This window comes from Monodon monoceros, unplaced genomic scaffold (genome assembly GCF_005190385.1).
Source record: "Monodon monoceros isolate NGI ecotype Baffin Bay Population unplaced genomic scaffold, NGI_Narwhal_1 Super_Scaffold_6, whole genome shotgun sequence".
Lineage (NCBI taxonomy): Eukaryota > Metazoa > Chordata > Mammalia > Artiodactyla > Monodontidae > Monodon > Monodon monoceros.
In genome coordinates this window covers 27,019,960-27,164,138 of record NW_021703783.1, presented here as the reverse complement: position 1 = coordinate 27,164,138, position 144,179 = coordinate 27,019,960, and the positions used below count along the sequence as shown (strand labels likewise).

At 36.1% G+C, this 144,179-nt stretch overlaps 1 protein-coding gene across 1 annotated transcript; it reads left to right on the top strand.

Moving 5' to 3' along the window:
- Positions 1–37,191: 37,191 nt before the first annotated feature.
- Positions 37,192–114,509, top strand: SYT10 (synaptotagmin 10). The gene is made up of 7 exons (XM_029206121.1): positions 37,192–37,663; positions 59,728–60,085; positions 72,756–73,323; positions 103,722–103,842; positions 108,463–108,634; positions 111,109–111,238; positions 113,886–114,509. The coding sequence occupies exons 1-7, from the start codon at positions 37,513–37,515 to the stop codon at positions 113,955–113,957; spliced, it is 1,572 nt and encodes a 523-aa protein (XP_029061954.1). The 5' UTR covers positions 37,192–37,512; the 3' UTR covers positions 113,958–114,509.
- Positions 114,510–144,179: the final 29,670 nt, after the last annotated feature.

Here is a 144,179-nt window from a genome sequence, read left to right as displayed (position 1 = left end):
CTTCTTCTTTTCTAGTTTGAATTCCATTTATTTCTGTTTCTTACCTAATTGTCCTGACTTGAACTTCTGGTACAATGTGGAATAGCAGTAATGAAAGCAGGAATACTTGTCTTAATTCTGATCTTAGGAGGAGAGCTTTCAGTCTTTCATCATTGATTACATTAGTGTGGGTTTTTCATAAATGCCCTTCATCATGTTGAGGGAGTTGCCTTCTAATCTTAGTTTTCTGGGTGTTTTTATCATTAAAAACGTTGAATTTTGTTACATGCTTTATCTGAGTCAATTGAGATGATCATGGGCTTTTTTTCTTTCTGCTCTATTAATGTGGTTTTTACATTGATTTTCTTATGTTGAACCACATTTGTATACCAGGTATAAATTCCACTTGGTCAGAGTATATTATCCTTTTCATATGCTGTTGGATTTGGTTTGCTAGTATTTTGTTGTTTTTGCATATTAATTCATAAGGGATATTGATCTATAGTTTTCTCTTATTTTGGTGTCTTTGGATTTGATAATAAATAAGGTAATGCTGGCCTCATATAACACTACGTAGTATTCCTCCCTCCCTCCCTATTCTAGTTTTCAGAAGCGTTTGAGAAGGATTGATGTTAATTCTTCTTTAAATGTTTGGTAGAATTCACTGTAAAAGGCATCTGGTCCCTGACACTTTTTTTTTTTTTTACATCCTTACTAGAGTATAATTGCTTTACAATGGTGTGTTAGTTTCTGCTTTATAACGAAGTGAATCAGTTATATATATATACATATGTTCCCATATCTCTTCCTTCTTGCATCTCCCTCCCTCCGACCTTCCCTATCCCACCCCTCTAGGTGGTCACAAAGCACCTAACTGATCTCCCTGTGCTATGCAGCTGCTTCCCACTAGCTATCTATTTTACGTTTGGTAGTGTATATATGTCAATGCCACTCTCTCACTTTCTCACAGCTTACCCTTCCCCCTCCCCATATCCTCAAGTCCATTCTCTAGTAGGTCTGCGTCTTTATTCCTGTCTTACCCCTAGGTTCTTCATGGCATTTTTTTTTCTTAAATTCCATACATATGTGTTAGCATATGGTATTTTTCTTTCTCTTTCTGACTTACTTCACTCTGTATGACAGACTCTAGGTCCATCCACCTCATTACAAAGAACTCAATTTCATTTCATTTTATGGCTGAGTAATATTCCATCATATATATGTGCCACATCTTCTTTATCCATTCATCCGATGATGGACACTTACGTTGTTTCCATCTCCAGGCTATTGTAAATAGAGCTGCAATGAACATTTTGGTACATGACTCTTTTTGAATTAAGGTTTTCCCAAGGTATATGCTCAGCAGTGGGATTGCTGGGTCATATGGTAGTACCATTTGTAGTTTTATAAGGAACCTCCATACTGTTCTCCATAGTGGCTGTACCAATTCACATTCCCACCAGCAGTGCAAGAGTGTTCAGTTTTCTCCACACCTTCTCCAGCATTTATTGTTTCTAGATTTTTTGATGATGGCCATTCTGACTGGTGTGAGATGATATCTCATTGTAGTTTTGATTTGCATTTCTCTAATGATTAATGATGCTGAGGATTCTTTCATGTGTTTGTTGGCAGTCTGCATATCTTCCTTGGAGAAATGTCTATTTAGGTCTTCTGCCCATTTTTGGATTGGGTTTTTTGTTTTTTTGTTATTGAGCTGCATGAGCTGCTTATAAATTTCGGAGATTAATCCTTTGTCAGTTGCTTCATTTGCAACTATTTTCTCCCATTCTGAGGGTTGTCTTTTGGTCTTGTTTATGGTTTCCCTTGTTGTGCAAAAGCTTTGAAGTTTCATAAGGGCCCATTTGTTTATTTTTATTTCCATTTCTCTAGGAGGTGGGTCAAAAAGGATCTTTCTGTGATTTATGTCGTAGAGTGTTCTGCCTATGTTTTCCTCTAAGAGTTTGATAGTTTCTGGGCTTACATTTAGGTCTTTAATCCACTTTGATTTACTTTTGTGTATGGTGTTAGGGAGTGATCTAATCTCATACTTTTACATGTACCTGTCCAGTTTTCCCCACACCACTTATTGAAGAGGCTGTCTTTTCTCCACTGTACATTCCTGCCACTTTTATCAAAGATAAGATGTCCATATGTGCGTGAGTTTATCTCTGGGCTTTCTATCCTGTTCCATTGATCTATCTTTCTGTTTTTGTGCCAGTACCATACTGTCTTGATTACTGTAGCTTTGTAGTATAGTCTGAAGTCAGGGAGCCTGATTCCTCCAGCTCCGTTTTTCTTTCTCAAGATTGTTTTGGCTATTCGGGGTCTTTTGTGTTTCCATACAAATTGTGAAATATTTTGTTCTAGTTCTGTGGAAAAGGCCAGTGGTAGTTTGATAGGGATTGCATTGAATCTGAAGATTGCTTTGTGTAGTAGCATCATTTTCACAATGTTGATTCTTCCACTCTAAGAACATGGTATATCACTCCATCTATTTGTATCATCTATAATTTCTTTCATCAGTGTCTTATAATTTTCTGCATACAGGTCTTTTGTCTCCTTAGGTAGGTTTATTCCTAGATATTATATTCTTTTTGTTGCAATGGTAAGTGGGAGTGTTTTCTGGATTTCAGTTTCAGATTTCTCATCATTAGTGTATAGGAATGCAAGAGATTTCTGTGCATTAATTTTGTATCCTGCTACTTTACCAAATTCATTGATTAGCTCTAGTAGTTTTCTGGTAGCATCTTTAGGATTCTCTATGTATAGTATCATGTCATCTACAAACAGTGACAGCTTTACTTCTTCTTTTCCGATTTGGATTCCTTTTATTTCCTTTTCTTCTTTGATTACTGTCGCTAAAACTTCCAAAACTATGTTGAATAAGAGTGGTGAGAGTGTGCAACCTTGTCTTGTTCCTGATCTTAGTGGAAATGCTTTCAGTTTTTCACCATTGAGGACGATGTTGGCAGTGGGTTTGTAATATATGGCTTTTATTATGTTGAGGAACGTTCCCTCTATGCCTACTTTCTGCTGGGTTTTTATCATAAATCGGTGTTGAATTTTGTTGAAAGCTTTCTCTGCATCTATTGAGATGATGATATGGTTTTTCTCCTTCAATTTGTCAATATGGTGTATCACATTTATTGACTTGTATATATTGAAGAATCCTTGCATTCCTGGAATAAACCCCACTTAATCATGGTGTATGATCCTTTTAATGTGCTGTTGGATTCTGTTTGCTAGTATTTTGTTGAGGATTTTTGCATCTATGTTCATCAGTGATATTGACCTGTAGTTTTCTTTCTTTGTGACATCCTTGTGTGGTTTTGGTATCAGGGTGATGGTGGCCTCGTAGAGTGAGTTTGGGAGTGTTCCTCTTTCTGCTATGATTTGGAAGAGTTTGAGAAGGATAGGTGTTACGTCTTCTCTACATGTTTGATAGAATTTGCCTGTGAAGCCACCTGGTCCTGGGCTTTTGTTTGTTGGAAGATTTTGAATCACAGTTTCAATTTCAGTGCTGTGATTGGTCTGTTCATATTTTCTATTTCTTCCTGGTTCAGTCTTGGCAGGTTGTTCATTTCTAAGAATTTGTCCATTTCTTCCAGGTTGTCCATTTTATTGGCATAGAGTTGCTTTAGTAATCTCTCATGATCCTGTGTATTTCTGCAGTGTCATTTGTTATTTCTCCTTTTTCATTGCTAATTCTATTGATTTGAGTCTTCTCCTTTTTTTTCTTGATGAGTCTGGCTAATGGTTTATCAATTTTGTTTATGTTCTCAAAGAACCAGCTTTTAGGTTTATGGATCTTTGCTATCATTTCCCTCATTTCTTTTTCACTTATTTCTGATCTGATTTTTATGATTTCTTTCCTTCTGCTAACTGTGGGGTTTTTTTGTTCTTCTTTCTCTAATTGCTTTAGGTGCAAGGTTAGGTTGTTTATTCGAGATGTTTCCTGTTTCTTAAGGTAGGATTGTATTGCTATAAACTTCCCTCTTAGAACTGCTTTTGCTGCATCCCATAGGTTTTCAGTCGTTGTGTCTCCACTGTCATTTGTTTCTAGGTATTTTTTGATTTCCTCTTTGATTTCTTCACTGATCACTTTGTTATTAATTAGTGTATTGTTCAGCCTCCATGTGTTTGTATTTTTTACAGATCTTTTCTTGTAATTGATATCTAGTCTCATAACATTGTGGTCAGAAAAGATACTTGATACAATTTCAATTTTCCTAAATTTATCAAGGCTTGATTTGTGACCCACGATATGATCTATCCTGGAGAATGTTCCATGAGCACTTGAGAAAAATGTGTATTCTGTGGTTTTTGGATGGAATGTCATATAAATATCAATTAAGTACATCTTGTTTAATGTATCATTTAAAGCTTGTGTTTCCTTATTTATTTTCATTTTGGATGAACTGTGCATTGGTGAAAGTGGGGTGTTAACGTCCCCTACTATGAATGTGTTACTGTCAATTTCCCCTTTTATGGTTGTTAGTATTTGCCTTATGTATTGAGGTGCTCCTATGTTGGGTGCATAAATATTTCCAATTGTTATATCTTCTTGGATCGATTCTTTGATCATTATGTAGTGTCCTTCTTTTTCCCTTCTAATATCTTATTTTAAAGTCTATTTCGTCTGATATGGAAATTGCTACTCCAGCTTTCTTTGGGTTTCCATTTTCATGGAATATCTTTATCTATCCCCTTACTTTTTCTATCCCCTTACTTTTTCTATCCCCTTACTTTCAGGCTGTATGTGTCTCTAGGTCTGAAGTAGGTGTCTTGTACATACTGCATATATTTGGGTCTTGGTTTTGTATCCATTCAGCCAATCTGTGTCTTTTGGTGGGATCATTTAGTCTATTTACATTTAAAGCAATTATAGATATGTATGTTCCTATTCCCATTTTCTTAATTGTTTTGGGTTCCTTATTGTAGGTCTTTCCTTCTCTTGTGTTTCTTGCCTAGAGAAGTTCCTTTAGCATTTGTTGTAAAGTTGGTTTGGTAATGCTGAACTCTCGCAGCTTTTGCTTGTCTGTAAAAGTTTTAATTTCTCCATGAAGTCTGAATGAGATCCTTGCTGGGTAGAGTAATCTTGGTTGCAGGTTTTTCTCCTTCATCACTTTAAGTGTGTCCTGCTACTCCCTTCTGGCTTGCAGAGTTTCTGCTGAAAGTTCAGCTGTTAGCCTTATGGGGATTCCCTTGTGTGTTATTTGTGGTTTTTCCCTTGCTGCTTTTAATATGTTTTCTTTGTATTTAATTTTTGACAGTTTGATTAATATGTGTCTTGGCATATTTCTCCTTGGATTTATCCTGTGTGGGACTCTCTGTGCTTCCTGGACTTGATTAACTCTTTCCTTTCCCATATTAGGGAAGTTTTCAACTATAGTCTCTTCAAATATTTTCTCAGTCCCTTTCTTTTTCTCTTCTTCTTCTGGAACCCCTATAATTCGAATGTTGGTGCATTTAATGTTGTCCCAGAGGTCTCCTGTCCTCAGTTCTTTTTATTCTTTTTTCTTTATTCTGCTCTCCAGTAGTTACTTCCACTATTTTATCTTCCAGGTCACTTATCTGTTCTTCTGCCTCAGTTATTCTGCTATTGATCCCATCTAGAGGATTTTTCATTTCATTTATTGTGTCGTTCATCGTTGTTTGTTTCATCTTTACTTCTTCTAGGTCCTTGTCAAATGTTTCTTGCATTTTCTCTATTCTATTTCCAAGATTTTGGATCATCTTTACTATCATTATTCTGAATTCTTTTTCAGGTAGACTGCCTATTTCCTCTTCATTTGTTAGGTCTGGTGAGTTTTTATCTTGCTCCTTCATCTGCTGTGTGTTTTTCTATCTTCTCCTTTTGCTTATCTTACTGTGTTTGGGGTCTCCTTTTTGTAGGCTGCAGGTTCGTAGTTCCCGTTGTTTTTGCTGTCTGTCCCCAGTGGCTAAAGTTGGTCCAGTGTGTTGTGTAGGCTTCCTGGTGGAGGGCACTAGTGCCTGTGGTCTGCTGGATGAGGCTGTATCTTGCCGGGCTCTTTTTTAGTGAGGTTTCTTTTTTCCCTTATTTTATTTTATTTTAACATTTTTACATATACATATATGCCCATATCTCCTCCCTTTTGTGTCTCCCTCCCACCCTCCCTATCCCACCCCTGTAGTTGGCCACAAATCACCGAACTGATCTCCCTGTGCTATGCAGCTGCTACCCACTATTTCACATTTGTTAGTGTATATATGTCCATGCCATTCTCCCACTTAGTCCCAGCTTACCCTTCCCATTCCCCATGTCCTCAAGTCCATTCTCTACTTCTGTGTCTTTATTTCTGTCCTGCCCCTAGTTTAGTGAGCTTTTTGATTACCGATTCAATCCTTTTATTTGCTATCAGTCTGTCCAGATTTTCTATTAATTTTTCAGTCAATTTTGACTATTTGTGTATTCCTAGGAATTTTTCTAGTTCATCTAGGTGTTCTAATTAGTTGATGTACAATTGTTTGTAGTATTCTCTTATACTCCTTTTAATATCTGTAAGATTAGTAGCAATGATGACATTTTCATTTCGGATTTGTTACTTTCACAGTCTCTGTTTTTTTCCCTTAGTCAATCTAGATAAAGGGTTTTCAATTTTGTTCGATCATTTTAAAGAACTGGTTTTTGGTTTCACTGATTCTATTGTTTTTCTCTTCTCTACTTTGTTTTTTTCACTTTATTAGTTCTCTTCGTTAGCTTTGTGTTTAGGTTGGCCTTGCTTTTCTAACTCCTTATGGTATAAAGTTCTGTTATTGATTTTAGATCTTTATTCCTTTTTATATAATGTACTCATTTAAACTTATAAAATTCCCACAGAGCACTGCATGAAGTAAGTTTTTTACATTATGTTATTTTTATTTCTCCCATCTTTAAATATTTTCTCATTATTCTCATGACTTCTTCTTTGACTAACTTGTTGTTAACAGTGTGTTATTTAATTTCCAAATATTTGTGAGTTTTCTAGTTTTTTTTTTTGTTCTCGTATTGACTTCTAGCTTCATTCCACAGTGGTCAGAGGAGACACTTTTATGATTTCAGTCTTTTAAATATATTAAAACATGTTTTGTAGCCTATTATATTATCTTTCCTGAATAATGTCCATGTGCACTTGAAAAGAATGTGTATTCTGATGTCACTGAATAGAGTTTTATATATATGCATAAAACTTAAGGTATATATAAATATATATATATATGTATATGTATCTTAAGACATTGTTTTATAATGCTGTTAAAGTCCTGTATTTCCTTTATCGGTCTTCAGTCTAAATGTTCTACCCATTATTGAAAGTAGCATATTGAAATCTCCATCTATCATTTTAGAACACTCTGTGTCACATTTCAATTCTGTCAGTGTTTGCTTCATATATTTTAAGGCTCTGTTGTTTGAATGGTATATATTTTTAATTTTTATGTATTTTTGATTAAATAACACTTTCATCAATATACAATACTCTCCTTGATTTTTCTAACAATTTTGACTTAAATTCTACTTTTCTCATACTATTATATGTACCTCAGATCTCTTGTTACCATTTGCATCTTTTCCCATCATTTCAGTTTGAACCTATTTGTGTCTTTGGATCTAAAGTGAGTCTCTTAGCAATGTTCGTTTTGTTTTTTAAATCTATTCTGCCAATCTCTGTCTTTAAATTGGTGAATCTAATCTATTTATGTATAAAGTGATTAGTGATAAGTAAGAACTTCTCCATTTTGCTCTGTTTTTTATATGGCTTAATTTTCATTGCTCTTCAATTTCTCTAATACTGTTTTCTTTTCTTTATAATCAATTATTTCCAGTGTACGATTATGATTTTCTCTTCATTTTCTTTTCTGTATAGTTTCAGTAATTTTCTTACAGATTTCCCTGAGGATTACAATAAGCAACATAAAATTATAGCAGTCTAGTTTGAATTGATACCAGCTTAGCTTCAGTAGCATTCAAAATGTCTGCTTCTATATAGCTCAATTCCCCCTTTGTATTATTATTGTCAAAAACTACATCTTTATACATCATGTGTATATGCTAAGGTTTTATAATTATTTTTTATGTATTTATCTTTCAAACCATATATTAAAAAGAGGTGTTATAAACCAGTAATATAATAATACAACATTTGTATTTATTTATGTAATTACCTTACTGGATTTCTTTATTTCTGCATATGCCTTCAAGTCACTGTCTAATATCTTTTTATTTCACCATAAAGGATTCCCATTAACATTTATTGTAGTGCAAGTCTATCATTTTTGTTTATTTATTAATGTCTTAACTTTTTCATTTTTGAAGAATGATTTCACAAGATATAAACTTCTTGGTCAACAGCTTTTTTTTTCTTTCAGTAACAAATATCTCATTCATTGTCTTATAGCCTTTATAATTTCTAATGGTAAATCACTTATTTGTCTTATTGAGGATTACTTGCAGGTTATGAGTCACTCCTCTCTTGCTACTTTCAAGGTTCTCTATCTTTGGTTTTTGACGGTTTGATTATAAAATGTCTCAATGTGAATCTGTTTCAGTTCATCCTATTGGAGTTTGATGAAATTTTTGGATTTGTAGATTCATGTGTTTTACCAAATTGTGTTAGCTTTTCAGCCATTATTTCTCCATATATTCTTTCATTCTCTTTAACTCTTCTTCTTCTTGGGATCCCATTATGTCATGTTCGTATACTTCATAGTGCCCAGAAGGTTCCTTAGGCTCTGTTCACTTTAATTCCTTTTTTCCTAGAGTGAATAATTTCAACTATTCTACCTTTAAGTTAATTGATTCTTTCTTCTGCCTATTCAAGTATACTGTTTATCCCTCGAGTGAATCTCTTATTACAGTTGTTGTATTTTTTTAACTCCAAATTTTGGATTCCTTTTTATAATTAAAATTCCAGGAGTGGAATTGCTGAATCATATGGTAGTTCTATGTCTTTATAGATATTCTCTATTTCATAAGGCATCAGTCTCCTGGTTTCATTCAGTTTTTTTTTTTTTTTTTTTTTTTTGCGATACATGGGCCTCTCACTGTTGTGGCCTCTCCTGTTGCAGAGCACAGGCTCCGACGTGCAGGCTCAGTGGCCATGGCTCATGGGCTCAGCCACTCCATGGCATGTGGGATCCTCCCAGACTGGGGCACGAACCCATGTCCCCTGCATCGGCAGGCGGACTCTCAACCACTGTGCCACCAGGGAAGCCCTCACTTAGTTTTTTGTCAGTGGTTTCTTTTAGATATTTGAGCAAATTTAAAACAGTCAATTTAAAGTTTTATCTAGTAAGTCCAATGTCTGGGCTTCTTCAGTGATGGTTTGTATCATTTTTTTTTCCTATGAATGGGCCATAGTTTCCTGTTTATTTATATGCCTTGTAATTTTTTTGTTAAAAACAATATTTTGAATATTACAATGTGGAAACTCTGGGAGTCAGATTTTCTCCCTCCCTAAGGTTTTCTGCTGTTGCCTGTTGAGGGGTGCATTTGTCCATTTGTTTTGTGACTTCTTGAAGCTACTTTAGCAAAAACTTGTTTTCCTTGTTGTATATAGTCACTGAATTCTCTGTTCCATTATCTCAACATTCAGCTAGTGACCTGACAAAGGTTTCCTTAAATGTTGAAATTTAGCAAAGTTTTCCTCCACTAAGCATTTCTCTAGTTGCTATAAAATTTTCATTAGTTTCTAGGGTTCTAAAAACGTTTATTCTGTCAAGGATTTTTTTTTTTTTTAGTTGAAGTGTAGTTGATTAACAAGGTTGTATTAGTTTCAGGTATACAGCATAGTGATTCAGTTTTTGAAGATTATATTCCATTATAGGTTATTATAAGGTATTGGGTATAGTGCTATACAGTAAATCCTTGTGGCTTATCTATTTTATCTACAGTAGTTTGAATCTGTTAATATCATAATGCTAGTTTGTCCCTCACCCTTCTCCTTCTCCCATTTGATAGCCATGAGTTTAAATTCTATGTCTGTGAGTCTGTTTATGTTTTGTATTGCAATTCATTTGTATTATTTTGTAGATTCCACATATAAGTGATATCATACAGTATTTGTCTTTCTTGGTATGAATTATTTCACTAAGCATAATATTCACTAGGTACATCCACATTGCTGAAAATGCAATATTTCTCTTTTTAATCACTGAATAATATATATGTGTATATATATACATATATGTATATTAATACATATATATTAAGAAGATATATATATTCTTAATCCAATCATCTGTTGCATTGTGTGCATGTATATTTTCAAATGAGTGTTTGCATTATTTCCAGATATATGTTCAGGAGTGGAATTGCTGAATCATATGGTAGTTCTATTTTAATTTTTAGAGGAACCTCCATACTGTTTTCCACAGTGGCTGCACAAATTTACATTCACACCAACAGTGTAGGAGTGTTCCCTTTTCTCCATATCCACTCCAACATATTATTTGTAGACTTTGATGATAGCCATTCTGACAGATATGAGATGATAACTTGTGGTTTTGATTTGCATTTCTCTAATAATTTGCAATGCTGAGCACCTCTTCATGTGCTTGTCAGTGATCTGTATGCCTCCTTTGGAAAAATATCTATTCAAGTCTTCTGCCCATTTTTTAATTGTATTGTTTGGTTTTTCAGTATTGACTATGAACTGTTCAAATATTTTGGATATTAATCCTTTATTGGTTACATTATTTACAAATATTTTCTCCCATTCTATAAGTTGTCCTTTTGTTTGTTGATGGCTCACTTTGCTGTGCAAAAGCTTTTAAGTTTGATTAGGTCCCATTTGTTTATTTTTGCTTTTATTTCTTTTGCCTCGGGACACTGACCTAAGAATGTATGGTTACAATTTATGTAAAAGAGTGTTTTGCCTATGTTCTTTTCTAGGAGTTTTAAGGTCTCATGTCTTATGTTTAGGTCTTTAAAATATTTTGAGTTTATTTTTGTATGTGGTGTGAGATAATGTTTTAAACTCATTGTTTTACATGCGTCTGTCCAGTTTTCCCAGCACCACTATCTTTTCTCCATATATATTCTTGCCACCTATGTCTGAATAAATTAACTGTAGATGTGTAGGTTTATATCTCAGGGCACTATTCTGTTTCACTGATCTATATATCTGATTTTGTGCCAATACCATGTTGCTTTGATTACTATGTCTTTGTAGTATGGGATACCAAAGCATAACTTTCTCAGAGGTATGGGATAGTTATACCTCCAGCTTTGTTCTTTTTTTTTTATCAGGATTGCTTTGGCAATTCAGAGTATTTTGTGATTCTATATAAATTTTAGGATTATTTGTTCTAGTTCAGAGAAAATGTCCTCAGTATTTTAATAAGCATTGCATTAAATCTGTAGATTGCTTTTTGTAGTACAGTCTATTTTAATAGCATTGATACTTTGAATCCAAGAGCACAGGGTATCTTCCATTTCTTTGAATCATCTTCAATTTCCTTTATCAATATTTTATACTTTTCCACATGTACGTCTTCCACCTTGCTTAAGTTTATTCCTAGGTTTTTTTTGTTTGTTTTTGTTCATTTGTTTTTGGATGTGATTTTAACCAGGATTTTTTTAACTTTCTCTTTCTGATATTTCATTATTAGAGTATTTAACAGAAATGTAACAGATTTCTATATATTAATTATGTATCCTGCAACCTTGCTGAATTAACTTAATGATTCTAATAGATTTTGAGTGGAGACTTCAGGATTCTCTATATAAAGTATCACATCATCCTCAAATACTGACAGTTTTACCTCTTCACATCCCTTTGGATAACTTTTATTTCCTTTTCTTGTTTGATTGCTGTCACTAGGACTCCTAATACTATGTTATATAGAAGTAGTGAGAGTGGGAATCCTTGTTTTGTTCCTGAATTTCACAGGAAGACTTTCAGCTTTTCACTGTTGAGTATCTTGTTGGTTGTGGGTTTGTCATAAATGGCCTTTATTATATTTCCTCTATACCCACATTGATGAAAGTCTTTATCATTCATTAATGGATGTTGGATTTTGTCAAATGTTTTCCTAGGTCTTTTGAGATGATCATGTTTTTTTGTCTTTCCTTTTGTAATATAGTGTATCATATTGATTGATTTGCATATGTTGAACCATTCTTGTGACCCTGGAATAAATCCAACTTGACCATCGTGTATGATAATTTTATGTATTGTTAGATTAAGTTTGCTAATATTTTGTTGAGAATTGTTGCATCTATATTCATCAAAGATGTAGGTCTGTAATTTTCTTCTTTTGTAGTGTCTATATCTGTCTTTGGTATCAAGATGATGGTGGCCTCATAGAATGAATTTGCAAGTGTTCCCTCCTCTTCAATTTTTTGGAATAGATTGAGAAAGGTAGGTATAAGTTCTTTGTATATTTGGTAGAATTCCCCAGTGAAGCCATCCAGTCCTGGACATCTGTTTGCAGGGATTTTTTTTTTTTTTTTCAAATTACAGATTCTATTTCACTTCTAGTGATCAGTCTGTCCAATTTATCTTTTTCTTCTTCACTCAGTCTTGGGAAGCTGTGTGTTCCTTGAAATTTGTCCATTTCTTCCAGGTTGACCAATTTGTTGGCATAACAGTTTATAGTATTCTTTTATGATTTTTTTTTGTATTTCTGTGGTATCAGTTGTTATTTCTCCTCATTCATGTCTTAATTTGTTTATGTAGGTCCTCTCTCTTTGCTTCTTGGTGAGCCTGGCTAGAGGTGTGATAATTTTTTTTTTATGTTTAAAAAATAAAAGCTCTTGGTTTTATTGATCTTTGCTTATTTTCTATCTCTATTCTATTTCTTATCTCTCTCATCATTATCATTTCCTTCCCTCTGCTGACTTTTGATTTTGTTTGTTTTTCTTTTCCTAATTCTTTTAAGTGGCAGGGTAGGATATTTATTTGATATTTTTCTTGTTTCTTGAGGAAGGCCTGTATTGTAATGTAGTTCTCTCTTAAAACTTTTTGTTGCATCCCATAGATTTTGTAAATTTGTGTCTTCATTGTTGTTTGTTTCTAATTATTTTCTGATTTCTCTTTTGATTTTATCATTGACCTATTTTTTTTTTAGTAGCATGTGTTAATTCTCCATATGTTCTTTCTTTTCCCTTTTTTCTTTTTGTAGTTGATTTCCAATTTAATACAGCTAGGGTCAGAAAAGATGCTTAATATAAATTTCTATCCTCTTAAATTTGTTGAGGCTTTTTTTGTGACCTAGCATGTGGTCTGTCCTAGTGAACATTCCATGCATGCTTGATGAGAATGTGTATTCTGGTTTTTTGGATGTAGTGACTGTAGGTATCAGTTAAGTCCAACTGGCTTATTGTGTTATTTAGGACTTCTGTTGCTTTGTTGATTTTTTGTCTGCATGATCTGTCAGTTTATGTCAGCGTTAAAAGTCTCCTACTCTTATTGTATTATTGTTAATTTCTCTCTTTATGTTTTTTAGTATTTGCTTTACATATTTAGGTTCTTGTGTATTGGGTGCTTATATATTAATGAGTGTTATATCCTCTTCTTGTATTGATCTCTTTATCATTATATAATACCCTTTTTAAAAAATTTATTTTATTCAAGTATAGTTGATTTACAATGTTGTGTTAATTTCCACTGTACAGCAAAGTGATTCAGTTATACATATATATACATTCTTTTTCATATTCTTTTCCATTATGGTTTATCACAGGATATTGAATATAGTTCCCTGTGCTTTACAGTAGGACCTTGTTGTTTATCCATTCTATCTATAATAGTTTGCATCTGTCAATTCCCAACTCCCAATCCGTCCCTCCCCCATTGCCTCTCTCCCTTGGCAAACACAAATCTGTTCTCTATGTCTGTGATTCTGTTCTGTAGATAAGTTCATTTGTGTCATATTTTAGATTTCACATATAAGTGATATCATATGGTATTTGTCTTTCTCTTTCCGACTTACTTCATTTAGTATAAAAATCTCTAGATCCATTCATGTTGCTGCAAATGGCAATATACTGCCCTTCTTTGTCTTTCATTATAGCCTTTGTTTTTAAGGTCTATTTTGTCCAATGCAAGTATGGCTATCCCCACTTTCTTGTCATTTCCATATGTCATTTCCATCTCCCCACTTTCAGTGTGTGTCTTTCACCCTGAAGTGGGTCTTTTGTAGGAAGCATATTGCAAGTTATTGATTTTTTTTTTAATCCAATCAGCCACCCTATGTCTTTTGATTGGAGCACTAAGTCTATTGACATTTAAAGTAATTATTGATAGGTATGTACTTATTACCATTTTATTCCTGTTTTCCAGGTGTTTTTTGTTTGTTCTTTTGCTCTTCTTTTTGTTTTTCCCTTTGTGGTTTGAGTATTTTCAAACCACACTTTTGTACTATGCTTTTGTACTACTTTTGTAGTATGCTTGAATTACTTTCGTTTTTGTGTATCTATTGTAGGTCTCTGATTTGTGGTTATGTGGGGTTCATATATGTTGACCCATAATTATATCTACTTGCTTTAAACTGATAGTCATAATTTCAAAAACACATTCTAAAAGATCTACATTTTTTACTCCCCTTCTCCACATTTTGTGTTTTAGATGTCCTATGTTATATCTTCATGTGTATCACTTTACTCTTTATTGTAACTATAGTTGTTTTTACATATTTTTTTCAATTTTTAATCTATTTGCTGACTTATTTAAGTGATCCTCAATCCTTACTATATATTTTCCTTTTCTCTTGGGATTTTCCCTTTCCTGTAGATTCTTGCTTCTTTTCCATTTAGAGAAGACCCATCAACTTTTCTTTTAGAGTAGGTTTAGTATTGCTGAATTCTTTTAGTTTTTGTATGTCTGAGAAATTCTTTATCTCTCTTTCTATTCTAAAGGATAAAATTGCTGGGTAAAGTAACCTAGATTGCCAGTTTTCCCCTTTCAGGTCTTTGATTATGCCATTCTTTTCTGGCCTGCAAATTTTCAGCAGAGAAATCAGCTGATAAGCTTATGGGGCTTCCCTTAAAATTGACTCTGTTTTTCTCTTGCTACCTTTATAATTCTCTATCTGGTTTTTTTTGCCATTTTAATTATGATATGTCTTGATGTGGGACCCTCTGTGCTTCTGGTACCTGGATATCTGTTTCCTTCTTTAGGTTTGGGAAGTTTTCAGTCATAATTTCTTAAAATACATTTTTAGCCCCCTTTTCTGTATCTTCTTCTTCTTGTAGAATCCCTATTACATGTACGTGGGCATGTTTTTTTATTATTCCATAGATCACCTGTGCTACTTTCATTTTCTTTGATTTGTCTTCTGTCTGCTATTCTGATTGGGTGATTTCCATTATTCTGTCTTCCAGATCACTTATTCATGGTTTTATGTCATCTAGTTGGCTATTCATTGCTTCTTGAATGATTTAACTATCAATTTTTGTTTGAGTTATCTTTATATTTTCTATTTCCTTGTTAAAAAGATCTGCTTTTATGTCAATAATCTCTCTTAATTTAGTTAACATTTTTACTACCACCTTTTTAATTCAGTGTCTGGTAGACTAATTATCTCTTGATTTTTTCAGGGATTTCTGTTGGCCTTTTGATTGGGAGTATTTTCTCTGCTTTTTTATTTTACCTATCTTTCTCTATCTCTATGAATTTAATAGTAACAGTTATCTATTGTGGTCTTGAAGAGGTATTTTTATGTGGGAGCACCCCTGCGTAGACAGCATGTGTTGAATGTCTTTGGTATCAGGGCTGGTTTTGATGTGGACACCAGCCATATCTTTCCTCAGGATATGCTGGCCTCTATCACTTTGACAGTGGATGTGGTTGGTGTCAGAAGACCTGAAGCTTGCACACTGTGTGAAGTGGGACTTGCTTTTTGCTCCATGGTTGTTGCTACCCTCTTAGGGGTGAGGCCTGCTCCCTACTTGCTATAGCAGAAGCCCTGAGGGTCAGGTTTGAGCAGGCTCTGTTCCTTTTGAGTTTGTGTTTTGCCCCAAAGCAGGGGAGTGCTGAAGAAAGTGAGGTTCATGTGCTCACAGAGGTCTGATGCACCATGTATGTAGACATCCACAGCTCTGCTGAAACACAGCCCAAGGTCACATACTTTCACCTGTTTTGGTTGTCCCAGAGCTACTGCAAATGCTATGGCATGGAGTGGGTGGGGCCACAGTGTTCACCAGGCTAGGGTTGGGGATCAGGGTGTTGTGGCAGTAGGAACTGAATTGGCTGATTGAGCTAGCACCAATACTGGCTGCCACTGCCCCACCTGAACCACATACCAGGACACTGAGCCTCCTCTGAATCCTTAAATCAGGTCTTCTCCCAGAGCCTTTCTGCCCCAGATGCAGCACCAAGCTGTAGCATGAAGTGGGCAGGACCAGAGCATTCACTCAGCTGGGAACAGGACAGCAATGTGGTGCTGATTGGGGTGGTTCCCAAGATGTGGTTTGAGTAAGAGCCAACAATGGCCACCACTGCCCCACATAGACCACACACACCCCATGCTCCCAATCTGTGTCCCTAGATAGTCTTCTTCCAGAACTTGTCTGCTCCAGGCCTCGTGCTGTATGGCATTGAGTGGGTGATACTGGAGCATTTACTTGACTGGGAGTGGGGACCACAGCTTACTGGTCAGAGTGCCTCCAGTAAATGTCAAAAGTGTCTGCTGCTGCCCCACCCAGACCACACCCCAGGCACCCGGGCTGGTTCTGCAAAGCTAAACCAAATCTTTTCCTGAGCCCAATTGGTCCAGATCCCGTGCCAAGCTGTGTTGTGGAATGAGCAGGCTGAGGTGTTTGCCCCACTTGGATTGCAGAGTGTGGCAAGGCAGCAGCCACTAGTGCGGAGCTCTCTCCATCCTATTTGTTGGCAAGCCAGCACTTGCACCCTCTTTGTAAGTGGGGTCTAGGCTTCTCCAGCCCTTGAATCTGTCCCAGTAGTTCTCCTAGTAGCCATGTCTCCTCTGTGTAGATCTCTGGAACACCATGTGGCAAATGGGATGCTCAGTCTGTGGCTTGACCTGCTCACTCCCCAGAATGAGGGTCCACCCATGTAGACCATCTTTTCCTTTCAGATCTTTTCTGGGGGTGGAGGTTCTGATGCTATATCTCTTTTCCATCCTACCTGGTTATGTGGAAGTCTTTTTTGAGCTTTGGTTGCATAGGTATTCTTCTGCCAGTTTCCAGTTCGTTCCCTGTGAGAACTTTTCCACACATAGATGTATTTTTGATGTTTTTAGGCAGGCAGTGAGCTCCATATACTTCTATTCTGCCACCTTGCTCCAATTCTCTTTGTCAGTTTTGCCAGCTTAATGATTGTTCCAGTGGAGTGAGCTCCCTGCTTTGCCATTTTCCATGTTGTCACTCTTGTAATGTATTTTTTAAATGATTTATACAAAACAAATAACAGACTATTAAGACAAAATACATGAATTACAAATAGAAATAATTCTCTTACTTGTATTTACAACTTACTTATGAAGATATTCTCTATAGGATCTAGACTATTGACAAGCTTTGCTAAGCCTTTGAATTCTATACTATAATCAAATTATTTCCCAAGCTTGTCCTTTTAACAATTGTCTTTATGTTTCCTCAAAATCTACTTAGTAGAATTTAAAAAGTAGTAAAATTTCTTAAGCAAATGTCTTTTAAAGGGATCTTATTCTATGTATTCTAGTACATTTTATTGGAAGTCAAGCATATAGTATTATAGTATCTAAGAAATTTTTAATTATATAAAAATTATAAAAAATTTTAAAGGGATTTATCATTTTCTTTTAATATAATCATGAATGGGTTAAACCAAGACTGAACATCTTAAATTTTTTAGGCTACAAGTGATTGTAAACAACTAAATTCTCCCCTAAAGAATCATACTTCTCCCCAGAAGATGTGAGAAACCCACCTGAGGAGCAGTGTTGTTACACTGCACAGACTAACATACCAGATAATTTTTCCCCTCTACATTTCATTTCAGTTAAAAATGAGAAATTAACTGAAGAAGAGAACTTATTTTGTAATAAATTTTTAGAGTCAATTCCAGTTTTGTTTATGCTATAAGGATATACCACATTTGTTTATCCATTCATCAGTTGATGGATGTTACCACTTTTTGGCTACTAGGAATAATGATGCTATGAATATCAATATACAATTTTTGTGTGTGAACATATGTTTTCAGTTCTTTGGTGGTGTATTCCTAGGAATGGAATTTCTGGTCATATGGTAACCCAATGTTAAACACTTTTAGGAACTTCCAAAATGTTTTCCAAAGGGGCTGCATCATTTATATCTGTTGTTTATTTTGTTCACTGCTGTATCTCCAGCACTCAGACTATTGCACAGTAGGTCTCAATAAGTAGATATTGAATGAGTGAATAAATGAACGAACACAGTTCTTGTACTTATTAACAAGTTTTCTCTCAAATTAGTGACAAGCTCTTATTTAAAAGAAGAGGTTTTAAGGAGGCATTCCTTTTCTCATTCTCTTTAGTTAAAGCAGAAAAGAATCTCAGATAGTTACCTACAACTCAGGAGCACATATTTTCTCAAGAAATCATCCTCATGAGCATCACTTAAGAATACAGGAATTACACATTCAAAGTAACATGAGAAGAAATGGTGGGAGTAACAAAAGTATATATATGATATATATTATCATTTATTCATAATTAAAACTTACTAATATCATCTCAGTTTGTTAGTGTATATACTAATAAAAACAAGGTGAGGGACTTCCCTGGTGGTGCAGTGGTTAAGAATCTGCCTGCCAATTCAGGGGACACAGGTTCGATCCCTGGTCCAGGAAGATCCCACATGCCATGGGGCAACTAAGCCTGTGTGCCACTAAGCCCATGCACCACAACTACTGAGCCTGTGTGCCACAACTACTGAGCCCATGAGCCGCAACTACTGAAGCCCACATGCCTAGAACCCATGCTGTGCAACAAGAGAAACCACCTCAATGGGAAGCCTGTGCACCTCAAGGAAGAGTAGCCCCCACTTGCCGCAGTGAGAGAAAGCCTGTGCACAGCAACAAAGACCCAACACAGCCAAATAATAATAATAAATAAAAGAAAAAAAACGAAGGTGATAAGATTGAACCTCATAAAAGGTGGTTTTCTATTTGTTTATGCAGTGGGCATATATTACATTCCTCTCTCTAGGCAACTGAACACTGTAAAAGAATAAAGTGATTGCAACTACATTAGCAGAAACAAATAGCTCTACTAGACAAGGTGCTTCAAGCTTGTTGACAGTTTCAGAGTTCTATCTGTAATCACACAATATTTGGGTGTATATTTAAAGGTAATATTTGCCCTATGTACTCCAGATACTTGAGTAAAAACAACTTGGAAGCATGTTCCTATTTTAAATTCCTAGGAAATTCGTTGTGTTCTCATTAACTATTAACGCTACTAAGGGTTATGCATGTGAATGCAAGGAAACAATAATTCCTTAATTATCAGATATTGATATGTTGCTGTATTCTGAACACCAGGCCAGCACTTGTTTCACCTTGAAACAATCGGTGAGCTGAAAGAATTCTAAAACCACTTAACTATAAAGTAGAATTTGTTTTCTTAAATAATGTCAATGATAATGAAATATAGGCTCACATGGAGAAATCATTTTCATTTAATATTTTCATGTTTCTTGCATCTAATTTAAATGATAGTAGGATATTTATCTAAATTTATTTTGATGCTGTATAATGAGATGCAGTTCAAAGCAAAGCATTGATAAAAAGAGATGCTTGGATGTTCTTACAATCAGGATGGAAAAATGTGAACTCTATGAAAGTTTAAGGGAGACAGCAAGGCTGCCACCATTTATTTAATTCCTGTAAAATATTAAGCATTGGGATCTCAGCTTTACATACATTATCTCATTTAATCGTCACATCATAGATAAAGTATTATAATCCTCAGGTTTATAGCAAATGATTCTGAGATTTTAGAAGCTTTATTGATCAAGAATGCTAAAGGAGGAAGTGGCAGTGCTGGGATTTAAATTTAGGTTGCCTCTAAAGCCCAAACTCTTAACTACTCAACTATCATACTTTGTTCAAAATATTACTGTAATTTTATGTTTTGGGTTTTTTTTCTCTTTTTCCCTGCGGATCGTGGGCTTTTCACTGCTGTGGCCTCCCCCGTTGCAGAGCACAGGCTCCGGACATGCAGGCCCAGCGGCCATGGCCCATGGGCCCAGCCGCTCCGCGGCATGTGGGATCCTCCCGGACCGGGGCACGAACCCGCGTCCCCTGCATCGGCAGACGGACCTTTAAACACTGCACCACCAGGGAAGCCCCTATTATTGTAATTTTAAAATAAGCCCCTTTGTAAACTTTAGGTTCATTCTAAACAATATTATTATTATTATATAAATAGCCTTTTCATATTCAATAGTAATACATGGTTGTTAAATAATTAGATAACACAGAATGAAACTATCTAATCTTATCAGTGCTCAGTGTTCAATTACAGAGAACAGAATCTTTTTTTTTTTTGAGAACAGAATCTTTTCCACCACTCTAAACCAAAAGAGATTTTACTAAATACTAAATGGCTTACAGAATTATTGTAAAGAGTAAAGAGACAGATTCTAGGTTGTGCAGTCAGAAAGAATGCCGGAGCCATACCACAGGGAATTACTGATTCTTAAATGATTAGAAGTTAGAATTCAAAATAATGCCATCACTACCAGGACTAGGAAACTGTTCCACAGTCTACTCTGTGCATGCTATACTACACAACGGCAAAATGGATGTCCCATGGTCAGCTTCTTGACAATCACATTACAAGTGACTAAACATTGGGACCCCTTTGATGATGTAGCAAAAAATCAAATGATTCTATGACTATGCTTGTGAGAAGAAATGGAAGTAACAAAAGTATATCTACTGCCTCACTTGCACCTTCCAAATTTCCTGCAATAACATGGGGTTTGTGGGTACAGATACAGAGCCCAAGCTGCAATGGAGCCTAAGGAATGGAATTTCTAACTTTCTAGTCTCTACAGAATAGGAAAGCATCTGAGAAGAGGTTGGAAGAGGTGTTGAGCATCAGCCATCATAGCTGCTAAGCCCATCTGACATAACCACTGTGAGATTTGTTGCTTTTTCTTAATATTTATAAATCAGTAAGTTTGTGCATCTCTATAATCTGATTATTTTTTATTGAATAGCTGAGTCGTATTCAATTTTATGGATATACCACAATTGATCTAATAAATCCCCTATTTAGAAATGCAGACAGTTCTAACATTTTTAATATTACAAACAATGTTTCAATAAATATTTTTGTTGCTAAATCAGTGAACACATTTATAATATTTTCCTTAGGATAAACCCTTAGAAGTGAATTTCTAAGTAAAGTATGCAATACTAATTTTAGAGAAATATATATCAATTTATTTTCTTACTAGCAGTGTACACAATTACCCATTTTCCCCCCCAAATCTGGCCTACATTGGGTCTTATCACTTTTTAAAAAAGATTATCATATTACTAAATTTTGTAGTTACTTGACTATTAATTAGGTGGGACTATTCGGGGGCTTACTTCTGGTATAAAGTCTTAGAAATAATTCTTGGTTTTAAAGAGGCCACAAAGAACAACGGTTTTCCAAATGTGGTCCCTGGACCAGCAGGAACTTAGAAATGCAAATTTTTATACCCCCACCTCAGACCTACTGATTCAGAAACTCTGAGAGTGTGGGCCAAGGTTTGTGTTTTAATGAATGCTCCAGATGATTCTGATACATGCTAAGCTTTGAGATCACTAATTTAAAAGATAATTAATGGCTACTCCTACATCCCTTTTTTAAATAAAAATGTTTTACACTTAAATTTAAATTCATTTATACACACATGATATAAAAATTTACAAAAATGACCATATCATTCTTTTTTAGTGAAGTCTTTGAAATACACTCAAAATAATGGCAAGAATTTTAAAGTAGTAACCTCTATTTTTGTAAGCAAGAGATGCAAAGAAAATTATATTCTTATATGTTTCTGGTAGAAATGTGATTTTAAATGTGATTTCACATAGCAGAATTCTCTTCTTTGGGAACCTAGGTAATATAAATGAAATTTTCAGTATGTAAGGATCTAGGAAGTTCACTGCAACATACACCACGCACTGCTACAATATGTGTCACTGCATTATAGAGGGATCCATAGTGACGAATAACTAGAAGTAAAGTGAATTTCCATCAGTAGGGAAATTGCTGAATAAATTATGGTATATCATCACATTAAAAAATTTATTGTCACTTAAAATTAAAGCTACCCAGTTGAAGTGAAGGAATTTTCATTAATTACAGTTGGGTAAGACCTCTACCTTTCTGGGAAATAGACAATGATAGAACATCTGTTTATACATGTCTATCCATATACTTATTAAATCATATGAGAGAGGAGAAGAATGTGACAAGATGTATGCTAAGTTCTTAAATTGTATAACTATTGGGGGTAGTATTGGTTGCTAATGTAAATGGAGAGGTAGAGAAAGGTCATACTTTTATCATTATATGCTTTTATCAATACACCTGCCTGGTTTAATAGTCTTTTAATCTTATTTTCCTATCCTATAAGCATCTCATGAGGATAGGTGAGAAGCAGCAGCATACTGCAGTAGTTAAGAACCCAAATTCTGCAACCTTAAGGACTTACTCCAAATCTAGGTTCAACTACTAATGGCTATATCGCTTAAGGAAGGCAACTTTAACTCTCTGTGGCTCAGCTTTCTCATCTGTAAAGTGGGAAATAGCACCTATCTCATAAGTTTGTTGTGAGAATTAAGTTAATATATGTGAAAAGATTAAACTATGCCTGTCACTGTTCTAAATGAGTTAATATATGAGTTACTATTTGCTTACAAAGTGTTTAGTTTTATTTATTTATAAATTAATAATTTAATTAACATTATCATTATTAAATTAAAAAATAAAATGTATAACAGTCTTGACACAAAGCAGGTGCTCAAAAGTTAGAATTGTTCCTAAAATGCAAGTGACCACCTTCTTTCTTCTCAAAGGACATATTCCACTACTATCACATGCTCTTTCTTCTAACACCTATTCTCTCAACTTCCCTGGGAATATAACAGTTTATTAGTTTCTGCTATACTCTGGTGTTTCATTTCTTTTTTCTTCCAGTTTTATTGATATGTAATTGCCATACAGCATTGTGTAAGTTTAAAGTGTATGACATAATGATTTGACTTACATACATGATGAAATAATCACCACAATTGGTTTAGTGAACTTCCATCATCTCATATAGATACAGAATTAAAGAAATAGAAAAACATGTATGCTTTTCCTTATGTTGAGAACCCTAGGATTTACTCTCTTAATAGCTTTCATTTATAACTTACAGCAGTATTAATTATCTTTATCATGTATCCTTAGTACTTATTTATCTTGTAACTGGAAGTTTGCACTTTCTGACTGCCTTCCTCCGACTCCTCTTCCCCTCACCCTCTGCCTCTGCTAGCCACAAATCTGCTTTTTTTCTATGAGTTAGTTAGTTAGTTGGTTACACTTTGTTTCTGAATTGTAATTGACCTTCAACACTATGTTTGTTCCTAGCCCATAACGTAGTGATTCAATATTTCTGTACATTTTTAAATGATCAACATAATAAGTCTAATTGTCATATGTCACCATACAAAGATATTACATAATTATTGATTATATTCCCCACACTGTACATTTCATACCTGTCACTCATTTTTCTGGTAACTGAAAGTTTGTACCTCTTGATCTCCCTCACCTATTTCTCTCCTTTCTCCATACCCCTCCCCTCTGGCAACCAATGTTTCTTCTCTCTAACTGTAGTTCTGTTTCTGTTTAGTTATGCTTGTTCATTTGTTTTGTTTTTTAGATTCCACATATAAGTGAAATCATACAGTATTTGTCTTTCTGAGTCTGACTTATTATACTTAGTATACTACCATCTAGGTCCATCCATGTTGTTGCAAATGGCAAGATTTCATTCTTTTTCATGGCTAAGTAACATAACTATATATATATATTCATTTATTGATGTGCACTTAGGTTGCTCCCATATCTTGGCTATTGTAAATAATGTGCAATGCACAGGGGTGTATATATCTTTTCTAATTAGTATTTTCATTTTCTTTATATAACTACCCAGGAGAGGATTTCCTAGATCATAAAAATAGTTCTATTTAATTTTCTTTAGCTCTATTTTTAATTTTTTTGTGAAACCTCCACATTGTTTTCCATAGTGGCTGCACCAATTTACATTCCTACCAGCAGTGCACAGGGTTTCCTTTCCTCTACATCCTCACCAATTTATTTATTCATTTGTTTGTTTATTTATTTATAATACCATTCTAACAGGTGTGAGGGGATATCTTACTGTGGTTTTGATTTGAATTTCTCTGATTAGTGATGTTGAGCATCTTTTTATGCGTTTATTGGCCATCTGTCTGTCCTCTTTGGAAAAATGTCTATGTGGATATTCTGCCCGTTTTTTAAATTTTTTTTTTTTGACGTTAAGTTGTATGACTTCTTTGTATATCTTGGATATTAAACCCTTGTTGGATATATCATTTGCAAACATCTTCTCCCATTCAGCAGGTGGTCTTTCCATTTTGTTGATTGTTTTCTTCATTGTGCAAGAGATTTTAAGTTTGATGTAGTCCGATTTGCTTATTTTCCCTATTGTATCCCTTGCCTGAGGAGACACAGCCATACAAATATTGCTAAGACCAATGTTAAAGAGCATACTGCCTACATTTCAGGTCTTATATTTAAATCTTTAATCCATTTTGAGTTTATGTTTGTATATGGTGTGCAAAAGTTTGATTCTTTCACATGTAGCTGTCCAGTTTTCCCAATATCATGTATCGAAGAGCCTGTCTTTTCCCCACTGTATATTCTTGATTCCTTTGTCATAGATTAGTTGCCCATATAACTTTGGGTTCATTTCTGAGCTCTCTATTCAGTTCCATTGATCTATGTGGCTGTTTTTGTGCCAGTACTGTTTTGATGGCTACAGCTTTGTAGTATATTTTGAACTCAGGGAGCATTATACCTCCTGTTTTGTTCTCCTTTCTTAAGATTGTTTTGATTACCTGGGGTCTTTTGTGTTTCCACACAAATTTTAGATTATTTTTTCTAGTTCTGTGAAAAATGTCCTTGGTATTTTGATATGGATTGCACTGAATCTGTAGATTGCTTTGAGTAGCATGGTCATTTTAACAACATTTTTTCTAATCCATGAGCACGACATATCCTTCCACCTGCGTCACCTTTCATTTCTTTCATCAGTTTCTTATAGTTTTCCAAGTACAGGTATTTTACCTCCCTACTTAGATTTATTCTTTTTAATAAGATTGTAAATGGGATTATTTTCTTAATTTCTCTTTCTGATAGTTCATTGTTAGTGTGTAGATTTCTCTATATTAAATTTGTATCCTGCATTCACTGAATTCATTGATGAGTGCTAGTAGTTTTTTTAATGATTTCTTTGGGATTTCTATGCATAGTATCACGTCACCTGCAAACACTGAGAGTTTTACTTTTTCCTTTCATTTGGATTCTTTTAATTTCATTTTATTGTCTGACTGCTGTGGCTAGGATTTCCAATACTATGTTGAATAAAAGCGTGAGCATTCTTGTGTTCTTCCTATCTTAGAGGAAATGCTTTCAACTTTTTACCATCAAATATAATGTTAACTGTGGGCTTATTGTATATGGCCTTTATTATGTTGAGGTATGTTCACTCTATATCCACTTTGTTGAGAGTTATTATCACAAATGTTTAATTTTGTCAAAAGCTTTTTCTGCAATTATTGAGATTATCATACAATTTTTATTCTTCAATTTGTCAATATTGTATATCACATCGAATGATTTGCATATATGAAACCATTCTTGCATCCCTGGGATAAATCCCATTTAATCATGTTGTATGATCCTTTTAATGTATTGATGAATTTGGTTTGCTTATATTTTGTTGAGGATTGTTGCGTTTAGGTTAATCAGTGATATTTGCCTGTAATTTTCTTTTTTGTGTGACATCCTTGTCTGGTTTTGATATTGGGATGGTGCTGTCCTCATAAAATGAGTTTGGAAGCATTCTTTCCTCTGTAATTTTTTGAAATAGTTTGAGGTTAGGTGCGAACTTTTCTCTAAATGTTTGGTAGAATTCATCTGTGTGGCCATCAGGTCCTGGACTTTTATTAGTTGGAAGTTTTTTTTGATTACCAATTCAATTTCATTACTGGCCATTGGTCAGTTCATATTTTCTATTTCTCCTGATTCAGTTTTGGGCTATTGTACATTTCTTGAAATTTGTCCATTTCTTTTTGATTGTCCATTTTATTGGTGTATAATTGATCACAGTAATCTCTTATGATCTTTGTATTTTTGTGGTCATGGTTATAACTTCTTTTTCATTTATGATTTTATTGATTTGCGCTCTCTCTTTTTTATTGATGAGTCCTGATAAAGGTCTATCAATTTTGTTTATTTTTTTTCTAAGAACGAACTCTCAGTTTCACTGATCTTTTTTTATTCTTTTTTTTTTTTTTAGTCTCTACTTCATTTATTTCTTCTGTCATCTTTATAATTTCTTTCCTTCTACTAATTTTGGGTTATGTTTGTTCCTCTTTTTCTAGTCCCTTTAGGTTTAAGGTCAGGTTATTTATTTGAGATTTTTCTAGTTTCCTGATATAGGCTTTTATCACTATAAACTTCCCTCTTAGAACTGTTTTGCTGGGTCCCATAGATTTTGGGTCATTATGTTTTCTTTTTCATTTGTCTCCAAGTATTTTTTTATTTCCTCTTTGATTTCTTCAGTGATCCATTGGTTGTTTAGTAGCATATTGTTTAGCCTCCACGTTTGTGTTTTGTGCAGTTTTTTTTTGTAGTTTATTTCTAGTCTTATAGTGTTGTGATCAGAAAGGATGCTTGATATGATTTCAGTCTTCTTAAGTTTACTGAGACTTGTTTTATGGCCTACCATGTCGTGTATCCTGGAGAATGCTCCATGTGCCCTTGAAAAGAATGTGTATTCTGCTGCTTTTGGATGGAATATTCTCCTCTCTCTGTCTCTCTCTGTCTCTGCCTCTCTGTGTCTTCTGTCTCTGTCTCTGTCTCTCTCTGTCTCTCTCTCTATATATATTCCATCTTGTGTAATGTATTGTTTAAGGCCAGTGTTTCCTTATTGATTTTTTGTTTGGATGATCTGTATTGATGTAAGTGGGGTGTTGAAGTCTCCTATTGTGTTACTGTCATTTTCTCCCTATGTCTGTTAATATGTGCTTTGTATATTTAGGTGTTCCTCTGTTGGGTGCATATATATTTACAATTATCAAATCTTCTTATTGGTTCAATCCCATTATCACTATGTAATGTCATTCTTTGTCGCTTGTTATAGTCTTATTTTAAAGTCTATTTTGTCTGATATAAGTATTGCTACCCCACCTTTCTTGTTGTTTCCATTTGCATGGAATACCTTTTCTACTGTGGTATTTCTGAAACAGGTAATTAAAGACTTTTATTTCTGATAACTAGAAAGAAGGCAATAGGGCTAACAAATGACATACATTAAGTTATTCATTCATTCATATTTATCAAATGACTGTTACTGCTGGCACAGCACAAGGCAATTGGAAAAGAGCAGTAATGAATGAAGAAAAGTTCTCTATGTACTAGAGTTTATATCAAATTAATTATTCAATTTAAATTATGACATAGAGAATAAAAAGAAAGCACAAAGTCAAAGAATTCAGTAGAGAACAAAGAAAATAGGCAGAGGTCAAATCAGGTAGGGCTTTACAGGCCACATGCAAGGTATTCTATATATCTAAAGCACAATGGGAAGGCAATGGGATGACATAATCAGAACTTTCCTTTTAAACAGTTAAACGTGATGGATTGAAGATGTGTTTTCCTGCCCCTCTTGAAATGACACTGAAATGACAATACAGCAATGAAAGGCTATAAATCCAATAGGACAAAAAGAATAGGAGAGGACACAGGAGTTGACAAAAAATGTCAATAGCTTTACAAGATAGAAGAAGGTGGAGTAGTAACTGCCTTCCTGAGTAGAGGGAGATTAAACCTCTAGAGGCAGATAAAAAATGAGAAGTTAGTGCACCACCTCACAGAGCCTCAGAAAAATGCAAATATGAAGATACTTGTACTGATTCTGCAGAAGTCGGGGGTAGGGTGAAAGGCTAAAAAAGGTGGGGTTAGGAGTTAGTGTAATTCTCTAAGTGTCTTGAGGCTCAAGTCTGCACCCATAAAATTCTTGTGGTCAGGTGATTACACTTCTCCAATCTTGCAAATAAAAGGGTTTTTCCCTGGAGATAGAAAGGCTCCAGAAACAAGACAATAGGATTTCAAGAGGGCAGATTGAGGCACGAGAAAAAGGAGGGTTAAGTAAAAGCAGACAGACTTTAATTATTATCCCATCTAATTAAAGATTAGATACTCCTTCTCTGATATTTTGGGATGCTCCACTTCAAAAGTACGCTGAATCATCCTTCAGTGAAGCTCACTGGTTGTAAGCCTTATTAATGCATTTCAACTCCATATTATAGTGTTCTTAAATAGAAATAGAGAGCATTTACATCTAGTCATTTTTATCAGCAGACACCTGAGAAAATCCCACAACATGAAAAACAACAAATAAACAAACAAACAAAAGTTATTCAGGGACACATAGTTTTAGAGGCAGAAGCCCTGTGTGTCTCCCTTTGCCTGGCAAAACAATAAAGCTATCTTTTTCTACTTCACCCAAAACTCTGTCTCCAAGATTTGATTTGGCACCAGTGTACAGAGAGGCTGAGCTTTGGGTAATGGTTTTGGCAACCATGAAGGGACCAACTTGGGGATGGTTCCAGGGGTGTCCCTGAAGGCCAGATCACCTTGGACCCTTGCCTGGAAAGGCTGAGCCCCAATCATACCCTGTCTACCACTCCAGCAGCTGGACTCTGAGGTTGGAATAGATGGTGGAAGAGGGACAGCCCTAGCAGCTCCACTTTTGCCTTGAGGATGTTCCTCTCTTCCTCCTGCCTGGACCACCCTAGACTTCCTCCTCCAAGAAATTATTTTGGGGAAGCAGAAAAGATAGCATCTTATGTTGTGACACCTCTGCCAGAATCTGGGTCTCCCCTCACCTGGAAACTTCCTTACATCCCTCCAAAGCTGGCAGAAAAGATGCTGCTGAAAGTGTGAAAAAGAGCAATGACCTGAGCAGCAGCTTGAAGAAAAATGGAAGGGACTCTATGATGTTCTTATTACTAGTCAAGCTTCTCTAAAATTGCATGGAGTAAAACTGTGGGTACATCATACTGGAGTAAGAAGATTACCAGAGACGAACCAGCCAAGCCTGCCTACAGCCAGTGAGCAGACTCCAAGAAGCAGACATCTCACCCTTTGTGAAATTGTTTGTTTTGACAAATGGAATGAAAATTCTGTTTTCTTATCCTTTCTCATACCTTTTACTACAAAACTATAGATTCATATACTGATTCTTTCAATAATTTTAACTGCTAGATATGTGGTCAGCTTCCTATTTCCAGGTCTTCAGGATTGCCTTAATGGGTTTTCCCCATACAGGGAATGGTTTGAAAACAACTGGCTATAAGTCTCTCCAAAGTGCCAAGTCTGGACCAGGTTTCAGGCTTATTCCTGAGGGACTGAGATCTTAATCATACAAGACTTAGATCTGGGACTTGGAACTCAAATATTTCTAATTCAGTATCTATTCCTCCAAATTTAGGCAGGACTATACCGCATCTCAGCAGGAAGTAGTCACAGCAGTCATCACTCCATTCCCTCAAAGATTTGGGAAAGATAAAACTGAAATGGGGATTAAAATCAAGTCCCCCTAAAACCAACTTCGTCTGCCGAGTTTATGATTAACATCTCTATTATCCAAAATGACTGTTTCCTTTCTTGTCCAACATCTGTTCTCCTCAAGATTGAGGAGTATCAAAGAAAAGGGGGTAATGAAACCAAGTGGGGCCCTGTGGGGCTCCTTGGCATGGAGGTCTTTTTGTCCCCCATTTCTTTGTAGGCAAGACTCCAGCCTCCATGACTTTCCCTGAGTTCCAACGGGCAGATTCAAGCAGATGCTAATCAAGAGAGGAGCAGCCAAGAAACCACCTTAGGCAAGATTAAAGGGACCAGAGTAGCTCATCAAGATTAGGAGACAGACCACCTGAGATGAGATTAAGAGTGCGTTAGTCAGAGTTCTCTAGTGACAGAACAAATAAATTTCAGAGGTAGTAAAATTTTTGGATGGAAGAACCCCTGGATGATCATTTACTAAAATGAGAGTGTAATAGATGACAAGCCATTTTTTTGCAAATCATTAATGGATAATTCTAGGTCTCTCATTTGATCTGCATGAATTTTGGTTTATTGACATACCAGTTTCACAAAATGAAAGCATAGCTCGAAGTCCAAATCCCTATTTGTAGTTTTCTTTTTTCTCTTTTCTATTGAGGGAATGGTATTCTTTAATCCACACTTTTGGTATTTTAATACTTAAATTGCTACAGTTCATGATACACTAAAATGTGGTGATCATTTCACAATGTACACATAAATCATTATGTTGTACCTCTTAAACTTATTCAATGTTATATATCAATTATATCTCAATAAAACTAGAGCAAAAAGAAGTTATTCAGAGGGAAAAGACAAAAAGACAGAAGCAGTGAAAGAAAGTTAAATATAACAGTTAACATGGTCCGAAAAAAAGTACAGACTATATGTCCATGAAATAAGAAACAAAAACAATCAATAAAAAGTATGGGGCCTTCCCTGGTGGTGCAGTGGTTAAGAATCCACCTGCCAATGCAGGGGACATGGGTTCGATCCCTGGTCCAGGAGGGTCCCACATGCCACGGAGCAACTAAGCCCACGTGCCACAACTACGGAGCCTGCATGCTAGAGCCTGCAAGCCACAATTACTGAGCACGTATGCCACAACTACTGAAGCCTGCGTGCCTAAAGCCCGAGCTCCACAACAAGAGAAACCACTGCAATGAGAAACCTGCGCATGGCAACAAGGAGTAGCCCCCGCTCGATGCAGCTAGAGAAAGCCCACGCGCAACAATGAAGACCCAACACAACCAAATAAATAAATAAAATAAAGACACGTGTTTCCCAAATCGCCCTTCCACTGAATGTTGGAGGTTTGCGTAAAAAAAAAAAAAAGTATGCATATCTTAAAACTATAATAGCTGAAATTGTAGAAATTTAATAGAAAGTTCATAAAAGAAAGTCAAGCGTACAGATAGCCAATAGGCACATGAAAAGATGCTTAATATCACTAATTACCAGAGAAATGCAAATCAAAATTACAATGAGTTATTACCCCACATAGTTAAGAATGTCCATCATCAAAAAGTCTACAAATAATAAATGCTGGAGAGGGTGTGAAGAAAAAAAACCCTCCTACACTGTTGGTGGGAATGTAAATTGGTGCAGCCTCTATGGAGAACAGCATGAAGGTTCCTTAAAAAATTAAAAATAGTTACCATATGATCCAGCAATGCCAATCCTGGGCATATATCCAGGATTCAAAAAATACAAGCACCGCAATGTTCATAGCAGCACTATTTACAATAGCCAGGACATGGAAGTAACCCAAATGTCCATCAACAGATAAATGGATAAAGAAGATGTGGTACATGTCTACAATAGACTACTACTCAGCCATAAAAAAAGAATCAGATAATGCCATTTTCAGCCACATGGATGGACCTAGAGATTATCATACTAAATGAAGTAAATCAGACAGAGAAAGACAAACTTCATATGATATCACTTATATGTGGAATCTAAAGTATGATACAAATGAACTTATTTATAAAACAGAATCAGACTCACAGATATAGAAAACAAATTTATGGTTACCAAAGTGGGAAGGGGGAGGATAAATTAGGAGTTTGGGATTTGCAGATATGAACTACTGTATATAAAATATATAAACAACAAGGTCCTACTATATATTACAGGGAACTACATTTAATAACTTGTAATAACCTATAATAGAAAAGAATATGAAAAAGAATATATATATACACATACATATATCTGAATCACTTTGTTGTACACCAGAAACTAACATAACATTGTAAATCAACTATACTTCAATTTTCTTTTTAAAAAAAGAAAATAGGGCTTCCCTGGTGGCGCAGTGGTTGAGAGTCCGCCTGCCGATGCAGGGGACATGGGTTTGTGCCCCGGTATGGGAAGATCCCACATGCTGCGGAGCGGCTGGTCCCGTGAGCCATGGCCGCTGAGCCTGTGCGTCTGGAGCCTGTGCTCCGCAACGGGAGAGGCCACAACAGTGAGGGGCCTGCATATCACAAAAAAAAAAAAGAAAGAAAAGAAAGTCAAGGAAATTTCCCAAAATTTCAACTGCAAAGAGTAGGGGGTGGCAGAGATGGAAAGCAGAAGAATAACAAAATAAAAGATTCAATCCTGGTGGTCCGAAATCCAACATAAAGGAGTTCTAGACAGATGCAAGAAATAGAAAGAAATAGAAAAATAGAAAGCAAAGGATTATCAAAGGAATAAATCAATAGAATTTCTCAAAATTGAGTCTCTGAAATGTTCACTGAATATCTGTCAGGATAAATGAAAAAGTGAACACAATGGAAAAAGAGAAGACACCAAATCTTCCAGAGTGATGAATCAGATTGATTAAAAGGATCTGGAGCCAGAATAGAATAGGACTTCTCAACAGCAATACCCATGCCTGCAAGCCAGAAGTCTGGTCATCATCATCACCACTTGGGTGTGAATGACGATGCCATTCTCCAAATTAAGAAATATAGAAAAGGCTCAAGCATGTACAGGAAGTTAGAATTGGGCCCTTATGAACCTGAGCTGCTATAGAACACAGAAAAGGAATGTGGCAAAGATTTAAGTAAATTAAAATGTAATATTTGCCTCTGATCTTCATTTTCAGAGTGAGCTCAGCTGTTTTGATATTTGCTCACTCTCTTACTTCCTGTCTTTGGGGTCAAGTAATATTTGAAATTATTTGAATGAAAAAAAATGTTGACTGCCATATCAGTAAACAAAGGGTGTTGCAGCCATCAAGCCATCACACTGCAGCCACCCCAAAGGTGAGCCTTTGAGGGAACTCAGGATAGAAGCAGGATGCCTGCCATCAAGCAGTCAATCACTGCAGCAATCCTCACAAAGGTGCACCCTGAGGAGACTCAGGATGGGAAAGCACAGGATATTGGACCCACATAGTTAAGGTGCATATCAAAGGAATGATTTCAATGAGCCCAGACTCTTGCATCTTCCCATATATAGAAAAGTGCTAAATTCCTTAACTTAAGCTATCTGGTTTTCTTTAACAGTAATCTTTTTATGTTCGGACTACCTGGTTTTTGTTGCAAAAACTCCTATATATCCTGAATCCTCCCTTACCTTTTTGGAGTGGTCCCTCAGAGTGATCTAAGAGTCCTGTCTCCCAGGCTTGGGCTTGAATTCCTCAGAAAATCCACCAAATAAAACATAACTCTCAACTTCTAGGTTGTGCTTTTTTCTTTTCAGTCGACGATAGTTTCAGGAATGATTCACAAGTTCCCCTTACCTCAGGTAGATCTCTACCTAAGAAGATAACTCCCTCTCCTCCATATTTTGAAAGGGGTATGGGAAGAGGAAAAAGAAAGAATTGGAAAAGCATTGAGCAAGCAGGGATATCAGGGAGTACTGAATGTCCAAAATTACCACTCAAGAGGCTAATTTAGCTTACACAGGAATTCTCAAAGGATCTTCCCCCACAAACCAATTTCTCCTCTACTTAATGCAAAGGTCACTCAGAATGAAGCTGTGACAAAGACCCTTACAGCCTGTACTTTTGGACTATCAATGTCTCACATTAGCACAGCAAATGGTGTTCAGTAAGTGTCAGCCTAACCTGTTCTCCCATTCCTTACTACTTTAGCAACTCCTTCAGAGTGTTGGTGAGGAAGTATATGAAAATCTGTATTGCATGGTTTATTAGGCTCTTATTAAAATAGTTGGCAAAGAAATTTAAAGACTGTGAGTTTAAATTCTTGTCATCTTATCCTTAATCATTGAAAAAAAAATGACTTCCACTGCAGTTTCTACTTTCCCAAAACTCTTACCTGAGCTTTAATAAGTGACATAAAATCCTGACTTGACCCACCTGTTAATGAACTGTGAGATGGCCTAAAGATGCCATCTCTAGATGGCCTAAAATAAATCAAATCCTTATGGTATTAATTTTAGAAGAAAGCAAAAATATTTCCGAAAAATGAATTCAGAAAAATGAATATCCAAGTGAAATTAACTCTGCTTGTTGTGGAAACACAGCAGTAGGAATAGTAATAAACAACCAAATAGTGGGAACAGCATAAACAAATACCAGGAAAGTTATTTTCAGAATTTGCTTACTTGATAATATTTAACACTGAAATCAAACATAAGAGGGTCATTAGAGAGACATTCTGCCTTACCCCACATAAGCAAGTAAGTAGTATAAAATCACTGATTTGGTCATCCCACACAAGAGCTCATATAGTAAATATGAAAACACAGCATTACATTACATGTTGTTTCATATGGGTCTGTCTAGAGTGTGGAGGACTGGAGGGCAAGGACAATTGGAAAGGGCCTTACTAAAATCTGTTACAGCAGGACCCTGAGGGGCCTTCCTGAGTGCAGAATCTCCTCTCTGCCCCCAATTTCTTGATTGTAAAAAAAAAAGGCATTAGTCTTCAAGGTCTTCACTGAGTTCCAAAGAGAAGGCTCAAGCAGTTAATGATTAGGACAATAGAGTCACAGGACTGCTAGTTCCTCCTGAAGATAGATATACAATCTGATGTGTATCTTTGAGTTATTCTGTAGAAACTAAGACCCCCCCCCCCCACCAAGGTGGAGGATGGTGACTACATGCTCACCACAAGCATGTAGGCCCCAGACTGGTTGGAACCAGAAGGTTGAGGTTTCCAAAACATCAGCCTATTACCTCACCATCAAACAATCAGAAGAATGTCCACAAGCTGATCACAAAACATATGACCTTCTTTCCTAACACTGTCTTTAAAAACCCTTGCCTGAAAGCCATTTGAGCATAAGCTGCCTGTTCTTCTTGCTTGGTGCCCTGCAAATAAATCCTTACTTTGCTGCAAACACCCACTGTTAGAGTTTGGCTTTCTGTAACATGGGCACAGGAGCCCTTGTTCAGTAACACTTATCTTTAAACATAGTGGATATTCAAGATTTTTTTAAATGACAGTGAAATTATTTCTTTAGTCAATCTGATCTAAAAAAAATCCCCAAATCGATGTGCATTAAAAAAAAAAAGAGGAAATGAAGCCTGCAGATTTTACTTTCTCATAATTCATGATAAAAATAGTCCTAGTTATACCAATTGTCCTATGAATCAGGTCAAAATGATTCAACTAATAAATGCTCCCTACTGGGATGTTATGCTGAATATTTATAGTAAGCTTTACCAGTGTTCTTACAGAGGAAATAATTTATCACAAACTGTCAAACAGTTTAAAATAAAACAATCTATTCTACAGGAGCAAAAGCTGCTGCCCCAAAATGTCTCTTTGGCATGTAGATTATTTTGAGCTGAAAACAACAGTACCAAAAAGACTCAGGAAGAAAACTTCAACCTTCCTCCTAGCTGCCTAAAAATATGTAGATAGAGCTGTCCAGGAAGGGAGCTATCATCATAGGTAACTATTGTATGAACTAGATGTGTAGACTGGGAGGAACCTAGCAAGGTCTCTTTGTTAAAATTTCTCTTGTCTCCATGTGGCCGAGAACACATTTGTTTACCAAGCATTTGCTTTCCCATCTCCATGTGAATTGCCTTCCTCCCCTTCCAGGTACCAAACCACTACCCCCAACACCCTTTTTTGCCTTTAGCTGAAGAGGGCTTTTAAGGTGAGGGCTGCAGCCATTTTGGTGAGTTACTCATTTTTCCTGAGTCTCTCCCACTGTATACATGTTATATATATATTTTTTTCTCCTGTTGATTTGTTTCAAATCAATTTAATTCTTAGACCAGCCTGAAGAATCAAGATGGGTAGGGGGAAATTTCTTCCTCCTCAACAAGAACAAATTCAGGATATTCCACTTCTAAAGTAAAGAATCCTTACCTAACAAAGGTTAAATCAATCTTCAGGTTATAATATGGGATCAAACTCTGCCTGAAAACAATTTAAAAGCAATGTAAATGCATTTCCTGTAAACTTATGGCACATGTTTATTAGCATTATTTTGTAGCTTTAGCTCCATTAGTGATTATCACTCATTTGCATTAGAGAATTATGAGTCCAAGCCCCTCAGTCATCTTCTTGACTGAGATAAACACCTGAAAACAATTTCCTCAGGTTAAGCAGTGGTGTGTGTGACAGATTTGAAATTAACCCTCCTCCCGTTTAACAACTGTGGCTTGTCTTTTTCAGTATCTAAGTCACTTGAAAGGGTGATAAACGGGTTCAGGTTATGCAGTCTCAATTGCCAATTCCAGATTAGTGGACAGAATCCTTACTGAATATTAATACAAATAATATATTTTGTTTTGTGATCTCCTAAGTTTAATAAAGAAAAAAATCAAAAAGGCAATAAATTAAAATTTGACTATTCAGTTTGTTTATGCATAAAGAAAAACTGAACTGGGTAATCAGTAAATGCACCTCATGGTGAATTTCACTACTAGTAATAAAAAGACCTCTTGGGTTGAATATTCTGTCTCTAAACAATCATAGTTAGAAATCATTTTTAAAATGCTTTCCTGGGATGTCTTCTTTCTATAGACATCTAGTTTTATTACTCATCTACTCGTTTTTTCAATTTAACTTTTTCAGTTTGTTTTCAGTTGGAATGACTTTTCAGAAAAGTAGAACCGGATAGAACACATCCGTAGTCACGTTGGAGAGAAGAGGGGATTGGGGTACGGAGGCTGAAAAAGGTACAGAGAAAACCAAGATTTCTCGCCCTCCTGTGCCCCTAGAAGAGCATCCCCAGCCTCCGCAGGACGACCCAGCAGGGGAGCCGGGCCGCCCCTCCCCCATGGTCTCCTCCTTCCCCCGGGGACTAAAGAAGGGGGACGGCGCGTTCTATTGGGGGTTACCGGGCCGGCGCCAGGCTGCGATTGGAAGCGCCCCCTTCAGGCACCCGCCAGAAACACAAGCGCTGCAGCAGTCGAGGGCTTTAGTTTTTTTACGTCCCCCGCCCCTCCCCTCCGCACTCCATGCCGGGTCTCTCTCCAGCTCGCTTGGGCTCGTTCGCGCCGCGTGAGATTTGGCAAAAACCTCGCAGCCGCCGCTGCCGCCTCCGCCTCGACCCGGTTACCGCCCCAGCCTCTCCCCCTTCTCCCGAGCCCTCCGCTCCCGCCATGGGGCCAACATGGGGCTCCTAAATTGCCGCCTTTTAGCTGCGCGCTCTCCGGCCAAAGTCCTCGAGGGCCGGTTATGGTTTATGGCGCTAGAGGGGCCAGCACAGAGGTAACGGGAAGGGGAAAGGACGGCTAATTGGGGGAAACAAGGCCAAACGATGAGTTTCCAAAAGGAGGACGGAGTGAGCAGCCTGTGCCAGAAGGCGCTGCATATCGTCACCGAGCTGTGCTTCGCGGGCCAGGTGGAATGGGAGAAATGCTCGAGCATCTTCCCCACGGACAGAGGCAGCCAGGGCGGAAGTAGCACAGGTAATTGGGGGAGGGCTCCGCTCGCGACCTCCCAGTCGTCTGGGACCTGCGTCCTCTCGGCTCTAAGCTCCCGGGTCCTGAGCCTTCAGTGCGGCGCCGGCGCATCTTTGGGACGCCGCGCTTTCCTATCCTACCTCGCTCCTTCCTTCTGGTCAGCTCCTGGTGACTTCCAGCGTGGACTCTTCGGGTTTTGTCTCCTCGCCTCCATCTGCCCGGCTTCTTCCACTTCTCTGGTCCACTCCATACCCGCCGGCGCCGTCTCTCGCTCCCAGGCGCCTGCACCCCCTCTCTCTGAGCTTTCCCACGCCTCCGATCTCCCCCCCGGAGTGGAGGGGCTAGCGCGAGCGGCGGCGTCCGACCATTAGCCGAGCGCTGCCCTCGGGGGCCATTCGCCACCCGGACTCTGGTTGCCCTAGCTTGTCCCGCGGGTGGTGGGTCGCGGCTTGGGGAGGGGGCCAGGCGGAAGAATCCGGGCGTGGACGCAAAGAACCGCGTTGGAAATGGGGCTGCCTTGGCCCCCGAGAGCAGAAAGGATCCCTGTAGGGATAACCCGCGGCCTCAAGCTGTCTAGCATTTGACAGTGTGCAAAGCCCTTTAATACATATAACTTTATAGGGCTTCATGACAACGTTGGCCCAACAGCAGGGATTATGGATCCCATTTTTGACGCGACAGGTAAGGCTCAGTGCACATACAGATTTACGTGGAACAGAGGCAAAGGGTTATAAATCCTTTCTACACACGTGCTCATATACCCCCCAACACAGGCACCCTCTCTGCTCCTTCAAGAAACTTGGGGGGAAAAAACGGGGTGGGGTGGAGGAAACACATCGACCTTCAGAAATCTGGAGGTGGAAAGAAGTCTCAGGTGACAGATTTTTCTCAAAGGGGTGTGGGGAGCGTATCAGAGCCACTGTTTTGGTCATGCTTGGGGGAAAGGGTTTTTTACGACCTGCGCTATGTGCAGCCTGTTGTGCTGTTGACGCGGGCGAGATGGATTCCGGGAGTTGCTGGCCGCGTGGTTTTAAGAGTCCCTTGTGAGAGGGTCACTTGTTGCTTTGGGAGACGAACACTGGTTGGGGATTTTCGTCATCGGGCTGGAAGGTTATCATTCCTTCTGTAGGGTCTTGTTTCTTTCCCCTTACTTTCCCGTCATTTTAGTCACCTGACAGTGCTTCGTGGGTTGAGGGTAACCAAGGCAACAGGTAAGAGCTGGACCGTAGCTCAGTGTGGAACGTGAGGTGGAGAGCTCTGTGCTGGGGAGGAGGCAAAGAGGGCACAGTTAGTGATCCCCTCGTCCACTACCACCAAATACAAAGGGAGAGGGGATGGAGGTGGAGGAGAGATGTGGTTTAGTCTTTGCGTACCATTATTTAAGTGGAATATTTGCACTCTTAAAATTCTCTGATCTTGGCAATAGGAACCACGAGAGGCTTCTGTATGCACTTGGCAGAACCTGAGGAGTTGTTGCTATTTGGGCCCTGGATCGGAATAATACATAATTGCTTCTGTACATATTCTGGAAACGTAGACATTTTGTGAATTTTTATAAACACAACAGAGTCTTCCATTTGTTCATCAGGTGTTAAATTGCTAGGAATGTATGAAACTCAACTACTATTGGAAGGCACTGGGTGAACATTGTGTATATGCTTGTCTTGTGCATGGTAGCTAAGCATGAGATAAACACTCAAAATAGAGTGAACTTAAAATCCTGTGTGGTGAATGGATAAGTTGCTCTGAAATGTCTTTGATGATACACTTGCTAAAGATAAGACTAAGAGAATGAGGTGAAGTGAAAGAAATGAGAGTATTTAAGTTTAAAGATCTGTACTTTGGTCATTTAACATTTGATACTGTGGATAAAACTACTGATTTCCACCACTACCCCTTGTGATCATACACCAAATAGTGGTTTCCTGGGTCTCAAATTGATTGATAATGAGGAAAATTTGAAGGTTGGAAAACAAACACTAGCTCTTAAATCTTTATAAATACACAATTATCAGCTTAAGGTAAAGCACAGTATATGAATTGTAGAAAGGGTTCTGAGCCTGTCCTAAGCACTACAAGAAGTAGTTGTAATCCTAATTCCTTTTGGACTTTCCCTTGGGAACAAAAAGTGGACAAAACATAGTCTAAAACAATTACATGGATATTTTTCTGCCCTTAGGGGAAAATATGTACTATTCAAATGGGGTATTCAATTTAATATATGAATATTTATTCAATGGCTGTCACTAGAAAAGACATCCTACTGGGTTGTGTATGAGATATAAAGATGCACAAGATTGCTTTACATTTTCCATTTGTAAATCTATGCAACAATTAGAAGTACAATACTTTAATCTGCAAATATACTCCCAATACCAATATATATCTATGAAACGGATCAAAGATTATTTACAAGTCTTTAATTATATTAATTAGCCACTCAGCTTCACTTTGTTCTTTAAAGTAAACTTTCTTATAACTTATGTACTTGTGTCCTTTATTAAAGATCCCTACGTAAACACACTTACAGTAGGCGAGCCTTCTACTCACTGTTTGTTTAAAGAGAAACACATTATTGGTAGGAGGACATGGACATTGAATGGTACAGTGGTTTTTTACTTTCAGCACTGCCCAGATGGTGTCAGTTATTCTAAGGTTGCAGTGACAATTGCAAGCTTCCAGATTGTGTATATTTTTAGATTCCTTCATATAAGTGTAGAGGCAGAGAAGTGCAGGTGTAGTCCTCCTTTAGTCTCCATGGGGGATTTGTTCTAGGAGCCCCCACAGATAACAAAATTTGTGATGCTCAAGTTCCTTATATAAAATGATGTAGTATTTGCATGTAACCTACAGCACTTCCTCCCATATACTTTATATCATCTCTAGATTACTGTTAATACCTAAATCAATGTAAATGATTATGTAAATAGTTGTAAATACAATGTAAACAATGTAAATATTAGACTGTGTAACAAATTCAAGTTTTGGTTTTTTGAACTTCCTGGAATTTTTCTTTTTTTAAAAAATATTTTCAACCTGTGGTTGCTTGATCCCATGGATATGGAACATGGATACAGAGGGTTGACTGTAATCCTAAAGTTATTCTACCTTAAAGAAGTCATGAATCATATATATAAATAAGATATTCTCCTAATGTTTTTTTAATGCCAGTAAGGAGCAGCTTCACCATTCTCTACCATTTACTACTGCAGCAGTAACAGAAGCAGCAGCAGTGTTATTGACTTGAGGATCAAGCAATTGACTTGAGGATCAAGCAATTAAGTCGACAGATCCCATATTTAGTAAACTTTACAAACTTTACAAAAACTTAACTGCAGATGGCAACACTAGTTTGGAATAGTTTTTTTAGAGACATTATTGATGCCAACATTACTAGTACACTGGAAAGTTCATCATGTGCTATTTTTTTAGAAAATCAGATTTTTGCAGTCTTTTTGCCACTGATTCTCCCTGTCCCCCTAAATGGATAGATCACCCACTAAATACATTAATTTATTGATATAATAGGACTTAATGCTATAATGCTTAGGGAAAATACAAAACAATATATTGGCCTTAAATGTGATTTTTCATACATACTGTGATTGAATATACATAAGAGTTTTTGAACTTCATTTGAGTTCATTTCTGGTCAGTCTTTAATTGCTTCTCCATATCCAAATCCCTATGAGGTTTTAGGAAACTTTGTTGCTTGAAAAGCAGACCTCATAAATGCAGCTAATCAAACCCACTTAAGCTCATAGTTGCATCACAACTGTATAGACCTAACCATAATTTAAATATTTTAAATAAACATTTAATTCATTAATGTTATAAATTTTCACTTTTACACTTTTAATTTAGTAGTAAAAATTCTAAAATAAACATTTAAACAAATTATTCTAAATTCATATGTGTGTTCTTCAATTTCTTAGATGTGGGAGCAAGTAGGTATTTATATGGCAAACACTTTCGCTGAAGTTACTTGACTAATAAGAATGGTACTGGTACCATTAATTAAATGTTGTGCACAGTTGTTCAAGTTAATGTAAATGTAGAATTAACATACAATCACAGATTATAAATCATTTTTAAATCATTTACTCAATTACGAATATATGTAAAGATTTCTCATTTGGAAACTCCATTCAGTTTTCTACCTCTGTGTGAATTCCCTGTCAACAAATTAGCCAATAAATTTGGCTAATTTAATACGATATTTGGTACTATACTTGATACCATATTTTATTGAATCTAAGATGCTATCGATTACAAGACACATTATTTTATATGATACCAAAAAAGGAAAAAGAAGGATGCAAATTAAATTATGCTTTCTTATCACATAGAATTTTTTATTTTATACTTATGGAAAAACTTCTATAAGTTAGACATAAATTTTTAATATCATATATCACTCTTGTACAAATATAAAAAGGAAAGTATAAAAGACATATAGGTTAAAATAATTTAAAAAATAAAGTTTTGAGTCTGAATCTTCTGAATGGCTTTTTGATTGAGAATTGGTGATACCTTTGTTTATCCTCTCATCATTGGACTCTTTGCCATCAAGAATGCTGTCAAGACTAGTAATGATGCACTTTTTTCCACGCAGGATTTCATAAGATATAAAATCTAGTGTTGTTGTGCTCTAAAGCTAGCTGTACAGTTATGTCGAATGTTGGCAATGTTGCCAAACTCATCTGACCCAACAAAAGTTTGGCTTATGAGGGTTACGGGTCTGTTTCGCTATTTTCTCCAGTATTTTCTTCCAAGCCAATTTAGACTCATTCTGCGACTTCTGATGCTGATGTATTTGCTTTAGCACATACACAGAGAAAACTATGACACACTTACTTAATGGCTATTAGCAATTGTAACAAGCTTGTTATTCTTCATCCAGCTGTGTGGAACGTAGACATTAAGCTTGCCATCTTGGACTTTAACGAGAAAGCAAAAACCTTTGAATAGAAAAGCAAAAATATGGAAGAAACCAGGATTCCAAACACCTGAAGCTGATGTATTTGCCCTGCTTTCTTATGCTGAGCCAATTAATTAAATGAGAGAGAAATAAACTTCTATCTTGTTTAAGTCAGTATTTTTTTGGTCCCTTATTGTAGAAATCAGAATTATGCCCCATTATAATAATAACACCATATGAAGAGTATAAATAAGTTAACTTCACAGATAATTCCAAATTTTCGTTTTAGAGGCAGCTTTCCTCAGCTTTCTCTGAATAAGAGTTGCTGGTTTGAGTTTTATTACCTCTTGTTCTCTGCAGAATGTTGCCATAAACATGGTCTGTCATCAGGCAAAAATGAGGACAACCAAAGAAACAAAAGACTTGGAATATACAAGAAATTATAATTTCTGATTAATTGAGAAATTACTTCTTTGTACATTTTGAGAAATTAAAAAACTAGAATTTTAAAATTTAAAAAAATGATGCAGAAAGACACAGATAAGATTATCAACTAAGGCAGTAGTAATTGGAATTGAGAGCATACAAATTGGCCTATGCTTTTCTGCATCGTAGCCATCTGCATGGTTAATAGGTAATTAGACCTAACAGTATTTACAATCCATAGTAATTAAGACCATGCAAATGTTAGACTTTAGCAAAGTTCTGTTTTACTAAAAGATTCTGAGGAATTAGCATTTTTTGGCTTATTCTATTTTCTGATGAGAGTGGTCTTTCCTGTTTTTTTCAGAACAATGTCACTTTATTTTGAGATATTAAGACATGATAAAAGAGTGAGATCTTTATGGCTACAAATCAGTCAGAGATATAGAGTCAGCCAACCAGACAGATAGATAAGTAGATACATATCGGTGGAAACAATAGTTATGCATATGTATGTAGTCAAATCAGAGTTTGAGCAATTTTAAACCTAATTATCTTTGAGTCTAATCTAATTTTTGAAATTTCATTTAGTCTAATTTTACCAAGATCTAATTGGGTGAATGGCATATAATGGATTCTTTTTAATTATCCAGAGACATTAAAATTTTGAGCTAGAGAGATCCTACTCATCAAGCTTGCTCATTAAAATGGGCAATTTCAAAGTCTGTGTGAAGGCAAACCATTCATATTCATCACCCTGGCCTCAGAATGGTTGGCCCCTTTGCTCCAGTGATCTTCTCCTCCTCTCCACCTTACCTCATTTCTTTTATGATCATGCTCAAACACTAGTCATTATGTTAAACAGTACTATTTTAGAATTATAAATTCAAATATTCTGAGCCCCAACGAAGAGCTCCTATGCTTTTATCTTTCTCATTTGGAAACTCCATTCAGTTTTCTACCTCTGTGTGAATTCCCTGTCAACAAATATTGCATCATACTTACGATACATCATTTCATCATCGCAATCATTTTCTCCTTTGAGGTTTATCACATTCTCCTGGGAGGGTAGGGGGTGGTCATTCATGGATAAATTCATCTGCTTCTCTATTCCTACACCAAAGAAACAATATTTAGGAGGTTTTAAAACCAGGCAGACGAGTATCACTCTTAGTCTCCAATTTCAAAAGAACCCTCAATTCTGACCAGACATCCTTTGTTTTCCTATTCAATTTTCTCCTGTTCTCTAAAGTTCATATATCAGATTTTCCGCACTCTGTTTAAATATTCCACATTATTCCCCAGTACCCCAAACTAACTGGCAGTTGACCCTAACTCTTATTTTGCAGAGAAAATTGTACTTAAAACAAGAATTCCCTTGTCTTCCTGCCTATACCTATAAACTTACCTGATTCCAGAACCATCCTCCTTTTCTTTTCTTTTTTTAACATCTCTATTGGAGTATAATCGCTTTACAATGGTGTGTTAGTTTCTGCTTTATAACAAAGTGAATCAGCTATACATATACATATATCCCCATATCTCCTCCCTCTTGCGTCTCCCTCTCACATTTCTTATCGCACCCCTCTAGGTGGTCACAAAGCACCGAGCTGATCTCCCTGTGCTATAGGGCTGCTTCCCACTAGCTATCTACTTTAGATTTGTTACTTTATATAAGTCCATGCCACCCTCTCACTTCATCACAGCTTACCCTTCCCCATCCCCGTATCCTCAAATCGATTCTCTACCTCTGCATCTTTATTCCTGCCCTGCCCCTAGGTTCTTCAGAACCCTTTTTTTTTTTTTTAGATTCCATATTTATGTGTTAGCATACAGTATTTATTTTTGTCTTTCTGACTTACTTCATTCTGTATGACAGTCTCTGGGTTCATCCACCTCACTACAAATAACTCAATTTCGTTTCTTTTTATGGCTGAGTAAAATTCCATTGTATATATGTGCCACACCCACTTTATCCATTCATCTGTCGATGGACACTTAGGTTGCTTCCATGTCCTGGCTATTGTAAATAGGGCTGCAATGAACATTGTGGTACATGACTCTTTTTGAATTATGTTTTTTTCAGGGTATATGCCCAGTAGTGGGATTGCTGGGTCATGTGGTAGTTCTATTTTTAGATTTTTAAGGAACCTCCATAATGTTCTCCATAGTGGCTGTATCAAATTACATTCCCACCAACAGTGCACTTTTCTCCACACCCTCTCCAGCATTTACTGTCTGTAGATTTTTTGATGATGGCCTTACTGACTGGTGTGAGGTGATACCTCATTGTAGTTTTGATTTGCATTTCTCTAATGATTAATGATGCTGAGCATTCTTTCATATGTTTGTTGGCAATCTGTATATCTTCTTTGGAGAAATGTCTGTTTAGGTCTTCTGCACATTTTTGGGTTGGGTTGTTTGTGTTTTTGATATTGAGCTGCATGAGCGGCTTATAAATTTTGTAGATTCATCCTTTGTCAGTTGCTTCATTTGCAAATATTTTCTCCCATTCTGAGGGTTGTCTTTTCATCTTGTTTATGGTTTCCTTTGCTGTGCAGAAGCTTTTAAGTTTCATTAGGTCCCATTTGTTTATTTTTGTTTTTATTTCCATTTCTCTAGGAGGTGGGTCAAAAAGGATCTTGCTGTGATTTATGTCGTAGAGTGTTCTGCCTATGTTTCTGCTAAGACTTTCTGGCCTTACATTTACGTTTTTAATCCATTTAGAGTTTATTTTTGTGTATGGTGTTAGGGAGTGTTCTAATTTCATTCTTTTACATGTAGCTGCCCAGTTTTTCCAGCACCATTTATTGAAGAGGCTGTCTTTTCTCCATTGTGTATTCTTGCCTCCTTTATCAAAGATAAGGTGACCATATGTGCATAGGTTTATCTCTGGGCTTTCTATCCTGTTCCATTGATCTATTTCTGTTTTTGTGCCAGTACCATACTGTCTTGATTACTGTAGCATTGTAGTATAGTCTGAAGTCTGAGAGCCTGATTGCTCCAGCTCCATTCTTCTTTCTCAAGATTGCTTTGGCTATGTGGGGTCTTTTGTGTTTCCATACAAATTGTGAAATTTTTTGTTCTAGTTCTGTGAAAAATGCCATTTGTAGTTTGATAGGGATTACACTGAATCTGTAGATTGCTTTGGGTAGTATAGTCATTTTCACAATTTTGATTCTTCCAAGAACATGGTATATCTCTCCATCTGTTTGTATCATCTTTAATTTCTTTCAGCAGTGTCTTATAGTTTTCTGCATACAGGTCTTTTGTCTCCTTAGGTAGGTTTATTCCTAGGTATTTTGTTCTTTCTGTTGAAATGATAAATGAGAGTGTTTCCATAATTTCTCTTTCAGATTTTTCATTATTAGTGTATAGGAATGCAGGAGATTTCCTTGCATTAATTTTGTATCCTGCTACTTTACCAAATTCATTGATTAGCTCTAATAGTTTTCTGGTGACATCTTTCGAATACTTTATGTATAGTATCATGTCACCTGCACACAGTGAGAGCTTTACCTCTTCTTTTCCAATTTGGATTCCTTTTCTTTCTTTTTCTTCTCTGATTGCTATAGCTAAAACTTCCAAAACTATGTTGAATAATAGTGGTGAGGGTGGACAACCTTGTCTTGTTCCTGATCTTAGAGGAAATGGTTTCAGTTTTTCACCATTGAGAACGATGTTGGCTTTGGGTTTGTCATATATGGCCTTTATTATGTTGAGGTAAGTTCCCTCTATGCCTACTTTCTGGAGGGTTTTTTATCATAAATGGGGTTAAATTTTGTCTAAACCTTTTTCTGCGTCTATTGAGATCATATGATTTTTCTCCTTCAACTTGTTAATATGGTTTATCACATTGATTGATTTGCACATATTGAAGAATCCTTGCATTCCTGGGATAAATCCCAATTGATCATGGTGTATGATCCTTTTAATGTACTGTTGGATTCTAATTGCTAGTATTTTGTTGAGGAGTTTTGCATCTATGTTCATCAGTGATATTGTTGTGTAGTTTTCTTTTTCTGTGACATCTTTATCTGGTTTTGGTATCAGTGTGATGGTGGCCTTGTAGAATGAGTTTGGGAGTGTTCCTCCCTCTGTTATATTTTGGAAGAGTTTGAGAAGGACAGGTGTTAGCTCTTCTCTAAATGTTTGATAGAATTCACCTGTGAAGTCATCTGGTCTTGGGCTTCTGTTTGTTGGAAGATTTTTAATCACAGTCTCAATTTCAGTGCTTCTGATTGGTCTGTTTATATTTTCTATTTCTTCCTGGTTCAGTCTCGGAAGGTTGTGCTTTTTGAAGAATTTGTCCATTTCTTCCAGGTTGTCCATTTCATTAGCATATAGTTGCTTGTAGTAATCTCTCATGATTCTTTGTATTTCTGTAGTGTCTGTTGTTACTTCTCCTTTTTCATTTCTAATTCTATTGCTTTGAGTCTTCTCCCTTTTTTTCTTGATGAGTCTGGCTAATGGTTTGTCAGTTTTGTTTATCTTGTCACAGAACCAGTTTTTAGTTTTATTCATCTTTGCTCTTGTTTCCTTCATTTCTTTTTCATTTATTTCTGATCTAATCTTTATGATTTCTTTCCTTCTGCTAATTTTGGGGGTTTTTTTGTTCTTCTTTCTCTAATTGCTTTAGGTGTAAGGTTAGGTTGTTTGTTTGAGATGTTTCTTGTTTCTTGAGGTAGGATTGTATTGCTATAAACTTCCCTCTTAGAACTGCTTTTGCTGAATTCCATAGGTTTTCTGTCATTGTGTTTTCATAGTCATTTGTTTCTAGGTTTTTTGATTTCCTCTTTGATTTCCTCAGTGATCTCTTGGTTATTAAGTAGTGTATTGTTTAGCCTCCATGTGTTTGTATTTTTTCCATTTTTTTTCCTGTAATTGATATCTAGTCTCATAGCATTGTGGTCGTAAAAGATACTTGATACAATTTCAGTTTTCTTAAATTCACCAAGACTTGATTTGTGACCCAAGATATGATCTATCCTGGAGAATGTTCCATGAGCACTTGAGAAGAAATTGTATTCTGTTGTTTATGGATGGAATATCCTATAAATATCAATTAGATTTGCCTTGTTTAATGTATCCTTTAAAGTTTGTGCTTCCTTATTTATTTTCATTTTAGTTGATCTGTCCATTGGTGAAAGTGAGGTGATAAAGTCCCCTACTATGATTGTGTTACTGTCGATTTCCCATTTTATGCCTCTTAGCATTTGTCTTATGTATTGAAGTGCTCCTATGTTGGTTGCATAAATATTTACCATTGTTATATCTTCTTCTTGGATTGATCCCTTGATCATTAGGTAGTGTCCTTCTTTGTCTCTTGTAGTAGTCTTTATTTTAGAGTCTATTTTGTCTGATATGAATATTGCTACTCCAGCTTTCTTTTGATTTCCATTTGCATGGAATATCTTTTTCCATCCCCTCACTTTCAGTCTGTATGTATCCCTAGGTCTGAAGTGGGTCTCCTACAGACAGCATATATATGGGTCTTGTTTTTGTATCCATTCAGCCAGACTATGTCTATTGGTGGGAGCATTTAATCCACTTACATTTAATGTAGTTACCGATATGTATGTTCCTATTACCATTTTCATAATTGTTTCGGGTTTGTTATTGTAGATCTTTTCCTTCTCTTGTGTTTCCTGCCTAGAGAAGTTCCTTTAGCATTTGCTGTAAAGCTGGTATGGTCATGCAGAATTCTATTAGCTCTTGCTTTTCTCTAAGTTTTTTAATTTGTCCGTCGAATCTGAATGAGATCCTTGCTGGGTAGAGCAATCTTGGTTGTAATTTCTTCCCTTTCATCACTTTAAATATGTCTTGCCACTCCCTTCTGGCCTGCAGAGTTTCTGCTGAAAAATCAGCCATTAACCTTATGGGGATACCCTTGTATGTTATTTGTTGTATTTCCCTTGCTGCTTTTAATATTTTTTCTTTGTATTTAATTTTTAATAGTTTGATTAATATGTGTCTTGACATATTTCTTCTTGCATTTATCATGTATGGGACTCTTTGTGCTTCCTGCACTTGATTGACTATTTCCTTTCCCATATTAGGGAAGCTTTCAACTATAATCTCTTTAAATATTTTCTCAGTCCCTTTCTTTTTCTATTCTTCTTCTGGGACCCCTATAATTGGAATGTTGGTGCATTTAGTGTTGTCCCAGAGGTGTCTGAGGCTCTCTCCAATTCTTTTCATTCTGGTTTTCTTTATTCTGCTCTGCAGTAATTATTTCCACTATTTTATCTTCCAGGTCACTTATCCATTCTTCTGCCTCAGTTATTCTGCTATTGATTCCTTCTAGAGAATTTTTAATTTCATTTATTGTGTTGTTCATCATTGTTTGTTTGCTCTTTAGTTCTTCTAGGTCCTTGTTAAACGTTTCTTGTATTTTCTTCATTACATTTCCAAGATTTTGGATACTTTTTACTAATTACTCTCAATACTTTTTCAGGTAGACTGCCCATTTCCTCTTCATTTGTTTGGTCTGGTGGGTTTTTACCTTGCTTCTTTTCTGCTGTGTGTTTCTCTGTCTTCTCATGTGCTTACCTTACTGTGTTTGGGGTCCCCTTATTGCAGCTTGCAGGTTTGTAGTTCCCGTTGTTTTTGGTGTCTGCCCCTAGTGGCTAAGGTTTTTTCAGTGGGTTGTGTAGGCTTCCTGAGGAAGGGGACTAGTGCCTGTGTTCTCGTGGATGAGGCTGTGTCTTATGTTTCTGATAGGCAGGACCATGTCTGTTGGTGTGTTTTGGTGTGTTTGTGACCTTATTATGATTTTAGGCAACCTCTCTGCTAATGGGCGGTTTTGTGTCTTGCTAGTTGTTTGGCATAGGATGTCTAGCACTGTAGCTTTCTGGTTGTTGAATGGAGCCTTAGCATTGAGATGGCTATCTCTGGGAGAGCTTTCGCCATTTGATATTATGTGGATCTGGGAGATCTCTGGTGGACCAATGTCTTGAACTCAGTTGTCCCACCTCAGAGGCACAGGCCTGACACCCTGCCAGAGCACCAAGACTCTGTCAGCTATGCGGCTCAGAAGAAAAGGGGGAAAGAAAGCAAGAAAGAAAGGAGGGAGGGGAGGGGAGGGGAGGGGAGGGGAGGGGAGGGGAGAAGAAAGGGAGGAGAAAAGGGAGAATGAAAGGGAGAAATAAAGGGAGAAAGAAAGAAGAGAGAAACCAAACCAAAAACAAATCCACCAATGATAACAAGCACTAAAAAGAATAGTAAAAACAAAATAAAGAAAAAACTGACAGACAGAACCCTAGGACAAATGGTAAAAGCAAAGCTATACAGACAAAATCACACAAAGAAGAATACACATACACACTTACAGAGAAAAAAATTTTTAAATATATATATCTATATTTTAAAAAAATAAATAAATTTTAAAAAGGAAGAGAGCAACCAAATCACTAAACAAATCTACCAATGATAATAAACTCTAAATACTAAACTAAGATAAACATAAAACTGGGAACCAGTCAGTCACATACAGCAAACCCCAAGTCTACAGTTACTTCCAAAGTCTACTGCCTCAATTTTGGGATGGTTCATTGTCTATTCAGGTATTCCACAGATGCAAGGTACATCAAGTTGATTGTGGAGATTTAATCCGCTGCTCCTGAGGCTGCTGGGAGAAATTTCCCTTTGTCTTCTTTGTTCGCACAGCTCCTGGGGTTCAGCTTTGTACTGGCCCTGCCTCTGCGTATAGGTCGACTGAGGGCATCTGTTCCCGCCCAGACAGGACAGGGTTAAAGGAGCAGCTGATTAGGGAGCTCTGGCTCACTCAGGCTGGGGGGAAGGAGGGGTACAGTATGCGGGGCAGTCCTGTGGTGACAGAGGCCAGTGTGATATTGCAACAACCTGAGGTGCACTATGTGTTCTCCCGGGGAAGTTGTCCCTGGATCATGGGACCCTGGCAGTGGTGGGCTGCACAGGCTCCCAGGATGGGAGGTGCAGATAGTGACCTGTGCTTGCACACAGGCTTCTTGGTGGCTGCTGCAGCAGCCTTAGATCTTCATGCCCATCTCTGGGGTCTGCGCTGATAGCCGCAGGTCGTGCCCTTCTCTGGAGCTCATTTAGGTGGCGCTCTGAGTCCCCTGTCCTCGCGCACCCTGAAACAATGGTCTCTTGCCTCTTGGTCAGGTGCAGACTTTTTCCCAGACTCCCTCCTGGCTAGCTGTGGTGCATTAGTCCCCTTCAGGCTGTGTTCACACAGGCAACCCCAGTCCTCTCCCTGGGATCTGACCTCCAAAGCTGGAACCTCATCTCCCAGCCCCCACCCATCCCGGCAGGTGAGCAGAGAAGCCTCTCTGGCTGGTGAGTACTGGTTGGCAGTGATCCTCTGTGTGGTGATCTCTCTGCTTTGCCCTCTGCACCCCTGTTTCTGTGCTCTCCTCTGTGGCTCCAAAGTTCCCCCCACCAACCACCCCCTGTCTCCGCCAGTGAAGGGCCTTCCTAGTGTGTGGAAACTTTTCCTCCTTCTCGGCTCCCTCCCCAAGGTGCAGGTCTCATCCCTATTCTTTTGTCTCTGTTTTTTCTTTTTTCTTTTGCCCTACCCAGGTACGCGGGGAGTTTCTTGCCTTTTGGGAAGTCTGAGGTCTTCTGCCAGCATTCAGTAGGTGTTCTGTAGGAGTTGTTCCACATATAGATGTATTTCTGATGTATTTGTGGAGAGGAAGGTGATCTCCATGTCTTATTCCTCTGCCATCTTGAAGGTCTCCTGCCCATCCTTGTTTTCTTACAAAGGAAGACATCATCCAATCTTTTCACCTTTGCTTCAGACTCCACCCATGGTCACCTTTTATGAGACTTTACTATTAATTATTCATTCTGCTTAATTTTCTATCTCTTCTTGTCTACTGATTCCTTCCCATAAATTTTAAAATATTGCACATCCAAACATCATCAATTCCACATGCTACTGTTTCCCTCTTCCCTAAATACAATGTCCTGAAGGAACTATCTACACTCACAGAATTCACATCCTCACTCCCATTCATTCATTAAACCACATTCATCTGTTTAACAGTCTCTGCTTCAGTAGTCTCCTTGAATGCACTAAAGACCTACTTGTTAAAGTTAATGGATACTTACCAACCTTTGTTTTAATTGAACTTACTTTAACTTTTTATGCTGTTTACCACTTCTTAAAATATTCTCTAAACTTCTGTGAAAGCACATTGGCCTCATTTTTTTTCATACTTCTACTCTTTCCCAGTCTTCTATGCAGGCTCTTTGTTCTTTAAAGTTATCTTTCTTTTATTATCGGTGTCATCAGGAATCTGTTAAGGGGCTTTTATCTTTTCTTTCATGGATTCAGATTCTACTATTTAAGAAAGTCCTTCAATTTTATCTTGAGTTGCAGTGACCAACAGCTTACTCAAAATTTCTATTTGCATGTTGGGTATGTACTCCAAACCCAGCACAGCCGAAGCTGAAGTCATTGTCTTCCTCACTTCAACAACCTGTTTGTCTCCCAGTGAATCACATTCTTGTCCTTCAATCTTCACACTCTTTCACTAGAGCCTTGATTTCCCAATGTGCTCTGTTTCCCATTTCATCAACCCTTGTTCAGAACCACTGTAATCTCCCATGTGGATGACTACTATAATCTGTTAACTATTTTTTCATCTTCTAGCTGACCTCCACTCTTATCTTCTCCCTAGCCAGAAGGCTATTTCTGATATACATATTCAGCCATTTCATACCTTGACTTAAAAATGTTCCTGGGACTACTTATTTGAATTTGAACTAAGTCCAAACTCATAACATCCTTCATGTCATAGCTAAATACTGAATCATAAAAACTCATTTTAAACGTTTTGATGACTTTATAAATTCTCACAGATCCTCCCTTAATCTTTTGAGAGTCAGATTCTGTTTTTATCTTGTTAAACAAATTTTGTTGAAAAAAAAATCATAAAGACCTAAGAATTAAACTATTGGTTTTGTTTTTAAATACTTTTAATAATTAGTCATAATTTCAATAATAAGCAACGTAAAAAGTGTGTAATACAATAAGCTTCTTTTTATAATTTTAGTTTTATTTTTCTCAATAAAATTCTAACTGATGCAACTTCTTTCACTTCTTGCTGTTGTGGGGAAATCTCTTCCCCCCTTGCTTTACATTTCTGGATGGAAGGAGCTACAAGATAGGATAATCATGGAATCTTGGCCTACCCCATCCCTAAGAAATGACTTACATGTTTCCCCCTTTTCTTTGAGTTATAACCTTGATATCCTCAGGAAACAAATATTCTCTACTCCTTTGTGTAGTAAATTTTATAGGGTCAAGTAACCATGGGGAACACATGTGGTTGTCCAGCCAGGACTGTGACTGTATGGGCTAGTCTAGTTAATTCAAGGTGATATATTAGCAAATCCACTTTCTAATGGACCTAAGCTGATATTCACTTTTTTTTTTTAATTGCTACCTGCTTGAACTGTTTCTCTGAGCACAACTGAGTAGGGAAATAGAATGTTATTTATTAACTTCCTGAAACATTAATATTTACTTAGAAATTTTGGTCTCCATTATAAGCAAATTCACTCCTTTCAGTACTAAATAGCATTAGAAGATGTGTTTCTCTTCTAACTAATCTGTGAATCACCATTCAATACATACTCAATCCATACCTATGCCTCTTTTCCCCTAGGTACTCTTGTTTAAAGAAAAAAAATAGTTGACAATAGTAGCAACCTATTGTTGCGCTTATGCAAATTATGATGCTAAATAATTTACATACATTTCCTTATATAAAACTCACAACATTTCTATGAAATAAATATAAATTCCCCCATTTTACTGAGACTCTTAAAGTCTAAACAATTTGCCCAAAGTCACACAGTGGTGGAGTTGACATTTTAACCCAGGTCTAAATGGTTTCACAGTATAAGTTATATTATACTATTTTCCTAGTATAAGAATTTCTACATATTCCCTGCACATCACTCAACTTTTAGCCATCTTGAAGTTCACAGACATTTGAGTGTCTTTTCAGATAATTCCCCAAATGTGTATTCAGTAGCTCCATAAATATTTTTTGACCTTGTGATATATACTAGACACTAAAAATAAAAAGGTAAATAAAAGGAGTAAGTGTATTGGTAGGATGGGAGCATTTGGAGAAGCAAAATAAATAGATATCCACAATTCCTTGTCCACAATTATGAAACCTCTAAACCTCTGAAACCTGAAAATTATTTTGCAAATTGTCCAATTTGGGGACTTCCCTGGTGGCGTGGTGGTTAAGAATCCGCCTGCCAATGCAGGGGACACAGGTTCGATCCCTGGTCAGGGAAGATCCCACATGCCACAGACCAACTAAGCCCGTGCATCACAACTACTGAGCCTGCGCTCTAGAGCTCACAAGCCACAATTACTGAAGCTTGCGCACCCCAGAGCCCGTGCACCACAACAACTGAGCCCACGTGCTGCAACTACTGAAGTCCACGGGCCTAGAGCCCAAGCTCTGCAACAAGAGAAGCCACCGCAATGAGAAGCCCGCACACTGCCGCGAAGAGTAGCCCCCCCTCACCGCAACTAGAAAAAGGCTGTGTGCAGCAAGGAAGACCCAAAGCAGCCAAAAATAAATAAAAATTTTTAAAAATTGTCCAATTTGGCACCAACACCTTACCTAAATTGGCATTAAGTTGCTTACAGTCTTCAGTGATCCCACTCAGTGTGACTGATCCATACATTTCATTACATATATATTAATGTGTTTGGTTACTAGATGTTATCCCAGATAATGTATACCATACTACCTTTCCAATATCCAAAAGAAAATAATTTTTGAAACCATCATGTCCTAAGTGTTTGGGATAAAAGATTATAGGCCAATAAATTATTACTAGTGCTATGGTAGTGGGTGTGCTTTAAAGGCCCTTAGGGACAGGGGAGGCAGAGAGAGCTTCAGGGAAGAGGTACTACTGGATCTAGTTTTTGAAGCATGAATACAAATTTGCCAGGCACCCAGACAGGAGGAAAAAACGCCCTGGAACTATTTGAAACAGCCCGAACAAAAATCGTGAGAGAGTAACTTGTGGTCAGGAGAAGGAGAATAGGTAGGAGAGTGGCAGAAGAATGAAGTTGGGTCAATAGCCAGGGGTCAGATCACAAAGACACTGTGGAATGCCATGCAAAGTTTAGATTTGACCAGATTGGGTAATTTGGAAGGATGTTAGGCTAAAAGAGGTAAGATGACCATTTACTAAGTTTCCAGAATATGACTTGATTCCTGCTACTCTGGTACAGTTGATAGTACAGCCTTTCACTTTCAAAAGTGACTTGGTTTGGATGAAGTATTTTATGAACCACATTAGTGAGAAGGGAGATGTGATATTGTGCATATATATTTAGTCTTCTTCCACAGTTCCTGGCTCACAGCTCCCAAAACCCTTAGAATTTCCTTAGTGATGAGAGCCATGTCTTGTTAGGTTAATGAGGTGATTTTTGGACCCCACCTAAGGATGAGGGCTGTTTTCCAGAAGAATCAACCATGTGATTAGAGGGTTGGAACTTTCAGTCCCACCCCTGCTGACCTCCTGAGAAGGGAAAGGGGCTGGAGGTTGAATCAGTCACCAGTGGCCAATTATTTACACAATCATGCCAATGTAATGAAGCCTCTATAAAAACCAAGAAGGATGGGGTTTGAGAGCTTCTGGGTTGTACATGCAGAAATTTGAGAATATTGTGCTGTGAGCTTCCATGCCCTTTCCCCATACTTTGCCCTATGACCTCTTCCATCTGGCTATTTCTGAGTTATATCCTTTTATAATAAACTGGTAATCCTTTTATAATATATCCTTATATCTTTTTATAGTAAACTGGTAAAGAAATTAGTTTCCTGAGTTCTGTAAGCTGCTCTGGCAAATTGATCAAACCCAAGGAGGGATCGTGGGAACCTCCAATTTTTTGCCGGTTGGTCAGAAAACTACAGATAACAACTTGGATTTGCTACTGGCATTGGAAGGGAGGGGGGCAGTTATGCAGGACTGAACCCTTAACCTATGGAATCTAATGCTACCTCTGGTAGGCAGGTGTCAGAATTGAGTTGAACTGTAAGAACACCCAGTTGGTATCCAGAGAATTGTTAGTGGTATGGGAATTCCGCCCCCCCACACACACAAGTTGAAATTGGGTCAAAGAACCTAAAAACAGGGGGCATTTTCAGTTATAGACTGAAAACTGTTTCTGTCCTTTCCTCTATCCCACATTGTCCTGCAGTTTCCTTATATCTTGGCTTTGGCTCCAACTGAGTAGAAGTTAGCCACTGAAGAAGTTAATTGAGTTAAAATATCCAGAAAAATATAATGTAAGTGGAGCTGAAAATACAAGAAGGTTATGAAGCCATCATTGGCTTCCTCCATTTTAAAACTGTAGTTAATAATCAGGAAGCACATTCATTTTATAATTTTTCTCTTTCCCTCAAGGTATGGTGCTAATGGATAATTTTAAAATGTAAAAATAAACTACAAAATATAAAATATGATCACACATTCCTCACCAATGGAATATAAATGGAAAATATATTCAATGTAGCTTTAGCTAGCAATTGAAAAATAAAGGAAAATATTAGTGTCTATGTATCATAGCATGTCAAAATTAATTTTTATTCTTATAATTAAGTAGCAATAAAAACTTGGAATTATTTCAGTTTCTTAATGGATTTCCATCAGCTACAAATTGAGAGTTTAACCAGAACAATTTTATCTCACTAATCAGAGAAATAAACAACCTATCATTTCCCCATCAGGTCAGTGAAAATTAAAATACAACAATATTTCTCTGAAATTGTAGGAACTAGTAAACTTATATGATGTTTTTTGTTAGTCAGTCTGGGGTTCTTTTTGGAAATACCTAGTAAAGCTAAATAATGTGCATAACATGTGACCCTGTGGTTCTATTTCTAGATATTTACTTTAGATAAATATTCACAAATATGCACAGGGACAAGAGTACAAGGATGCTCATTGTAGCTATGTTGTAATAGCAAACAGTGGGCATAAACCAAATATCCATCATGATGAAGTATTATGGTATGCTGTGACATGAAGTTAGACCTCAAGTATTGTTGAATAAAAAAAAAGCAAACTGAATAAAGAAATATGCAGTAGCCATTTATATTAAAAAATTGTATTAAATAATTCTATATTTTATAGTTACTTAAGAGATATTTGTTTTTATTAGTGCTTGGGCTGGACAGACACACACCAAACTGGGGTTAGTGGTTGCTTTGTAGGAGGGGTGGGACCTCCTGGATTTACAATGGTGGTTAAAGGAAATTGGATTTATTCTTTAGTTTTCTAGGGCTGCCATAATCAAGTACTACAGACTGGGTGGCTTAAACAACAGAACCTTATTCCTCAGAGTTTTGGAAGCTAGAAGTCTGAGATAAAGGTGTCAGGAGGGTTGATTTCTTCTGAGTCCTCTTCTCTTTGTCTTGTCGATGGCTGCCTTCTCCCTGGGTCTTCACATGGTCTTCCTTCTGTGACTGTCTTTGTCTTTATCTGCTCTTCTTATAAGGACACCAGTTATATTGGGTTAGGGCTCATCCATATGACCTAATTTTGCCTTAATTACTAATTTAAAAGCCTCTATCTCCAAATACACACTCTGAGGTACTGGGGTTTAGGACTTTAACTTATGAATTTGGAGGGGATGGAGGGACAGACACAATTAAGCGTATAACATATTTCTAACATCTTTATTTAAAACAAAGAAACAAAAGAAATTGGTTTCATATTTGGCACTGATGCTAAACAAAGTTGTAAAAGAAAAGTTAAGGTTATCTAAATCTAGAAAAATTTCCCCTCATGGGAAATCTATTTGGTCTTCCAAACTTTAAGAGTGCTATAACACCAGGTTGCTAACATTGGTTATTTTAGGAAGGTGAAAATGGAAGTGGGTAGGGGGATATTCTTAACATTTTTTAATGCTTTTACTTTTTAAAACAATTGTAGATGTGCAGAAAAATTTGGGAAAATACTACAGAGTTCCCATATTTCCCACACCCAGTTTCTCCTATTATTAACATTTTACATCAGTATGGTACATTTGTTACAGTTGATGAACTAATATTGATACACTGTTAACTAAAGTCCATACTTTATTCAGACTTCCTTAGCTTTTACCTAATGTCCTTTTTTTTTTTTTTTTTAACTCCAGGATTCCATCTAGGATACCACATTGCATTTAGTTGTAATGTCTCCTTAGTCTCTGGGTTATGACAGTTTCTCAGACTTCCTTTTTTTTGGACAACATTGGTGTTTTTTTGTAGAATGTCCCTCTACTGGAATTTGTCTTCTGTTTTTCTCATGATTAGATTCAGGTTGTTGGTTTGGGGAGGAAGAACACAAAGATAAAGTGCCATATTCATCACATCCTATCACGGGTATTAACATGATTTGTCACTGTTGATGTTCCCTTTGATCACCTGGGTGAGGTTAGTATTTTTCAGATTTCTTCTGTGTAAAGTTACATCGTTTTTGCCCTTTCCATACAAGTACTCTTTAGGAGAAAGTCACTTTGTGCATCCCACAGTTAAGGAGTGGAGAGCTATGCTCCACTTCCTTGAGGGCAGAATATCCACATAAATTTTTTGGCATGCTTTTGTATGAGAGATTTGTTTCTTCTCTGCCATTTGTTTATTTATACAATCATTAACTTTTTTTTTACTATATCCCTTTTAATTATTTTACATAGTAAGCATATATTAATTTTGTAATTATTTTAATTTTAAAAAATTAATTAATTTACTTATTTTTGGCTGCATTGGGGTCTTCATTATTGTGCATGGGCTTTCTCTAGTTGCAGGGAGAGGGGGCTACTCTTCATTGCAGTGCATGGGCTTCTCATTGCGGTGGCTTCTCTTCTTGCAGAGCATGGGCTCTAGTAGCAAGAGCTTCAGTAATTGTGGCACTCAGGCTCAGCAGTTGTGGCTCATGGGCTGTAGAGCACAGTTTCAGTAGTTGTAGCACACAAGCTTAGTTGCTCCGTGGCATGTGGGATCTTCCCAGACAAGGGCTTGAACCCGTGTCCCCTGCATTGACAGGCAGATTCTTAACCACTGCACCACCAGGGAAGTCCTTGTAATTATTTTTAAATAAGAATATTTTAAAGATACTTAGATAAGAAATCATCAACCAATTTTGGACTTAGGAATTAGGAGCAAGAAAGCTTATTAGAAAGGACCTATGGAGTTTGAAAATACAAATAATTGTGTACCCATTCTCTATTAGTAATGTGTTATTCTCATTTACACCACAGAAAGCAGTTTATACAAATATTTAACATTACCTGCTTAGAGAGTAAGAAGGTTGCATCTTTAGATCCAACATGAAGCAAACAGAAGCCTTTCTAGTTGTATACAGTTTCAGAGCATCTTAAGCTTCATGACTTCAAGGCAGGTTGCATGTAGCTAACCTTCATTTTGCAAACTCTTGGAACGTTTGTACTATACTTGGAAATGATATGTACATATCATGCTTTTCTTGTATACAATTGGAAACTTTCTGGGAAAGAAATTTTTGTCTCCTTTGAGAATTTCCAAACATAATTATTAATATTTCCTCCCTACAAAGATACTTAAAAGTAAATTTTTGAAACTCTAAATCAGCAAACTATTAATAATAACCATAATATCAAATTATCCCACTGTTGCTGCCCTGTTACATACGCTATCAATGACTTAATATTTCTTTACATTGTAATTTTTTCCAGATATTTCAGTCAGCCTGTTAGCAGTTGTTGTCAGCTTTTGTGGCCTGGCCTTGTTGGTTGTTTCACTTTTTGTCTTCTGGAAGTTGTGCTGGCCTTGCTGGAAGAGCAAACCTGTGACTTCCAATGTCAGTACCCTTCCACAGAGCATGTCAAGTGCTCCCACTGAAGTTTTTGAGACTGAAGAGAAAAAAGAGGTTAAAGAAAATGGAGAACCAGCACTAAAAGCTATTGAGCCTGCAATAAAAATCAGCCACACTTCCCCTGATATCCCAGCAGAAGTCCAAACTGCTTTAACAGAACATTTAATTAAACACGCACGTGTGCAAAGACAAACTACTGAGCCTACATCTTCATCCCGGTAAGGAAGGATCAAATATATAAAACTATTTGTGGTGTGTGTGTGTGTGTGTGTGTGTGTGTGTGTGTGTGTGTTGTATGTGATTTTCTAAGAGAAAAACTGAGGTGGGAAAGGAGAAAAGAAAAGACAAACAGGAGAATGAGAAAGACACAGGAAACAGATAATAGAATAAGGAGGGAATTGGCAGGACAGAATAAATAGGGATGAAGAGAGAGAAATTAAGGACAAAGAAGCCAAACAGAGAGCAGTACCATGAAAGGGGCTTACTGGAATTTGAGCTCTCATTAAAATCATCTAATTAGAGGTTTTGTTTTTTTTTTTTTTTTTGCGGTACACGGGCCTCTCACTCCTGTGGCCTCTCGCGTTGCGGAGCACAGGCTCCGGACGCGCAGGCTCAGCGGCCATGGCTCACGGGCCCAGCCGCTCCGTGGCACGTCAGACCGGGGGCACGAACCCGTGTCCCGTGCATCGGCAGGCGGACTCTCAACCACTGTGCCACGAGGGAAGCCCGAGATTATTATTTATTGACTTTTTCCTTTGAAATATCATTGTTTGATCATTGCTATTTTCAGTCTTTCAATTTAGTTTAAAACAACCAATAAATATCAAGAAAACAGCCATTTGCAATGCGTTTCATGAAATCATCCACAAGTTCACAGTCAAAACTGAGTAACAGATACTAATGTTTCGTCTACAGTTGTTTAGCACCTACCCCATAAACTGCTGGAAAATTTCATTGCTTATTTGAACTCACATAGACCAAACTCTTATACTGGTGAGAGTATGGTAAGTTCCACAAGAGCTTTGGTGAATATCGAGCATAGCAAGGCGTGTACATGAAAGGAAGGAAGAGGGAGACCTCCTTAAGGAGATACATTTTAAGGAAGTGCATTTTAACTCATCCTGGAAAAATCAGCAGAAGTTTGCTTGAAGGAAAATAATTTGCTGTGGTGTGTATTGAATTGTGTTAACTGTAAAGGGAAAAAGATTCTTGTGAAAAAACATTTTTTCTACTAAGTATGGTCTTCAATCTTTAACATGAAAAACATGTTAGTAGCAGTGTTTCTCTGATTCCCAGAAGTAGCAACTAGTTTTACACTAGGACAGGGTAAAAATCAATAGCAATGGGGGTGAGTGCTGTTTTCTGCTAACTGATTGACTTCCTAATCTTACCTTCCTACTTCTCTAAATCAAAGATGCATCCAAGCTTTCTGACATGACATACTTTTTGTGGGTTTGGAAATCTATCAAGTTGAAAAACTTCATGGGTCATGCTTGCTACTAGGATTGAAAGAATATTCAATATATCTTTTATAAAATAAAAAAGGATTGTATCTATAAATAACTTGTCTTCTATCTGAAATAAATTCCAGAGGGATGAGTAAGAATAATTGTTACTTCGGGGATAAGAAACTTTGGGGTAAGGAGGATGGATGGAGGTCTTATACTTTTCTGAGCTATTTAAATTTTCTAACCAAGATATGCCTCATATTTAGTTATTATGTTGACAAGTTTTCCTGAGCACTGCATTTGGGCTCATTTTTATAATCCAGTATACATTCATTTAAATTTATTTATGGATATTTAACTATAAAATAATTATCCCATGTGTCACTTCTTTATATTTATAGGAAAAACTGCTTCAAAATTATCTCATGTGGTTGGTTACTTGATTGTCATTACTATCAGAACTGAAAACTGTGGCCAACTATGGTATTTAATAAAGCCTTAACATACCCAGAAATTTCAGGGTAAAAATGTTCAATTAACCTACAAAACATTTTTTTAAAATATTGATAATGGCTATGACAATATATCAACTTAGTATTCAGAATTATTCAACTCTTTTAGTTGATAAATGTACCCTACATAAGGACACTCAATTAATGAAGACAAATTGAGGTAAGCTATGAAAATAGCTTGCCTTTCTTTGTGCAGATTTTTTTTTGGAAACCTCGGAAAAATGAAGTACTATCTCCAAAATATTATCTGCTGAATGTAAACATACAGCTTATCTGATTATCCCTAGCTAGGGGAGAATGAAAGAATACATACTGAGAACACATGTGTGAAGACTTGGTTTTGGTTGCAGAATTGGTTTCTAGAAATGAAATGCAATAGGGAATGACAACAGGTCATTTTAGCCCTGGATTTCTCAGTTATTACATGAAATTGAAGAAATCAGAAAAAAACTTTTCTCTCAATCTTAAAAATTGGATTGTACATGTACATCTCATATTTTCTTAAGAGAAAAAGTGGAGTACAAATTCATAGTTCTGCTAGAACTTTGATATAATTTCATTGACTTCTTTGAATTTCCTTGTTTATGAGTGGCTGAAGAAGGAAGAAAAAAAAGTGTTGTTTTTGAGTGCCTGCAATTTAGTCACTATGCCAGGCATCCTTCCTGATAATCCTCTGCCAGCCTGTATGAAGTAAGTATTATTAATTATCCCCATTACTTGTGAGTTAACTGAAGCCCAGAGAGATTTTAAAAATTGCCTAAAGCCATGAAGCTGGTGAAAGTTAGAATTCAGATTTATCCAGATTGATGGAACATGTTTTAAGAGTTAAAGCCAAGGGAATATGGATTTTTGCAACCAAAGATGGTTAAAGTCTGCTGCGGACAGGTAGTTTGGAGGTTGGAGAATGAGGGCCACTTCCTGCTCATTCTGCTCAGTTAGAAATGTGGAATTATATGTGCTTATCATGAATAACAAGAGTCATGAGTTTAATCTGTTTGGCCTTGGGATGAATTCCTTGTAGAAAACTTGATTATTCCTAGTTCTCAAAACCCCTCATCTATATAATTACTTCATCATACTAAAAATTACCTTTATATAGAGAGGAAGGGGAAATTGCTGAGTTTATTACGCAGACAGAGAGATCCAGGGCACATCATTATAAATCAGATTATTCTGCTCAAATGCTAACTTTTCATCAGAACCGCCCCCTGCCCACCACCCCACCACTCACACACGCACACACAGTAAATTTAACTTTAATGCTTGGTTTCCTCACCTTATTAATATCCCAGCTCTAGTCTGGTGTTGGGACTCCATTTTATTTGGCTCAGACAATAGATGACATATCCTCTCAAGTTTTATTTGTCACTATTCTTAAGCAGCATCTTGATTAGTTAACAGCATTGCTGGAAACTGCCACATTTCCCAAGTTCTCATCTTCCTTTTCAAATACCCGGACATTCGGCCCCATCAGCCTGCTGGCAGCCAAACAACCCAACAGACGTCTGTGTTTTTCTTATTATTAACATTATTCTCACATCTGTCTTGATTGACTGTTGATTCATCCAATAGCCTTACTCAGTAGATACAGTCAGCAGATATAACTTTTAGGTATAGTCAGTGTATTCTACATACTCTGTCCACTCTGCAAACTCTAGTGAACTGGAAAAAAAATCCACAACATAATGCAGAGAGATAAGATACCAACTTCAATATAAGGAACTACAAGTGCAAACTATGTGGTGGAGAATGTGGAATTAAGATAATTAGAAAAATCATTTTTAGCTGAGGCATGGAGAAGTCCCATTAAACTGAGACCAAAGGAAACTAGGAATTCACATAAAGACAATTGGAAAAGGGTATGCATTCCAGATGGAAATATTTTATGTGAAAAGACACAGAACAGCAAATCTTATCATGAAAACAGCAGGTACGTTGCCTTGATCAGAAAATAGATGTCAGTGGAGGAATAATGGAAGATGAACTCAGCTGGAATTAAAGTCTGAGGAGGCCTTGGAATCATGGCCAAAATTGTTCAAGGTCTGTCCTGTCAAAAATATTTGCAGCAAAAGAGTCCCTTGGATAAAGAGCTGTATTTTAGGAAAATTAATTTGACAACAGTTTGTAGGACAGACCATAGAAAAAGGCATCTATTTTGAAAGTAATATAGTAGTTCAGGCATGATAAAAATCTTATAACATTTTGAGTCCATACTGCCCCACACATATAGCTCTACACTGCCTTCTTAGGCAGAAAACCTGCCAATTTTATTTCTGTACTGATCTTGATATCTAGACAAAGCACTGTAGGAACTCAGGGTATATTTGTTGAATTTTAAAAAATCAGTAAATGAATTTGATGACTTCATTTTATCTATCCAAATGAATCTTTCATGGTTGCCAGTTAGAAGGGTGCTTGGTCTTTTTATCATCCTCCTGTAGACCTCAACTCTCTGCCTCTGTGCTTTTGCTTATGCTGCTTCCCTTGTCTAGAATGATAAACTCTTTTTTATCTACTATAAGATCTTTAAGGAAAATGCATCTTTTTCTGTCCAATTATAAGCTATTGTCCTTTAAAGCCATAGCTACAGTCTAGCAATTATTTATTTTCTTAATGTTGAGCTCTAGCTGTGTGCCAGACCTGAGATGTTAATTTCTCAAAGAACAAGTCTGTATAACCCACTTTAATGTGCTCCTAATTTCTTCACTGGGTAGGTGCATAATAAACATCAAGTGAATGATTTGGATTGACTGATGATCTCTCCACTTTGCTTTGCTCCTTTAAAGACAGCATCAGATGGTGAGATAAACAGTGCTAATATTAGGAGAAGGTTAATGATGGTATACTCCCAAGGATGAGTATGAGGACCAATTCCTCATTCATTAATAGTGTGCATTCACTAATTAATTAGTGAATGTGCATTCATTAATAGTGTGAAATGAGGTGAATTGTAAGCGGCAAAATATTTGTTGAGGATGAGAAATTATGTAGGTTAGCCACTGTTAGAGAGGATTCTAAGTACCTACTGAAAATAATTTGGAAACCTAGTGACAGATCCATTTGAACATGAACAAAAGCATGACATGGAAAGAAATCATTGACTCATATGTGCTGATGGATTTACAATTAGCTATGGTTGCTTAGAAAAGTAATTCTTAATATCATCACACATAAAGTCAGAAAGAGCACTCAATGTAGATTGTTAAAAGAGAAATGAAGAATTACATAAAAATATGTAATACTAGAGTGCATAGTTTTCTTTGAGATTTTTTTAAAAGTTAAGTCCTTCTCAAAAGATAGCAAAAATTGCAATTTTCATTCCAAGATACTGTAAGGAGTGGAAGGCAAGATGTTACACAAAGGAAGAATTTAAATGGTATTTAACCAGCTAGGATATCAAGAAGCAGTGCTTGGCCAGAACAGTAGAGAACCTGAGATCTAACTCCTTGAAATAAAAGTTCATAAAACATGCTGTGCCAGTGCTTGAGGTGGTTAAATAATCTCTGCTATGAAACATATGTATTTGGTATATAAACTAACTTCTGAAATGGGGTGGCTCTTTGATCCAAGGTCAGAGATAAAACCTTATAAAATGTATTCAAACTTGGAGAGTTTGTTTTCTGGCACTGATAAATATTATCTCCTCTTTACAAGCACTAATTATAAATTGATTAGGACCTTATTCTTCATAGTACAAATAATTCTTGGGAAGTTGACTTTTATTAGTCACAAGAATCTTGTAAATTATTTCATACAAACTCCAACAGACACTTCTTGAATCCCAGCATGTGTTTATTATGAAATTCATGAAAAGATTAATAATATTTAGTTATGCTATTATAAAGACTACTAGTAGAAGGGTTGGGGAATGGAAGGTACATCTGAAACAAGTGATTTCAATACACACTTTACAGTATGCTCAAGGAGATGTGGAGGAACAGAAGGAGGGACCCAGGGTGGTAGGTCAACTCAGCTGGAGGACTACAACATTTTTCTTCAAATCCTAGCTGACCTCTCTAGGAGAGAGGCTCATGATAGCCAGCAACATACTTCCAAGTAAGGGAAGGCCTAAATGACAAATTGAGCATAGAAATTTAGAGCTAGAATACATAATTAAGGTCAAAAGACCTTATAGGGACCTAGCAATACCAAACAAAATATTCTTGGATTTATTATTCTGACAAGTAGTTATTGTGAGTTTTTTTAAATTTAGGCTTCATTTTATATTACTTCTTTTCTTTAATATAAAATATTATGTTCTCAGAACTTTATTTGTAGATCAAAAACTACCAACCTAATTACTTCATACTCTATTCCTTTAAATATATGCTGGATCAAAAGTAATTGCTTATCATCTCTTGTTATGATTTGTAAACTTTTTTTTAACATGGTGAAAGGCCAAGGGACAAGTATTTACAGAATAAGAACGTTCATTTCCTTAATTACTATTAAAAACAAGTTTCCTGTCAATTCTTTGAATAGAATAAAGATAAGTTACTTAAATTAATTTTAAGCATTACATTGCATAATTGAGAAGAAAACCAGTTTTTTCTCGAAACAGCTTTTATTATGATTGGATTGTTAGTCATATGGCTAAATTCTTCAGGGAAAATTTTTGACTTATTTATTCAACAGTATTTATAGAACACTTGTTATGTGCCAGGCATTTTTCTAGACGTTTGATACACATTAGGGAACAAAACTCAAAATTCCCTACCTGCATTCTTGTGGAGAGGAACCAAACAACATAACTAAGTCAGTTACATGATGTTTTAGAAGATAATAAGTTCTGTAGAAAATAATAGTGCAAAATAAAGGGGTTGGTAGGTCTGAATGAGGATATGGAAGGGTGGTCCATGCTGGTGTTTGTGGAGAACTTTCCTTGTGGAGGAGGCAACCACTGCAGACGTCCTGAAGGTGGAATCTGCCTTTTGTGTCCCAACAACAGCAAGGAAGTCAGTGTAGGTGTAGCAGAGAGAACCAGGTGGAGAATGCTAGGAGAAAAATCAGAGAGGTAGTAGGACCCAAACCACTTTTGGCTTTTACTCTGAGTAACATGCAAAGCCACCAGAGGGTTTTTAATCAGAGGAGTGCCATGATCTAACTTGTTTTGAAAGGATTACTCTGTTGTTTTGGGTATAAACATTGAAGGAGGCCAAAGGATAGAAGCAGAAAGAACACTATGGAGGCTGTAATCCAGGCCAGAAGTGATGTTGGTTCAGACCAAGGAGATGGTAGTTAATGATGGATATATATATCTATACCCTGACTGGATTCAGGATATACTTTGAAGATAGAACAAACAGACTATGACACATTAGCTTGGGCATATGAGTAAGGAAAGAGGAGTCAAGAATGACTGCATGTTTTGGCCTGAGCATCTGGAAAGATAAAATTGATAAACATGAGGCTGTGAATGGAGTGAGTTTGGGTGCCAAAAACAGGAGATATGGAACTGTTGTGTTTAAGGATTTTGTTAGAAATCATAGTGGAAAAATTGAGTAAGCAACCAGATAATAACTCTGGAATTCTGGAGAGAATCTGCGAAACATACGTAAACTTGAAGTCCACATAGAGCTGGTGTTCAAAGCCAGGAGATGATATCATCAGAGAGGTGAGTGTAGATAAGAAAGAGAAAACCAGAGATGAATCCCAGAAGTACTCCAATATTAAGACATCAGGAACAGCATTGTAGACTGAGAAGTTGAGACTAGTAAAGAAGAAGGAAAACCAGGAGGGTATAACCTGAAAGCCAAGTGAAGAGAGTATGTAAACAATCAGGAGTGATTAACTGTCAGGTGACTATTGTAAGGTCAAGTGGGGTGAGGACCATGGATTGACCGCTGAGTTTAGCAATGTCGGGGAGACATTATTGACATTTTCAAGAGCTATTATGTCAGAATTGGTATGTGAAAAACTAGTTGGAGTGAGTTTATATAGAATGGGAGAAGATAAATTGGACAGTGGATATACTATCCTCAACTCTTTCAAGAAGTTTTGCTGCAAATGTGCTAGAGAAACAGCAGTACAGAGAGAGGAAGTAGAGTGAATGGAAGGTTCCTATAAGATAGCAGAAATAACAGTATCCTCTTGTGCTGATGGTAATAATCCATCAAAGAGGCAGAATTAATAATGCAGGAAGCAAGGAGGAGCAGTCTTGAAGGTGACATGAGAGAAAATGGGATTTAATATACAAGTGAAGGGATTGGCTTTAGATAATAGCATGGGTAATTAATCATATCAGAAAGGTAAAATATATGGATACAAATGCTGATAACAGGGTTGATGAGGTGGAAGATTTCTGCTCTTTGCTTCAACCTCATTAGTGAAATAGGAAGTAAGGTCATTAATTGAGATTGGGAATGAAGAAGGTGTTAGAGGTTTGAAGAAAGGTGAGAAGGTGTGAAATAGTCTTGTGAATCTAGCAGATTGAGAGGGAGAATGGTTTGCTGTTCAGTGTTAGGGTTTAATGAGGAATGTGGTCATGAATTTAAAATGGAACATTGCGAGTTCTTTTATGTTCTTCTCTAGTTGTATTCACTTGCACAGGTACAGGTATAGAAATGATGGAAAGTTGAATTCAACCAGGACTGTGGTTTTGCCCTGCAACTAAGAAGGTAGAGAGCAACAAGAGAATTGGGAATGTATGTGTGAGAGTGGCTCTATTGATTAACAATGGAAATGAAACTGGATAAAGAGGAAAAAGTGACATCAAGGAACTAGGGATTATGAAATAGTGATAGAATCAATGTATTGGAGGTTCTTGTGAGTTGGAAAAGTTATTTGAATTTGAGTATAAGAGGGTGTGAGCTGGAAAGGGGTGTTGCTCAGAGAGAACCATGTGTGAAATTGGGGTTGTGGAGAGTTTGCAGCTAATAATAATGACAAAATCTGGCTATGCACATGGTAGTAACTGAGGTAAATAGAGAACATCATTAGAGGAGAGAAATTAAAAGAACCTAGAGGCCAAGTAGTTGGAAGAAACTTGTTCACTGCTAGGAATCGAAGCAAAAACATTGTCAAAGAGAGTTAGTGAACCAAGTGATTAAAATCACTTTAAAGGGAGTGATTTGAGTATTAGTAAATGACTAACAATAAGTGGTAATGGGGATATGATCTGTTGACTTGAGTTTTAGAGCCTGGAGTGGTGTATTCAGGGAGAATGATGTGAATGTGGTAATGAAGGACAAGAGGAATGGACAACTTCACTTCTAGGACCAATGGAACAAGGATTATCGCAAAAATATCAACCACCACATGAGAGGGGCACAGAGCAAACAGTGTCCTTGGGGAAGAATCAGGCTTCTACTAAGCAATAATGTGAGAAGAACATTTAAAGAAGAGATTAAAGATATAGAGGATTGTGCTAACATCAGACAATGAATTAATTTCAAAACTTCCTTGTGGTATATTATACAACTTAGTCTGCCTTCATATATGTAGTGCCCTGCATGGTATATGCTCAGATATTTTTGTGCTGAATGAGTCACTCTTGTCATTGTTTCAAATTGAATGGAAAAAATAGGAAACAAATAAAGATGAAAACTTTGTTTACCAGAAAATTAATTTAGTCTTATTATTTGAGCCTCCTTAGCTATAAAACAGGGTTACAACTTTTAATATATGGTGATAGTTTCCTATATAAATATTATTAATATTAAAGAGAGATGAACTCCTTGTAAATATATTGAGTAAACAAATAAAACACAAATAAAACACACCTCTTATTTCTCAAGCAGTACCTAAGATAAATTTAATAGTTAGTAAAGACACTGCAAGTAAGAGTAGGAGGATATAGGTTTCCCACTTAAGGAAGAAAGAACTGCTGCAGCTGAGAAGTGAGTCAGAGGGAATCTGTTGTCCAGGGTGATAGACCAGGACATGCTCATACAAGAATGACTTTGTGCCAACTCTGTATCCCCAAACAGGAAACCTAGATTTGAGATTGTCAGAACCAGAGAGTTCATTATGGCATTTGCCCTTCAGCTCCATGTGTCCTAAACTCTAATGATAATTATTAGCAGTATGAAAAATGGTAGGTTTCAAAGTTATCTGTAATATCTCATTTGACCTTCACAACTATGAATGACGGTTTTATGGATGAGGAAAGTACACATCAAAAAAGTGAAGTGACTTGCCCAAAGTTGCTGTTACTCCATAGGGGGGCTGGGACCAAACTATAGTCTGATTTCAGTCCAGCATTTTTTTAATCTCATCTCAGTGTAATGCTCTTCAAGCGCTTTCTCCTGGGTAGTGTGGAAAACTTGGCACGGTTTCCAGTGAGATTCCAGGACTCTACTCACACATTAACCAAAGCAGCTCTGTCCGTACGTGTTGAACTTCTGGTCTCTGATTTTGTTTGAAAGAAAGGATCTGTTGGTGAAAAAAATATTTGAAAATTACCATATTAATACATTTTATTCCTATGGCATAATATTGACTATATCTAGTAGTTACTCTCAGATGTTTCAGGTAGGGTGGGAAAAGTTTTTCCTTCTCCATCTGGAAGAGTACTTATGCGTTGCCTTCCTAGGTTTGAAGGGTAAGAATGGGGTCAGTAACAGTCAAATGGCCTGTACTTTAATTGGTTGGTATTTGTGTGAGACTAAATAGACACTTAACCACTGTCATTCCAAAAGAGAAAAGAAAATTCAAGAAGATAAAGAGGATCTGTGTTGTCATGGCAATAGTTTAACATTGTAATAATTAAAACTTCTCTTAACTGACTAGCTAAACTGTGACTTAAAACATGAACTATTTACTCTATAATTAGGGCACTGGCTTACTAGAACAAAAATGTTACTGCTTTTTGATTCTTGTTAGCTGCCCATTTAGATTCAGTGGCATAAGAAATAAATTATTGAATTTTTAGGGAGAGGATAGAAGCTTAAATTTTATTATGTTGAAAAGCATTAGGGAGGTGAAATTATGGATCAATTTATTTTAAAAAAGGAATTAATTTCTTGGGGGCTTTTTGCTCACAAAAATAAAAAAAATAATTTAAAATTGTTGCATAAGTGAAAGTGATTTTGGCAGAAATATTAGATTGTTTAGTAAAATATTCTAAATCTCTCAAGAATATTGAATGTATTAACTGGATTATACTAGACCTCTTTAATAATTCACAATGACACATACTACCTGTATTCCTTTCTAAATACTTATTATTTCTTAAATGCTTCCTGATGGTTCCCTGACCCTAATTTAAGCCTCTGATCTTGTATATCTGGAATAGATTCAGTATCAAAATACATTTCATAGCATGTTCAATGCATTAAAATGGGATCAATCTGAGGATCAATCTGGGAAAACAGATCACTTCAAGCTTTAAGTAACTTAGTAAAGACTTTTACATATATACTCACTTAGGTACTGAAACTAAAATATTGGGTCTTAAATTCAGTATAGTTTTAATTAGGAGCTTATTCCCTCATCTGAGATAAAGTTATCCTAGTTTGTTTCTTTATATAGAGATAATTTTTCAATTATGATCAAGTGGAAAAAGGTATAACAACAAGCATAAAGGATTTTGAAGTAAGTGCTGGAGAGACATTGAATTTAAGAGAGAGATGAAAGAAGGAAAGCCAAGCTGAAGGCTACTGTAGAAAGCAAAGTATGAGATGATGAGGATATGGACCAAATAGCAATGGAAATAGAGTAGAATGGACAATTATATGAGATGTCTCAAAGCAAAAAATCAACAGGACTTAGAAAATTAAGCAAATCCCATGAAATAAAGGAAAAGTGATTCAAACAAGCATAATGCAGGATTCCAAGCATAAGTGACTGACAAAAATGTTAGAGCTATTGTCAGAGATTGTGGAAGAGTGAACTGGTTTGAAAGCAAAATAGAGAAAATAATTAGTTTGCTTGAGTTTGGGGCAAAATTAGGACATTTGTTTAGAAATCCCCCTTCAAGACAAAGAGATATGGAACTAGGATTTTGTCTATCTGAGATATATCTAGGGAATCACCAGATTAAAGGTAGTAATTATAGCCCCAAAACTGATTATTAGTCTGATGGAGTGATTGAGAAGAGAAAAGAACAAGAGACCTGGAACCAGACCTTGAGGAAACACATAAGTTGACATAGCTCACGCTAGAAATCATGGAGAAACTATGAGAAGCAGATCTTAATGCAAGTCACATTTATGAGCCATTAGTAAGCTGATATACCTAATGTTCTGGAAATGTTGGAGAGATAAATAGTAACAGTGAGTATAGGAAATTCAGTTTGAATTTTAAGGACTATTATTTAGCCCCAAACTCTAAAATTCTACAGTCTTTTAATCCTTAAGAGTTTCTAAGCCCACTCCATGTTGGAAAAAGGAAAATGTACTCATTTTTTTCTGTCATAACTATATATTCTTTTGAAAAATACACATTCATCTAGTTATCTTAAGTATTAGAAATAACACAGCATAAGAATATGTGGACTTATGTTTTTTAATATTGTCATCACTAAAATGGGAAATTCATAAGACCAAAATATCCAGATGAAAAGAAATCAGCCATCTGAATGATCTGTTTACATAATGTTTACATCTAGATACACCCAGGTAACATCTTGTAGAATATTGAACTTTTTTGGTAATCATCTTTCTTTACAATTGTGTTTAAAAGTTTTGTGCTTATTATGGTACATAAAGATACCAAAAGCTCATAAAAATGTACATATGTGTGTTTTAGGTGTTTCTATAATTCTAGGAGAGTTTTTCTTTGAATATTGCATTCCTGGTTTTTCAAAAGTAACTCGTGTGTGTGTTTGTGTGTGTGTGTGTGTGTGTGTGTGTATCCATCTGTTTATTGCTGTAGATATAATGCTCCCATTATCCTGGGTGTGGGGTAGAGTTTATATGCCACTGTATATAACATTATCATCAAAATGATCTACTTAAAAGATTTTGTGTGTATGTGTGTGTGTACAGACATAATTCCTTCAGAAGACACCTACCAAGGCAAATGCAGATTTCCAGTGTTGATTTTGGCATGGGCACAGAACCCATTTTACAAAGAGGAGAAACAACAACCAGCATTGGGAGAATAAAACCAGAGCTCTACAAACAGAAATCAGTTGACTCTGAGGGCAACAAGAAAGAAGATGTCAAAACCTGTGGGAAGCTTAACTTCACCCTCCAGTATGATTATGAAAATGAACTTCTAGTTGTTAAAATTATCAAAGCCTTAGATCTCCCTGCTAAAGACTTCACAGGAACTTCTGACCCTTACGTGAAGATGTATCTTCTTCCAGATAGGAAAAAGAAATTTCAGACCCGTGTGCACAGAAAAACTTTAAATCCTGTGTTTGATGAAACTTTTCAGTTTCCTGTAGCATATGATCAACTAAGCAACCGAAAACTACATTTCGGTGTGTATGATTTTGACAGATTTTCTAGACATGACATGATTGGGGAAGTGATTTTTGATAATTTGTTTGAAGCCTCTGATCTCTCCAGGGAAGCCACAGTATGGAAAGATATTCATTGTGCTACCACAGTAAGTTATAATTCCACCAATGTATTCCTTTTTATTTGACCTGCAGTGATATATAAAAGTAATTTTTACCCACATTAGTTCTACAAATTAGGGAATTTATGTCCTAAAGACCTGCAAACAGAGTATGTGATTACATACATACATAATAATTCAGACACTTAACACTAGGTAACATTAGTGATTGTATAAATAAAATAATCTTTTCCTTCAACATCTAACCTTTGTTTCTACACTTCCTGTTTGGGGAAATTCATTACTTCACTGTATTGGACATTTCTGGTAATTTGCCAAAAATAGTAGGCTTTTTCTCTTGTAAAATATTTATCTGTAACCTATTATCAACACTCAATTTCCTCATAGTTATTATTGACTTTCATTATTTAAGATGATTTTGTTCCTCAGATTAAACCTAAAACATACTTTGATGCCACTGGAAACTCCTTGATTTGGTCTAAAACAGCCCATTCCTTCAGGAGATTTTGTGGAATTGATAAGATTATAGCATTTGAAATGCTGAATGATCAAGAAGTAATTGTTTACATTAGAACTTTTCCTTTTCATTACAAAATGTTTTTTCTGATTATAAAATAATTTAATATTGAAAATTTTAGAAACAGGGTAAAAAACATAAAATTAAATAATCCATAATGCCATGAATTATATGTAAAAACTTAGCATATTTCTTTCTACTTTTTTTTCTATGAATGTTTTAAAATAATTAAGATCAAACCAAGTTTAAATTTTTTTCACACTCACTTTTTTTGTGCTATATATGTTTTAGTACATGATGTTTAAATATATGATCCATTTTCCTAACCATTCTTTTATTGTTGGACATTTGAATTAGGCATAAATTTTGTTAGACTAAAAATTTGTTGTATTCTCTATACATAAATCTCTTTTTTATTCAAGATTATTTGTCCAGAATAGAATTGGAGAAACACAATTAGGGAACTGGTCTCTTTGGAGGTTAGATTGCTAAATTTTTTTCATTTATTAGTTTTTAAATGAAGGCATTTAATTTTTTACTACCAGGTTGTCTTAACATCTTTTGTCTAAGTTTTACCACAAATTATAAACTAGAAATGTTGAAATTTTGGACAGTGACAGGGCTTATTTAAAAAATAAGAAAACTTTTTAAAATTCAAAATAGCTCCTTTTGTATTTTCCCCTTATTAATGTTTTACTAAGTACAACCAGTATTTAGGTTATTAAATTTTCATTATTGGGTTTTTATTTCATTGTCTCCACTGTGACAATCTATTAGGGAACAAACTGATTATATTTCAAAGGCACATTGGGGCTCTTTTGATTTCATTTTTTTTTCACTTTATTACTTATATTCCTACAGGGATAAAAGTGGTGAAGAGTGAATTTTACTGTTTTAAATATATGACACCTTCTGTAGAATTCTACAAATGCAGATAATAATTAATTATTAGGTTATTTCTCTTGATTCGCCAATCTTATATTAGTCCTTCTTTTATTCATTCAACAAATATTTGCTGATTGCCTACTCTGTGTTTGATGTACTGTAAGTGCTAGGGTTGCAACAAACGTTACCATAAAAAACTATTTTGTTCATATATTTGGGTTCAGGTAAGTAACCCCTAAATGAAGTCTAAAAATTTACATAATTTTATAGGTGATTGACAGTGGATTATTTTTTTACATTCATAAGTTTTTGTATTCCATACTGGTCCTTAAAAAACAGTAAGAATCCCTTGTGGAAGCTTCAATTTTTGACTGCTAATAGAACATAAACTGGTTTTTTATGGTAAATATTAATGAATTCTTCAATTTTATTTTCAACTCTCCCATGTGCTTGAAGTATTAATTTTTTATTTCTGCTGTAAAAATTACCACAAATGTAGTGTCTTAAAATAACACAAGTTTATCACCTCATATTTCTGTAGGTTAGAAGTCCAACATAGGTCTTATTGGACTAAAATCAAGGTATTGGCAGGGCTCTGTTCCTTTCTGGAGCCTCTAAGGGTGGTCCATTTCCTTGCCTTTTCCAGATTCTAGCAGTCACGGGCATTCCTTGGTTTAGATTTAGCCCACGTGAGCAATCCAGGATAAGCTTCCCATCTCAAGGTTTATAATCTTAATTACATCTGCAAAGTCCTTTTTGCCATGTAGGTAGCATACTCAGGTCAGGATATTAGGAAGCAGCCATCTTTAGGGATGCCTTTATTCTGCCTACCACAGCATAGACATTTTCATTTCAGTATTCTGGATATGAAAGGAAGTATGCAGATAATAAAATGTATTATTAAATTATTCTAGTCAAATGACGTTTCTCTTTAACTGGAACACTGAGCCACACACTGTTCTAGATACTGTTTATGACTTTTTTGTTGCAAAGATAGTGATGAAACCTAAATTTCTTGACTACGGGACCAAAGTTCTCAATATACACTAGCATCATCTTTATGGTTAAAGTAGTATTTAATTAAAACTTCTCTTAAGCTTTTGAAAAATTATTAAACAATTTTATATTCTCAGATTAATAAAAATGAAAAAAATAATGTGAGTTGAAATTTGCTTAAGAAACTGTCTTTGCCTACTCACACATCTTTAATTTTAAGTAATTTCACACAGAAATTATAGAATGTTCTAGAAAGAAGGAGAAAGGAAAGAAAGTAATGTAGTCATATGCCCTCACTAAATACTTGTTGAATAAATAACTTAGCATATTTGCATATAAGGCCAAGTGAAAGAATGTATGTTAGTACAAATCTCCCAGAAGAAAAAAAGAACAGTGCAATGATGTACCTTTTGATATGCTTGGTTATATTTGTTGACATTAACTACTTTCTGTAGGCAAAAATTATTCAGTGTGTAGCACAATTTCATATGTAAAATAAACCAGAAATATTTTAAATTTATTGTTAAAAATCCTAAATGGTTGAAACAAGAGGCACGTATCATGTATTTATAATTTTATTACCAATAAATTATTTCTATGCAAGAGGGGTTAATATTTTTATCAGGAATTAGCAGTTTTTTTTAAAATTTCAGGTTGAATGAAAAGAAAACAATAAAGGCATGTCTTTATTCTGTGCAAAAAATTAGTTTTCACTTTAGAGCTGTATATTACAAATATGGCAAGCCAGTCAGCTCTTCAACTAACATAAATATCTTCAACATAGGGAAAAATCACATTGGAGGACAGTGTGTACCCTATGCCTCTACTTCTGTAATGGGAAAGAGAAACATATATTCATATTCAGTTATATATACAAAAAAAGTTCTATATGAGGAGACACAAGAATTTAATAATAGTTGCTAACCTATTGGCAAAAATAGTAGAAGCTGGATGAATATGGAGAAGGAATGATTTGCAACATATTCCTTTATATACATTTTAAGCTTAAACTATGCGAGAATAATATTATTCAGATTTTAATTAACATTTTTTCAAAAAGTTCTGTATAATAACGACTAATGTATTTTGAATATATAAATGTAGTTTTCTTATACACACTCAAGAATCCATTGAAAGTTTACATAGATAAGGAAAAGCTTTCCTTCTTATGAACAGAACCACTTCATTTTGCATATTTATTTATTTACTCATCTATTCAAATAACATTTTTTTCAGCACCAGCTATGTTCTAGACACTTAGGAATTCTCAAGGGAGGAAGTTGTGTGTGTGTGTGTGTGTGTGTGTGTGTGTGTGTGTGTGTAACCACATTGACTTGGTTTATAGCTATAAAATGCTTGAATCTATTATCTTCTAACTAAGGGTCTATCAAATATTATTTTTTTGAATATTTCTGTTTTGTAAAGTTCATTTATACTATTTTTTAGATCCCACTTATCAGTGAAAGCATATAATATTTGTCTTTCTCTGTGTGACTTACTCCATTTAGTATGACAATCTCTTTATTTCATTCTTTATTATGGCTAAGTATTATTCCTATTTCACTATATGTGTATATATGTGTGTGTGTATATCTATCTATCTATCTATCTATCTATATATATATATATATATCACATCTTCTTTATGCATTCATCTGTTGATGGATATTTAGGTTGCTTCCATGTCTTGGCTGTTGTAAATAGTGCCACTACAAACATTGAGGTGCATGTATCTCTTCAAATTAGAGCTTTCCTCTTTTCTGGATTTATGCCCAGGAGTGAGATTGCTGGATCATATGGTGCCTCTATTTTTAGTTTTTTAAGGAAACTCCATACTGTTTTCCATAGTGGCTGCACCAATTTACATTCCCACCAACAGTGTAGGAGGATTCCCTTTTCTCCACACCTTAGCCAGCATTTGTTTGTAGACATTTTAATAATGGCCATTCTGACTGATGTGACATGATACCTCATTGTAGTTTTGATTTGCATTTCTCTGATAATTAGCGATATTGAGCATCTTTTCACATGCCTATTGTCTTCTTTTTTTTTTTAATCTTTATTGGAGTATAATTGCTTTACAATGGTGTGTTAGTTTCTGCTTTACAACAAAATGAATCAGTTATACATATACATATGTTCCCATATCTCTTCCCTCTTGCCTCTCCCTCCCTCCCACCCTCCCTATCCCACTCCTCCAGGCGGTCACAAAGCACCGAGCTGATCTCCCTGTGCTATGCGGCTGCTTCCCACTAGCTATCTACCTTACGTTTGGTAGTGTATATATGTACATGCCTCTCTCTTGCTTTGTCACAGCTCACCCTTCCCCCTCCCCATATGCTCAAGTCCATTCTCTAGTAGGTCTGTGTCTTTATTCCTGTTTTACCCCTAGGTTCTTCATGACATTTTTTTCCCTTAAATTCCATATATATGTGTTAGCATACGGTATTTGTCTCTCTCTTTCTGACTTACTTCACTCTGTACGACAGACTCTAGGTCTATCCACCTCATTACAAATAGCTCAATTTCATCTCTTTTTATGGCTGAGTAATATTCCATTGTATATATGTGCCACATCTTCTTTATCCATTCATCCGATGATGGACACTTAGGTTGTTTCCATCTCCGGGCTATTGTAGATAGAGCTGCAGTGAACATTTTGGTACATGACTCTTTTTGAATTATGGTTTTCTCAGGGTATATGTCCAGTAGTGGGATTGCTGGGTCATATGGTAGTTCTATTTGTAGTTTTTTAAGGAACCTCCATACTGTTCTCCATAGTGGAGACCATGCCTATTGTCTTCTTTGTATATCTTCTTTGGAGAAATATCTATTTAGGTCTCCTGCCCATTTTTTGAGTGGGTTTTTTTTTGTTTTGTTTTGTTTTTGAGTTGTATGAGCTGTTTGTATATTTTGGAAATTAAGCCCTTGTCAGTTGCATCTTTGCAAATATTTTCTCCCAGTACGTAGGTTGTCTTTTCATTTTGTTTATAGTTTCCTTTGCTGTGCAAAAGCTTATAAGTTTGCTTAGGTCCCATTTGTTTATTTTTGCTTTTATTTCTATTGCATTGGGAGACTGACCTAAGAAAACATTGCTACAACTTATGTCAGAGAATGTTTTGCCTATGTTCTTTTCTAGGAGTTTTATGGTGTCATGTCTTATATTTAAGTCTTTGAGCCATTTTGAGTTCATTTTTGTGTATGATGTGGGGGAGTGTTCTAATTTCACTGATTTACATGGGGTTGTCCAGCTTTCCCAATACCATTTGCTGAAGAGACTGTCTTTTCTCCACTGTATATTCTTGCCTCCTTTGTTGAAGATTGACTGTAGGCATGTGGATTTATTTCTGGCTCTCTATTCTGTTCCATTGATCTTTGTCTTTTTTTGTGTGCCAATACCATGCTGTTCTGATTACTGTAGCTTTGTAGTATTGTCTGAAGTCTGGAAGGGTTATGCCTCCAGCTTTGTTATTTTTCCTCAACATTGCTTTGGAAATTCTAGGTCTTTTGTGGTTCCATATAAATTTTGCGGTTATTTGTCCCTCCCTTCCGGCAACCACCAGTTTGTTCTTTGTATCTGTGAGTATATTTCTGTTTTGTTGTGTTTGTTTTGTTTTTTAGATTCCACATATGAGTGAAATTACATGGTATTGGTATTTCTCTTTCTGATTTATTTCACTTAGCATAATACCCTCAAGTTCTATCCATATTATTGCAAATGACAAGATTTTATTCTTTTTCTATGACTGAGTAGTATTCCATTGTATACATATATACCACATCTTCTTTATCCATTTATCTATCAATGAAAACAGGTGGCTTCCATATCTTGGCCACTGTAAATAATGCTGCAATGAACATAGAGTTGCATATATATTTTCAAAAGAGTGTTTTTGTTTTCTTCAGATAAATACCCAGTAGTGTAATTGCTGGCCCATATGGTAGTTCTATTTTTTCATTTTTTAAAGGAACCTCCACACTGTTTTCTATAGTGGTTGCACCAAGTTACAGTTTCCACCAGCATTGTATTCTCTTTTCTTCACGTCCTCACCAAAAATTTTTTTCTTGTCTTTTGATAATTGCCATTCTGACAGGTGTGAGGTGGTATCTCATTGTGGTTTTTGACTTGCATTTCCCTAATGATTAGTGATTTTGAACACCTTTACATGTGTTTATTGGCCATCAGTATGTTTTCGTTTGAAAAATGTCTATTCATGTCCTCTTCCCAATTTTTAATCAGGTTGTTTGCTTTTTCAATGTTGAGTTGTATGAGTTCTTTGTATATTTTGGCTATTAACCCCTTTTCATATATATGATTTGCAGATATCTTCTCCCACTCAGTAGGCAGCCTTTTTGTTTTGTTGATAGTTTCCTTCCCTGTGCAAAAGCTTTTTTAGTTTGATCTAGTCCCATTGGTTTAATTATGCTTTTGGTTTCCTTGCCTGAGGAGACACATCCAAAAAAATATTGCTAAACCAATATCAAAGAAGTTACTGCCTGTTTTCTTTTAGGAATTGTATGGTTTTGTTTCTTACATTTAGGTCTTTAATCCATTTGGAGTTTATTTCTTTATATGGTGTGATCACCATATAAAGAATCAATTTGATTCTTTTGAATGTAGCTGTCCAGGTTTCCAACAACATTTATTGAAGAAGCTTTATCTCATTGTATTTTCTTGCCTCCTTTGATGTAGATTAATTGCCTAGCTAAGTGTGAGTTCATTTCTGAGCTCTCTATTCTGTTCCATTGATTGTTTTTGTGCCAGCACCATACAGTTTTGATTACTGTAGCTTTGTAGAATAGTTTGAAGTCAGGGAGCATGATACCTCCAGCTTTGTTCTTCTTTCCCAAAATTGCTTTGGCTATTCAAGGTTTTTTGTGGTTCCATAAAAATTTTAGTGTTATTAGTCCTAGTTCTGTAAAAAATGCCATTGGTATTTTCATAGGTATTGCACTGAGTCTGTAGATTGCTTTGGGTAGTATGGAAATTTTAATTGTATTGATTCATCCAATTCATGAACACAGTATATTTTTCCATTTATTTGTATTGTCTGCAATTTCTTTCCTCAAAGTCTTGGAGTTTTCAGAGTAAAGACCTTTCACCTTCTTGGTTAAATTTATTCCTAGATATTTTATCCTTTTGATGCAGTTTTAAATAGGATGCTTTTCTTTAGTTCTCTTTCTGACAGTTTGTTATTAGTGTATAAAATGCAACAGATTTCTGTATATTAGGGTTTTTTTTGCAGTACATGGGTCTCTCACTCTTGTGGCCTCTCCCATTGCAGAGCACAGGCTCTGGACACGCAGGCTCAGTGGCCATGGCTCATGGGCCCAGCCGCTCCGTGGCATGTGGGATCTTCCCGAACCAGGGCGCGAACCCGTGTCCCCTGCATTGGCAGGCGGACTCTCAACCACTGTGCCACAGGGAAGCCCCTGTATATTAGATTTTTATTCTTCAACATTACTGAATTCTTTTATTAGTCCTACTACTTTTTTGGTGGAGTCTTTGACATTATATATAGTGTCAGGTCATCTGAAAACAGTGACAGTTTTACTTCTTCCTTTCCAATTTGGATGACTTTTATTTCTTTTTCTTGACTAATTATTGTGGCTAGAAGTTCCAGTACTGTGTTGCATAAAAGTGGCAAGAATGGGCATCTTTGTCTTGTTCCTGATCTTAAAGCAAATGCTTTCAACTTTTCATCATTGAGTATGATATTAGCTATGGGTTTATCATATATGGCCTTTAGTATGTTGAGGCATACTCCTTCTAGGCCCACTTTGATGAGAGTTTTTGTCATAAATTAACTTTGAATTTTATCAAATGGTTTTTCAGCATCTATTGAGATGATCATATGATTTTTATCCTTTGTTTTGTTAATATGGTGTATCACATTGATTAATTTCTGTATATTGTACCATCCTTGCATCCCTGGAATGAATCCAACTTGATCATTCTCTATCTTTAACTTTTTCCATTTTAATTATAATATGCCTTGGTGTGGATATCTTTAGGTTCATCTTGTTTGGGACTGTCAGTGCTTCCTATACCTGGATGTGCACAGGTTAGGGAAGTTTTCAACCATTATTTCTTCAAATACATTTTCCGTCTCTTTGTCTGTCTCTCCTTTTTCTGGGAACTCTGTAAATGTTATAATGCTTGATTTTTATCCTAGAGGTAAGGTCTCCTAAACTCTCCTCATTTAAAAAAGAAAATCCTTTCTTCTATTTGCTGTTTTGATTGGGTGATTTTACTATTCTATCTTTTATATTGCTTGTTTTTCTTTGTCATATAATCTGCTGTTGATTTCCTTTAGTGTATTTTTATTTCATTTATTGTACTCTTCATTTCTGATTGATTCATTATTATATTTTCTAAGTCTTTGTGAAGTTCTCACTGAATTTTCCCATTCTTTTCCTGAGTTGGGTGGACATTCTTGTGACTGTTTCTATGAACTCTTTCAGTTAAATTACTTGTTCCCATTTCATCAGGGTTTTTTCTGGGGTTTTATTTTGTTCTTTTGTTTAGAACATATTCTTCTGTCTCCTCATTTTGTTTGACTTTAGTTTTTGTTTCTATGAATTAGGCAAAACAGCTAATTCTCTACAGTCTTGATGGAGTTGCCTGTGTGGCTGAATCTCCTGTGTATATTGCTTGTGCCTAGTGGCTTTGGTAGGCTGGCTGGAGTGGGAGCAGTCCAGGCCAAGTGTGGTTTCTGGGTAGTGCTGTGCCTGAGGCCAATTTGGTGGGGCACTGAAGCTGGTTCAGGTCAGTCTGGAGGGCAGTACTTTGGGAGTGCTACACTGGATGTCACCTTGGCAGGATGGCTGGTGCTGGTGCTGGAGTGGGTATGGGCTGGGAGGAGTCCCAGAGGGACTCAAACAATGGTGAGTCCCTGGTACCTCTGACCCCAGAGAGGGGTCCAATAGTGCCCTGCTCATTTGGCAGAATCTCTAGCATTAGTAAATGGATTTTCTTCTCATATAGTTTAGATGCTCTTTAATCTGCCATTTTTTTCACGGTATCCCAGAACAGGTGAGTATGTGCCTGGGCCCCTCAGCAATATCCCTCCCTACTGCAGGTTACTGCAGTGAGGGTGTGGTTCCCATAGATACCATGTCTCTGTCTTTCCTACCCATTTCTATATTGTCTTTCTATGTGCAGTAGCTGTTCAATCAGTCCTCAGGTCTTCTGGAGGAAATACTGTATATGTAAAGTGTAGATTCAGTATGTCTGTGGGAGAAGGTGAGCTTAGGGTCTTCTTACCCTGCCATTTTGCCCTTCACCCCGACACCTACTCAACTTTTTTTTTTTTTTTTTTTTTTTTGCGGTACACGGGCCTCTCACTGTTGTGGCCTCTCTCATTGCGGAGCACAGGCTCCAGACCCGCAGGCTCAGTGGCCATGGCTCACAGGCCCAGCCACTCCGCGGCATGTGGGATCTTCCCGGACCACGGCCCGAACCCGTGTCCCCTGCTTCGGCAGGTGGACCCCCAACCATTGCGCCACCAGGGAAGCCCCTACTCAACTTTTAACAACAGACTGTTAAAAGGGACTTTGTCTCACAAATATTTTGTTTTCAATAAATCACCAAAGCCTAAGTTCTTTAGTGACTAGACTTCACTTCCTCTTAACTACAGGCAGAGACAGAGACAGAGAAAGACAGAGAGAGATAGAGGCCCATGAATGGTAGACAAGCTACATGGCAATTGCACTCTTTACATTTAGAACAATGTAGGAACTTAAATTGGAAATTATGTAGATGCTATGAATATAGGCAAAAAAAAATCATCTTGCTTTTTAAACAACCTCAAATATTATGATTCAAAATTTAACTTTTAGATATGCATTAACTTTGAATTTTTGTTTTGTCCAGCAGAATGCTGTAATGAATATTACAGGAATGTAATACTTAAACTGCTAATAAAAGGCTAATATAATCATTGTTGCGGATTCTGGAACAAACTGACCATGGCTTTGCATCCTTGCTGTGTCATTTATCTGTATGTCTTTGAGCAAGTTACTAGATCTCTCTAAGTCTTAATTATCTTATCTGCAAAATGGGGATAATGAGAAGGTGAACCATAGTTTGTTGAATAGACTAAATAGGTGCCTAGCATAGAGCCAGACGTTTGCAAATGCTCAGTATACATTAGCAGCCAAGAAGTATAAACAGAATGATATCACTGGAATATGGTTTTGGTTGTTGTAGTTGACATATTAAACAGGAAAGAAGATCTTGGTGCTAAAAATGGCTATGTCCTATTATAATAGTGAAGATAGTTTTAGGTGGTATGCTTTTCTATTTAGGTCGGAAAGTTTTGTGTGAGAGATAATTTAAATCTATTTAGTTACTGTATGCTCTGCTTCAGTGAGTAGATACTATTTCTTCTTTTATGATATATATACTCACACTGATACCTAGCATGCCCCTCATCTCCCACCTGACTTGACTCTTCCTTTCCCACTGGGCATGTCTCCTCCTCTTTTTCCCCTCACCAACCTCTGCATGCACTTATAAAGTGTATCTTATGAAACCTCAAGATTTAATGACACTGGTTATCTTCCGTATGTTCCTTTCCAATATTCTTCACCCTGTTTGGTGCCTTAAGTGGCTGGCCTATTTGTCCGCAAACTCTGCTCTCTGAGTTCTGGCAAGAGCTGTTAGGACAGAAGGAGAATGACATTTGGTTATGTATTCTCTTTAGATCTTTCTCTGAGAGATTGCCTCAGGATGGCTATGTCCTTTATCTGAGGGTACCATTCCTCTCAAATTAGGCTATTCTTATTACCACTTCTTTCTGAATTCAAGTAAATGTCCCCACCCCCTTGCCCTTTCAGACGTAGGGGTCATTACCACCTCTACTCTTACCTGCACCAGGGCACCACACCATCTCTTGTGGTTTCCATACTTCCTGCTCACATCACTGTAGATGGGGCCATCATTAAGCCCTCTGGAATTACTCTAATTTGTGTGTGTCGTTTGTTTCTTCTTGTATCCTTGAATGATACCACAAAGAAAGGAAATGATTCCTGATTACAAACAGTTTAATTTCCTGTAACGTTCTTAGACCATGCCATGTGTCTAAGATGTTTCGTGTGTTTATTACCTTTAGGGAAGCTAAATTAGTCCATTAAATTCTTGATAATAAGACAAGGCCTTCAACCACAAAAAGAACCATTACATTGTTAAAATTTTCTAATCTTTTGTTTTTTTTAACATCATTATTGGAGTATAATTGCTTTACACTGTTGTATTAGTTTCTGCTGTATAAAAAAGTGAATCAGCTATATGTATACATATATCCCCATATCCCCTCCCTCTTGTGTCTCTCTCCCACCCTCCTTATCCCACCTTTCTAGGTGGTCACAAAGCATCAAGCTGATCTTGCCATGCAATGCAGCTGCTCCCCACTAGCTATCTATTTTACATTTAGTAGTGTATATATGTGAGTGCTTCTCTCTCACTTCGTCCCAGCTTACACATCCCCATCCCCATGTCATCAAGTCCATTCTCTAGGTCTGCGTCTTTATTCCTGTCCTGCCCCTAGGTTCTTCAGAACCATTTTATTTTTTCTTTAGATTCCATATATATGTGTTAGACTACAGTATTTGTTTTCCTCTTTCTGACTTACTTCACTCTGTATGATAGACTCTAGGTCCATCCACCTCACTACAAATAACTCAGTTCTGTTTCTTCTTATGGCTGAGTAATATTCCACTGTATATATGTGCCACATCTTCTTTTTCCATGCATCTATCAATGTACACGTAGGTTGCTTCCATGTCCTGGTTATTGTAAATAAAGCTACAATGAACATTGTGGTACATGTGTCTTTTTGAATTATGGTTTTCTCAGGGTATATGCCCAGTAGTGGGATTGCTGGGTCACATGGTAGTTCTATATTTAGTTTTTTAAAGAACCTCCATAGTGGCTGTATCAATTTACATTCCCACCAACAGTGCAAGAGTGTTCCCTTTTCTCCGCACCCTCTCCAGCATTTATTGTTTGTAGATTTTTGGATGATGGCCATTCTGATGGGTGTGAGGTGATACCTCATTACAGTTTTGATTTGCATTTCTAATGATTAGTGATGTTGAGTATCCTTTCTCATGTTGGCAATCTGTATATCTTCTTTGGAGAAATATCTATTTACTCTTCTGCCCATTTTTGGATTGGGTTCTTTGTATTTTTGATATTGAGCTGCATGAGCTGCTTGTATATTTTGGAGATTAATCCTTTGTCAGTTGCTTCATTTGCAAATATTTTCTCCCATTCTGAGGGTTGTCTTTTGGTCTTATTTATGGTTCCCTTTGCTGTGCAAAAGCTTGTAAGTTTCATTAGGTCCCATCTGTTTATTTTTGTTTTTATTTCCATTTCTCTAGGAGGTGGTTCAAAAAGGATCTTGCTGTGATTTATGTCATAGAGTGTTCTGCCTATGTTTTCCTCTAAGGTTTTGATAGTGTGTGGCCTTACATTGAGGTCTTTAAACCATTTTGAGTTTATTTTTGTGTATAGTGTTAGGGAGTGTTCTAATTTCATTCTTTTATATGTAGCTCTCCAGTTTTCCCAGCACCACTTATTGAAGAGGGTGTCTTTTCTCTATTGTATATTCTTGCCTCCTTTATCAAAGGTACGGTGGCCGTATGTGCATGGGTTTATCTCTGGGTTTTCTATTCTGTTCATTGATCTATATTTCTGTTTTTGTGCTAGTACCATACTTTCTTGATTATTGTAGCTTTAGAGGTTAGTCTGAAGTCAGGGAGCCTGATTCCTCCAGCTCCATTCTTCTTTCTCAAGATTCCTTTGGCTATTTGGGGTCTTTTGTGTTTCCATACAAATTGTAAAATTTTTTGTTCTAGTTCTGGGGAAAATGCCATTGGTAGTTTGACATGGATTGCACTGAATCTGTAGTTGGCTTTAAGTAGTATAGACATTTTCACAATATTGATTCTTCCAATCCAAGAACATGGTATTTCTCTCCATCTGTTTATATCATCTTTAATTTCTTTCATCAGTGTCTTATAGTTTTCTGCATACAGGTCTTTTGTCTCCTTAGGTAGGTTTTTTCCTAGGTATTTTATTCTTTTTGTTGCAATGGTAAATGGGAGTGTTTCCTTCATTTCTCTTTCAGATTTTTCATCATTAGTGTATAGGAATGCAAGAGATTTCTGTGCATTAATTTTGTATCCTGCTCTTTTACCAAACTCATTGGTTAGCTCTAGTAGTTTTCTGGTAGCATCTTTAGGATTCTCTCTATATAGTATCATGTCATCTGCAAACAGTGACAGCTTTACTTCTTTTCCGATTTGCATTCCTTTTATTTCTTTTTCTTCTCTGATTGCTGTGGCTAAAACTTCCAAAACTATGTTTAATAATAGGGGTGAGAGTGGGCATCTTTTTCTTGTTCCTGATCTTAGAGGAAATGTTTGCCGTTTTTCACCATTGAGAATGATGTTGGCTGTCGGTTTGTCATATATGGCCTTTATTATGTTGAGGTAAATTTCCTGTATGCCTACTTTCTGGAGGGTTTTTATTATAAATGGGTGTTGAATTTTGTCAAAAGTTTTATCTGCATCTATTGAGATTATCATATGGTTTCTATCCTTCAGTTTGTTAATATGGTGTACCATATTGAATGATTTGCATATATTGAAGAATCCTTGCATTCCTGGGGAAAAAAAACAATTGATCATGGTGTATGATCCTGTTAATGTGCTGTTGGATGCTGTTTGCTAGTATTTTGTTGAGAATTTTTGCATCTATGTTAATGAGTAATATTGGGCTATAGTTTTGTGTGTGTGTGTGACATCTTTGTCTGGTTTTGGCATCAGGGTGTTCGCAGAATGAGTTTGGGAGTGTTCCTCCCTCTGCTATATTTTGGAAGAATTTGAGAAGAATAGGTCATTGCTGTTCTCTAAATGTTTGATAGAATTCACCCGTGAAGCCATCTGGTCCTCAGCTTTTGTTTGTTGGACGATTTTCATCACAGTTTCAATTTCAGTGCTTGGGTTTGGTCTGTTTGTATTTTCTACTTATTCCTGGTTCAGTCTTGAAAGGTTGTGCTTTTCTAAGAATTTGTCCATTTCTTCCACGTTGTCCATTTTATTGGCATAGAGTTGCTTGTAGTAATCTCTCATGATCCTTTGTATTTCTGTAGTGTCAGCTGTTATTTCTTTTTCATTTCTAATTTTATTGATTTGCGTCTTCTCCCTTTTTTTCTTAATGAGTGTGGCTAACGGTTTATCAGTTTTTGTTTATCTTCTCAAAGAACCAGATTTTAGTTTTATTGATCTTTGTTATCGTTCCCTTCATTTCTTTTTCATTTATTTCTGATCTGATCTTTGTGTTTTCTTTCCTTCTGCTAACTTGGGGTTATTTTTGTTCTTTCCTTAATTGCTTTAGGTGTAAGGTTAGGTTGTTTATTTGAGATGTTTCTTGTTTCTTGAGGTAGGATTGTATTGCCATAAACTTCCCTTTTAGAACAGCTTTTTCTGCATCCCATAGGTATTGGGTTGTTGTGTTTTCATTGTCATTTGTTTCTAGGTATTTTTTGATTTTCTCTTTGATTTCTTCAGTGATTTTTTGGTTATTTAGTAGTGTATTGTTTAGCCTCTATGTGTTTGTATTTTTAACAGATTTTTTCCCTGTAATTTAAATCTAGTCTCATAGCGTTGTGGTCGGAAAAGATACTTGATACGATTTCAATTTTCTTAAATTTACCAAGGCTTGATTTGTGACCCAAGATATGGTCTGTCCTGGAGAGTGTTCCATGAGCACTTGAAAAGAAAGTGTAATCTGCTGTTTTTGGATGGAATGTCCTATAAATATCAATGAAGTCCATCTTGTTTAATGTATCATTTAAAGCTTGTGTTTCCTTATTTATTTTCATTTTAGATGATCTGTCCATTGGTGAAAGTGGGGTGTTAAAGTCCCCTACTATGATTGTGTCACTGTCAATTTACCCTTTTATGGCTGTTCATATTTGCCTTATGTATTGAGGTGCTCCTATGTTGGGTGCATAAATATTTACAATTGTTATATCTTCTTCTTGGATTGATCCCTTGATCATTATGTAGTGTCATTTTTCTCTTGTAATAGTCTTTATTTTAAAGTCTATTTTGTCCAATATGAGAATTGCTACTCCAGCTTTCTTTTGATTTCCATTCGCATGGAATATCATTTTCCATCCCCTCATTTTCAGTCTGTATGTGTCCCTAGCTCTGAAGTGGGTCCCTTGTAGACAATATATATATATACAGGTCTTGTTTTTGTATCCACTCAGTCAGTGTAAATCTTTTGGTTGGAGCATTTAATCCATTTATGTTTAAGGTAGTTACCAATATGTATGTTCCTATTACCATTTTCTTAATTGTTGTGGGTTTATTATTGTAGGTCTTTTCCTTCTCTTGTCCTTCCTGCCTAGAGAAGTTCCTTTAGCATTTTTTGTAAAGCTGGTTTGGTGGTGCTGAATTCTCTTAACTTTTGCTTGTCTGTAAAATTTTAATTTCTCTATAGAATCTGAATGAGATACTTGCTCTGTAAAGTAATCTTGGTTTTACCCTTTCATCACTTTAAACGTGTCCTGCCACTCCCTTCTGGCTTGCAAAGTTTCTGCTGAAAGATCAGCTGTTAACCTCAGGGGGATTCCCTTGTATGTTATTTGTTGCTTCTCCCTTGCTGGTTTTAATATTTTTTCTTTGTATAGAAGTTTTGATACTTTCATTAATATATGTCTTGGCATGTTTTTCCTTGTATTTATGCTGTATGGGACTCTCTGCTTTTCCTGGACTTGATTGTCTATTTCCTCTCCCATATTAGGGAAGTTTTCAACTATAATCTCTTTAAATATTTTCTCAGACCCTTTTTTTTCTCTTCTTCTTCTGGGGCCCCTATAATTTGATGTTGGTGCATTTAATGTTGTCCCAGAGGTCTCTGAGACTGTCCTTAATTCTCTTCATTCTTTTTTCTTTATTGTGTTCTGCAGTAGTTATTTCCACTATTTTATCTTCCAGGTCACTTATCCGTTCTTCTGCTCAGTTATTTTGCTGTGGATTCTTTCTGGAGAATTTTTAATTTCATTTATTGTGTGGTTCATCATTATTTGTTTGCTCTTTAGTTCTTCTAGGTCCTTGTTAAATGTTTCTTTTATTTTCTTCATTCTCTTTCCAAGATTCTGGATCAACTTTACTATTATTACTCTGAATTCTTTTTCAGGTAGACTGCCTATTTCTTCTTCTATTGTTTGGTCTGGTGGGTTTTTACCTTGCTCCTTCATGTTCTGTGTGTTTCTCTGTCTTCTCATTTTGCTTAACTTACTGTGTTTGTGGTCCCCTTTTCACAGGCTGCAGGTTCGTAGTTCCATTGTTTTTGGTGTCTGCCCCTAATGGGTGATTTTGGTTCAGTGGGTTTTGTCGGCCTCCTGGTAGGGGTTACTGCCTGTGTTCTGGTGGGTGGGGCTGGATCTTGTCTGTCTGGTGAGCAGGGCTGCATCTTGTGGTATATTTTGGGGTGTCTGTGGACTTATTATGATTTTAGGCAGCCTCTCTGCTAATGGGTGGGGTTGTGTTCCTGTCTTGCTAGTTGTTTGGCATGGGCCATCCAGCACTGGAGCTTGCTGGCCATTGGGTGGAGCTGGGTCTTAGCGCTGAGATGGAGATATCTGGGAGAGCTCTCGCCAGTTGATATTATGTGGGGCTGGGAAGTCTCTAGTGGTCCAGTGTCCTTAACTCAGCTCTCCCGCCTTAGAGGCTCAGGCCTGACACCAGGCTGGAGCACGAAGATCCTGTCAGCCACACGGTTGCTGGCCTTGGAGAGTCTCCTAGGGAAGAAAGCGACTGCTGCAGTTCACCCTGGGTACATAGACACCAGCAGCGGCCATTCCTAAGATCTGATTCTACTGTGAGGAAGGCGGTGCTGGCAGGCACCCTAACATTTTCTAATCTTTTTTACACAGAGAATTTCCAAGGGCTTCCTTACACTGGAATTTCACATTTCATCGCAACTGAATTTCTGCCTTTTAAAAATCAATATTTCAGTGTTAATAATAATCGTTTATTTAGAATAGTCTAAAACTTGCCCCAATTTATGATAATTTTATAGGTCTCAAAACATATATTTGTGCATCCAGTTTCTTTAGAAATATAACCTAGAAACACTTAAAATGCTCTACACATCCCTATTTTTTAAGTAGAAGCTACTGAATATAATTTAACCTTTCCTTGTTAGTGGTGATCTTTGTGACCATTAATTGTGATAGTAAATTTAAAAAGCAGATTTTAATTTTTGTCCATTGTTCTTCTATTACACTATTTTCTCTCCATATAAGTATATGTGCTTCCTGCATTCCTTACTTCTCCAATTTTGTTAATTTTAGGTTGTATAATAAAATATCTAAGTTGGAAGAATTATATATAAGTAAAATCAATATGTGTTAAATAATGATCTGAGATTTTGTTCTCAGAGTAAACCGCATGAGACTTATAATAAGTCAGAAGTCTTTTTATATTAACATAAAAGTTCATGGGTATGTTCTGAGTAGGATTTTGAAAGTCTAGATCTTATTATCATATTATTTTAGAATTTGTAGAGAGTTCAAGTGATCCTTTCATTTTATAGTTAACAAATGGAGGTCCAGTGATAATAAAATCACTTAAATTCACACAACTGATTAATAGAAGGTTCAAAACTAGATTTAAACTCTTAGTTCAGTGTAGTTTGCCCTGCACTATGTTAGATTTTTACCATGCTTGAAACATGCTAAAAAGATATGAAAAGAATTAATTTTTTTAACATGGAAGTTCACTTTTGGTTTACAAAATTAAAATCTCAAAATACATAAATTGAAGACATTTTTTAAAAGATATTTATGACAAAATATATGTATAAAATCTTTAAAATTTATAATCCTATCAGATCCATCTTATTAACAACTTTTATCAAAAATGCATGAAGAACTAAGCAATGACTCTTGGCCTTATTCAAAACAGCAGTCAGAATCAGTGTTATTTCAGGAAATTTCTAGGCTAATTTTCTTCTTAGATGTAATTGGTGAAAAATCCATATTAGAAGTATAATTTAATTGGATCAGTTGTGGCTTTCTGTATTGTAATGCTTGGAGGTTATAGGACATAAAGAGAAGCTTTTTATCCCCATGATGTTCTAGCAATATACGTGAGCCTTGCAAGTTTTAGGAATTTAGTGTAATTCTACAGGTAGTGTTGGGTTAAAACTGTTCCTTTCTCTCTTGCATTTAACTAGTTCAATTTTTAACATTCTCTTACATAGTGAAAAGGATAAGCAGTTGATTTTTAAATGTGAATGTTCAAAATATTCTCCTCTTCCTCTATGATAGACTGCATTAAATAGCTTAGTAAAATTCAGGTAACTGATTTTCTAATTTTTAACAAAATTTTGTAAGAAATATAGTACTTCATTCGCTAGCTTTGAAATCTAAGGCCATGAAAACAAATTTGAGTTTGTTCTTCTGGCTAGTAAAATGGGAAGCAGTATTTCCATTTGGGAAAGTCACAGAGGAAAGCAGAAAACTACAGGAACTCAAAGTGAGTGCCCTTTAGAATCATGGATTTGAGTTCCCTTTAGAATCCTGGATTTGCTACCATCAAGTCGTATCACTTTGGGGAAATTGCTTAACATTTCTGAACTTGTTTCCACAACCAAAAAAAAGAGGCTTATAATAACATCAACCCCACAGGAATAATTTTGAAAATAAAATAAGATAATAAATATGCAGTTCCTGTAAAATTTAAAGTTGCTAATTGTCAGTTATCCCCAACATGCTGTAATCTTGCTAACAAAGAAAACAGCTATTTGTTATCCACTTGGTTACTAATATCCCAATTCCTTCCATGTTTTAAATGTCTTACCTTAATATTTAACTTTCTTAAATATATTACCATCACAATTTTTTAAATGAATGAGAGATTCTTTACTGTTATCCTCAATCTTAAATTGAATAAAACATGACAAGTTATAAAAGACTGTGCTATGGCATACACTGCATTAAGTCTTTCTATAAATTTAATTAGTTCACTAAACCAAGGATCTTACTGACTGAATACCAATTTTATTTATGTTTTTGGAGTACTTTTAAATTTTTATATATTCTATGCATAACTCCACACCCCATGGTAAGTAAAGGGATCCTTTACAAGTGTAGACACCTATGAAATAACAGTCTAGAGAAGAGCTTAGATAACCAGAAGCAGAAAATTATGTCCAAACGGGCTGTTATCATGCCAAGTATACTGAAAATGTTTTCATTTATAATCTATTTATTTATAGAGAAACAAGTATGATATATTGCCCATCCAGTGAAAAATAATGACTAGGAGAACATTTTTGTAACACAGGCTGGTTACCTGCTATGCCTATTTGTAGACCAAGGATCTTAAATCTATCAATTCAAAAAATTTCTATTTAGTTCTCCTATTTACCAAGCACTTTTCTGGATGTTTTAGGACATAAAATGTCCCCAATCTAAAAAGGCTTACTTTGTAGATAAAGGAGACAGGTAATAATGAAAGAAATATTAATATGTCCAATGAATGGAAATGCTATATGAAACATGAGGCAGGGTAAAAGACAAGAAGTGGCAATGAGGTGCGGCCACTCTTCATAGGATGGTCAGATAAGGCCTCTCTGATGAGAGTGATAGATGAGGGTCAGATCATCTAGAGACTTCAAGTCATGGAAAGAACTTTGAGTTTTATTCTGAGTGACATGTGAGACCATTGATGGCTTTTGATTAGAGGTGAGCCATGGCTTCATTTATTATCAATAAGATCTCTGGCTACTATGTGGGGAATAGACTTTGTGGGGGAGGGGAGGAACCAAGTAAACCAATTTCTTATTCTTTAAAATTCATCCAGTTCAAGTATCTACATAGAGCAATACTGAGAGGAATTCCTTCAATTAGGAATTTTGTAATGATATTTAAAAGCATCAAACACTCTAAGGACTGCTGTACACAGTTTACTACACAAGTTTCTATGCCCCATCTATAAATGGTGATTAAGGTTTGAGAATAAGTCTCCAGTTCCTCTCAGCAAGAAACTTATAATATCTCTTAACCAAGTACAATGAGGAGTTCTTATCAAATTTGTATCCTCTTATTGTGTCCCAAGTTCTTCTTGTCCCAGTGTCTATATTAGGCTACCGCCTGTTTGCTTCAGGGTCCTTATTATGCAGGTGGTTAGAAAACTTGATTTGTTAAACCCAGGAAAGGTTGTTTTAAGGCCTCAGCTCTATCTCTTCAACCTGAGCACTTAATGACTCCTGGTACCTAAGTCTATGGCTGTGTTGGATAGGATAAGAGCTAAACCAGTGTGTCAGGTAGAGTTATTTCCTGCTTAGATCGAGGGCTGAAAAGAATTCTCCCACTGAGAAGAAGCAATAGCACTATTAAATAGCATCCCCAGCAATAATAGCTCTTGGTTGTGACCATTAAGCACTTAATGCTCAGTAGGGTTCCTAATGGTCCCATCTCTAACACTGCCACGCTCTCTGCCCATTCCTGCCCTGACATCAGCAATGTTTCACCTTATCTTTGTGCCATGGCCAAGCACAGTGCTTAATATTATATGCTTAATACAAAGGCATTCCTTCCTTCTTGCAGAAATACTAGCAGATCCTGCTAAAGGACACCAGGTGAGCATTTTCTCTATTTTTAAGTGGAGATGATGGGAAAAATCCAGGAATGTAACTAGATTTTGTGATAGGACCCTCCTCTGGCTGTTTCTTCCCCACATTCATTGAACATGATGAAACCTGGTTTAATCAGCATCACTGGGAGAAAGAGAAAGGGCAGGGAGGAAGTGCTGTGTGAAAATTTTGGTTCTTTGGAGGAAAATGAGGGAAGTGGGCTAGAAACTGGAAAAGGATTATAATGTTAATTACGTTCCCTAATTTTATTCTTTCAAAAAGCTTCTTCCTCCTTCTTGTTTGCTTCTCATAGTCACTAGACTGCTTGTGCTGGCTGAGTGGAAGAGATGGCCAGATGTACAAAGAAATGAAGGAATTTGTCCACCTTAGGGATACATTTAATTCTGAAATTCCAATGCACTATAAAATTATAGCAAACATAATACCAGATCACACTAGCGTAGAGGGATCTACAAAGAAATAAGTTCAATAAAACTAGTAGATAAGTATCATGTAACTTCAGCCCCCCAAACCTTAGTGTACCTTTAAATGGCTCAAAAGTGTTTTGAGCCATATATGGACATGCCCTTGCACACTTCTAGGGGTTTCACTCACAAAGCCCTCAACATTCATGAACAGTGTCTTTGCTCAGTTGATCTCTGATTACTGAGTAGTCTTCAGTTCTTCAAACAGTAGATGTCCCTGCTGTCCCTGAGGTCATGACCTGGCCTGATATTTTTATGATTTATTCATTCAATATGCTTGTTTATTGAGCATCAACCTTATACCAGTCACTGACCCTAGAAAGATTGTTATAAACAAGAAAAAATAGTATTTTTTGAACATCTACTATGTGTCAGTCTGCAAACTGGACCCGTGGCATACATTATCTTTGTCTATTATCCCCTTTAAATCTAAATGCAACCTCTCCAGGTAATTATTATTAGCCATGAAAATGGATCTCATCCTGACTGCAGAGAAAATCTGGGTTGATCTGAGTAAGCATTCCTGAGAAGGGATCCTGAGCCAGTGATCTCTGTTTGCCTTCTGGTCATGCTTAGACACTTCAAAGCCTCACCCCACAGCTTCTTTATATGCTGCTCCCTCTATTTTTAATTCCCTTTACCATTAGTCATTCCTCAAGATTCAGATTAAAAGTCACCCACCCCTGAAGTCCTCCTAGATCCTCATGGGAAGAATGAAGTATTTTTCATCTCTATTCTCATAATTAGAACCTAAGAATCCCTCTTAAAAATGCTTACAACACTGGTTTTAAAAAATGTACTTCAAAATCAAGCAGACAAATTCCAGTTTGTCCCCTAGTTAATTGTGTGGTGTTCTGAGAGGTTATGTGACTTGTCTAAAATCCCATGTAAGTCCTATGAGGAGGAAAATTTTGTCTTGATCATCAGTGTTCCCTAAATGCTAGAAGAGTGTGTGCCATTTTGGATGTTCTCAATAAACGTAAGCATGCTAATAAATGAATGAATGTTTACAGATTGACGAAGTATTTGATACAGCTGGAGTGCAGAGTTTGGGGGTTTGTTGTGTATAACAAGAAATTTGTAAAATGAAGGTAGAAAAAACATAGGGACAAAATTGTTAGGGACCAAATGTGTCATGTTGAGGAATATGGACTGTATTGTAGGTCCTGTGTGTCCAACACGTATCAGAGAGTCAAACACAATCCGATTGAAATTTTTAGCAGAGCCAGGGGACAATATAAATGACATTGCACATTCATTGTCCAGTATGGTCTTTTCTCACGAATCTCCAACAAAATCAACCCTACGCTCTCTGCCTTAAGGATTGGATCCTTCCTCATCTAAGCCACATTTTCTGAAAATTTAATTGATAGCCATGTTTTATGACCACTTATTCTTGAACTTGAAATCAAGCTATTAGCACCAGTTGATCCTTTCTGGTCTTTCCAACGAGGCTCTGCCAGTTCTGTAGCGCACAAAGACTAAAAGGGCCTGTCCATACATTCCTGAACATATCTGAGCTATGTATACTATTTAGTCCTCATTTTACTGGTGTTTAAGACTACAAAGTTTTAGAGCTGGAAAATAAACTAGTTTATCTCTTTGAACACCCTCATTTTATACCAAAGAAACTGAGGCCAAATGGGGTTAAATGGATTGATTGAGGTTAAGTTCCATGATTTTCTCAGGTGGATGAGAGGCGTGGGTCAGAGAGAAATAAGTATTTTACTGTAGTTTGAATTCAGAAGACCCACTTTGGGTCTTCATTTCACTGTAGCTTCATTTCATGAAGTAATTTAGTAACTTAATGAAGAAGCTCATTTTAGCCAATAACGTATCATTTAACGATGTGAGAAAAACTATTTTCTTACCAACCAGGAAATGAGGAAGGCAGGCTGAATTTAGGGTGCTAGGTGGATGTGATGACTGCTGTCACCATGGCAACCAATTGTTCATTTAAAGATTTTTTAATAAGTCTTGGTGATTCTTCCTAATATATCTCCGAATTCAAACCTGTCTTCAGCCAACGTCTTCCTATGCCTGTTTATTTCAATGGTCCCTCTCTTCTGTCTTTTTCCATCCTAATCTAGCCTACTCAAAATAAACATTTTTTAAACTATCCTTTTCATTAGTATCATTATTTTTTTTGAGTGTCTGTTCATGCCAGGCACTTTAGATGCATGACACCTACCTTGCGAGGCAGATGTTATTATTCCCATTTTACTTGTGATCAAACTGAAGTTAAAGGAGGTCATGTATTTTTGCCATGTGCTTGGGAAGTAGTACATGGAAGATATAGGATTTCAACTCTGGCTTTTCTGACTCAGGAACCTATGCCCTTTCCATTCTGCCAAGCTCCCAGTCTTTCATGTTACCAAAATCTTTGGATCCCTATTGCCCAGAGAAGTCACCAAGCCAACTGCATCTAGCCTTAAACCTCTCCCAACAGGTCACCAAAATCCATATTTCTCAACATAAATTGCCCATTCTTATTTCTGAGTATTAATCATAGTACACACATAGAGCTTCATTCCTCTTTTTCCCTGTAAAATCCAATCTCTTTAATCCTTCAAAGCCCAATGTAATGATTATTTCCCTCCAGGAGTGCTTCCCTTGGTTATTATAATAACTAGTTTTTGAGCCTTTAAACTGCCTCCTCTCCATATCTTGAGCTCACTATTTGTTCAGTTAGTCCTGAAATAAGATATGTAATGCAACTATTTGCATATCAATTTATCTTTCCAATGATTTTCATTTTAATTTTGGAGAGACAGTACATGTAAAAACTTTATAACTGTGAATATGTTTGTGAGGCTGACTGTAGCCAGTCATCAGAAAATGATCTTTATCTCCCCAGCTCTATGTCTGTGGAACCAGGTTGAAGAAATCAAATATATAGTGCCTGACCTAACCTCAGTGTTAGCTTTTTTTCATGAGCCCTTTTTCCAAGTATGGATTCAGAAGATTGTCACTGTGAATGTTTCACCAATTACATTGGTGTGTATAAGAATGAAATAAAAGTCATCCTACTTGAAAGAAATTTTATGAAACATGATATTCTAGACTTTATAGTAGGCTTTCAAATAATTATTTGCCCAAAGGCACAAAAGTTGTTCAAAGGTTAATATGGGAATTTCATTTTTATATCGAATTACAGTAAATGAGATTACCCATAAATAAAATTTTCAGAAACTCAAAGCATTTCTCATTTTAAGCCAAAATTATCACTTCAAACATTTTAAGGGTTTTGGATAAAAATAACTCTAAAAAGTAGTGTACACTTCTCTACCTTCTTAAACAAAACATATAGGATAATTTTCCCTAGCTTGATGACTCAGTCATCATTTTGAACATCAATTACTCTTCAAGTCTGTAATAAAATATCATTTTTAAGTTACTGAGTAGTTATTAGTGTTAGTTACCCTTGATACAAAATGATTCTAGATTGCTATCCTTTTTAGAATACAGTATTTGCTTCTTTTTTATACGCTTTGTGTCTTTGTAGCTATCATTTATCTCTGCCTTTGCTAGACCTAGTGCTGTTAGTTTCCCCATCTTTACATTTCACATGTGTGTTTTGAACTGCTATAGACTGATATACCAAGTAAACATTCTTCTTAGAATTTTGTCTAAAATAGTAGTAAATGGGTGTTGAATAAGAGAAGATGTAGTCTCCTTATATAAGAGAATTTTATTGCATAACTTTGTTATATTTATGCTGTATGTTCAGAGAACTTTCAATTTATTTCCTGGTTCTTTGCTGGGCATTAGAGGGTTCAGATTGTTCAAACTAAGACTTTCCTTATAAACTTCAGTGATCTGGGGCAGACAGAGGCAAATAAAATTCAACCTCATTCTTGGAGGTGGGCTATAAACACACAGACAGATTCAGTGGTGGGTACTGAAATCAGTGCACATTGTAGCTCAGAAAACTGTCACCAAAATCTGGAGTTCTGATGTTACTTTTGTGATGGGACCTTTTTAAAGGTCATACAGCCATTTACCTTCATTAAATTCATTTCTCATAGTTATCTATTTCTTCCAGATTTAAAAAGTTGAAGAATATTGGTATTTATTCTAGAGAGTATTTTGCCCTTTTCCATATGTAGGCAGTTTTAGTTCTTTCATATTCATACTTCTTGAAGGAAAAAAAAATTATTCTAATGAAGATTCAAATTTTTGTGCAGTTATTATGCATGCATACTCTACATTAATTTTCCCTACTCAGTTCATTCTAGTTTCCTTAAAACTCCTGACTATATGGAATTTAAATATTTAAGTAGATTTCTTACTACTGCTGTAACAAAAAGCCAACTAGCTTGTCATACGAAGTTGCTCAGAGATGTCCTTTAATCATGCTCTTTGCTTTCAATTTATTTAGGCTAGTTCTTTGGTCACTCCCCAGTTTAACCTCTTTATATTTGCCAATACTCATTAATAGTCAAAATTATGTGGCAACTGAATTCATAGAAAGGATCTTTGAGAGATGAGACTAAAGATAGCAAACTTTCTTTGTTCCAGCAAGTAAACATGTGATACATCTAAAGAAACAGAAAAATTACTTCTACAGATGGTGTGATGTGTAAAAATAAAACCATATCAGTCAGACATGTGAAAATGTTGTATTTACTAATCCCTTTAGATGTCTCTGTTTGTGTACTTTTTTATGCTTATATGTAGTTCATTTCCTGTTGACTTCTAAGTATTTCGTCTCTGAGATCATGTCTCCTATTTCTTTCCTAGCTTCTCCATCACCATCCCCACCATGTTTCTTGGTGGGACTGGTATCTTGTTCTACATTTATAAAGGGATCCCTTAAATTTTACCAGCTTTCAACAAAATATGCCTACTCTGATTGATAGTTCCAGGGAGGTGAAATGTCCAGTAAGGGAAAGAAGGATGGCTACCAGATAGAGAACTTCAGTCCATTGACTGAGCCTAAAGAAACACTTGGAAAAAGAGAAAGAGAAATAAAGAATCAGATAAAAATAAAATTCAGACTTTTCTTAGCTCTTTATAGCCTACTCTCTTCCTCCTCAACTGAGATCTTCAAGGGCAGAATCATGCCATTTCTATTTTGGTATCTATAGCACCTACCAGTGCACTTAGCAAATAATACTCAGTATTTACTTGGTGATGAAAAGAATGAGTACTAGAAGGAGGTTGTACTCTTCCTGTTTTTTCTCAGGCCTCTTCTCCTTTTGGATCTTTCTCGCTATTTTGGATCTGCAGCAATCAAACAGCCCAGAGGAGACCCATTTGGATATACTTTTGTTTTAAGATAATTATTTTCTTACTATTTTTTCTCAAAAAATAATGCTTTTTATTATTTTTTCACTTGTCCAGTATTACTGAGCACCTGATATGTGTAAGGCCCTGCTCCATGTGATAGCAATGAACAAAACAGCATGCCTTATCATATGCCAGATACTGTGTGCCTTGGACTTTATTTACGTTATCTCAATTGAAAACCCCTGTGGAGACAGCATTTTCCTCAATCTGAAAATGAAGTTTCAGAGATTCAAAGCTTAATTAAATTTCCTAGGATCTCACAGCCAAGAAGCAGAAAACAGGAATCAACTCAAGTTTAACTGACTCTAAAATTTATACTCTTAATTGCTGAGCTCTACTACTTCTAGACCATGAATAAAGAAATGGGAATTACATAAATCAGAAGCTAAACTGTAAGGATAAGTCCAATAAATGTTAATAGTTCTTCATGAAGAATTTTTAAAAAACAGTTTTATGGACCTGGATGCATAGAAACTTATTTCCCCCCATATTAAATCTACCACAGTTTGTCTTACCAGGAATATGTATATATATTTTTTATCTGAAGGATGTCACTTTATTTTATTTATTTATTTTTTTAACATCTTTATTGGAGTATAATTGCTTTACAATGTTGTGTTAGTTTCTGCTGTATAACAAAGTGAATCAGCTATATGTATACATATATCCCCATATCTCCTCCCTCTTGTGTCTCCCTCCCACCCTCCCTATCCCACCCCTCTAGGTGGTCACAAAGCACTGAGCTGATCTCCCTGTGCTATGTGGCTGCTTCCCACTAGCTATCTATTTTACATTTGGTAGTGTATGTATGTCCATGCCACTCTCTCACTTCGTTCCAGCTTACCCTTCCCCCTTCCTGTGTCCTCAAGTCCATTCTCTATGGCTGCATCTTTATTCCTGTCCTGCCCCTAGATTCTTCAGAACCATTTTTTTTTAAGATTCCATATATATGTGTTAGCATATGGTATTTGTTTTTTTCTTTCTGACTTATTCACTCTGTTTGACAGACTTTAGGTCCATCCACCTCACTACAAATAACTCAGTTTTGATTCTTCTTTTGGTTGAGTAATATTCCATTGTATATATGTGCCACATCTTCTTTATCCATTCACCTGTCAATGGACACTTAGGTTGCTTCCATGTCGTGGCTATTGTAAATAGAGCTTCAATGAACATTGTGGTACATGTGTCCTTTTGAATTATGGTTTTCTCAGGGTATATGCCCAGCATTGTGATTGCTGGGTCGTATGGTAGTTCTATTTTTATTTTTTTAAGGAACCTCCATACTGTTCTCCATATGGCTGTACCAATTCACATTCCCACCAGCAGTGCAAGAGTGTTCCCTTTTCTCCACACACTCTCCAACATTTATTGTTTCTAGATTTTTTGATAATGGCCATTCTGACTGGTGTGAAGTGATAACTCATTGTAGTTTTGATATGCATTTCTCTAATGATTAGTGATGTTGAGCATCCTTTCATGTGTTTGTTGGCAATCTGTATATCTTCTTTGGAGTAATGTCTGTTTAGGTCTTCTGCCCATTTTTGGATTGGGTTGCTTGTTTTTTTGATATTGAGCTGCATGAGCTGCTTGTATATTTGGGAGATTAATCCTTTGTCAGTTACCTCATTTGCAAATATTTTCTCCCATTCGGAGGGTTGTCTTTTCATCTTCCTTATGTTTTCCTTTGCTGTGCAAAAGCTTTTAAGTTTCATTAAGTCCCATTTGTTTATTTTTGTTTTTATTTCCATTTCTCTAGGAGGTGGGTCAAAAAGGATCTTGCTGTGATTTATTTTATAGAGTGTTCTGCCTATGATTTCCTCTAAGTGTTTTATAGTGTCTGGCCTTACATTTAGGTCTTTAATCCATTTTGAGTTTATTTTTGTGTATAGTGTTAGGGAGTGTTCTAATTTCATTCTTCTACATGTAGCTGTCCAGTTTTCGCAGCACCACTTATTGACGAGGCTGTCTTTTCTCCATTGTATATTCTTGCCTCCTTTATCAAAAATAAGGTGACCATATGTGCATGGGTTCATCTCGGGGCTTTCAATGCTGTTCATTGATCTATATTTCTGTTTTTGTGCTAGTACCATACTGTCTTGATTACTGTAGCTTTGTAGTATAGTCTGAAGTCCCAGAGCCCAGTTCCTCCAGATCTTACCAGGAATAATTTGATTTAATTCCTTTAAACAGCTCTTTGAGAAGCATCCTAAATGTGCATTGTTCACACTCATTTTCATTTGTCCACCATCTATGCAGCCACACACAGCAAATTTATCTATACTTGGGTACTGTGGACAGTTTTATTTTACAAATGAAACAAAGCAGGTCAGCTTTTATCCAGATTAATTAATAATCTTTTCATTTCTTCAAAAACTGCACTGAGAGCCAGCTATGTACCTTCATTAAGATGTAAAAATAAGATAAATAAGAGCCGTGCTCTCCTAGACCTTATATATTGGAATTGGGGAAACAAAAAATAAATGTAAAAGGTAATTTCTGGTGATGAGAAGTGCTATGGAAAAAATGTGAAGGATATGTGAATGAGGTGGGTATAGGATAAGAAGAGGGAAGGCCTCACTGAAGAGATGCTGTTTGAGCTGAGTCCTACATGGTGAGGAGGAGTCAACCATGTAAAGATATGAGAGACAAAAAGAAAATGCAAAGGTCAAAAGCAGGAACAAATGTCATTTGATTGAATAACAGAAAAAAATCTCTTGTGCTTGCATAAGAGTGAGCTGAGGGAGAGGCAAGAGATTAATAGAGTGATAGGTGGGTCCAGATCACATGGGGCCTCCTTATATGTATGACTTTGTAATGCATTATCTAAACAAACACATATTTAGTAATGGAAATAGACATTCTTAATAATTATATCAGGGCAGTAGGTATAAATCTGGAATTTCTTAGATTACCAGGATTCATAATTACCCCATTTATATGCCTAGGTAAAGAATTTGAATTTTATTACAATATAGTTGTGAGCCTTTAGATGGTTTTAAGCAGGAAAGTGAAATAATGTGATTTGCATTTCATAAGTGATCACTTTGCTTTTGAGATCAGTTTTAGAGACTACTGAATTAATCCTGGCAAGAAGCGATATTGGTTTCAATGATAGTAATATAGCTGAAAAGAAAGTCAGTAATTTTGTATATGTTTTGTAGATAATGTAGACAAGACATGCGTTCGATGTGTTAAGGGTGAGAGAAAAAGAAGAATGAAAGTGAGTGCTAGGTTTTTGCCTACAGCCTTTGGGTGAATTATGATATCATTTCCTGATTTTGGAAAGATGACAGAGGAATTGGTTTCAGAAGATGATTGGGAATGAATACAATCAGCAGTTTGATTTTGACTGTGTTAAGTTTGAGTTTCCTGTTAGAAATACAAGTGGATATATCAAATGAGCAACTGGGATATACTCTTTTTTCTTACTCTATTACAGCTTTTTTGCAATGCAATCTGTATCCTCAATAAAACAATTTAAAATGGCATTCAAATATTCCACTAAAGCGATTTTTCACTCTATTATATTTTGTTTTCAATATCTGGTATTTGAAATTGCTAACATTACCAATTGCCTTTCTAGGAAAGTATAGACCTGGGTGAAATCATGTTTTCCCTTTGTTATTTGCCAACTGCTGGACGTATGACATTGACAGTCATCAAGTGCAGAAATCTGAAAGCTATGGATATCACCGGCTCATCAGGTATGCACACAATTGGCTAGTGGGTTCATTCCCAAATAAAATATTCCACATAGACAAAGTTATATATGGCTCTTGAATTACTGAGTTCATTTGTCTGTCGTGGGACACTATAAAAGTAGAAAAAAGAGATTACCAAATAAAGTGCTCCAAACACCTCTTTAGTTTACATTATCATTATGAAATTTTTAAAAAGTATTATCAAATAGATAGACTTTGAACTTGGGTTTTTATTTTTATTTATTTCTCTACTGATTTAGTTCTTTCTCAAACATGCATTATTTACTATACACTTCCCTGCTTCCAACTAGTCAGTTGCTTATAAAGGAATATCCTTGGACTTTAAGCCATTCAATTTAAACTTGTGTTACTCTACAAGTAAGAGTCCTAGGAAGACATATTTAGACTGAATTTATCTCCCTCACCTGATCTGCAAAGAAATAACAACATTCCAAGACCACCATTTGCATTTGCTCTCTTACCACCTTTCTAACTAAAAATTTGGACAACAACAGGGACTGAAAGAAATAATAAAGTAAATAAATACTCCTTAAAGATATTCTTGAAGAAATTTCTCTTGTGCTAACTTTGTTAAAGAGGTAAAATCACATCATTCTCTTTAATCCCTTCATTTAAATCACCACAGTTCTGAAGGGTTATTTGTAAGTTAATAGGTGAACTCTGGCACAGCTCTGTGGAAGAAAAAATGATAAAGACAGAGTAGGGAGTTCAGTAGCATTTGTTGAATTAAACAAATAAGAAATAGTAATGGAGATATAGTAAAAGATGACATGGGGAGTAGAATCTATAACTTTTTGGTTCTTCAGAACAAAGAAATAAACTAAATTTGCATCACAAAAAGTATGAGGAAACTCTCAGTTCTAATGTAGAGAGAACTCCAGGATATACTAAGTGAATAAAAAATGAGGTACAAGAGGACTTCCCTGGTGGCGCAGTGGTTGAGAGTCCGCCTGCCGATGCAGGGAACATGGGTTCGTGCCCCGGTCCAGGAAGATCCCACATGCCGCGGAGTGGCTGGGCCCGTGAGCTATGACCGCTGAGCCTGCGCGTCCAGAGCCTGTGCTCCGCAACAGGAGAGGCCACAACAGTGAGAGGCCCGTGTACCACAAAAAAAAAAAAAAAAAACAGAGGTACAGCATAAATATGGATATCATGCTCCCTCCTATGTAAGAATGAGGAATCTTAGAATATATATCATGTTGCTAATATTTGCATGAAGAAATACTTGAGTGATACACAAAAACTGAGTGGTGGAGAGGTATGGGGACAGATGGGAGGGAGACTTCTCACTGCACATCTTTCTCTATCTCATTTTTGAACTATGTCATGAATTTCCTATTCATTTTTTAAAATTTGCAATGCATAGGTGAAATATAAAGATAGAAAAAAAGCAAATAAATTCCACAATCATTTTGGTGAAAAGGTCATAGGTAAGTAAATGCTGACGAACTTAAACAGAACACTGCAAATTATTGTTTATTTTACTCTTTCTACCATGTATCAAAAGAGAACCAAATTTCAAGACAAGCAAACAACATCAAAGTTGTAATTAAGTGCAAGACTACTTTTTATTTATATGAAGCTTCTCATCAGGGGAGCGCATGTTTTGAGAACATCACCTCATTAATTCTCACAACAGCCTTGTGAATCAACTAAGGAGCCAGTAAATTGTCCTTGTCACTAGTAGAGAAATGTCATCAGAGACATGATGGGGGTAGCAAACAATAAACTAGGACTCGTTCTCATTGTTAATGAGAGGCCTAGGCCTGGAAGCTCATACATAGAATTATATCAAAAAAATAAGCTTCTTCCTTAGAACATATTTCCTATTATTAAAACACTGAAAAGTAAATAGGAGTCTGTTTCTGCTTTATAAATAAGTTAATTTGTATCATTTTTTTTAGATTCCACGTATAAGTGATATCATGTGATACTTCTCTTTCTCTGTCTGATTTACTTCACTTCTTAGTATGATAATCTCTAGGTCAATCTATGTTGATGCAAATGACATTATTTCATTCTTTTTTGAGTATTATTCCGCTGTATATATATACTACCTCTTCTTTATCCATTCCTCTGTCGATGGACGTTTAGGTTGCTTCCATGTCTTGGCTATTGTAAATAGTGCTGTAATGAGCACTGGGGTGCATGTATACTTTTGGACCATGTTTTTCTTTGGATATATGCCCAGGAATGGGATTGGAGGATCAGGTGATAGGTCTATTTTTAGTTTTTAAGGAACCTCCATACTGTCCTCCATAGTGGCTGTGCCAATTTACATTCCCACCAACAGTGTAGGAGGGTTCCCTTCTCTCCACACCCTCTCCAGCATTTATTGTTTTTGGACTTTTTGATGTTAGCCATTCTGATTGGTGTGAGGTGATATCTCATTGTAGTTTTGATTTGCATTTCTCTAATAATTAGTGATGCTGAACATCTTTTCATGTGCCTTTTGTCCATCTGTATGTCTTCTTTGGAGAAATGTCTATTTAGCTCTTCTGCCCATTTTTTGATCAGGCAGTTTGTTTTGATGTTATTAAGCTTCACAAGCTGTTTGTAAATTTTGGAGACTAATCCCTTGTCGGTCACATCATTTGCGTATATTTTCTCCCATTCTGTGGGTTATATTTTCATTTTATTTATTATTTCCTTTGCTATGCAAAAGCTTTTGAGTTTAATTAGGTCCCATTTGTTTATTTTTGTTTTTATTTCCATTACTTTGGGAGATGCATCAAAAATGATATTGCTGTGATATGTCAGAGAGTGTTCTGCCTATGTTTTCCTCTAAGAGTTTTATAGTTTCCAGTCTCACATTTAGATCTTTAATCCATTTTGAATTTATTTCTGTGTACAGTGCTAAAGAATGTTCTAATTTCATTTTTTCACATGTAGCTATCCAATTTTCCCAGCACCATTTATTGAAGATACTGTCTTTCCTCCATTGTATAGTCTTGCCTCTTTTGTCATAGAGCAATTGACCATAGGTGCATGGGTTTATTTCTGGGCTTTCTATCCTGTTCCATTGATCTATATTTCTATTTAAACAGACTCACAGACTTAGAGAATGAACTTATGGTTACCAGAGGGGAAGGGTTGGGGGGACAGATTGTTAGGGATTCGGGGATTGACATGTACACACTGCTATATTTAAAATGGATAACCAACAAGGACCTACTGTATAGCACAGAGAACTCTGCTCAATATTATGGGACACCTAAATGGGAAAAGAATTTGTAAAAGAGTAGATACAGGTATACGTATAACTGAATCACTTTGCTGTACACCTGAAACTAACACAACATTGTTAATCAACTGTACTCCAGTATAAAATTAAAAGTTAAAATAAATAAATAAATAGGAAACAGCCATTGAACATTTCCCTTTTACCTTGTTTTCCTCTATATACCCTATTTCCAGCCATAAAATGTGTTTTTCCCCTTGATACAAATGCTTATGAAATATACAGAGACATTTTTCTAGAGCCTAAAAATCATCCATTTCATTCATTTGCTCAAATAAATTAATGTTGCCATGTTCTTGGCTTATTCTAAGGAAATAAGTTTTGTTACTTTGTTACATTGATGGAAAGAGAGAAAAGATGGTTGTGTTGCTACAGTTGGAGGGTAACTATAATGAAAAAAAAATGAAGGTAGAGCAGACACTGATTGTTTTGACCACCTAGCATACTCACCCCAATGCCAATACCCTCTCCCAAAACCATGCCTCCTTTTTGTAAAAAGATACAAGAAGTAAGGCTTTTTAAAGAAACTTTGGATAAATATTGTATAATTTTCTACAATACTGTAACAGTTTTTCTACTTAAGGTGGCAGGGGTAAGAAAGTAGAGATCAGTCAGCTAGGGCAGAACTTGTTAACAATTATTTGACCTCTTTGGCCCATAAAAATATAACCCGACTAAAATTTTATCTTTCCAGTTGACATTATACAGACAATTCATATGAGGAAACTTCCCTGAGAACATCTGTAAACCAAATATCACCTTTTCATTGTATACTGTTGAGCATTTAATAAATGATTTGTAGTGATCATTTCTTCAATCCAAACTCTTTATCAAGTACTATGACTAAAAAGTTACTAAGATTAGTACTTTTTCCAACAATTCAAGACAATTCCCACATAGTTTTTGCTAATTTCAATTCACTGTGATTATATATACTTATCTAGATACAATGTTGCTCTTTCATAAATTTTAGCCTTCTTATTCTAAATCATTTTGAAGGAAGTTAAATTAAATACAATTATTTTTAATTGTTAGGATTACATTCCCTAGAAATCACTTGGGACAAAACATGTCCTCAAATAGCTGTGACTAAAAGACACATTATAGTTTAGACTGGCTCTTGATAAACTAGTGAGTTTTCTCTGTTGTATTAAACACAGTGATCAAGTTAATTCTTTTCCAGTCCATTCAGTAAGAAGTCCTAGAGAGTCTATTGCCCCCAATTATGCCATTTGAATTTAAAACCGGTAACACTAAAGGGCTTAATATACTACTTTTCTTGTTTAGTAACAATTAACCACAGTTTTATTTATGCTTTGTACTATTACTTTCATTTTAATAAAATTGCCTTCCCGTGATAGATCCTTATGTCAAAGTGTCTCTGATGTGTGAGGGTCGAAGATTAAAAAAGAGGAAAACGACTACAAAGAAAAACACTCTAAACCCTGTGTACAATGAGGCCATTATTTTTGATATCCCTCCGGAGAATGTGGACCAGGTCAGCCTCTCCATTGCAGTCATGGATTATGACAGGTACGTTCATCCCTCTACTCACTGAGTAACAGCTACATTTAGTCATATGCAGACCAAATTCAACTTTTCAGGTTATTTACTGCTACAAGAGTTTTAATTTAAACTGGAATGAATAAAAATTATTCATTCAAAATTAATTTTATTCTATGTTATTATTTATCCTTTATCTTTTCCAAAAGACATCATTCTTAAGTTGAAGGACAGGATACCTGCAGATGGTGAAAGAATGGGATACATTATAGGAAGCACTTTTGTGAAGTCTTTTTACAGTAACAACATAAATTACAATCAACGTATTTTGCTTTCCCAGCTGGGCTGGAATATGAATATCATGATACTGAGCTCTATCATTAACTAGCACTGTGAAAGGGCAAGTTATCTCTTAGAAATTCACTTTTCCATTTGTAAAACATCAGTGTAATGTGCAGCTGTGAGCAGTGAGTATTAACGGTAGAAGGTGAATAGTGGCAATAGCGTTATGCCTTGAGGCTTTCACACCAGTCTTAAATCATTGCTTTGTGGATAGTTCTTCCAGTTCACACACTTTGATTACTTCTCCTTTCACAAAATAAATGGCAAACTCCCAAGTGAAGCTCTGAAGCTTCTTCCTGCTGCAGCACCCACTCCTTCCTTTTCTGAAATGTTGCCCTGTATCAACATTTCAGATACAGGTATCTCGTGTATGCGAGATATCTCGTTTACACGAGATACCTGTGTATCTCATTTCACCCATGCTTTACAGCCCTGCTCAAGGCACCACTTCTGTGTCTTTCTTGGCTAACCAATCTCTTCTCCCTCTGAACTTTTGTCCCACTAAAGGTTTATATATCTTATTTGATCTTGCTATATACTTCTTTTTATTGTTTTGCTTTTTATATTTATAAGACTTTCAGAAAGGAATCCTGTATGTTTAACCTACAAAATTATCAACACATAGGCAATGTCTTATTTTGTTCTGATGATAACACAAGTGGGACAGAATACACATACACAAATATTCAAAGAGTGTCTATTTTATATCATTATGCAAATGGCAGTAACCAAGACCCTATAACATAGAGACATTAAAAATGGTATCCTCTGAATGAGAGCTAGAAAAATGAAGTGCTGAAAAATACAGTGATTTATACCATCTATTTGAAATTGGTTTATATCACAGTTTACAAAACAAGTTGACACAATTTAAAGAGAGAGAGAGAGAAATCTTGAATTAGTTAAAATGGCAAACTTTAAAAATGTTGTAATGTTTTCATCAGAAGCCCTTATTCTGCTTTACCAAAAAATTACTCCTATTGATTTCTCACAGCATAGATTGCAGATAAATACAATTGAGGATTCGTCACCCAAATAATTTTAGGGAAATGGACCCTGACAATATATAAAATAGAAAGATTAAAAGTTATTTCTAAAATATGCTTTTTTGGGAAACTTCATATTAAAAGAAAAGATACTAAGCCTACATATCTATTAATACATCAGTGACAGGAAGAAAGTAATGAAATGTCCTAAAATCATCTCAAAACTTTCCTTATAGATAGATGTATGTCAAAATAATCCTCAAGAAAATGCCTTTAAATTCCATTCCATTCTTGAAAAGCAGCTTACCATATGTATGCTTGAGTCAACTGTCTTGATTCAAGTCCTGCCTCTGTCTCTTACTAAGTGTACAAAGGCAGGCAGGTCCCTTAACTTCTGGGTGTTCAATTTCTTTGTCTGTAAAATGAGATGATGATAATGATATTCATGGTCATGGTGTGAGGATTAAGTGAGTCAGTACGTTTAAATTACTTAGAACAGTGTCTGGCACATAACAAGCTCTTAAAAAATATTAATATCATTATTATTTTGATTTGTTGCTATGAAAACAAGGTATGAATAGAAAATAAGAATGTTGTTCAGTATGCTCTGATACTATGCAATAATAAGTCAAATGCCATGGTTCAAAATGTAGCCCTGCCCTGTTTAATTGTAATACAAGCAGTAATGTCCACTGACATATCATTTAGAATCAATTAATTATGGTCATTTATACAAGAAAGTGGGTATTGAGCTCTTGGTAAGAAATGTAGGCATCAATATAAAACATTAAACCTTTTGGAAAGAAGGAGATTAGAGTTACATCACTTAAAGTTAATAGGTCTGCTACCAAGAAAGAAACTCATCACGTAGGTAAGGACAAGCTGGCATTTCTCATTCACACTATTCTTATTATTGTGAAATGTTCTCAATTTACAGAGCACTAAAATGGTTTGTGTGTGATCCTTTTACAGATTCATTTTTGAATGCTGATCCTGTTTAGTAAATTTTAGCCTACTTAAGACTTTTCATTTGATCTGAAGTAGTTTAATATGTAAAATTATCTAGAACTTACCACAAAATCTACTCTTTTAATCATAAGTTTAAAATTCTGTTTAAGGTGTGTGAAACTTATCTTTGAATGTTGGAATGAAAGCAAAATATTCTCCAAATCATAGGGTAGGACACAATGAAGTCATAGGAGTGTGTAGAACAGGACTGGACGCTGAGGGTCTTGGGCGAGACCACTGGAATGAAATGCTGGCCTATCACCGAAAACCAATAACACATTGGCACCCCTTGCTGGAGGTAAGCCTCTGGGACTCTCTCACATCTACTCTCTTCTTTATCTCTTGCTTAAATATTATTTATCTGCTAACACTTCACTAATGTTTTATATATTCACCTATTTTTTAAAATAGATATTGTTCTTGCTTTTGTCCCACAGACTCTATCATCCAGTATGAAAAGTTCTGTGTGCCTTGTTGGTTTTTAAAAACCACTAAACTTTCTGAGTTTGATATTCCTTTACAGTAAGCCCATAAAAACTGCAAGCCTATTATTTTCTTTGCATTGTCTGAAAACTCATATCAGTGAGTGGTGGAGCAATCAAGTAAATTCATTACTAACTGGAAACTGAATTTTCCTGCTTCTCTTTTGTGAAAACAGCTACCTCACCTAAACTTCTCCAGAATCCCTAAATAGGGGTACTATCACCTAATACAGCTCATCTATGTAAGGGGACAAATATACATCCACTGACTCTGGTCAGGAAGTAAAAGGGCTCACAGATTTTTAAAAATATTTTTTGTCTGAGTTGAAAGCCTGGCTCTGCTGTGTGACTACATATTACACTCTGTAATAGCAGTAAACTCATAGAGTAAAACTAAATAAAATGCTGAATGCTTAGTACAGAGTATGGCACAGTGTTTGCTCTAATTATAACTAATATTAATAGTTATATTAACCAGAAGAAGTATCAATACCAGTTTCTATCAGGATTTTTAGCCATGAAGGCAGTTGTCAGAGACTATGGGAGTCTCTTGAAGAGTCTCAAAATAAATAAATAGAGAAGAGTCTCAAAATAAATCATTTATATGACCTGATTAACTGAGAGGTAATGCAGGTTGATAAAAGGTTGTATGGTAGAGGGTGGAATTCATGCAATTTAATAAAAAGTTATGATAGCCACATAGTAAGTGAAGGATACATTGCCATCTCTCCCATGGATAAGGTTCTGCTTCTTGTTCTGTCACTAAGCACAGGGTTGAATAGGAGAGACAGAGCAGTGTAATTAAATGTCAGTGAGCCCTGGTTCTAAGCTCAGCTTAGTCACAAAAATGTGACCTTGGCTGTGTTACTCAATACTCTATAGGGAAAATTCAATGAACACTGTATAAACAGCACATGCTCAGACAACAGAGGTGAACTGTCACCATAGATAAGATATCTGCTTTATTATATTAATGTTCCAAATCTTTACCTCACTTCATCGTTTAATGTAAATCATAAAAGACAGACAGACATGCAAATGCACATTCACACAGCACTTTCCCCTAAGTAATAGCTCAAGGAGTCCTGAGAATGTTGTTTCATTTCAACAATGTGTATTGTCTAAAGTATAGTCTACTGCTTTACTATCCATTTCCTGATTCTCATCTTTGTTTTCATGTAAAGTTTGAAAAGTGAATATTAAGTCTAAGAATCTAGACATGAGAGTAAATTTTTCTGGGCAGAGAACCACACTGAAGGGAGACATGGATTCTAACCCTTGCTCCTCCTCTGGCTGTCTAATCCTAGGCAGACCACGTACTCTGTCTGCAGCTACATTCTCCCATATTTAATGAAAATAGAAATGCCCACCCCTACAGAGTTCATAGGAATGATGTAGGGAGAAGTGAGATAATGTGGCCAACAACTTTTAACTAATGAAAGGACAGACGTTGTATGACCCAAGGCATATTATACTTATGACTGTTTAATAAGAAGTTATACATTTATATGATGAAGAGGAGCTATGAAATAGGCATGTGTTTGTGTCTGAGAACTTGTGAATATTTTTCAGTCATCGTAGAATATATAGGAAGAATAAGCTACAATATGGGCCTCAGAAGAATATCCCAGATATATTTTTCTAGCAGCTGACTATCAGAGGACAAGTGGGCCAAAAAGATTATGTAAATATACTTTCTCTAGCAAATAGCTTCTTTTTTTCCAACTCCTGTACCTACATTCACTGATCAAACAGAACATAGAGACTGGAGACCTAACAACTGGCTGGATTTTGAATTGTGGGAAAGTGTACATGTGGTACATGTGTAATTATGTTTTGTTGCCACAGCAGGGATTAAAATGAGAAGGGAACAATTATTCAAGAGCTGAGTAAGTTAGTAAGAGGAGACTAAAGCATCACTTGGAAAATCTGGCTACTTGTACCTAGATACAAAAGTTTATTCTATTGTAATTAAACTTTTAAAAGACACATAATATTTAAAGACCATGAGAAATTATTCTTTATCACTCGTGGCTCCCATTTTCTCAGTCCCTCTCATCTCATTAATTGCTCCTATAAAAATCACCTCCTGCCTTAGAGCAAGTGGAATGCAGCCTCTTGTGTCTTGAACCTTCTTGTTCTTACCCAGCAATTGCCCCCGACTGTAGTAAACCATTAGTTATTTTACAATAGAACTAAAATCCTGTGATAGAATGTGAAATGAATCTGCAGTTGCTCTGCATGCCATCTATGTACCATGCTCTACCTACATCTCTGTTAGATGTTTGTGTCCCCTCATGATACCTGAGAAGGTGAGTTCTGAAAGGCATGGGGAGTTATGTATATTTTCTCTTCAGAGGCTTGCATATCAGGGGTGAATATTCACTATTAAAAGGTAACAACAATTACCCACTTTATTATTTTTTACACTAGATCATATATTATGAAATTATTATCTTTCAGTTACCTGGTCGGGCAACCAGTTTTGATAGTCAAGGATCCTGTCCATCTCCCAAACCACCTTCCACACCATAATGCTTTCAAAATAAGACCATTATAATAAGGACCCAGAACCGTGTACTCATCAGATCAAAAAAAAAAAAGAGGAAGATTTGATCTCATTTAAAATATATCCTGATAATGAACAAATGATGTGCAATTTTTATTTACCTTTTTTGTCTATTAACTTTGGACACCTTGATGTATTTTACTTGAATACAAATGGTCCTTACATAAGGCTTTTTATTCTTTGTGTCATATGCCAATTAGCACAAAGAATGTTTTCACTGAGTTGTAAATTCTTTGCATAAGCAAAGAATACATTTTTTGAAAATAATCCATACTTATCTAAAATTAAATAGTTAATGCTGCTATTGTATAAAGAAGCACATGTCACATATGTATGGTTTTGACTTTATTAAAACTATGTTCATTTCTAGCTGTGCACGTGTTTCTATATACACTTTAAGGGAAATTCTGAACTTTACTCACAGCATTAAATCCTTGAATAATCAAATTAATATTACTTATCTGATAATATATTCTTTCATTCTCAACAAAATCTTTTCTTGGTGAAGTTCGGCTCTGCTAAACTCAAAACTTTTTCTTTCAAGCTTGTTCTTTAATATATAGAGAAACAAAACTATAATTGAAGAACCTCTTTGAGTATAAACTTAAGAAGTAATATTTAGTAGCTGGAAAATGGAGATTGATCTATTTGGGCTACTATTTTCTATTGTCTTAAAGTTACATTAGTTCAAACATCTGTAGCACTATTTAACTCATATTTTAAAAATTCTATTACTCTTAATCTCAAATGCAGCATTAGTATTCCTAAGTGAATAGAATCAGAGCTCATGAGTCTTCATAAGTTTCTCAAGTACTGTGACATGTTTATTTTGTGACATAAAGCTATCACATAGATCCTGTATTTCTGATAGGCATACGGACACCAAAGGTACAATAAATGTCTGTGCTCATTGTCGTTTGGATTGTACAGAGTAATGGGGACTTTTAAACTCAAACAGAAGTTATTTTTAGAAGTGGATATTTTCTTAAAGAAAAAAATGACATTTTTCAGCAAATTATAAAACTATACCATAAATAATACAACTTGAACATTTAATATAAATAAATAATTCTTAAGGCCCAGACCCACAGTCTTTTGTGAAAGGCATTTGCCTTCATAAGGATCAAGGATCAGGTCACTAGTCATAAAAACTATGCAAATGTTTTTACATGACAGAACTTTCTTTTAAATCATGTCAACTTTTTATTGTCTTGTTTCTGGGCCCTATTGGAATATATCTATATTGAATGACCCCCAACCTTACTTTTGAGATGTGTACCATGGATAGTGCATATTTCAAGCTTATCCCAAGAGAGAAGGTTAAACCCCACCCCCCAAAAAAAAACTGAAAAGCAAGAAAATCTGCAGGTAGGCTATAAAAACATATTCATCAGAATGAGAAAATTTTATCAGCAATTACAAAGTTTTGATTTTAGTAAAATCCTTTATTTTTAAATATTAAAAAATACAAAGTTTCAAAAATCTTGAAATTTTGTATGTTGGCATCTCTCATATGATGGTATTACTATTAATTAAGATGTAACTATTTTACACATTAACATTTTAAAGTCAAACAGAGTTCCCTAAAATTTTTCAAAAATGCTTGTGCCATCTTAATGAAAACAAGTATTCCTGGTTAACATTTTCTAATTTAAAATAACTAAAGAAACCTGTTGGACATACCTGGCTACCTTATCAAGCCTAAAAGAACCACTTGCTATAGACAGAATGAGGATGACACTTCCATTTTGTAAGTCTTTGTTTTACTGGAAAATAAAATTGTCAAATGGGAAGACTCAATGAAATAACATATTTGGAGACAATTGTTTATAGGTATTGCTGCAACTTACAATTAATTAGCAACTCTATTTCCTTAGTATAATAATTATTTTCACCTGAAAATATATTTTAAGGGCTTTATATTCATGCTTTTCTTTGCCTCCTATGGAGATAAAGTCAATGTTTATGATGAAAAATGCAAACAATCAGCCAAACAGGAGACGTTAATATGGCTATCGTAGATTAAATGTTTAAGGTAATTTTTTTTTAATGTTTCCTAGGGATTAGAATAAACTCACCATGACTGAGCATTTGTTAATCTTTGAGAGATTAAGGAGAGAAAATTAGTAACTCAGATTTCATGCATCATTTAAAATGGTAGTTCATATTATAAAAATGTAATTCTACCATTTTCAATACAATACACCATCACACTGCACAGTCGTGCATCCATACAAACATAACTTATCCTCTTTCTACCTGTGGTTGAAGATGGAATGTTTTTCATTTCAATATTTAAAATAAGGTTTGATGTTACAGATATCCTCCACTAATTTGTGTGGAACACCACATTTTAATGACAGCACTGACACATTATGAAGTTACAATTTAGGTATATAATGAATACCTAATTCCAGGGACTTATTCAGGGACTTGCCAAACATAAATCTAAGAAAAAGGAACAAGTGTTGACTAATTAGCATAACAATACTGATGTTCTTTTTGGTTTTGTTTATTTTACCTGATTCACTAAGTAATCAGGTGAATGAGGAAATTGAGTATGAAAAAATATTAATGTTTGTGGAGTATATAATCTTCTCACAAAAATCTGAACAGCTGATGCTTTTTTTACCCTGGTTTCTTAATACTTTTATGGACAATTTTAATTTTTTTGTCAGGTCAGCCCTGTTTCTAGTACTTTATTTTACATATAAAACTTATGATGTTAATACATTCATAGTTCAGTAAAAAATATCGTCAGGACTAGTGCCAAGGAACTAGAGATGGGAACACAGAACCAAGCACCCACTTTCTTATGCAGTTTTTGGGAGTGATTGTATGTTCTAGTTACTGAAGGGAGCTCACAACTGATCGCTACTGACTCAGGTATTAGATAAAAGCAAAATATATTTGAACCTACTTGGTTGTGATATTTAATTGACACCTGTCTTTATTCTTCTGTAATGTCTGTTATTTTAAAATTGCAAATGCAATAAAAACTATCAGCCTCTTGAGGCTTTAATTTAATGATTAATTGCTTCAAAAATGAAAAATCCAAACTTTCACTTCTTTCTCAACTTTTACTATCCATGAAACAAAATATAACTCATTTCAGAATGAGTTATTGGAAGAGCCAGAGACTATTGCAAATAAAGGGACACAAAATCTTAACATTGAAAACATTTTTATTTCTTTACCTCTTTAAAAACAATATTCAATATCATCTCAGATATATTTTCATGGAATGGATTTCCATATGATTTTTTTGCCACTTTAGTTGCAATTATGACCAAGTAATTTAATTACCTGATAATTTTAAAAAATGAAAGAAAGAAAACTAGAGGTGATGAGGATTTAAGAAAATCATTCATCTTCCAACTAAATCTGTTCTTGAAGCAGCTCTGGTTGTTCTGATGTACTTTAATTGATTTAAACTTTTGTAGTTTGTAGGCTGCCAAAAAGAAATGATACAAAAGCATGGAAAGTAAAATAATTTAAATTAAGAATCTATATAACTAAATGGCAGTTAAATGCAGATGTTAAAGCATATGGAAATAAAGATATTGAATGCAAAATCAAAAACCACCTTTGTATTTTAACTTTTAGGAGAAAGTAAATTCTCTAACACTGTTCAAAAAACCCATGACATAGCATTTTAATAGTTACTCAATGATATGGCCAGGATGTGATTCATCTGAACCTACTAAGACCCATTATTTAAAAGAAACTAGTGAGTTTTTATTTTATATGGGAAAGAGAGTTAATTAAACTAAATGTTTCCAATATGTTATTCAGTGATACTCTTTAAGGTAATAATTTTCTATTTCATTAAAAGACTTCCTATATTTGTTCAATCTTATATTAAAGTGAACAGAAATTTAGTTAAAGATGCATTGGTAATACCTGTAATCTGGTAATTACAGTTAACCAAAAGGATGTGCATTTGAACAGTGGCAATTAATTAGTATTCAGTTCAAAGGTTTTCTCATCAAAGCAAGAAATTGTTTTTATTTCCACCCTGTTCATTATGAAGATTGGTAACCAGGGTTTGACTTAATAGCATGATAATATCATGCTGTAGAGACCTTAAAAAGAAAGCAGTAAATTAAGGTCTGAGGTGGGACTTAAAGATTATTGAATGCAAACATTTTGGATATTAGAAATGGTGATTGAAAAAATAAGTAGAAGATATATATGAGAAAAGATAGATTTCTTCATGCTTGAAATGATTTAAATACACTTCTATAAGGAGAATTGATTACAATAGTCCTATTTTTATCTCTTCTGAAACACTGGAAATGACTTGCCATTAATGGATCTAAAGCTGCAGATAGTATTTATATGGAAATGTTTTAATCTCAAACTGACGATGATTTCTTTGAAGCTCAACTGCGTCATGAATACCCTCTCCAAAGAACAAACTATGCCTGATTTTGTCATAAAAGGGTAAAAATAGATCATTTTCTTCAGAAATTTTGTTGTGATTTGCATCTGCTATGCACAGGATCCCTATTTACTGTACAGGATGGTGGATTTCAATTATATATACAAAATATTTGCATTTATACTTTTTTATAAACAAAAAGTCCAACTCAAGTTTATGTCATTAACTTTTTATTGACCCTTCCAATTGAGATAAATTATTGGGTTCATCTGCAAAATATAGATAAATTATGGAACACATGAAGTGAGATCCTCATTGAAGAATGAAGAAGTCAAATAGAAATATCTCACACTGTAAATATGATGATTCCACTAATGAATATTCCAAAATATTTGCCAGTTATTCTAAACTGGCAGAATACATGAAAATTCTTCATTTCATACATGACATTGAATAATTTGGTTTCATCATATTTGATTTTTTTTGTATCCTTCAGTCATTGTTCATAAGGTGGCTTTTTAACTGAAGTTTGTGATATAATATGTAGCCTTTGTTCAAATCAAAATATTTGACTTCTGTATTATAGAACAAAATTTTTTTAATCTTTTGAAATTCATGTTTCTGGCTTTTGTACATGGTAACCAGCCATTTGTGAAATTTGACAGCATATAATTGTATTACTTAGAACAAATGTTTTGCAACCACCTTTAAAAGATGTTACACATTTCAGTATTTTTACAATGTCTTCTTTAAAATGTGTGAACATATTTGTTAGGTTCAGATGAATTATGAAACAATGAAACCTCAAAGCTGTTGTGAAGTGTACAGTTTATGAGATTACTTTTGTAAAAGAAAAAGGGAAAGCACTTGAAATATAATTTTACTGTTTCATATGTATTTTGAAAAATAAAGTGATTATAAATTATTTTTTCTTGCCTTTGAAGAAAACATCTTTTTCAGATTTAATTTTGAGACCTTTATGTTGCTAAGTCTTTCTTTAATAGTCATTATTTTTGGCACTCATTAGAGAGCAGAGTAATTCATTTATCAATAATTCAGTAACTAGAGCAACTGAATATACTTTAAAAACCTCACTTAATACATATCATTATTTTAACAAAATTATAAACTTAAGGTCCTGGATTATTTCCATTAAGGTATAATGAAACAATCATTAGTCAAGTGTTAAGAGAGGTAAATTTACACATCTTAGCTACATTTTTTTCATCTGCAAAAACTCCCTATAAATAACTTAGCAGGTGATTCAGTAGTTGGGAATACCAGTTATTTTGTTTGGTTCTGTTTTACCTCAGATTTTCAAAAATATTTTCATAAGGATTATACATACAGCAACTAGTTTTAAGCAATCAACACAGCAGTGAATCAAAGGAAATCATAATCATTGATAAAACAGATGCTCTGTACCTAGAGTCACTGTTTAAAAAAAATACAACTCCTAAGAAGAAGCAAATAAATAAGTCTATGCCTCTGTTTAGAATGCAGGATAATGAAAAGTCAATGATCTGACTTGTCTGGCCTTGCTTAAGTTCCTACATCCAAAAAGTTTGAGGAACCAACATGAAATCTAAGCTGTTTAGATTAGTTTTTTAAGTTTCTTCTTAAAAATATTAGTCAAATGGCAACTCTTAAAGACTTTTTGTTAGTATTTCTAAATGTCTCCCCAGGAAGTGTTTATATTTGCACTAACAATATATGAGAGTTTCCAGTTACCCTAGTCAGTACTTGGCATTATTATTATTTGAATCTTTGCCAATTTAAACACAACAAAAATGATATTTCATCAGTGTTTTAATTTTATTTCTTTTTTATCCAGTGGTATTAAACATTTTTCATATATTTTGATTGGAAATTTGAATTTTATTGCTTAAGACTTTTCTCATTCTTCTGTTGGAATTGTCTTCTTTATTCTTTTTTTTTTCTTTTGTGGTACGTGGGCCTCTCACTGTTGTGGCCTCTCACATTGCAGAGCACAGGCTCCGGATGCGCAGGCTCAGTGGCCATGGCTCACGGGCCCAGCTGCTCCGCAGCGTGTGGGATCTTTCCAGACCGGGGCATGAACCTGCGTCCCCTGCATCGGCAGGTGGACTTTCAACCACTGTGCCACCAGGGAAGCCCTTTATTCATTTTTTAGAGGTTTTTATTCCTTTTTTTTAAAATGCAAACATATTCTTCATAGGACCACATCTCAAACTGATTTCCATTCTGCAAAGCTGAAGGCATATAATATTAGGTTATAATCTGTAAAGGCAGTTTATACAATCTATACAAATGAAAAATATAAAATAAAAATATATGTGAGATACAAAGTGTAATCAAAAGTTACCATGTTTTATCTTAAAAAGCAGGAGTTATTATCTTGACAGTATACTAGATCATTTTGTGCTGTCACTACCAGTGTATCTGAAAGAATTTGAGGACGTCCAGTTCATGGATAAGCCATTATTTATGCTATTTTTTAAATTAATTTTTATGTTAGATTTGAACAGTTTCAAATCTATCCACTTTCATAAAATAATACAGAATGAAGGGAAGATATATCCATTAATGTCTACAGAAAATAAAACCAAAAATGTGAACTGTAACCACAATAGGACACTTGCCAAACAGTTTTCATGTTTTTTTAACCTCATTTTTCCTTCAAATGAAAAAAAAATCATCCAAAATTCTACATACAAGTATAAATTATGTGGACAGATTCAACCCCAACTGTGAATGAACTTAGTGAGTCTAATTGTTTAGCTTGTATGCATTTCATGAGCAAGATTTGAGGGGAGGTGGTGTGTGTTTGCTTTTTATAATTTCCAGGACATATATGACTGAAAATTGTACCTTAAATGAGAAGGTAGACTTGAGTCAGTGACAGGAACTTAAACCAGGATGTAAAGGAACTAATAGATAAGAATTATACTGAGAACACAAGATACAAACAGGCCACCAAATTGTACAACTCCTAGAGGCATTGATCACACTACTGTATGTAAATGGTGCCTGCAGCAGCACATGAATCTAACCACCTTAAATTAGTGAATAACAAGGAAAAAGCATACTGAAAGCTATAGAGGTACCTTAACCAGAAGCAGTAATTAAAATCTAGAGTTAAGACTTGGGGAGATTTTTTTTTTTTAAACTGCAGAGCACAGCTTTGATCAAATGGTAAGTCTGGGCTTTTATTCTCTACATACCATGAAATGTAAAAGCTTATATTTATATAATTTTAAAATATTTTCACATTTGCTGTTTCTTAATTCTTACCAAAGTCATGTGGGTTGTATCACTCCAATTTTACAGAGATGGTGATTGTGTTTAAGAAAGATTAAGTGAAAGCCCAAGGTTACAAAGTAGATGGTGAGACTAGGCTTCAAATCTAGATCTTTGGGCCTAAACTACAAGCATAAGCAACTTGATGCTTTTCAGTATAACACTTTAAAAATAAAAAAGAGAGCTAATTGGATTTTTTGCCTCTTAGATAAATCACCAAGACGAAAGATGTATAAACTTTATTACCTTTACTCTTCCCTAAATTGAGATCAGTTGTATCTGCCTGATCTACCAATTAGTTAAAGTATATGTCATTTTTATAACATGTAAACCACTATGCAAATAGTAGCACTAGTTTTATCACCAACATAATTCTCATCATTAATACATAAAACCCATGAATGGGGTAAATATTTTCAAGTGCCATAAGATAGCATTATCTGCAGATCAATTTGCTAAGAAGAAGGAACTCTCTTCTGATACTGAACTTACCCTGACCTGATGAAAAAAGAGCAAAGATGGGAAAAGAAGGAGCATAGAATCCTGCTAATAATATCTCATTTAAAAATTAGTTTTCAGGAGAGACCTTCAAGATGGCAGAGGAGTGAGAGGTGGAGATCACCATCCTCCCCCAAAATACAACAGAAATACATCTACATGTGGAACAACTCCTACAGAACACCTACTGAACACTGACAGAAGACCTCATACTTCCCAAAAGGCAAGCAACACTCCACATACATTGCCGTGTGGCTGACAGGATCTTTGTGCTCTGGCCAGGTGTCAGGCCTGTGCCTCTGAGAGGCGACAGCCAAGTTCAGGACATTGGTCCAACAGAGACCTCCCAGCTCCATGTAATATCAAACAGGGAAAGCTCTCCCAGAGATCTCCATCTCAACACTAAGATCCAGCTCCACTCAACGACCAGCAAGCTACAGTGCTGGACACCCTATGCCAAACAACTAGCAAGACAGGAACACAATGCCAACCATTGGCAGAGAGGCTGCCTAAAATCATAATAAGGTCACAGACACACTAAAACACACCACCGGATGCAGTTCTGCACACAAGAAAGGCAAGATGCAGCCTCATCCACCAGAACACAGGCACAAGTCCCCTCCAAGAGGAAGCCTACACAACCCACTAAACCAACCTTAGCCACTGGGGCAGAGATCAAACCAATGGGAACTACGAACCTGCAGCCTATGAAAAGGAGACCCCAAACACAGTAAGTTAAGCAAAATGAGAAGACAGAGAAACACACAGCAGATGAAGGAGCAAGGCAAAAACCCATCATACCTAACAAATGAAGAGGAAATAGTCAGTCTACCTAAAAAAGAATTCAGAATAATGATAGTAAGGATGACCCAAAATGTTGGAAATAGAATGCAGAAAATACAAGAAACGTTTACCAAGGACCTAGAAGAACTAAAGAGCAAACAAACAGAGTTGAACAACACAATAAATGAAATTAAAAATTCTCTAGAAGGGATCAATGGAAGAATAACTGAGGCAGAAGAACGGATAAGTGACCTGGAATATAAAATAGTGGAAATAACTACTGCAGAGCAGAATAAAGAAAAAAGAATGAAAGGAATAGAGGACAGTCTCAGAGACCTCTGGACAACATTAAATGCCCCAACTTTCGAATTATAGGGGTCCCAGAAGAAGAAGAGAAAAAGAGAGGGACTGAGAAAATATTTGAAGAGATTATAGTTGAAAACTTCTCTAATATGGGAAAAGAAATAGTCAATCAAGTCCAGGAAGGGCAGAGAGTCCCACACAGGGTAAATCTAAGGAGAAACATGCCAAGACACATATTAAACTATTAAAAATTAAATACAAAGAACAAATATTAAAAGCAGCAAGGTGAATACAACAAATAACATACAAGGAATCCCCATAAGGTTAACAGATACTCTTTCAGCAGAAACTGTGCAAGCTAGAAGGGAGTGGCAGGAGATATTTAAAGTGACAAAAGGGAAAAACCTACAACCAAGATTATTCTACCCAGCAAGGAACTCATTCAGATTTGATGGAGAAATTAAAATCTTTACAGAGAAGCAAAAGCTAAGAGAATTCAGCACCACAAAACCAGCTTTTAAAAAAAATGCTAAAGGAAATTTTCTAGGAAGGAAACACAAGAGAAGGAAAAGACCTACATTAACAAACCCAAAACAATTAAGAAAATGGTAATAGGAACATACATATCAATAACTATTTTAAATGTAAATGGATTAAATGCTCCAACCAAAAGATATAGACTGCCTCAGTGGATACAAAAACAAGACCTGTATATATGCTGTCTACAAGAGCCCCACTTCAGACCTAGGGACACAAACAGACTGAAGATGAGGGGTTGGAAAAAGATATTCCATGCAAATGGAAATCAAAAGAAAGCTGGAGTAGCAGCTTGTTGTATCAGACAAAATAGACTTTGAAATAAAGACTATGAAAAGAGCCAAAGAAGGACACTACATAATGATCAAGGGATTGATACAAGAAGAAGATATAAATATGGTAAACATTTATGCACCCAAATAGGAGCACCTCAAAACATAAGGCAAATGCTAACAGCCATAAAAGGGGAAATTGAGAGTAACGCAATCATAGTAGGGGAATTTAACACCCCACTTTAACCAATGGACAGATCATCCAAATGAAAATAAATAAGGAAACACAACCTTTCAATGATACATTAAACAAGATTGATTTAGTTGATATTTATAGGACATTCCATTCAAAAGCAACACAATACACTTTCTTCTCAAGTGCTCATGGAACATTCTCTAGGATAGATCATATCTTGGGTCAAAAATTAACCCCTTGGTAAATTTAAGAAAATTCAATTCGTATCAAGGATCTTTTCTGACCACAACACTATGAGACTAGATATTATTAACATGAGAACATCTGTAAAAAATACAAACACATGGAGACTAAACAATACACTACTAAATAATGAAGAGATCACTGACAAAATCAAAGAGAAAATCAAAAAATACCTAGAAACAAAAGACAATGAAAACACAACAACCCAAAACCTATGGGCTGCAGCAAAAGCAGTTCTAAGAGGGGAGTTAATAGCAATACAATCCTACCTCAAGAAACAATAAACATCTCAAGTAAACACCTTACACCTAAAGCAAATAGACAAAGAAGAACAAAAAACCCCAAAGTTAGCAGAAGGAAAGAAATCATAAAGATCAGATCAGAAATAAATGAAAAAGAAATGAAGGAAACAATACCAAAGATCAATAAAACTAAAAGCTGGTTCTGTGACAAGATAAACAAAACTGACAAACCATTAGCCAGACTCATCAAGAAAAAAAAACAGAGAAGACTCAAAGGAATAAAATTACAAATGAAAAAGGAGAAGTAACAACTGACACTGCAGAAATACAAAGGATCATGAGAGATTACTAAAGTAACTATATTCCAATAAAATGGACAACCTGGAAGAAATGGAAAAATTCTTAGAAAAGCAAACCTTCCAAGACTGAACCAGGAAGAAATAGAAAATATAAACAGACCAGTCACAAGCACTGAAATTGAGACTGTGATTAAAATTCATCCAACAAGGAAGAGCTCAGGACCGGATGGCTTCACAGGTGAATTCTATCAAACATTAAGATGAGAGCTAACACCTATCCTTCTCAAACTCTTCCAAAATATAGCAGAGGGAGGAACACCCCCAAACTTATGATACGAGACCACCATCACCCTGATACCCAAACCAGACAAAGATGTCACAAAAAAGAAAACTACAGGCCAATATCACTGATTAACATAGATGCAAAAATCCTCAACAAAACACTAGCAAACAGAATCCAACAGCACATTAAAAGGATCATACACTATGATCAAGTGGGGTTTATACCAGAGATGCAAGGATTCTTCAATATACACAAATCAATCAATGTGATAGACCATATTAACAAACTGAAGGACAAAAACCATATGATCACCTCAAAATATGAAAAAGCTTTTGACAAATTCAACACCGATTTATGATAAAAATCCTCCAGAAAGTAGGCATAGAGAGAACTTACTTCAACATAATAAAGGCCATGTATGACAAACCCACAGGCAACAGCATTCTCAATGGTGAAAAACTGAAATCATTTCCACTAAGATCAGGAACAGACAAGGTTGTCCACCCTCACCACTCTTATACAGCATAGTTTTGGAAGTTTTAGCCACAGCAATCAGAGAAAAAAAGAAATAAAAGGAATCCAAAATGGAAAAGAAGAAGTAAAGCTGTCACTGTTTGCAGACGACATGATATTACACATAGAGAATCCTAAAGATGCTCCAAGAAAACTGTGAGAGCTAATCAATGAATTTGGTAAAGTAGTAGGATACAAAATTAATGCACAGAAATCTCTTGCTTTCCTATACACTACTGATGAAAAATCTGAAGCAGAAATTAAGGAAACAATCCCATTTATCACTGCAACAAAAAGAACAAAATAGCTAGAAATAAACATTCCTAAGGAGACAAAAGACCTGTATGCAGAAAAATATAAGACACTGATGAAAGAAATTGAAGATAATATGAACAGATGGAGAGATATGCCATGTTCCTGGATTGGAAGAATCAACATTGTGAAAATGACTATACTACACCAAGCAGTCTACATATTAAGTGCAATCCCTATCAGACTACCACTGGCATTTTTCACAGAACTAGAACAAAAAATTTCACAATTTGTATGAAAACACAAAAGACCCCGAATAGCCAAAGCAATCTTGAGAAAGAAAAACTGAGCTGGTGGAATCAGGCTTCCAAACTTCAGACTATAATACAAAGCTATAGTAATCAAGACAGTATGGTACTGACACAAAAACAGAAATATAGATCAATGGAACAGGATAGAAAGCCCAGAGATAAACCCATGCACATATGGTCACCTTATTTTTGATAAAGGACGCAAGAATATACAATGGAGAAAAGACACCCTCTTCAATAGGTGGTGCTGGGAAAACTGGACAGCTACATGTAAAAGAATGAAATTAGAACACTCCCTAACACCATACACAAAAATAAACAGAAAATGAATTAAAGACCTACATGTAACACCGGACACTATAAAACTCTTAGAGGAAAACATAGGCAGAACACTCTATGACATAAGTCACAGCAAGATCTTTTTTGACCCACCTCCTAGAGAAATGGAAATAAAAACAAAAGTAAACAAATGGGGTCTAATGAAACTTAAAAGCTTTTGCACAGAAAAGGAAAACATAAACAGGACAAAAAGACACTCTTCAGAATGGGAGAAAATATTTGCAAATGAAGCAACTGACAAAGGATTAATCTCCAAAATATACAAGCAGCTCATGCAGCTCAATATCAAAAAAACAAACAACCCAATCCAAAAATGGGCAGAAGCCCTAAACAGACATTTCTCCAAAGAAGATATACAGATTTCCAACAAACACATGAAAGGATGCTCAGCATCATTAATCACTAGAGAAATGCAAATCATAACTGCAATGAGGTATCACCTCACACCAGTCAGAATGCCCATCCTCAGAAAATATACAAACAATAAACTCTGGAGAGGGTGTGGAGAAAAGGGAACCTTCTTGCACTGTTGGTGGGAATGTAAATTGATACAGCCACTATGGAGAACAGTATGGAGGTTCCTTACAAAACTACAAATAGAACTACCATACAACCCAGCAATCACACTGCTGGGCATATACCCTGAGAAAACCATAATTCAAAAGGACACATGTACCACAATGTTCATTGCAGTTCTATTTACAATAGCCAGGACATAGAAGCAACCTAAGTGTCCATCAACAGATGGATGGATAAAGAAGATGTGGCACATATATACAATGGAATATTACTCAGCCATAAAAAGAAACGAGAGTGAGTTATTTGTAGTGAGGTAGATGGACCTAGAGTCTGCTGTCATACAGAGTGAAGTAAGTTAGAAGGAGAAAAACAAATACCATATGCTAACACATATATATGGAATCTTAAGAAAAAAAATGGTCATGCGGAACCTAGGGGCAGGATAGAAATAAAGACGTAGACCTAGAGAATGTACTTGAGGACATGGTAAGCTGGGATGAAGTGAGAGGGTGGTGTGGACATATAAACACTACCAAATGTAAAATAGATAGCTAGTGGGAAGCAGCTGCATAGCACAGGGAGATCAGCTCAGTGCTTTGTGACCACCTAGAGGGGTGGGATAGGGAGGATGGGCGGGAGACACAAGAGGGGGTAAATATGGGGATATATGTATAGCTGATTCACTTTGTTAGAAAGCAGAAACTAAGACACCATTGTAAAGCAATTATACTCCAATAAAGATGTTAAAAAAATTTTTTTAAATAGATAAATAAAAATTATATTTCCATTGGCACTATTCTGGTTCAGGCCATGAACCCTGTTATCTACATTTTATAAATCTTGATAATTGGTTTAGAAACCTCCAGATTCTCACAGTTGTCACTCTCTACTATCCAGTGTTGTTAGATCCACCACTAGAAATGCAACTCTGTACATCCCATATCCTTACCCAAATCCCTAAATGAATTTTAAAGGAGAAAAGTATTGTACTGGATCAATTGCAAATCCATAAGGAAAAAATAATAATTTGACTCCTGCCTCATATCATACATAAAAGTTAAATTCAGATACATCAAGCTTCAATATAAATCTTAAACCTATAGAACTTCTGAAAGACCAAGTATATCTTCATGATCTTGGTATAAGCACACCTGGCTGAGATGTTTCTTAAAAGTAGCCAAGGAAAAATATAGAAAGTCTTAAAAATGTAAAGATTTAAAATTCCTCCAAATTGATCTAAACCAACTCAACTTTTCAAAGCAACTCCAATTAAAATCCCAATGAGGTTTTTTTTTTAATATTTATTTTTTTAATTAATTTATTTTGGCTGTGCTGGGTCTTAGTTGCAGCATGCAGGATCTTTAGTTATGGCATGCAGGCTCATAGTTGCAGCATGCGAACTCTTAGTTGTGGCATGCATGTGGGATCTAGTTCCCCGACCAGGGATCAAACCCAAGCCCCCTGCCTTGGGAGTGCAGAGTCTTACCTACTGGACCACCAGGGAAGTCCCCCCAATGAGTTTTTAAATTTTTCTTTCTATGAAATTTGACAAGCTGATTCTTAAAAGTGTATGGAAAAGTAAAGGTCTGTGAACAGCCATACTGCTGAAAAAGAAAGAGGAAGAGGAAGAGGTGAGACTTACTCTAAAAATATGGTTTATTCTGAACTTATAGTAATTTAAAGAGTGTGACACTTGTGTGAGGATAGAAAAATTGGCAAAATAAATAGAGTAAAACTATGTCAAATACATATGGAAATTAGATATGTGACAAAAGGGACATACAAGGTTGTGGGAAAACAAATGGAATTATTTATTTAATAATTGGCAGCTGTAAGAATGATTATTTTTAGGGAAAAACATAAATACCAATCCCCCTTTCAGTTCACATACTAAATTCAACTTCAAATGGCATTAAATATCAAAAAAACTTTCAAAATTCTATTATAAAATATAAATGATTTAGAGGGAGGGAATGGTTTCTTAAGACACAAAATATGTTCAAATTAAAACAAAAGACCAATTGTATTACATTAAGTAATTTGACACCAAAAGCAATGGCAACCAAAACAAAGATAAACAAGTGTGACTACATTAAGGATAACCTTCTGCACAGCAAAGGAAATTAACAACAAAATGACAAGGCAACCTACTAAATGGGAGAAAAGATTTGCAAATCATATATCTAAAGGGTTAATATCCAAAATATAGAGAAAAATCATATAACTCAATAGCAAAAAACAAACAATCCAATCTAAAAATTGGCAGAGGGCCTGAACAGACAATTTTCCAAAGAGGACATGAAAAGACACACACATCACTAATCATCAGAGAGATGCAAGTCAAATCTGCAATGATGTATCACCTCACACCTGTTAGAATGGTTATCATCAAAAAGACAAGAAATAGCTAGTGTTGGCCAGAATGTGGAGAAAAGGGAACACTCATACACTGTTGGTGGGAATATAAATTGGTGCAGCCACGATAGAAGACAGTATGGAGGTTCCTCAAAAACTTAAAAATGGAACTACCATATGATCCAACAATTCCACTTCTGTGTTTTTATCCAAAGAAAAAACAGTAATTCGAAAAGTTCATGTACCCCCATGTTTTGCAGCATTATTTACAATAGCCAAGATATGGAAACAACCTAAGTGTTCATCGACAGATAGATGGATATAATTCAGCCATAAAAAATGAAGGAAATCTTGCAATTTGTGACAACATGGCTGGACTTCATGGATATTATGGTAAATGATACTATATGATTTCACTTATGTGTGGAATCTTAAAGCCAAACCAAACCAAAACAAACACAAAAGAACCACACAACAACAGCCAAGCTCAGAGAAGGGATTGGTGGTTGCCAGAGGTGGGGAAGGTGTGGGGTGGTGGTAAAGGGGTGTCAAACTGATGAAGGGAATCAAAAGATATTAAACTTCCAGTTATAAAATCAATGTCATGGGTGTGCAATGTACAGCATGGTGACTATAGTTAATACTGTACTGTATATTTGAAAGTTGCTGAGATCTTAAAGGTTCTAATCACAAGAAAACCTATATAACTATGTGTGGAGACAGATGTTAACTAGACTTATCGTGGTGAAGAATTTGTAATACATTACAAATATCAAGTCATTATGTTGTACCTCTGAAGCTAATATATGTCTATTACACCTCAATTTAAAAAAAAACTTAAATAACTTTTCATTATCAAAAATTACCTTTAAAAAGTGAAAAGTCAAGCTACAAATTAAGGATAAGATATTTACAACACATATGATTAAGAAAGCTGCAAATTGTATAAATAAATCCTACAAATCAATCATAAGGGCTTAAATAACCCAATTTAAAATGGGCAAAAACATGAAAATCATGGGAGGTATTTTATGGAGGAGGAAATATGTATGGCAATAAACTTATGGATATTCTCCACCTCATTAATCAAAGAAATGCAAATCAAGCTTGTAATATGGCATTAATTGACAAACTCACAAAGTCTCACAATCCCAACTCTGAAGACCAATAGACCAATAGAATTTCCAATACATTTCTGATTGGAGAGTAATAAAAAAAAAAAAAACAATTTGGAAGTATCTATTAAACACTGACATATCCAGGTTGGAGCAATTCCACACCTGAGTATATACCCAGAGGAAACTACTTCATCCATGTGTATTAGTTGATAGGAACAAGAATTGACATTGAAACACTGTACAAAATGGGGGGGGTAAAAATAGGAAATGACCTGCACACTTATAGAAAAGTGATGGATTTTAAAAGTATGGCATATTCAACAAAAAATGATACATAACCATGGAATAACTGAATATTGTTACCAATGACATGGATAAATCTTAGTAACAATATGTTGACTGGAAACCTTAAAACTGAAGAATTTCTGTGTACACTTTTGTATAATTTTTAATCTTGAAAGGATGTTGTATCATTGCAAACAAAAACTACATACAAACTAAATTAAGAAAGCAATAAAATTAAAACTGTGATAACTGACTAAGTATATACATATAAATCAATGGAACAGAAATTAGAGTCCAGAAATAAACACTCACACTTATGACCAACTGATTTCTGACACGGGTGCCAGAAAAATTCAATGAGGAAACAATAGTCTTTGCAACAAATAGTGTTGGGACAAATGGATGTCCACATCCAAATAAATGAAGCTGGAGCCCCAGCTCACACAGTATACAAAAAAATAACTCAAAGTGGATCAGACACATAAATGTAAGAGCTAAAATGATAAAACTCTTAGGAGAAAACATAGGGGTAAATCTTCTTGACCTTGGATTTAGCAATGGTTTCTGAGATATGAAACCAAAAGCATTGACAATCAAGGAAATAATAAACTGAACTTCACCAAAATTAAAACTTCTTATGCTTCAAAGGATACCATCAAGAGCCTAAAAGGACAGCTTACTTAATGTGAGAAACTATAAGCCAGTTATATATCTTATAAGGATCTTATTAATAAATATATAAAGAACTCTTATAACTCAATAATAAAAACTACAAACCCATTTTTTTAAACAGGCAAAAAATATGAAAAGACATTTCTTCCAAATGATGTACAAATGGCCAATAAGCACTGGAAAAGATGTTTAGCAACATCAGTCATCAGGGAAATAGAAATCAAAACCATGAGATACCACTTCACACCCACTAAAATGTCTATAATTTAAAAGACAGATAAGAACAAATGTTGACAAAAATGTAGAAAAATTGGAATCCTCATTGGCAGTTGGTAGGAATGTAAAATGGGCCAGACACTTTGGAAAATTTCTGGCAGTTCCTCAAAATGTTAAAGTTCCACATTACCCAGCAACTCCACACCTAAATATATACACAAGAGAAATAAAAACATATGTCCACAAAAAACTTGTACATGAATGTTCATAGCAGCATTATTCATAATAAGCAAAAAAGAGGAAATGATCCAAATGCCTGTCAACTGACGAATATAAAGGTAAAATGTGGTATATCCACATATGGACTTTTATTTGGCAATAAATAAAAATACAGTACTGGTGCATACTACAACATGGTGAACCTTGGAAACGTTATGCTAATTGAAAAAAGCCAATCACAAAAGATAATGTATTGTAATGATTCCATTTATATGAAAGGTACACAACAGGCAAACCTATAGAGACAGAAAACAGTTTAGTGGTTGACTGGGGCTGCCTTGGATGAGGAGACTGGGAGTGACTACAAAGGGAACAGGATTAATTTTGGAGCAGATGAAAATGTTCTAAAATTGTGGGAGGAGGAGCTTCAAGATGGCAGAAGAGTAAGATGCAGACATCACCTTCCTCCCCACAAATACATCAGAAATATATCTACATGTGGAAAAATTCCTACAGAACACCTACTGAACTCTGGCAGAAGACCTCAGACCTCCCAAAAGGCAAGAAACTCCCCACATACCTGTGTAGGGCAAAAGAAAAAAGAATAAACAGAGACAAAAGAATAGGGATGGTACCTGCACCAGTGGGAGGGAGCTGTGAAGGAGGAAAGGTTTCCACACACTAGGAAGCCCCTTAGCAGGCAGAGACTGCAGGTGGCAGAGGCAGGGAGCTTCAGAGCCACAGAGGAGAATGCAGCAACGGGGGTGCGGAGGGCAAAGCGGAGAGATTCCTGCACAGAGGATCGGTGCCGACCAGCACTCATCAACCTGAGAGACTTGTCTGCTCATCCACCGGGATGGGTGGGGGATGGGAGCTGAGGCTCGGGCTTCGGTCGACAGGGGTTGGCTGCGTGAACACAGCCTGCAGGGGCTAGTGCCTCACAGCTAGCCGGGAGGGAGTCCAGGATAAACTCTGGAGCTGCCGAAGAGACAAGAGACTTTTTCTTGCCTCTTTGTTTCCTGGTGCGTGAGGAGAGGGGATTAAGAGCGCCACTTAAAGGAGCTCCAGAGATGAGCATGAGCCACGGCTATCAGCGTGGACCCCAGAGACGGGTATGGGATCCTAAGGTAATTGCTTCAGCCACCAAGAAGCCTGTGTGAAAGCACAGGTCACTATCCACACCACCTCGCCCGGGAGCCCATGCAGCCCACCACTGCCAGGGTCCTGTGATCCAAGGACAACTTCCCCGGGAGAACGCATGGCACACTTCAGGCTGGTACAACGTCATGCTGGCCTCTGCCACTGCAAGCTCACCCTACAAACGTACCCCTCCCTCCCCAGGTCCTGAGTGAGCCAGAGCCCCCAAATCAGCGACCCCTTTAACCCTGTCCTGTCTGAGTGAAGAACAGATGCCCTCAGGCGACCTACATGGAGAGGGGGGTCCAAATCCAAAGCTGAACCCCAGGAGCTGTGCGAACAAAGAAGAGAAAAGGAAGTCTCTCCCAGCAGCCTCAGGAGCAGTGGATTAAATCTCCACAATCAACTTGAGGTACCCTGCATCTGTGGAATACCTGAATAGACAATGAATCATCCCAAATTGAGGAGGTGAACTTTGGGAGCAACGATATATTTTTTTCCCCTTTTTCTCTTTTTGTGAGTGTGTATCTTTATGTTTCTGTGTGTGATTTTGTCTGTATAGCTTTGCTTTTACCATTTGTCCTAGGGTTCTGTCTGTCCATGTTTTTTTTGTTTGTTTGTTTGGTTGGTTTTTGTTTTATTTATTACTAAAAATTTCTTTTCTTAATAATACTTTATTTTTTATTTTAATAAATTTATTTTAATTTACTTTATTTTATTTTCTCTTCTTCTTTCTTTCTTTCTTTTTTTTCTCGCTTTTATTCTGAGCTATGTGGAGGACAGGCTCTTGGTGCTCCAGCCAGGTGTCAGGGCTGTGTCACTGAGGTGGGAAAGCCAAGTTTAGGACACTGGTCCACAAGAGACCTCCCAGATCCACAAAATTTCACATGGTGAAAATCTCCCAGAGATCTCCAATCTCAAGGCCAAGACCCAGCTCCACTCAACAACCAGCAAGCTACATTTCTGGACACCCTATGCCAAACAAATAGCAAGACAGGAACACAACCTCATCCATTAGCAAAGAGGCTACCTAAAATCATAATATGGCCACAGACACCCCAAAATATACCACCAGACATGGACCTGCCCACCAGAAAGACAAGATCCAGCTTCATGCACCAGAACACAGGCACTAGTCCACTCCACCAGGAAGCCTACACAACCCACTGAACCAACCTTAGCAACTGGGGACAGACACCAAAAACAATGGGATCTACGAACCTGTAGCCTGTGAAAAGGAGACCCCAAACAGAGTAAGTTAAGCAAAAGGAGAAGACAAAGAAACACACAGCAGATGAAGGAGCAAGGCAAAAACCCATCATACCTAACAAATGAAGAGGAAATAGGCAGTCTGCCTGAAAAAGAATTCAGAATAATGATAGTAAAGATGATCCAAAATGTTGGAAATAGAATGCAGAAAATAGAAGAAACATTTAACAAGAACCTAGAAGAACTAAAGAGCAAACAAACAGAGTTGAACAACACAATAAATGAAATTAAAAATTCTCTAGAAGGGATCAATGGAAGAATAACTGAGGCAGAAGAATGGATAAGTTACCTGCAATATAAAATAGTGGAAATAACTACTGCAGAGCAGAATAAAGAAAAAAGAATGAAAAGAAGAGAGGACAGTCTCAGAGACCTCTGGGACAACATTAAACACAGCAATTTTTGAATTATAGGGATCCCAGAAGAAGAAGAGAAAAAGAGAGGAACAGAGAAAATATTTGAAGAGATTATAGTTGAAAACTTCCCTAATATGGGAAAGGAATTAGTCAATCAAGTGTAGGAAGTGTAGAGACTACCATACATGATAAATCCAAGAAGAAGCACATCAAGAAATATTAATCAAACAATCAAAAATTAAATACGAAGAACAAATATTAAAAGCAGCAAGGGAAAAACAACAAACAACACATAAAGGAATCCCCACAATGTTAAGAGCTGATCTTTGAGCAGAAACTCTGCAAGCCAGAAGGGAGTGGTGGGACATATTTAAAGTGATTAAGGAGAAAAACCTACAACCAAGATTATGCAAACCAGCAAGGAACTCATTCAGATTTGACAGACAAATTAAAAACTTTAAGACAAGCAAAAGCTAAGAGAATTCAGCACCACCAAACCAGCTTTACAACAACTGCTAAAGGAACTTCTCTAGGCAGAAAACACAAGAGAAGGAAAAGACCTACCATAATAAACCCACAACAATTAAGAGAATGGTAATAGGAACATACATATTGATAATTACCTTAAACATAAATGGATTAAATGCTCCAACCAAAAGACATAGATTGGCTGAATGGATACAAAAACTAAACCCGTATATATGCTGTCTAAAAGAGACCCACTTCAGACCTAGGGACACATACAGACTGAAAGTAAGGGGATGGAAAAAGATATTCCATGCAAATGGAAATCAAAAGAAAACTGGAGTAGCAATTTCCATATCAGACAAAATAGACTTTAAAACAGAGAATATTACAAGAGACAAAGAAGGACACTACATAATGTTCAAGGGATCAATCCACGAAGAAGATATAACAATTGTAAATATTTATGTACCCAACATAGGAGCACCCCATACATAAGGCAAATTCTAACAGCCATAAAAGGGTAAATCGACAGTGACACAATCATAGTAGGAGACTTTAATACCCCAATTTCACCAATGGACAGATCATCCAAAATGAAAATAAATAAGGAAACACAAGCTTTAAATGATACATTAAACAAGAAAGACTTCATTGATATTTATAGGACATTTCTTCCAAACAAACCAGAATACACTTTCTTCTCAAGTGCTCATGGAACATTCTCCAGGATAGATCATATCTTGGATCACAAATCAAGCCTTGATAAATTTAAGAAAATTGAAATCATATCAAGTATCTTTTCCAAACACAAAGCTATGAGATTAGATAGCAATTACAGGAAAAATATCTGTAAGAAATACAAACACATGGAGGCTAAACAACACACTGCTTAATAACCAAGAGATCAATGAAAAACTCAATGAGGAAATCAAAAACTACCTAGAAACAAATGACAATAAAAACACAATGACCCAAAACGTAACAGATGCAGCAAAAGCATTTCTAAGAGGGAAGTTTATAGTTATACAAGCCTACCTTAAGAAAAAAGAAACATCTCAAATAAACAACCAAAATGCATACCTAAAGCACTTAGTGAAAGAAGAACAAAAAAACCCCAAAGTTAGCAGAAGGAAAGTAATCATAAAGACCAGATCAGAAATAAAGGAAAAAGAAATGAAGGGAACAATAGCAAAGATCAATAAAATTAAAAGGTGATTCTTTGAGCAGATAAACAAAATTGTTAAACCATTAGCCAGATTCATCAAAAATGAAAAGGGATAACAGTCAAATCAATAGAATTAGAAATGAAAAAGGAGAAGTAACAACTGACACTGCAGAAATACAAAGGATCATGAGAGACTACTACAAGCAACAATGTGCCAATAAATGGACAACCTGGAAGAAATGGACAAAGTCTTAGAAATGCACAACCTTCCAAGACTGAACGAGGAATAAATAGAAAATATGCACAGACCAATCACAAGCACTGAAATTGAAACTGTGATTAAAAATCTTCCAACAAACAAAACCCCAGGACCAGATGGCTTCACAGGCGAATTCCATCAAACATTTATAGAAGAGCTAACACGTATCCTTCTCAAACTCTTCCAAAATATAGCAGAAGGGGGAACACTCCCAAACTCATTCTATAAGGTCACCATCACTCTGATACCAAAAGCAGACAAAGATGTCACAAAGAAAGAAAACTACAGGCCAATATCACTGATGAACACAAATGCAAAAATCCTTAACAAAATATCAGCAAACAGAATCCAACAGCACATTTAAAGGATCATACATTATGATGAAGTGGAGTTTATCCCAGGAATGCAAGGATTCTTCAATATAAGCAAATCAATTAATGTGATACACCATATTAACAAATTGAAGGAGAAAAACCATATGGTCATCTCAATAGATGCAGAGAAAGCTTTTGACAACAATCAACACCCATTTGGGATAAAAAACCTCCAGAAAGTAGGCATAGAGGGAACTTTCTTCAACATAATAAAGGCCATATATGACAAACCCATAGCCAACATCGTCCTCAATGGTGAAAAATTGAAACCATTTCCACTAACATCAGGAACAAGACAAGGTTGCCCACTCTCACCACTGTTATTCAGCATAGGTTTGGTAGTTTTAGCCACAACAATCAGAGAAGAAAAAGAAATAAAAGGAATCCAAATTGGAAAAGAAGAAGTAAAGCTGTCACTGTTTGCAGATGACATGATACTATAAATAGAGAATCCTAAAGATGCTACCAGAAAACTAGTAGAGGTAATCAATGAATTTGGTAAAGTAGCAGGAAACAAAATTAATGCACAAAATCTCTTGCATTCCTATACACTAATGATGAAAAATCTGAAAGTGAAATTAAGAAAACACTCCCATTTACCATTGCAACAAAAAGAATAAAATATCTAGGACTAAACCTACCTATGGAGACAAGAGACCTGTATGCAGAAAATTACAAGACAGTGATGAAAGAAATTAAAGATGATACAAATAGATGGAGTGATATACCATGTTCTTGGATTGGAAGAATCAACATTAGGAAAATGACTCTACTACCTAAAGCAATCTACAGATTCAATGCAATCTCTTTCAAACTACCACCAGCATTTTTCACAGAACTAGAACAAAAAATTTCACAATTTGTATGGAAACACAAAAGACCCCGAATAGCCAAAGCAATCTTGAGAAAGACAAACGGAACTGGAGGAATCAGGCTCCCTGACTTCAGAATATACTACAAAGCTACAGTAATCAAGACAGTATGGGGGCTTCCGGGAAGATGGCGGGAGAGTAAGACGTGGAGATCACCTTCCTCCCCACAGATACAACAGAAATACATCTACACGTGGAACAACTCCTACAGAACACCTATTGAACGCTGACAGAAGACCTCAGACCTCCCAAAAGGCAAGAAACCCCCCACGTATCTGGGTAGGGCAAAAGAAAAAGAATAAACAGAGACGAAAGGATAGGGATGGAACCTGCACCAGTGGGAGTGAGCTGTGAAGGAGGAAAGGTTTCCACACACTAGGAAGCCCCTTTGTGGGCAGAGACAGCGGGTGGTGGAGGGGTAAATCTTCGGAGCTGCAGAGGACACCACAGGAACAGGGGTGTGGGGGGCAAAGCAGAGAGATTCCCACACAGAGGATCGGTGCCGACCAGCACTCACCAGCCCGAGAGGCTTGTCTGCTCCCCTGCTGGGGAAGGCGGTGCTGGGAGCTGATGCTCGGGCTTCAGTCGGAGCGCAGGGAGAGGACTGGGGTTGAGGCGTGAACACAGCCTGCAGGGGGTTAGTGCGCCACGGCTGGCCGGGAGGGAGTCCGGGGAAAATTCTGGACCTGCTAAATAGGCAAGAGACATTTTCTTCTCTCTATGTTTCCTGGTGCGCGAGGAGAGGGGATTAAGAACGCTGCTTAAAGGAGCTACAGAGATGGGCGCGAGCCACGGCTAAAATCGCGGACCACAGAGACAGGTATGAGACGCTAAGGCTGCTGCTGTTGACACCAAGAAGCCTCTGTGCGAGCACAGGTCACTATCCACACCCCCCTTCCGGGGAGCCTGTGCAGCCCGCCACTGCCAAGGTCCCAGGATCCGGGGACAACTCCCCCGGGAGAACACATGGAGCACCTCAGGCTGGTGCAATATCATGCCAGCCTCTGCCGCCGCAGGCTCACCCCGCACTCCGTGCCCCTCCCTCCCCCTGGCCTGAGTGAGCCAGAGCCCCTGAATCAGCGGCTCCTTTAACCCCATCCTGTGTGAGCGAAGAACAGACGCCCTCCGGCGACCTACAAGCTGAGGCGGGGCCAAATCAAAAGCTGAGCCCCTGGGAGCTGTGAGAACAAAGAAGAGAAAGGGAAATCTCTCCCAGCAGCCTCAGAAGCAGCGGATTAAAGCTCCTCAATCAACTTAATGTATCCTGCAGCTGTGGAACACTTGAATAGACAGCGAATCATCCCAAATTAAGGAGGTGGACTTTGAGAGCAAGATTTATGATTTTTTCCCCTTTCCTCTTTTTGTGAGTGTGTATCAGTATGCTTCTGTGTGAGATTTTCTCTGTATAGCTTTGCTTCCACCATTTGTCCGAGGGATTTATCCGTCCTTCTTTTTTTTCAATTTTTTTCTTAATAGTTACTTTTTATTATAATAACTTTATTTTACTTTATCTTAGTTCTTTCTTTCCTTCCTTCCCTCCTTTAAACAATGAATCATACCACATTGAGCAGGTGGACTTTGAGGGCAAGATTTGATTTTTTCCCCTTTTCCTCTTTTTGTGAGTGTGTATGTGTATGCTTCTGTGTGAGATTTTGTCCGTATAGCTTTGCTTCCACCATTTGTCCTAGGGTTCCATCCGTCCGTTTTTTTTGGGTTTTTTTCTCTTAATAATAATTTTTTTATTTTAATAACTTTATTATATTTTATCTTACTTTATTTTACTTTATCTTTTCTTTTTTTTCCCTTCCTTCCCTCCTTCCTTCCATCCTCCCTCCCTCCCTCTCTCCTTTCTTTCATTCTTTCTTCCTTTCTTTCTTTCTTTCCTTCTTTCTTTCTTTCTTTCTTTCCTTCTTTCCTTCTTTCTTTCTTTCTTTCTTTCGTTCTTTCTATCTTTCTACTTCTACTAATTCTTTCTTTCTACTTTTTCTCCCTTTTTTGTGAGCCATGTGGATGAAAGCCTCTTGGTGCTGCATCCAGGAGTCAGTGCTGTGCCTCTGAGGTGGGAGAGCCAACTTCAGGACACTGGTCCACAAGAGACCTCCCAGCTCAACATAATATCAAATAGAAAAAATCTCCCAGAGATCCCCTTCTCAACACCAGCAGCCAGCTTCACTCAACGACCAGCAAGCTACAGTGCTGGACATCCTATGCCAAACAACAAGCAAGACAGGAACATCACCCCCCCCCATTAGCAGAGAGGCTGCCTAACATCATAATAAGTCCACAGACACTGCAAAACACACCACCAGATGTGAACCTGCCCACCAGAAAGACAAGATCCAGCCTCTTCCACCAGAACACAGGCACTAGTCCCCTCCACTAGGAAGAATACACAACCCACTGAACCAACCTCAGCCACTGGGGAGAGACACCAAAAACAATGGGAACTTCAAACCTGCAGCCTGCAAAAAGGAGACCTCAAACACAGTAAGATAAGCAAAATGAGAAGACAAAAAAACACATAGCAGATGGAGGAGCAAGATAAAAACCCACCAGACCTAACAAATGAAGAGGAAATAGGCAGTCTACCTGAAAAAGAATTCAGAATAATGATAGTAAAGATGATACAAAATCTTGGAAATAGAATAGACAAAATGCAAGAAACATTTAACAAGGATCTAGAAGAACTAAAGATGAAACAACAATGATGAACAGCACAATAAATGAAATTAAAAATACTCTAGATGGGATCAATAGCAGAATAACTGAGACAGAAGAACGGGTAAGTGACCTGGAAGATAAAATAGTGGAAATAACTATCGCAGAGCAGAATAAAGAAAAAAGAATGAAAAGAACTGAGGACAGTCTCAGAGACCTCTGGGACAACATTAAACACCCCAATGTTTGAATTATAGGGGATCCAGAAGAAGAAGAGAAAGATAAAGGGACTGAGAAAATATTTAAAGAGATTATAGTTGAAAGCTTCCCTAATATGGGAAAGGAAAGAGTTAATCAAGTCCAGGAAGCACAGAGAGTCCCATACAGGATAAATCTAAGGAGAAATAGCCAAGGCACATATTAATCAAACTGTCAAAAATTAAATACAAAAAAAACATATTAAAAGCAGCAAGGGGAAAGCAACAAATAACACACAAGGGAATCCCCATAAGGTTAAGAGCTGATCTTTCAGCAAAAACTCTGCAAGCCAGAAGGGAGTGGCAGGACATATTTAAAGTGATGAAAGAGAAAAACCTGCAACCAAGATTCCTCTACCCAGCAAGGATCTCATTCAGATTTGATGGAGAAATTAAAACATTTACAGACAAGCAAAAGCTGAGAGAGTTCAGCACCACCAAACCAGCTCTACAACAACTGCTAAAGGAACTTCTCTAGGCAAGAAACACAAGAGAAGGAAAAGACCTACGATAAGGAACCCAAAGCAATTAAGAAAATGGGAATAGAAATATACATATCGATAATTGCTTTAAATGTAAATAGACTAAATGATCCCACCAAAAGACACAGGTTGGCTGAATGGATACAAAAACAAGACCCATATATATGCTGTCTACAAGAGACCCACTTCAGACCTAGAGACACATACAGACTGAAAGTAAGGGGATGGAAAAATATATTTCATGCAAATGGAAACCAAAAGAAAGCTGGAGTAGCAATTCTCATATCAGAAAAAATAGACTTTAAAATAAAGACTATTAGAAGAGACAAAAGAGGACACTACATAATGATCAAGGGATCAATCCAAGAAAAAGATATAACAATTGGAAATATTTAGGCACACAACATAGGAGTACTTCAATACATAAGGCAAATACCAATGGCCATAAAAGGGGAAATCAACAGTAACACATTCATAGTAGGGGACTTTAACACTCCATTTTCACCCATGGACAGATCATCCAAAATGAAAATAAATAAGGAAACACAAGGTTTAAATGATACATTAAACAAGATGCACTTAATGGATATTTATAGGACATTCCATCCAAAAACAACAGAATACACATTTTTCTCAAGTGCTCATGGAACATTCTCCAGGACAGGTCATATCTTGGGTCACAAATCAAGCCTTGGTAAATTTAAGAAAATTGAAATTGTATCAAGTATCTTTTCCGACCAAAACGCTATGAGACTAGATATCAATTACAGGAAAACATCTGTAAAAAATACAAACACATGGAGGCTAAACAATACACTACTTAATAATGAAAGGATCACTGAAGAAATCAAAGAGGAAATAAAAAAATACCTAGACACAAATAACAATGGAGACACGAGGACCCAAAACCTATGGGATGCAGCAAAAGTAGTTCTCAGAGGGAACTTTATAGCAATACAAGCCCACCTTAAGAAACAGGAAACATCTCAAATAAACAACCTAACCTTGCACCTAAAGCAATTAGAGAAAGAAGAATAAAAAAAAACCCAAAGTTAGCAGAAGGAAAGAAATCATAAAAATCAGATCAGAAATAAATGAAAAAGAAATGAAGGAAACAATAGCAAAGATCCATAAAACTAAAAGCTGGTCCTTTGAGAAGATAAACAAAATAGATAAACCATTAGCCAGACTCATCAAGAAAAAAAGGGACAAGACTCAGATCAATAGAATTAGAAATGAAAAAGGAGAAGTAACAACTGACACTGCAGAAATACAAAAGATCATGAGAGATTACTACAAGCAACTGTATGCCAATAAAATGGACAACCTGAAAGAAATGGACAAATTCTTAGAAATGCATAACCTTCCGAGACTGAACGAGGAAGAAATAGAAAATATGAACAGACCAATCACAAGCACTGAAATTGAAACTGTGATTAAAAATCTTCCAACAAACAAAAGCCCAGGACCAGATGGCTTCACAGGCGAATTCTATCAAACATGTAGAGAAGAGCTAACACGTATCCTTCTCAAACTTTTCCAAAGTATAGCAGAGTGAGGAACGCTCCCAAACTCATTCTATGAGGCCACAATCACCCTGATACCAAAACCAGAAAAGGATGACACAAAGAAAGAAAACTACAGGACAATATCACTGATGAACACAGATGCAAAAATCCTCAACAAAATACTAGCAAACAAAATCCAACATCACATTAAACGGTGCATACACCATGATCAAGTGGGGTTTATTCCAGGAATGCAAGGATTCTTCAATATACACAAATCAGTCAACGTGATACACCATATTAACAAATTGAAGGAGAAAAACCATATGACCATCTCAATAGATGCAGAGAAAGCTTTTGACAAAATTCAACACCCATTTATGATAAAACCCTGCAGAAAGTAGGCATAGAGGGAACTTTCCTCAACATAATAAAGGCCATATATGACAAACGCACAGCCAACATCGTCCTCAATGGTGAAAAACTGAAAGCATTTCCACTAAGATCAGGAGCAAGGCAAGGTCTCCCAGTCTCACCACTCTTATTCAACATAGTTTTGGAAGTTTTAGCCACAGCAATCCGAAGAAAAAGAATTAAAAGGAATCCAATTTGGAAAACAAGAAGTAAATCTGTCACGATTTACAGATGACATGATAGTATACATAGAGAATCCTAAAGATGCTATCAGAAATCTACTAGAGCTAATCAATGAATTTGGTAAAGTTGCAGTATACAAAATTAATGCACAGAAATCTCTGGCATTCCTATACACTAATGATGAAAACTCTGAAAGTGAAATCAAGAAAACACTCCCATTTACCATTGCAACAAAAAGAATAAAATATCTAGGAATAAACCTACCTAAGGAGAAAAAAGACCTGTATGCAGAAAAATATAACACACCACTGAAAGAAATTAAAGATGATACAAATAGATGGAGAGATATACCATGTTCTTGGATTGGAAGAATCAACATTGGGAAAATCTCTCTACTACCCAAAGCAATCTACCGACTCAATGCAATCCCTATCAAACAACCACTGGCATTTTTCACAGAACTAGGACAAAAAATTTCACAATTTGTATGGAAACACAAAAGACCCCGAATAGCAAAAGAAATCTTGAGAAAGAAAAACGGAGCTGGAGGAATAAGGCTCCCTGACTTCACACTATACTACAAAGCTACAGTAATCGAGACAGTATGGTACTGGCACAAAAACAGAAAGATAGATCAATGGAACAGGATAGAAAGCCCAGAGATAAAC

Bases quoted from the DNA above. Each gene is read 5' to 3' on its own strand.
- SYT10 (XM_029206121.1), top strand. From the start codon at position 37,513: ATGAGTTTCCAAAAGGAGGACGGAGTGAGCAGCCTGTGCCAGAAGGCG. The intron at 73,324-103,721 runs GTAAGTTATAAT...TTGCCTTTCTAG, and splicing joins ATATTCATTGTGCTACCACA to GAAAGTATAGACCTGGGTGA. The intron at 103,843-108,462 runs GTATGCACACAA...TTCCCGTGATAG, and splicing joins GGATATCACCGGCTCATCAG to ATCCTTATGTCAAAGTGTCT.